General features: G+C 41.3%; 8 protein-coding genes and 1 long non-coding RNA gene across 10 annotated transcripts; 6 read left to right on the top strand and 3 right to left on the bottom strand.

Annotated features, from left to right (window-relative positions):
- The first annotated feature begins 1,236 nt into the window (after positions 1 to 1,236).
- On the top strand, positions 1,237 to 8,130 carry ears2 (glutamyl-tRNA synthetase 2, mitochondrial). Its single transcript, XM_033623359.2, has 10 exons — positions 1,237 to 1,633; positions 2,876 to 3,031; positions 3,148 to 3,337; positions 3,449 to 3,599; positions 3,896 to 4,217; positions 4,381 to 4,489; positions 5,104 to 5,254; positions 6,492 to 6,622; positions 6,714 to 6,849; positions 7,825 to 8,130. The coding sequence occupies exons 1-10, from the start codon at positions 1,489 to 1,491 to the stop codon at positions 7,918 to 7,920; spliced, it is 1,587 nt and encodes a 528-aa protein (XP_033479250.2). The 5' UTR covers positions 1,237 to 1,488; the 3' UTR covers positions 7,921 to 8,130.
- Positions 8,131 to 16,297: 8,167 nt separating this feature from the next.
- epn3b (epsin 3b) lies at positions 16,298 to 34,175 on the bottom strand. The gene is made up of 12 exons (XM_078166072.1): positions 33,792 to 34,175; positions 29,282 to 29,524; positions 28,861 to 29,019; positions 28,100 to 28,183; positions 27,426 to 27,723; positions 25,018 to 25,136; positions 24,187 to 24,273; positions 19,353 to 19,476; positions 19,094 to 19,264; positions 18,889 to 18,978; positions 18,112 to 18,405; positions 16,298 to 18,027 (listed from the first exon to the last, which is right to left on the bottom strand). Exons 2-12 carry the CDS (start codon positions 29,348 to 29,350, stop codon positions 17,735 to 17,737), a joined length of 1,788 nt encoding a protein of 595 aa, XP_078022198.1. The 5' UTR covers positions 29,351 to 29,524; positions 33,792 to 34,175; the 3' UTR covers positions 16,298 to 17,734.
- Positions 34,176 to 35,587: 1,412 nt separating this feature from the next.
- Positions 35,588 to 50,121, bottom strand: mycbpap (mycbp associated protein). The gene is made up of 18 exons (XM_033625064.2): positions 50,003 to 50,121; positions 48,556 to 48,677; positions 48,270 to 48,426; positions 48,027 to 48,133; positions 46,894 to 47,077; positions 46,428 to 46,543; positions 46,136 to 46,286; positions 45,718 to 45,836; positions 42,621 to 42,745; positions 41,531 to 41,639; positions 40,795 to 40,987; positions 40,469 to 40,656; positions 40,194 to 40,340; positions 39,069 to 39,167; positions 38,735 to 38,862; positions 38,483 to 38,610; positions 38,263 to 38,402; positions 35,588 to 35,873 (listed from the first exon to the last, which is right to left on the bottom strand). Exons 1-18 carry the CDS (start codon positions 50,052 to 50,054, stop codon positions 35,673 to 35,675), a joined length of 2,466 nt encoding a protein of 821 aa, XP_033480955.2. The 5' UTR covers positions 50,055 to 50,121; the 3' UTR covers positions 35,588 to 35,672.
- A 941-nt stretch (positions 50,122 to 51,062) lies between these two features.
- rasd2b (RASD family member 2b) lies at positions 51,063 to 52,643 on the top strand. The gene is made up of 2 exons (XM_033625028.2): positions 51,063 to 51,798; positions 51,990 to 52,643. Exons 1-2 carry the CDS (start codon positions 51,186 to 51,188, stop codon positions 52,532 to 52,534), a joined length of 1,158 nt encoding a protein of 385 aa, XP_033480919.1. The 5' UTR covers positions 51,063 to 51,185; the 3' UTR covers positions 52,535 to 52,643.
- A 5,589-nt stretch (positions 52,644 to 58,232) lies between these two features.
- On the top strand, positions 58,233 to 59,279 carry LOC144462449 (uncharacterized). Its single transcript, XR_013490749.1, has 3 exons — positions 58,233 to 58,306; positions 58,458 to 58,576; positions 58,866 to 59,279. It is a non-coding gene; the product is annotated as an uncharacterized LOC144462449 (long non-coding RNA).
- Positions 59,280 to 62,206: 2,927 nt separating this feature from the next.
- Positions 62,207 to 74,114, top strand: LOC117254561 (GTPase IMAP family member 9-like). Of its 2 annotated transcripts, XM_033622914.2 has the most exons (4): positions 62,207 to 62,363; positions 62,844 to 62,968; positions 66,167 to 66,789; positions 72,947 to 74,114. In XM_033622914.2, exons 1-4 carry the CDS (start codon positions 62,245 to 62,247, stop codon positions 73,883 to 73,885), a joined length of 1,806 nt encoding a protein of 601 aa, XP_033478805.2. In that variant the 5' UTR covers positions 62,207 to 62,244; the 3' UTR covers positions 73,886 to 74,114. The 2 variants fall into 2 exon arrangements, with proteins under 2 accessions (XP_033478805.2, XP_033478803.2); XM_033622912.2 differs by lacking the exons at positions 62,207 to 62,363; positions 62,844 to 62,968; positions 66,167 to 66,789 and adding exons at positions 70,191 to 70,378; positions 70,578 to 70,649 and having other exon boundaries at positions 72,954 to 74,114.
- Positions 74,115 to 76,562: 2,448 nt separating this feature from the next.
- Positions 76,563 to 81,693, bottom strand: LOC117254797 (GTPase IMAP family member 8-like). Its single transcript, XM_033623209.2, has 3 exons — positions 81,486 to 81,693; positions 80,741 to 81,383; positions 76,563 to 77,962 (listed from the first exon to the last, which is right to left on the bottom strand). Exons 1-3 carry the CDS (start codon positions 81,505 to 81,507, stop codon positions 77,131 to 77,133), a joined length of 1,497 nt encoding a protein of 498 aa, XP_033479100.2. The 5' UTR covers positions 81,508 to 81,693; the 3' UTR covers positions 76,563 to 77,130.
- Positions 81,694 to 83,510: 1,817 nt separating this feature from the next.
- cldn31 (claudin 31) lies at positions 83,511 to 85,800 on the top strand. The gene is made up of 2 exons (XM_033624195.2): positions 83,511 to 83,616; positions 83,810 to 85,800. Exon 2 carries the CDS (start codon positions 84,014 to 84,016, stop codon positions 84,680 to 84,682), a length of 669 nt encoding a protein of 222 aa, XP_033480086.1. The 5' UTR covers positions 83,511 to 83,616; positions 83,810 to 84,013; the 3' UTR covers positions 84,683 to 85,800.
- Positions 85,801 to 89,040: 3,240 nt separating this feature from the next.
- slc25a10b (solute carrier family 25 member 10b) lies at positions 89,041 to 109,229 on the top strand. Its single transcript, XM_033624194.2, has 11 exons — positions 89,041 to 89,495; positions 100,856 to 100,975; positions 101,914 to 102,028; positions 103,046 to 103,094; positions 103,193 to 103,234; positions 103,321 to 103,364; positions 103,445 to 103,515; positions 104,867 to 104,959; positions 105,043 to 105,120; positions 105,250 to 105,306; positions 106,539 to 109,229. Exons 1-11 carry the CDS (start codon positions 89,406 to 89,408, stop codon positions 106,638 to 106,640), a joined length of 861 nt encoding a protein of 286 aa, XP_033480085.1. The 5' UTR covers positions 89,041 to 89,405; the 3' UTR covers positions 106,641 to 109,229.
- The last annotated feature ends 12,831 nt before the right edge of the window (positions 109,230 to 122,060 follow it).

Here is a 122,060-nt window from a genome sequence, read left to right as displayed (position 1 = left end):
TAATGTAACACTCAGTGGATCCCCAGCTGGGGGAATATAATAGAGTGATAAAACTAGGGATGTCAAAGGTTAACTGCTGAGAATAATTTTAACAGGTTACACAAATGGTCTGTTGGTTAATTTTGCTACTGTTCAGTGTAATAGTAGTACTGGTGCTAAGCTGTACCACATTAAGAACAAAGATAAGGTATTCTTGCTACTCTGATAAGCAGGGCCACGGGGAATTTGCCCCGACATAATTCTGATGACATCTGCACAGATTGTATCAGCTTTGACAGAGAGAGAAAAAAAAAAAAAGATTTTCATTGTGGATCACCACTGAAAATTGTAAAAAAAAAAAAAAAATAAATAAAAAAAAGACAAAAAAATCTACAGATTCCATTTGGGTCTGCTGATTAGCCAGTCTTGACCACGCTGCACTGTGTACAGGTTGGGAGCAAGCTAGCTCATACAGCGATTACCTTTGGTAACACTTTAACTATGTTATCATTGTTAATTCTGTTAGCACCGTTGGCAGGGTCAACACGGCTAGTGGTGTTAACACATATTGGTTAACAATGCTAAAAGGGTTTTACGGCTCAAAATGAAGCCGCTTGCTCACCTGGGCAACCTGGGGTCAGACTGGAGGATGTCCACAATGTTTTCGCAGCAACACCATCCCTCAGTGGTTACTGCTGAATGAGGGGCGCTGCTCGTTACTGCCCAGACTTGTTGAGATGGTGCGCAGTGCATAACAGCCAAGGCCAGATAACTAATGGAGATCAGTGTTAAGTGATAACTGCTGGTGGAATACGGAGTGGGAGCCCAAGAGACGAGATGGTCATTACCTGTCCGAGAGTAGAACAAACAGGATTGAATGAAACTCTCCATAGATGAGGTAAGCACCCTATTTACACACTTTAATGAACAGAAAACTGTTAAACATGTGCTAAAAGACTGCAACAGTTATGATGAAGAAAGAATGGAGTTAATATACGGCCTAACTGAAGATAAGCACAGTATTACATTGGGGAATCTACTAAAAAAGATATCAAGGGAAATATGTAAGCTTCTAAGTGATTATTAAAGAGTAATAGGAATAATAGAGAGAATTTATTTATTTATTTATTGTTTTATGTATCTCTTGTTTTACAGTTTTGTTTTCCTGCCAACCAACTGCTTGACACTCCAGTCCAGTAGGTGGCGGTAATGCATCTAAAAGCTGGTTCGCCAACCGCCATTAAACCTCGAAGAAGAAGGAGAACACGAAGAAGTAGTAGACGAAGAAGAGGAGGAGGAGGAGGAAGTCATGTATGACCCAAACAAACGCCTTCAAAGACATGTGAGGGACAAATATTAGTAATATAACGAGTATTAAAACGTCCCGTGTTGTCGTCTTGCTGTCGCCTATCGAAATACAGTGTCAGTAACGTCGTATACACTCACGGAGCTGTGTTGCCACCCAGCTAGCTAACGTTAGCTAACGTTAGCTCGGCCAATGTAAAAGTTATGATGCCGCTGGCTCTGAGATGTTTTCGGTGTCTGACAGCGGTCAGAAACAGGCGGGTTAGACTCCAGCTCAACACAGCCGTCACTAGATGCTGCTCCACGGTTCAGGGTGAAGTGAGGGTCAGGTTTGCACCCAGTCCCACAGGTAAGGTCCTCAACCTAAAACACAGTGTTAAAATGTCCCCATTGACAGCTAGGAACTGTGATTCTCTGTCTGTAGCACAAGGGCAGGAATTGCTCTCTCCTTTATTTTATTTATTTATCTATTTGGACTAGTGTCAGTGTTGTAATAGTGCATTATGCAAAGTGACAGTGGTTTGGTCAGTGGTAGCTAAGTATATGACACCACCTACTATAACAACATACACCAGAGTAGTATGTAATATGACTTAGTGTTGTATGAATTCAACTGGCAGCCAACTTAATGTTGAAAAGCAGTCTCCTGTTTTGAGGTCTGTCTTTGGATTCAGCCAACTTCTAATCAGATTTCTGTGTGTCCCTGTTTGCTCCACTTTGTCCTCTACAGCAGTAGCTCCCAACTGGTTTCCAGATTTCTCCTCAGTCAGTAGTTCAAGGTCCACACAGTTTAATAAATTAAGTGTCATACTTGCGTTTGGCCATGTCACTGAGCTAGTTTGCTGTCTCTGTGAAGTAGCTGTCTGTTATTCACTCACTCTACAGCAGGAAACAGCACTTCAAAATAAGAGTTGTGCTGAAAATTACTTACTTAAAATAAAGTGTATTTTTTACAAACTCGACACGTTCCCAAGTCATTTGCTGTCCACTCAGAATGGACTTGCAACCTGCTTTTGGGCCACGACTTATCAGTTGGGAACCACTGTTCTACAGCACACAGCAGTTTACAATGTCAATATACCCATAAAAAAAGTATTATGTTGTCGTAGATTTCCTCCACACCTTCATTTCAAAAGCCTTGTGTACAACACACACCATATATCAGCTATAAATATATATATATATCAGCACTATGCATGTACAGGAGGAACAAAAACATGTTCTTAGTCCACACTGTTCAGAGAATCTCCCACAACATGCAGCCTTTGAAGTCAGTGCTTGTATTGTACAGCACATGAGTGTGTGTGCAGTTGCAGACTTTAATCTGAAGAAGGCTCATGATGCAACGTATAATAGGCATTTTTTCGTGGAAGACATTTTGACAGGTATAACTGATAACATTAGTTATGTTACACCTGTGATTTTCCTACTTTTATGGAACAAAATGTCTGCGGTGAAAAAGGCCTGTCCAGTTCATGTTAAAGTGTTCGCTTTTATTAATATTTTATCCATCTCACACCTGAAAAACAGTCTCTTCAGATATTTTTTTTAATCAGTCTGATGTTCTAACAGTATTACTTTCATGCTGCAGGCTTCTTACACCTCGGTGGCCTCCGAACTGCTCTGTACAATTACATCTTTGCCAAGAAGTATGGAGGCTCATTTGTCCTGCGACTGGAGGACACTGATCAGAGCAGGCTGGTACCAGGAGCTGCAGAGTCCATAGAGGACATGTTGGAGTGGGCCGGTAGGAAACACTGGACTAGTGTCATGTGATCCATCACGGTTATTGACTTAATGGATCAATCTTAGCAGTACACTTAGAGCACAATTTACCCCATTTACAGAAACTTTCACCTCTAGGTGTACCTCCAGATGAGAGTCCTCGTCGAGGAGGCCCGATGGGTCCGTACCTGCAGTCTCAGAGACTGGACCTGTACAGTCAGACGGCCCAGCAGCTTGTGGAGAGTGATCACGCCTACTACTGTTTCTGCAGCTCTCAGAGACTCGATCTGCTCAAAAAAGAGGCCTTACGGACTGGTCAGACACCCAGGTGGCTAGTTAACATGAACGTACACATGATTTATAATCACCACACATCACATTCTCACAGACTTGAAATAACATCTTGGCAGACTTCAGGATGTTTCCCTCTCACCCCCAGGTATGACAACAGGTGTCGTCACCTTCGGGCCGAGCAGGTCAAGGAGAAACTGGCTCAGGGAGTGCCGCATGTGATTAGGTTTCATCTGGAAGCAGGTGTCGAGCCTTTTCACGATCTGATCTTTGGACGGTATCATCATGAGGTGGCACAGGTCAGATTTATAGTGATTTTACTCTCTGTTTCACTGGTCTCACAGCCTCACACTAAATTATGTAGGATAGAGTCACACATCAATGTAGGTGTGGTGACCGTCAATTCTCCCTTTCTTAGTGAGCCAAGTGTTGTTTTTATGCATTTAAATTTACTCATTTGATTTGAATCCAAGATCTCTGACATTGCAAACATGGCTTAACGACAGCTTTTGTTTCTAGAAAACACAAAACTCAAATGTCTGAGGGGACTGACTGAGTAATGTTTGTTTTTATACCCTCTGCCCTGTTCTTTTAGGTGGAGGGGGATCCTGTAGTGATCAAAGCAGATGGTTTTCCCACCTATCACCTTGCCAACATCGTAGATGATCATTACATGAGGATCAGCCATGTGCTGCGGGGGTCTGAGTGGCTCATCTCCACCTCCAAACATCTCCTCATGTACCGTGCTCTTGGATGGCAGCCGCCCACTTTTGGACATCTGCCACTTCTGATGAACAAAGACGGCAGCAAGCTGTCCAAGAGGCAGGGGGATATATTCATTCAAAGCTTCCAGAGAAATGGAGTCCTGCCCGAGGCTCTGCTGGACATCACAACCAACTGTGGGTCTGGATTCAACAGTGAGTGACGGAGGGGTTATCAGAGAAATGAGTTAAAACATAAACCATGTGAAGTAAAGAAACTGCTTTAAACTGCACTCACATATTGCGTTAAAAATGACATCTGGAAACAGTGACTTTCAAATAAGAAAATAAACTAAAATTTACTTATGTTGGGTTACAGCCAATCGAATTGGGCGCAGGATAGATGAACTGATCTCTGAGTTTAATCCGTCGAAGATCACAACACATTCGGCTCTGTTAGACCTGGAAAAACTACCAGAGTTCAACAGGTAAGTCAGAGCTCCTCGTCTCTCTTGTACTGTTATGCTATGTTTCTCACAATAGTAGGACGTACTGCTCCCTTTTCTGAGCATATCTTTGGCTTTGAATGGATACGTTGGATTTAGCTGTGTTGCTCTGTGGATGAATTACCATGGATTATAGACATTCATTCTCAGACGATGAGTTGTAATTACTGATGATCCCTTGGACCTCTCATCTAGTGCCACCGCTACAGCCAGCACATGGTTAGCTTAGCTTAGCACAAAGAATGGGAACATGGGGAAACAGCTAGTTAGCTCTGTCCAAAGGTAACAACATCTGCCTACCAATACCTCTAAAGCTTTGTGAGAAAACCAGGCTCGCTGTTCCCCCTATTTTCAGTCTTTATGCTAAACTGAGCTAATCAGCTTCTGTCTGTGGCTTCATATTTACCAGAAAGGCGTGAGAGTGGTGTCAATCTTCCATCTACCTCTGCAAAAACAAAGTAAACAAATAATGGCATTTCCAAAATGTTAAACGGGTGGGTGGTAATGTAGAGCCTCACAGGGCTGCTAGCTTGGCTGTAAATTTTCCCTTATGATGGTCACAGTTCATACATCAATAATCTCTCTGACTGTGGCAGAATTCACCTGCAACGTCGTATTGGAGATGAGGAGCAGTGCCATTTGCTGATAAAGGATCTGCAGGGACAGATCCAGCAGGCCTGTACAGCTGAGATCCAGGACAAAGTGCTACACGAGGATTATATCCGGCGGGTGCTTCATCATCGTAAGGTAACTGTAACAGCATACTTATGAACAGGGCTGCGACTAACAATTATCATCAACTAATCTACCAATTATTTTCACGATTAATCATTTAAGTGCTTAGTCTCTAAAATGTCAAAAATAGTGAAAAATGCTCATCACAATTTTCCAGAACCCACATTTACATCTTTGATTTGTTTCTTTAGTCCAACCAACTGTCTGAAGACTCCTCATTTACCATCATAAATGACAAATTCTCTCATTTAAGATGCTGGAACCAGCAACTGTTTGACATTTTTGTTTATGAAAATGACTGATACAAGTAATAAATGATCAAAATAGTTGGCAGTTTTCTTTCAATCAACTAATCGTTGCAGCTCTAGTCATGAATATGAATTGAAACCATGTTACCATGTGGTCATATCATGTTTTAAACATGCTAAATCTTGAATGCTAACGGTTTGTTAGCATGTTTACATGTATTCAGTAGATGTAAGCATTGTGAGCCAAAGCACAGCGGAGGCTAACAAAGTATAGCTCAGACTAAAAAAGTAGTGTAGCCGCTTTACACAGGATTTAGGAAACAACTGCATCTTCCAGCATTCAGACAGAAACCTATTAGAATAAACAGTAAATACAGTCACAGTTTTTGTGAAGAAAAAAGGGAGAAGTATGAAATGTTTGTGTTTGTCCCCTTGATGATGCTGTGTGTTTATTTTCAGTTCAGCACAAAAAGGAACATGGGAGGATTTTTTAAGTCAAGCTAATAAATTACTTAAAATGTTTTGTTATGTTGAAACCACAAAACTGATTAACATCAGTGGGTTAAATGTGAGGGGAAGGGAAAGAATGGATATACAAATGCCAAGTATCCCATTTTGTTCATATATAAATTGTTAATACAGCAAATATAAAGAATTTAGTAGAATAACAAAATCAATCACTTTTTCAGTCCACTAGATACATTTTGCGGCATGAAAAAAAAAGATTGAAGTGAGATGAACAGCCTAAAAACTTTTTCCTTTTAGATAAAACTGACATTGTCAAAGTTTTACTTTGTGGATATAATTTGCAGTTAAAAAAAAGGTAATATATTTGTTATACGTTGTCTTTATTTTTGAATAATTTCTTAGCCCAACAACCTTTCATTTAGGTTTTAGGTTCATTTAGGTCTCCTCCTGCACGTGACTTCTACTCTTTATTCTCAAAGCTGCTCCCTTGTCTCTCCACTAACACTGAACATATCTTCTTCCCCTCTCTACAGGGCCACATAACCTCCCTGAAGGAGCTGTCAAGTCCTGCTTACTCTTACCTGTGGGTGCGTCCTTCCTTCTCCAGCCAGCAGGTGGCAGAACTCACTGCAGAGGCACAGCACATCGCTTCATTAGTGCTGAAGTATGAAGCTTTATTAATAACTCTCTCACTGCATGTTTCATGATAACTTACAAGTTCAGTGTGTTAACAGTTCTGTGTGTCTGCACTTCAGATTAATAGCTGAGCAAGGTGAAGAGCTGAAAATGGATCAACTCAGTAAAGATCTGAAGACCCTGGCTAAGCAGGCTAAAGCCACCAAGTACAGAGAAGTGATGAAGCTGTTACGCCTGGTTCTCAGTGGTCTGCAGGTACCTGAACGCATCGTCTTCATTTTAATGACTGACATTAATACAAAAACACTACATAAACACTACACAGATTCTTTGCAGTGTGTGACTGACATCATGCCTCAATATTTCCTGATCTACACAGCAACCTGCTACTTTGATTACCTTCAAATAAGCAAATATGATGTGTCATCCTGCTGAGGTTTTTACACACCAAAGTCTCTCTGTAGGTCTTGTGAAGTACTAAGAAAGCATATGGGGGGAAAAAAGTTGTATAAAGCCTTTTGTGCATGGATGGATTACTGAATGGACCTACAAGGCACAGGCCCTGGGGCTCAAAGTGTCAGGGGCCCCTGGTTCTTTACCTGCAAAATGTCAATCACATTAACATGTAGCAGCCAGGAGGACACTCCAACTGATCTCAAAGAGGTGCAAAAGAACTGCAGAGAGACTAAAAATAATTACAAAAAAGTGACACAAATAACCTCAAAGCAGCACAAAATGACTACAAAGAGACACAAAACAATCACAAGGACACAAAATGACCACACTTTGATACAAAACCACAAAAATATGTATAACAACTATAAAAGGATGCAAAAGACAACCAAAAAAAGACAGAACCACACCCAAATGTGAGTCAGTGTGCTCCTAGGAGAGAGAGGTGGTGTGGCTCTTGGCTTACCTGTGCCCAGGGGTCCAATGTCTCTTGACTCGCACATGTTTTTGTGGCTTCAGACGGAGCTGTGAGAACTCTGACAAACTGACCAAGCGATGTCACTTCAGTCAGCGCTGGTTTGCTAAAGACTACAAGTTTGAAAATGAAAAACAGTCTGGGGCTGTGTAGTCAGAGAGAAATGAGCATACATATATATGATTGCTCTTTACAGAGGTTATTGTTTGTGTTTCTGTTACTCTATTCTGTGTTTTCTCACTGTGTGGTTTGATTGCATTACTTCACTGACCCCTGATCCTCTGTTCACCTCTGACCTGCAGCAAGGACCCAGTGTAGCTGAGATGATGGTGTGTTTGGGGCCTGCAGAGATCAGCCATCGATTCCAGAAACTTCTGCTGCTTTCAGAGACAAATTAAAGACTGGACAGCGTGTCAGATCACAGATCAATAGGAACATGATGAAGATAAGCTGCTGTTTAAGACATGTATGTTGACAGTTACATGCAACCACCTGGCGATTCTGCCAAAACGATCTGGGACACATTTAACGTGATCTGCACCCAACTGATATAATTTAAACAATACCTGAATTATTGTAACATTTTTTATAAAAGAGATGAAAACAGATTTTTCCTGCATGGTCTGTTTGTGTTCATCAGTACTGTTTAGTAGAGTTTACAGGAACAGGTGACACACGCAGACAAGGATGGGAAGTACCACGGTATTTTTATGCAAATGTGCTTTCTCCTGCAAAGCATTTTAACAGACTACAACAGACAGATGTGTTGGGCATTCACCAGAAAAACCTTTTCAAGGAGGCACGAAAACCAAACATTTCTGTCAAAGCTTAAGTCAGTCATGCTTACAGAGGGACTCAAAAAAAAAAACATTTTGCTAAAACAAAGTCATAAATTATTTTGCTAAGTAGTACTCATTCATCTCATTCATAATTGCTATTTCTGTTAGGGGTCGCAGTGGGGGGGAGAGGTGGGTATGGGTTACAGACTATCACAGGGGTAACGTATAGAGACAGACAACCATTCACGCACACATTCACACCTATGGGCAATTTTACCCAACCTGCATGTCTTTGGACTGTGGGAGGGAGGAAACCGGAGTACCTAGAGAAAACCCACGCAGAGAAGGGCTCCCCTAGGGTTTGAAACTTTCACCCTGGATTCGAATGCTAACCTTGTTGTGAGGCAACAGTGCTAACCACTGTACCACTGTGCTGCACCATAGCAATGCGCATTGGTATAGTTGGGTACGGTGGTACCATGGTGGTACTGCACTGCAGCTACTCCAACTTCTTCACCTTCTTACACATTTAAATCAGCATTGCAGTGTAACATCAGCTTTTCAGCAACCCTCACAATATTCTACATTCTGAGTATCATTCAACTTTTCATTGACATTCATAGTAATTAGACCCCTTTCAACTTTTTAAACTGTTCCTATCACTAGACCTCCTCTTTAATCACTAAACCAGCATTGCAGTGTAGTGTCAGCTTTTCAAGAACCTTGAAATATTCCACATCCATCATACATTAATGGTATCATCAATGTTTGAAACCAGCCTTCAACAACCTTTACGTATTCAACAATATGAGTATCGTTCAACTTTTCAATGACATTCATATTAATTTGACCCATTTAAAGTTTTTCAACTATTTCTATCACTTGACCTTATTCTTACACATTAAAACCAGCATTTCAGTGTAGCGTCAGCTTTTCAAAAGCCTTGAAATATGTAACAATTGGTATCATTCAACTATTCAATGACATTCATTCACATTAAAACAGCATTGTAGTGTAGTGTCAGATTTTCAAAAAAACCTTAAAATATTCCACAACATTCACACATTAATGGTATTATTCAACGTTTAAAGACAGCATGTCACTGTAGTCAGCTATTCAGGATGCCGCATTCACACCCGCAATTTGACTCTCTAGTTATTATTACTATTTTAAGGGGTTTTATTGCCTTTTTTGTAGAGCGGCTGGAGATTGACAGGAATGTTTGAAGAGGACTCACTCTACATGGGTCAGGTGAGCTAGAGATCGCCCCGGGTCAGACCCACATTGAGGGTACTAAATGTCTAAAAAGTGACAATATTAATTTGTACAGAATGTATTATGAAATTGCAAATTACTTGCATTTTAATTACATACATTTTTGCATACCAGCAAACACCATCGTAGAATAATGTCATTTAGTTGTGAGGTATGGCGAACAAAGCCCAACGTTTGCAAAACATCATAATGTTAACATCCACACAACGTGAAATTCTAACATTGGTAGACAGTTAAAATATCGTCAACCCGATGTTCATTCCAACCAAAATTTAATGTCTGTCCAACATAAGAGTCCAATGTCTTTCTGGCGTCAAATTGACATCCGGTCCCAGCTGTGATAGTGCAGTACTTTAATCAGATTTTGAGTTATGTCGTCTGTTCAGAACAGTGACAAAATGATACATGCTCGAAAGGTCATGCACCCTTAAAACATGGAGATGGAGGAAATGGAGAAGCTGTCCTCCCAGACCTGGATCAGGTCATCAGTGAGCTCCTGGAAAGTCTGTGGCGGTACTTGGCGGCGTCGGATGCACCGATACATAAGGTCCCATAGGTGCTCAGTTGGATTTAGATCAGGCGAACAAGAGGGCCAGTCAATGGCATCAATGCCTTCGTCATCCAGGAACTGCCTACACACTGTCCACATGAGGCAAGGCATTGTCCTGCACCAGGAGGAACCCAGGGCCCCCTGCACCAGCATAAGGTCTGACAAGGTCGGTACCTAACAGCAGTCAGGGTACTACTGGCTATGACACTGAGGTCGGTGTGACCCTCCAAGGATATGCCTCCCCAGACCATCTCTGACCCACCGCCAAACCGGTCATGATGGATGATGTATTATATTGTGTATTCTATTCCATGGTCAGTGATTAAGCTTCAGGCTGAACTTTTCATAATCATTTGTTGAATGGATTCCATTAAAAACATACAATCACTTTTTTATAGTGTAAGAAAGTAACAGCATAAAGTACGATACTGAGGGGAATATGAAAACAATTTTTCTTCACTCTAGTTAATGAAACACAGATGGACTACAATGTGCTGAGTGTTTATTGATCTGCTAATGTCACTGCTGTAATCTAAGTTGTAAATTTTCAAATCCTGTGGGATTTTTAATACTCACTGAAGTTCAGGGTTCTCCTTTTCTATGTTTCCTTGTCTTGTTTGGTCAGACTCATTTTTGATGATGTGGCAGAGCAGCTCTCTCTAGCTTTCCTGTAGAGTGCTGAACAGGGAGCCAGATCAGTGTGTTTATTTTTTGTGTGTGTGTGTTAACGTTGGCAGCCGCAGCATGTGAGGTTTGTCTTGGTTAGCAGATGGAAAAACAGGATGGGCTGAAATACTGTTTTTGACCACTGCTTTCCAACCCATAGCAGGTAGCAGGTTCAGTGCAGTGTGTTTAACGGTATGTTCTGTTCTGTACTGTACTGCACACGCTCCAGGTGTTTCATCAGAATGTGTGAGACACTCTGAGTGATTAAGATGTATTTGAATTTAGAGTAACCACAGTTACTATATCAGCAAAATTAGTAAACATGGCAGCACTCAGCTGAAGCAGGGATGATCCCAACAGTTGAAATCATGATCAGAGCCTGGAATCAAACATCAATCCTGGATTATGAATATCTAAACTCTGTGGCCCATTAGATCCACAGTACTTCCAGAGTACAGATGGCCGCCTATAATCGACAAAGTCCTCATTCGTTCTTTTTTATTTGTGTCCTAATTAAAAGATTCAAGAGCAATAAAAAGCCTGAGAGGAAGGTAAGCTGCTTAACTTCTGCGTTATTTTTAATGAAGTCCCACATTTTAGAACACACAGACACACAATCCTCCTTAATCAGGGCACCACTCAGACAGGATGTGGTTTAGAGATTACGCTGGAGAATAATTGTTCCCACATTGCAGCAGCATCTTGATCAGACTAAGCTTAATTTATCACTCTGAATGTTTCCTTAAATCGGTCGAACGCCTCACTGCAGGCCAGGAACAATAGCTCCAGGGAGGCAACAGCACAGGGCCAAGATCAGGAATTAATTTCTAATGCTTCAGCGCATGATAAATGCGATCAAGAAAAACATTAGGCTTGACTGTACAGATGCACACACCTGCTAAACAGTATAGCTAAGGGAAAGACTATATGCTGCTGTACTCTTAGAAGCAGCTAACAAAGGCATTGGGACTTTTTGTGTTACTTTCTTTTAAACACTGACTAAAAGAGATTGATAGTTGCAAACAGCCATGAATGACTAAACGACAATTATATTACTCAGATGTTGCACTCTTAGAGGTTTAGGTTGTGGTTGTGAGTCCCTCTGTTCTGACCGTGAAGTTCGTCCAGTTCCTTGCTCTGCACATCCACAAAGTCTTTTGCAAATATTCTTTTGCAAAAGAAAATATTCTGACTCACTCTCACAATCAACTCATCCCTTCCTGCACCAAATCAGCACCACATGGTGATGCTGCAAATCAAATGTGCAAACGAGCCGAGTTACTGAATGTGAAGGTCGTGACTGCAGCTGTTTAGATCTGTGATCAGACTGCACTTGATTTTGTTTGGACAGAAATGCCAGACATTAAAAAGAGAACAGGAAGTGTGTGAGAGTGTCTGGATATATGGGCATGACTGGATTTCCTTGATTCATTTAGTTTTGGGAATTGTGCATACTTGACCTTTGGAGAGACTTTGTGGTCATTGCGATTTATCTTGTGCAGCAACACATGCAGACGCACGGTGTGTTGACAACTGAAGGTGGTGGCATGTCGATAGGGGCCATTATAAATGGAAAACAAAAATGGAAATGACATTTTATTAGCAGCATGGCCTGAGGGAGGCATTATCAGTCTTTCTTTCATTTCAATACTTTGTCAAGGGCAAGAAATCTCCATGTGAAGATATGTTGTGAACTACAAGCCCAATTTCTATGATCTCAGGGATCAAAACTTTTTGAGTAGTTTGATGTGCTGCTAGGATACACAGATGGATGACAAATTAACGGCAAAAAAAAAATAAAAAACTTAAAGTGAAGTGTTAGTAAGGTGTTGGGCCACCACATGCCGCCAGTAGAGCTTTAGTGCTCCTCAGCAGTGATTCTACAAGCTTGCGAAGGGATGAACGCCGCAGCAGGACAGTGGCCATGTGCCAACAAGGTGCTTGGACGAAATGGGACCATGCATCTGCCTGGAAGATCACCTAGACAGTACTGTGGAACTAAGAACCAGCAGGACTCAAGTTTCTGACCCAGCCAGTGTATGATGTCCTCCCAAGCCCATCCAGCCTGCATTGATGGGGGCTATCAGAAACCTCGGCATGTCCACTGTGCCCAGCAAAAGGTTCCCAAGAACACATCCTGAGCTGCTGCCCTAAAGCCCTAGGAGAGGGGAGGTACACCTGGTGCCATGACCAGGTGCTGAAGGCAGTGGCTAACACCATCTGCACTAGAATCCAGCAGAGCATACGTCAGGTCCGAGCAAGGCACAACATCGCCTTTGTCAGAGCGCAAGGTCTCAACTGAGCTGCTAGCCTCAGCTTGTGACTGGCAGCTGAAAGTGGACCTTTGGAGGCACCTTAACTTTCCAGAGCATACTGCAAGGACGTCTCGCAGGACAGATTTGGTCTTAACATCTGACTCCACAAAGCAAGTAGTGCTGCTGGAACTTACAGTGCAAAAGAAGGCCAAATACCTTGCGCTGTTAGAGGCCTGTAGAGAGAGTGGTTGAAGGGGCCTGCTGTGAGCCAACTGAAGTAGGCTGCAGGGGTTTCCCAGGGCAATCTGTGCACCGTGCACTCAGGTTCCTTGGCATCAGAGAGTTACAGGAGAAGAAAGCCACCAGAGACATCAGTGAGGCTGCAGAAAAAGCCTCAAGGTGTGGATCAAGAGGGCAGATCCATGGTGTAGCACGCTGCTTGGATGCAAGCTGGGGACTAATCATCCTCAGATCTTGTAACTGCAAAGGTCATAGCACATGATTCAGATCATTTTCATATTCATACAACCATTCAGTGAGCCCTCTTGCTCTATGGATGGGGGCATTGTGATGCTGTCATCTCATGTATTTATTCAGGTTTGTCACATGTCTTAAGAGCAGTGTGAGGTCATTTTCTGTGAGAGAAAAAGAAGAAGTGGTGAAGAAGGGTTAGAAGAAGTCATCTGTTTCCTTTCTTTAGAGAGGAGTCAGTTGTAGCCCTCTTCAGTGAGAGCAGCTGCTGTAATGTTTGGCTGGATTACAGAAAAGCACATACACATGGCAGGATATCAGCTGTTACAGTGCAACACCTCAACAGTAATTACTGTAGTACAGCTGTTGTTTACAGTACTGCTTCTTAGAGCCTGAAGTGTGCTGATTGTTGCTTTGCTTCACTAACAGACATGCATTTGTATCCATTTTGTATCCCAAGTGTAAGACAATCACTTAGGACTGAAAAGCTTCAGAGAACACCTGCAGGGTGCAGAAACAGTCACACGTTGTATCTATACTACCATCTAGTGGCCAATGAGTGAAATGGGTCACATCAACTGCATCTTCTCTTCAGCACTAATAGTGTCAATTAAAACTCTCGCCCTGCTTCTTGTTAATGTTAGTGCACGTGTGTGTGTGTGTGTGTGTGTGTGTGTGTGTGTTTGTGTGTGACTTTCTTGGTGGACGTTTGTGGACGATCAGAACTTTTAATAGCAATTTAAATTAATTCAACCTGTGATGCTGTTTCTGGTAGCCTGTGTGTGGACAAAGAAAAAAAAGAAAGACGCTCTTCAGCCACAGCCTCACAGAAATGCTCACTGTGTGGACTCATGGCTCTCATTTAAAGCAGCTATAATCAATATTTCTATAATAACAATGTGTTGGATGACAATGTGAAAACAATGTGACACATGAGAGGGAGCTAGTGATGAGCCTACACAGAATTACCACCTGGACCTGCAGCGTCCCTCGGCCTTACGGAGCTTTAGGGCAGTTTTAGCTCATTGCTTTTGAACTCAGCAGGCAGCTGTTTTCAGCCCAAACCTCTCAAACCCTCTGTACACTACCTGTTCAGCAGCAAATAGCAGAGAGACACATTTAGTAACTAGCTTCAACGTTTAGCAACAGAAGTGCCAGATATTGCTTTATTAGGTGGTAGAGACCAAAAGCAGAGCTAAAAGGTGGCCAAAAGCACGACTCCAAATGGATGATAATGTTTCTAAACTGCTGGATGTTTATTTATTTTTCTGTAACCGCTTATCCTGTTGGGAGTCGCCAGGGTTCGGACACTGGGTGAGAGGCAGGGTACACCCTGGACAGAATGCCAGACTAACGCAGGGCTGACACATAGAGACAGACAACCATTCGCGCTCACATTCACACCTACAGACAATTTAGAGTCACCAATTAACCTGTATGTCTTTGGACTGTGGGAGGAAGCTGGAGTACCTGGAGAAAACCCACGCTGACATGGGGAGAACATGCAAACAGAAGGGCTCCTCCACCCTGGGGTTCAGAGCCCCCACCCTGGATTCGAACTGGGAACCCTCTTGCTGTGAAGTGATAATGCTAACCACCGTCAACTAAAATTATCAATGGTGTTTTCACTCGTACTGCTAAGTAGCCAAAAACGGGTTTAAAGAAATGGAAGGCTGGGATGTTGCCCAAGGCCTCACCTGCCATCAAAGAGGAGGATTTTTTTCATGTGTTTTATTTCAGACACCCCATCTACCTTTAAAAGTCCAATGCACACAATCTATAGTTACATAAACGTAATGGTCATACTGCAATAAACACCTGATTTCCAGAGGAATCTGCAGGCTATGCTCACAGTCATATCATGAACTCAAACTGCTGGCTGTCACTTACTTTGAGACCCACACAGTTTTTTTTTGTACAGACTGCTGTGTAAGAATCAGAGACATGGATAACCAGATTGGTTACTCATGTGTCATTATATCCCACATGTCAAGGGCTTTTGGTTTGGTTTTAGAAGTGTGAAGAAACTATCTAAGTAAGTATGCAAGTGCACAAGTATGCAAGAAAGCAGGAAGGCCGATGAGCAAATAAGCAAGTATGCAGGTAGGCAAATAGGCAAGTGGGCAAGTAAGCAAGTGAGCATAACACAAATGTACGCATGTACGCATGTGAGCAGCTAGGCTAGTTAGCAAGTCCACAAGTAAGCAAGTATGCAGGTGGGCAAGTATGCAAGTGGGCAAGTAAACAAGTATGCAAGTGAGTGAATAAGCAAGTGAGCATGACAGCAATTAAGCTGGTAGGTAGGTAGGAAAGAATGCAAGTATGCAAATGAGCAAGTACACAAAATAGGTTGGCAAGTGAGCAAGAACACGAAAGCAAGTAGACAAGTGAGCAAGTACGCAAGCAAACATTGGGATTTTTAATATACCTGATACTTCTGATAAATGCTGATGTATTTGCATTTTTACTATAAAGGGCTTTGTGCTTTACTGCTTCGTCTGTGACTGATGTTCAATTCTAGCGTCTTTGTTTCAAGCACACTGGGGCCTTAAAGTGAGACTATGTAAGTTTTGCTGAACAGCAGCCAGTGTAGCAGATACCTGTGGCTGCATGCTAAAACGTAGCACAACAGTAGCATAAGTACAAAGGAGTCCTTTCTGAACATATATTGCTGCATATAACTTCACATCGCTTCTTATTCAGTGTGTTTTCACTGTAACGAATGGGGGAAAAAGAATGAATAACTCATCAATCAATCATATGAACGCTTGAGAGATTATAATGCAAACACCATTCATTTATTGGTATAATATTTCATAATACTTATAGGCCTGATACCTGATATATAGGTATCATTCTGTTAAATACATATGTACTAAGCCTGTGTGTATCTATAGGCAGGCATTTCACATTCAAGTCCAGGTTCAGTGCAGTGATGACCAAACGTATCGTCTGTTCCTAACACCGAAGAAAAGGAGGAGCGGAGTAGATGAGCTATTGCTCAATACATCAGCTTATCATCTGTAATCATTTGTACTTTATTTCTATTCATCTTTCTTTTACTCCTCCCCCCTCCTTTATCTATTCTCATCATTCTTCACTTTAATGCTCATATCTGACATAAAATCATTAATCTCCCTGTCGTTTTATCCGTAGACAAATGCCTTTCCATTCACTAATTCACTTGAATTTCACTGGAGAAGGGACAGAGCGGTCTCCCTGAGGTCCTCCTTCATGGCGCCAATATGAACCAGCCAGGAATGCATTGTGGGTCAGCTGTAGAGACAGGCACGCGGGTCCGATAGGGTACAATCAGTAATCAGTTTAGGTCCAGATTGAGAAAGTAAGGTTAAGATTAGGCTGGTTTAGTCCAGTTTTGATTCCACCTGAATCCTCTTGGGGTGACTACGACAAATAACGTAACTAACTCAGGACCAGATGCTGTTGAGCTTGCAAGGTAACAAGGCAATGCAAAATAGATATCATCATGTATACCGTATGTGGGAAGGAATACCTGAGTCAATTAGTTCTTGAACAGTGCTGATTGCTGTCTTGAATCTAACAGTAACGCATTTTTGGGCTTTCTGCGGTGATTCATTTGTGCCAACAAAGCTCAAGATACAATTTGACTCGTCAGAAAAAGAGGATTTATTTGAAGAACTCGCCTCAGGTGCTCCACAGAATAGAATAGTTTGGAGTCTTGGGGGGTGGGATGCATTCATGCTTTCGTCGGTGAAGCAGCAGAGGTAAGGATCCTGGTGAATCTTGGTGGACAATCAAAGTATGTGGCTTCATCACGATCTTCTAAAGGAACAGTTCTGGCTCTGTGGGTGCTCAGACTTGTCACTGTGGATGGGGCAAAGGCATCGAAGGGACTGTTGAGATACACCCTGTTAGTTTGGTGGTGTGTGCATGTTTGTGTCTATGCACCCTTAAGTGCGCCTGAGTGCATGTGTGTGTGCGTATGTGTGTGTGTGTGTTAGCTTTTCTTCAAGAGTTCAGGTTATATAGCAGCTGATGTGTCATTAGACAGACACAAATACATCCAGTCCGAGTTTTATCCGCTTCAAGTGTGCACAATGACATCAGACCAGGATCCGCAGTCCAGTTCAGGCTCATTTAAACTAGTCTCATTGTAGTCGGCATAGATTAATCCAAAAAGAGTCCATCCTGTTGTCTCCCTCTGCAGACCAGAGCTGGAAAGATGCAGGAGGTCTCAGAGGAAAGGGTTGTGGCTGTGTGTCTGTGATTGAGTGCGCTGCACCGGTCGTGGAGAAAGGGGGAGCAGGGGCTGCGGGAGGTTGGAGGGAAGGTCCAGGAGTCCAGCGGGAGGTTGTGTAAGAGAGGAGGGGAGAATGGGTGGCTGGTGGGGCAGAGGGAGAGGCAGCGATGGGCTGTAGGAGAGCATGTGGGGGGGTAATGGGGATGTAGACGATGGTCGCATTTGGTTGAGGGTGAGGCGAGGCTGGTCGCAGTGGAAGGGGTTGGTTGGAGACGGAGCACTCAGACCTGAGAAGACAGAATTGGGTGGAAAACTTTTTAGTAATTCCTCAATAATGTGTACGTACAGTGTGTGAGTTTTTGAATAGTTACCTGAGAGGAAGGGGTTGTTGTGCGTCTTGCTAGGGGGGTTGGAGGGTATCAGAGCGTCTAAATTGACCAGAGAGGCCCCAGTGGGTCCTAGGAAGGCCTCCGGGGTTCGACATACACGTGTAGGTGGGGCGCTGAGCGGGGGTGCTAGCCGGGACAAATCAAACATCTCTGGGCTAGATGACTCTCGCCCATTGACCTGGGGTTTTACTGGTGGGTCGCTCCCAAATGGATCTGGCTTGGAATCTGCTCCAGCAAACAGGTCAGAGTCCGCCTTTACACCAAACAATTCTGCATCTGCATCAGGAACAGAAAACACAAGGTTTTAAAAAAATGATTATTGAGAGGATATAATGCAATATGAAGCATAGCTGATAGAGTACAGGAAATCCCAGCATGAGATGCACAATACTCCAATATCAGTATCGATAATCTAAGGTTTTAAGTTTCACGAAGGTGATATGGGAATTTGTTACAGCGTTATAGGATTAGATTACATTATTATTGTACAAGTGTCCTTGTCCCTGGGACATTTAATGCATTGTGGTATAGTGCATATGCTAAATGTGACACAATCAAACACCACAGTAGACTACCTTTGTTTTCCTTCTTTCCTCCTTTGTTATCTTGTGTATTCTATCAGTCTACCTGCTGTCTATGAGCTCATGCTGGAGCAAGTGTTTTTTTCCATTCCATCCACTGTCAGTGCAGAAGACTAATTGCTTTGGTAAGATGAAATGTACAGTCAAATCCACAGTACTTCTGTCTTGTACTCAGTACCTGTGGGACTAGCAGGTGTAGGAGAGGACACTTGAGGAACATCTTGTTTCTCCTCTTCCTGAGCAGCAAACAGATCTTTTCCATCACCACCTGCATGTCAAATTAAAAACAGTAGAATCTTAGGCAGAGTGCAGCGCTTATATTTTCTTTGACAGGTATTATGAAGTGTGTAAGTTTTAATGAGGCTGGTGTTTCTGAAAAATACCTCCGTCTGTTGGGCTGTCCCACGCATGATTGACAGGACTGGAGGAGACAGGCGCCGTTTCCCAGGGGTCTGTGTGTGAGTCTGCACATGGAGCCCAAGGATTGGATGCGTTGGAAGATGAGGGAGGGGCCGTCCAAGGGCTACCGATCACAGGTGTGCTGGAGTGGACCGCTGTGACACAGACACAAAACACAATATTTAGTGTGAAGTATAAAAACACACAAACACAGAATGGGTGTGTCTGTGATAAACCACCCACCTACAGAGTCCCAGGGGTCAGAGGTGATGTCACTGGTGGGTTGGGCAGAGTTCCACGGGTCAGTAGGCTGAGGTGCGGCCTCAGATGAGGGGCCAAATATGTCCACTAGGTCGAGCATTGCAGACTACAGAGGGAGACAAAACCTTTCTGTAAATCTGTGCCAAATATTCTCAAGTCTATGTTACTGGGTTACTGTGTTTGTGAAACACGCAAAACTCTCAGTAAGAGTAAACATATCAAACCCTGTCATGATCTGTAGAGAGGAGTATGGGAACTGCCAATTACTGTGATTGTATAGTATGACAATTACTTAAAACACAATTTTGACATTTGTTAAAGAAGTATTTCACTGCTAAAGACATGGTCCTTTTATAAAAAATGGGCTGTCTATGCAGTAGAGTGATGCAAATACTTTTAACATTGGTGCCACATGATCTGAGAAAATAGAGACAAAGGGCTGTGGCATTCGCTTTTACTCAAGAGGTAGAAAACATACAACTACCAAAATGCACTCTGCTGCACCGAACCAATAAACACTCTTGCTGGTGGATGACATCATGCAAGCTTGTCTGTTCTGATACAGGAAACAAGATGGCGGACAGATTGAAAGTCAGAAGTTTGAATCATCAGTCTGAGACCCCTCAGTCGACTGAGATTGCTTCAAGTCAAGTAGTCTAGTGTTTTTTTTGCCAGTCAGTGGTCTGTGTAGTGTACTTATGGGGACGTTTTGGTCCACAGATACTTCTGCAGCATGAGCACTCTTTACTTTCATGCTGCTACTTGGTACAGACAGCTGCAGACACAGTGCAGCTGCCTGTAGGAGGAGAGGCTTTGCACCATAAGGCTCTGAAATAACATCATCCTCTGCCCTCTGCTTAGAAGTGGTGATTTACAGCTCAGAGTAACTCAATATGATACTGCCTCTGGCTTTTGTTTCATATCTAGTGTCAGCAAAAAATGTTGTTGCACATTTCAAATCTGTCGTTAGCCTAGTTAGCTTGTTTACTATATTACTTGAATGTCACTGTCAGCCTGAACATCCTGCTGAAGCCTGTTCAAACTTTTAAATCTCTATATCTAAATAAAGGAACAAATAGTTAAATATTTTGATTAAACAGCAAAATCTGATCTGCCAGATGTAATTATGAGTTGGGTACAGCCCTACTGGCTTGCAACAAATGCAACGCAGGAACATAATATTGGTTCATATTTGATCAGCACTGTGCAGTTTTAGTGATTGAGCTCAGTATTTTCAGCCTCTGTTTTTACAATACAGGAAACAGTATGGTGCCTACTTCCTGTTTCACAAAGTCTCGTATTACAGCCAAACAGTACAAACAAAATATGTTTCTGAAGATATTTTAGCTGAGAAATAGTAACAGTAACAGAAACTTTATAATTTATCAGCGCTGCTTAGTTTACTGTTGGAGTTTGGTCTGAGTTTGAGAAAGAGGGGCGTCTCTCTCTCTGTCTGCTTCTGTACTCTCTGTGCCAGTGGTGGCAGGGGTATGAAAATGAGAAGTACAATCAGTAGTTGGAGCAACAGTCCCATCTGACAGATTTGAGCTGGGAGATCAGCAAGGAAACCTGGGCGCTGGTAAGACGATTGGGAAGTTTACCACAGTTCATTTGCACATACCACTCACACTGTTACGATACAGAGCTTGTTGAAAATCGGCAACATATCCCTTTAAATGAAGTAGCTGAGACAGAACAAGTGTAACTGTCATTAAAGATACCTCTCTGGATAGTTATCTGCTTCTTCATGGGTTGAAGAACTTCTCATTTCGACTATGGATTAATCACCCTCCTTAAATCAAACCATCTCTACGGGGTCTAATCGCCAAAGACTTTCCACATTCTTATTCATACCTTCACATGTTAATAAATATTCTTTTACCATAAAAACGAGTCTCCCCTGATTGAACTAATACCACACTGACAGTGCTGTCTCTGTGCACCTACCAGGAAAAGGTTAGCTCACTTTAAAAGCTATGTCATTTCCTTTGAGAATTAATACGCACAATATTTCACTGGTGTCCTTGTGAGTTATCTAATCACTCATTGGGCTGGTTAATATATTAGAAAGCCAATATTAGGTAACACAGATGTGTACCATACCATTATACTTTTTTTGTTTGGTAGTGCGTGTATGTTAGCATGAGATTACATGACATAGTGCAAAAAGTAAAAATTGCTTGAGGGGATTCAGAAACTGTTTTTCAGGCTGCATCTGGACTCCACTCTTCAGATGACTGTGCAGCAGTTGGCAGAGCAGCATCTCACAGCAAAGTAGACAGCAGCGCAGTCAGCTGATCTTGTTTACTGTTCAACCTGAAAACACCCTGCGCATATGGTAACAACACTGACATCCGATTTGTGTACATACAGCACAGTATATACAAAATGTTGATATAACTAAAACTATTTTATACGGCAGCAGCCTTTCTTTATCAGTTGTAAGCCTTTGGGTGATTTAAATGCAAACTAGAATTTTCACATCATAAAATATCCTTCTAACGTCACACCATACGTCAACATATGAGGTTGGCATTATCAAGTGAGGGCTCGTATTAGGTCATTAAACCCTTTTATATAACAAAAACCCTTTTTATATAAGATTATCAAGTAATTTCATTTTAGCACATAAATAAGTACTTAAAAGTGGGCACCTAATATTTTAAGAAGTATTGTTAATTTAAATTATATCTACCACATTGTACATACATAGACATGTAGCGTGTAAACATCATGATTACAACAATGTGGATAAATCCATGCTTTCATTCAGACAGAAACAGTAGTTCCATGTACTGTATACAGTATCTCACATAAGTGAGGACACCCCTCCCATTTTTGCAAATATTTCATTATATCTTTTCATGGGACAACACTATAGAAATGACACTTTGATATAACTTAAAGTAGTCAGTGTACAGCTTGTATAGTAGCATAGATTAACCTTCCTCTGAAAATTACTCAAAACACAGCCATCAACATCTAAACAGCTGGAAACATAAGTGAGTACACCCCACAGTGAACATGTCCAAATTGTGCCTAAAGTGTCAATATTTTGTGTGCCAACCATTATTATCTAGCACTGCCTTAACCCTTTTGGGCATGGAATTCACCAGAGCTCACAGGTTGCTTCAGGAATCCTCTCCCACTCCTCCATGATGACATCATGGAGCAGATGGATGTGAAGACACCTTGCGCTACCCCACCTTCAGCTTGAGGATGCCCCACAGGTGCACAGGTGAGTTTAGGGCTGGATACATACTTGGCCAGTCCATCACCTTCACCTTCAGCTTCCTCAGCAAGGCAGATGTCATCTACTAGGTGTGTTTTGGGTCAGTCTTCTTCTTCTTCTTCTTCTTCTTCTTCTTCTTCTTCTTCTTCTTCTTCTTCTTCTTCTTTTGTCTTCTTCTTCCAAGGAAATCATATTTCCCATGGGTGAAAACTCACCAAACTTTGCACAAAGGTCCAGTCTCATGCCAGATATCCTCAGCTGTAAATTCAGCTTATTGCTTAAAATTGCCTGAGCGTGACTGATCACTGTGCAGCATCTTCAAGTTTTTTTTCTGCTAGAAAATCTGCCTTCTCATGCTTGAAAATAAACTTTGCACTAAGATCCAGTGTCAATACTTCAGTGTGAAGCCATCTGAGGCTTCTCACTTTGCACATAGCTCAACTAGTTAAACATCAGTTTTTCACTTATGAAGCAAATCAATCATTGTTAAAACAAATTACCAACATCTCCATGCTGTCTAGATGCAATATGTGTATTTTCAGATTTTTGTTTCGATAACTGAATTTTTTACAGTGATTTGAAATCTGCTTTTCCATCCATGGACGGCTGCTAAACCTGCACGCCTGGCTTAGTCAATTTGTGAAGCTACACATGAATTGTCACTGACTAATTAGCTCAATGAGAAATTGATTCATAGTCTCAGAGGTTGTGAGTTCAAGCTTCAGCTGATGCAAAAGGCAGATTGTGTTGCTAAATTCCTAAATGTCTTCCAATTCTTCTGCTTGTTGCTCAGAATTGCCTAAAAATGCCCGGACCCGACCCATCGCTGCACAGCAGCTATAATTTATTTCTATATCTCTTAAACCATATCCAATGGGGATCTTTAAGAATTTAATCTTGCTACACCCTTTGCAAATTGTACACTAAGGCATCAGATAAAAGGCCATAAATTAAATGTCACATTTGAATGTGTGGTGATACAAGACACGATGATATATAACATCGATCTATCTGACTTGTGAATATATCAGGAATTACATCAGTCAGAAAGCCATTTAGAAGCTCGCTTTCGCTGTTTTTTCCCTGGTCTTTATATCTTTGCTTTTTCTATGGGGCACCTGAAAGTGCCAGGATTTCTGCGATAAGCAGCATAATATGACCAATTACCAGCCATGAGGACCTTTACATAAGACAGCTGGTGACTCTGATTGGCTTGTTGACAGGCCAATGAGTAAAGGGGCTTGCGTGCAACACGATAAGGAGTATGCTTTCAGGGAAATGTCATGCTGAGCTCAAGGTTAGACAAGACAAAGTCATTATCATTCAGCAGGCACCTCTTTCTCCTCTCTCAGCTCTTCACCGTTTCTCTCTCAAACCTCCCTCATTATGCTGATCCATGTCTTTTTGTCTCGTTTCCCTCCATATCCCACAGTCCACACTATAAACTCCACTTCATTCTCTAAATGCCTGCCAAAAAACCACCTACAAATGCACCCGCCCACCTCTCCATGCACACACAAACACTCATGTAGCACGCATGCACCCACACTCATACTGTACAGCACACACATTTTAAAAACTCACCTCCTGTGTCCCCGACTGACTCTCTCTCCTGCTCTCATCCAGGGCCTTCTGTAACAGAGACTCGTCTCCTTGGCGACAGCACTGCTCCTGCAGGGGCGGCATCGTGACATCATCAACATTACTGCCACGGCTATGAGCGTGGATGCACACGCACTCATGCACATACACACCAGCGTTAGTGAGATAGTCTTTGGTTTGGCCCAACAAAACGAAGGCAGCGCTGGTGGCTTTTTTGTGCTGTTGAAATATTTAGTTGACAAAGAACAGAGGCTGGTTTAGAGCAGGAGATGATGCAGAGGATGTTTTTTATGGAGAAGTTTAAACATATCTTGTGAGAGAAAAGAGAGATGTATGTTTGAAAGCCAGTGGAAGATACAGCAGAGGTCTTGGAGTGGGAGAAACTGGCTCAGGAAGAGGAAAGTTAGGTAGAAAGTCATTGGAAGGCCACAGAGAAGCATTTTAGTAAAGCTGTAAGAGCCATGTCACGCACTGGAGGGTTAATAAATGCTGACACTGAATGGTAAGGAGTGAAGTGGGTATCTGAGTGTGTGTGTGTACCTGCTCATGCTCCTTTTGGCTTAAGGCTTAAAGCAATCTGTGGTTGTATGTCTTCATCCATCTCTATGGTAACAGGGGAAGGAAGGGCTAGCTAGATGAAGGTGGGCGAATGTTCAGAGCGTTTGTAACAACATTTTCATTACTGGAATCATCAAGAGGCAATAAGACATGTGTGGCTCGATTGCAGGGGAAGAGCATCTGTGTGGAGGGAGGGTATGCTGTCACACGCTCAAGGAGATTACACATTATCATAACGTGTGTGTGTTGTTTTACCTTCTGACTCTCCTCCCTGCTCATGGCTAGAGCCAGCTGGAGCTGCAGCTCCTCCTCGCCGCTTGTCTGAGGTCGAGCCTGCTCCAGGTCTGAGGCGGCACGAGGAGACGAGGATGAGGCTGCAGAGGGAACAAGTGAGGGAGTTTGAGGGAGGAAGACATGACAGTGCGTGCGGAGAAATGGTCAGATTGACGTGGGGGTGCATGAGCGGACGCAAAGAGACACAGAGCACAGGAAGTGTGGGGCCAATTTGAATATTTTCAGGCCTACACTGCAGTATTGATAATCTATGTGGCAGATTGTCCAGAGTGCTGGGCTACAGCGCAAAATGCATTTCATTAGGGATCAGCCTGAATACAAGTGTGTATTTTTAACACTTCATCCATTTATTAATCGCCAGCACACGAAATAAGCTGTTCAGTGCTCCAGATAACTTTAGACTTTAAACAGGCTTTAATATTTTTTCTCTATAATACTAACATATCAAATAACATCATGAAAACCAGAATTACCACTTTAAGGTTGTATGTCTCTGTGCACCTGTCAAGTTGCAGTTACAGTTTACATCCATGTCTGTGACAACATGGATGCTTCACACACATCTTCCCCCCGGCAACACAGAAGATCTGTACAATCAGCAGAGTTTAAGGTGGGCACCCAAGATTAGAGTCACCAATTCAGTATCTGACCAAATGTTTCCGCGTCTGTTCCTGATTTATGATGTTGGATAATGTCCAGGAAAGTATTTTGTGCAGAACATTATGATGTCACATTTAAGTTGACCTTTGACCTTTTAGATTTGAAATTTTATCACTACATTATTTTATCCTATTAGACATTTGTGTGATGTGTTGTCCTTCATTCCGGCCATAAACATGTTTTGTGAGGTCACAGTGACCTTGACCTTTGACCACTAAATAGACTGCCCAAATAATAAATCCTAAAACCTGGAAATGAGTTAGCATTTTAGCACTCATGGTCCCCTCATCTCCAAGTCACTGGGTTGTCAGATGCCTGAAATTAGGTCTGCGGTTAACATAAGCTTGTGAGACTTTCATGTGTTGTTCGGCAACATAAAATATGTCAGTAAATATGCCAGCCAGGTATTTTAAAGCTCTTATGTGTCTTAAAAAAGGCGGTTGCTGACAAGTAGTGAAATGAAACTACAGACTGTCATCACGTCGTGCAACTGTGGTGTAGTTCGTTTATAGCCTAATGCTAGCGTTATTACTTCTGGGGTTTGCATTAAGCCCTCGAAAATCATAAAGTGATGTTCATTTATGAAGATTATATTGCTGAACAAAACGTGTAAGTATCATAAACGTTTGTTTGCCACAGAGCTTATTTTCTGCATTAATCCAAAATCCAATGGAAAAACTGCATCCGTTTTATTCGGATGTTAAGCATAGAAAGCTTGCACACTGATTACGATGTGTTTTACTGTTCTGTGCGGTCCACATCCTCCACCTCTTCTTCATCATCCACCTAATTATTACTATCTGACCTGTTGAAAGTGAGCTAAGTTATGAAATGATTCTGTGCGCCACGTTCCTGTCTTGTCGCTGTGGCCCGCCAACACATTTTGTTCACTGATTCTTGGTCAAACAGGCTTTTGACAGATGCGAAAAACGCAGATAATCAAACCTTTCGAACTCAGTGTGCATATGTGATTGACACAATGTGAGATCATTTTTATTTTTTGATGTGCGATGAACAAAAACAGACTCAGTGTGCAAAGGCCTTAAGAGTCATAAGAGTGACTATTCTGGTCGTAGGTTTTACTTCGTCAACAGTTATCTCCTCAATGGTAGTTGACAACTATAGAATTCTGGTGATAATCATATCTAACAACCCAAATCTTTTCGGATGGAGGTCCCTAAAAATAAAATATTATCACATAGGGGTCTGTGACCTAATCTGCATCACTTTAGAGGTCTTTGACACAAAAAATGTTGAGAACCACTGGCTTAGTGCACCACAATGAGGCGAAGAAGATACTGCACCAGAAAACGAGAAAGTGACCACAGGTGAGATTTAAGCTTCATAAGAAGTGTTTTCAAACACATGGAGTTGTACAAATCCACTGCACACTATTGTCTCAGCGCCAAAACAGCAGACAGACATAGTTAGCGACTAACTTAGCCAAAGAGTAAGATATTTCCCAAGTTGGGGAGATTGAATATTGGACTTACATTCATCAGGTGGACAGACAGACACATGACTCCAAATGAAAACTAATGCTCTGTAACTGCTGGATGTACAAATAAGTAATTGTTTGTTGACAAATTCAACATACTGATCCAAAAGGTGATGATGTGTAAATATTGTATTTGCAACTTGTTTCTGCTGCCTCCAAGTGGCATAAAAAGAAATCAGTCATTGCAGGTTTAAATACCCAGAACACTCACAGTTAAAAGAGGATGGAGAGCCTCTGGAGCGGCTGAATTCCTCCCCGTACAGAACAGCCATGCTGGGCTGGCTTGTTCGTCTGCCTGGGTGATAGGATGGCGGTATCCCTCCGTACACCCCTCCGCCCCCACCACTGCCTCCCCCAGCCATTCGCTCCTTGGTCTTCAGGGCTTGACTTCTCTCCTGGCGGAGCCGCTCCTCATCCCGGAGGAGACACACCAGTTGGCGTGCTTTTTCTCTCACGTTGGCCCCCTGATCTCTGCCATCACGGTCCACATACTGGAAGTCTCGTAGCGTCTGAACCACACATAGACAAAAAAGATTTTCATGATCAACTTGAACTTTAAGAAAAAAAGTACTACTCAAGTTGTGGTTAAAAAGTTGCAGGAAAACATCAGTAATCTGGTCCTCAGGAACATGACAGTTCGTTTAGAAATTATAACAGACATTCAGAGTATATATATATATATATATATATATATATATATATATATATATATATATATATATATATATATATCAGGAAATGTTTTATACTAATTTAGCATTTGTTGATTATACTTTACTATACCCCAGAAATAGAAGTGGTTGCCAGGTAACACTAATGACAATCCAATCTCTGTTCCTGAGGCATTCAGATTGCTGAGGTTCACCTCTTGTTGCAGTCCAGTACCTGAATAGTGAATGCGTTCTCACGACACTGTTGGGCCACTCGCTCTGATCCTGTCTTCAGCAGGTAATCCAACAGAGTCAGGGCCTGGAGTCAAATGTTAATTACCACACTGATACTCCAAAATTAATCTACACTCTACATATTGTAGAAAAATACATTAATATAATCAAATACATCTACTGTGTAGGAATACATGCAATGAGATGGATAGACGAAAGACAGAATGTCCACAGCCAGGTGTAATGTTTACCATGGCACAAAGTACAGCTGTGGTTGGCGAAAACATCATTCAGAACTAAAAAGTCAACCTCATGATGGCCAAAAAGGAAAAGTCAGAGGATCACCAAAGTCAGCAGGGTACATCATCTGTGCGCCATGTATATCTGTACCAAATTTTGTGCCAATCCATGGAGTAAATGTTGAAATATTTGACAGGATAAGTGAAACTTTGACCTGCTGGTGGCACTGGAAGAAAAGTCAACAGACCAGCACACTCATTAATATATATCCTTTAGAGACCTTAAATAATTGTTGTACATTTAATGGAAATCCATCAACAGATGTCAAGATATTCCACTCTGAACCACAAATGTTAACCCAAGAGAATACGGTTAAATAAATTATTTAAGAGGGGATAAGTGAAGGGAGGGAAGTGGTGGTGAGTGGTCAGAAGGGAGCTAAAGAAATAATTAAAGTTAAGGTAAGCTGACAGAAATGCAGAGAAATCTGACAAATTTGACAGAATTCTTTCACAAGGTCACCTTGTAGACATGTCTCCAGTTCTTGCCGCTGTCGTTGAGGCGTTTCCACACCATGCCCATGACCTCGGCAAACGCCACCACATTGAAGGTCAAGTCAGCAATCTCTGACATGAGAGACGAGGACGGGCCCCATGGATCATTCGAGGTGGCCTCTCGAACCTACACATCACCAAAGAATTTACACATTTACATTTCATGAATTTAATGTTTTATTCACACGCAGAATATCTGTATCACAAAAAGTGAGCAATTACAAGCATCACACTTAAGACAGAGAGGAGGCAGTGGAGAGTTTTGCTCTCATGTGTGTTGATCTGATATGACGTCAGTGTTCATTTAAGTGACTTTACCCTTCCTCAAAGTCTAACACATGAAAGCTACGGCATAAAAAAAAAAAAAAAATACTGTTCATTTATACTACCTTGATCTCTGCTTCTGAATAGTTGTGCACAATATTCTTCACCTGCCGGCGCAGGGCTGAGGTTGTCATGGCGACAGGTAATCGGAGGATGTAGAGGGATAGCAAGCGGAAAGCAAACAAACAAACACTCAACAGGTGAAGAGAGGGGGTGAAAGGGGGAACGTGGACCGGAGGAGGAGAGGAGAGGAGAGGTAGCTATGGCAATGACGGCTCCTCTTCTCTGTCAGGACTTAAAGGATGCCCCTGGAAGAAAGAGATGGAGACAATATATGACTAAATATAGATATATCAATTCTAAAATCAATATAAAATCTAGAAGTTACTTTATGTCATTCTTGCCATTCAGGAGCCTTTGGGATGTAAACAGTAAGTGTAATCCAATAATACTATTAACTATTACCAGATTACTTTGATACTTAAGAAAATTTTAAATTGTGATTATTCTCAGCATGCTAATTAGCACCAATAACAAACTACAGCTAAAGCTGCCATTAGTTTTACAGGGATTTGGTCAGAAACCAAAGTATCGGACAAGTTGAACTTTTGTCTCCATGTGACCCAAGCTATTACATTTCATCCTGAAGACAACACTGTCATTTACAGGGCCATATTGCTAGCATGGCTAAGAACAATAAGTCACTGTAACGGCTGCACTCCATGATTTATTTCTTTGCTGTTTACATCAGTATGAACACACTGAGCAATACAAACAATGACTGATGATAGTGACTGAATGAGTGGCTCACAATTGGAGCCCGCTCAGGAAGTAGGTCATACAAAAGCTCTGGCACTCAGGTGTCTGATGAAGCTTCTTGGCAGCTTAATTTATTCAGGCCAACACACACACACACGCAGCAGCCTGTGTGCACGCATGCATGCATGCACACACACACACACACACACACACACACACACAACCTATTTTTCTCTTCCAAATTCATATTTCAGAGAGGACACAAGGGAATCGATCATTAAGGGTTCCTGTGATACTTCTCCCACTGCCTGCGACTAAGCCTTCACTGACACAGAGCACCCTTTACTCACTAAACCAAAGCTGCACTGGGGTGATCGACCCCTCTGATCTTAACCTCCTCTCATCAGTCATCGGCTCACTAAACTAAGTTACATGTTGACTGACAAGGTAATGTTCCGTTTCTGAGATTTTTTCCCCTGGGTGCATCAGGGCATCATCTGCATCAACAAAACCACCACAGAGAGTTTGTCTGTAAACCTAACGTACTTTAGTTACTGATCATTTCCTACATTATGTACGAATCACAGTATAACAAATTTAGAAATTTTTCAAAGGGTACAGTATATTTTTATTTGATGATCTGTTAATATTAGCTACAAGAACGAGGAAAATGGAGACTAAATCCCTTTTTGAAGTAATAGTTATGCAATGCTGTGATAATCTGATGCTTTTTCACTTGGTTTTTATTTTTTTTTATGCCACATTTGGATTATGAGACAAAAGGGCCCATAAAAGGTCCTCTGCCTTCCCTGTGCTCACAGTATTTGTGGCAGCATTTTCTGATGTCTTTTCCCAGCAGCATTTTGCAGCCTAACCACAATTTGAAAGTGCTGCTACACCTGACATTTTTATGCTGGGGATGGAGAAAAAAATCCTCTCCAAAGTCACACATTCAAAGTCATTTTATCAGTTGTTTGTTATATTCTATGTTTGTCTGTGTGGTTGTATTATGATGGAAAATAAATAAATAAATAAATAAATAAGAAAAAAAATACAGTGGATAAGAGTAAGTATGGGTAGATGCTCTGTGTAAAGGAACTGGGATCAGATAAAAAAGCTGGGATTAGGACACCCCTACATTTGACTGAGCCCTCTGACAGTCAATCAGTTCAAGAGCTCTGACTTATAAGGTCCTGAGCTTGTGACTAGTAAGGCCCCTCTGTGATCCAACCATGCCTTTGGCTCTGAATGTAACATTATTAAAAGACTGCTGTAATCGTGACAACTAATGATGATCATATTTAACAATTACTGACTTTTTAAAGACTCTTGTGCACCACTCTTTGATCGATTTAATTTTAACATCACAGTCCACTGCTGCTTCACAGCAGTTTGCAAAGGCTGTCAGTCTGAAACATGTCACAGGATGCCTCATCCTGCTGAAAAGGCAAACATCAGCAGAAGCACAGAGGAACCGAGATGCACACAGCAGGGACACAGAAAACTCAGAGCGGAGGACAAGTCTGAGAGTGTGTGCATGTGCGAGAGAGCGACAGAGAGAGAGGGAGAGAGAATGAAGGGCATAAAAAAGAAAGTGAAGCTCAGCAACTTCATCCAGTATCACCTTTCTGCAAAATCATCTTCAGCTTTGTGTTCGGGCATAGACGCACATACAAAGGTTATCAAGGGCTGCTGCTGTTTGAAACTATTGCTCTTTCCATCCTTTTATTTGACCCTCACAAATTCAGTGTGCTAGTAATGGGTAGGCTGACAGTCGCTATGTGACAGTGGTGGTGGAAGAAGTCAAATCATATGTAAGAGCAACCCTACACTTCAACAATTATCCACTCCAAAATTAACCTATGTAAAAGTATGGAAGCATTAATAGCAACAGAATGTAGTTAACATATCAAAAGCAAATTTATTCATAATGAAAAGTGGCCTTAGTCACTGTTAAAACATTAATAATTACTATCACTGCATTGAGATGTAAGCTGCACTTTAAAGTTGTAGTTGGTTTTAACCACGTCATGTACTGAAGTTTAATCTTTAACAGTGCGTGATATTTTATGAAATGATTTCTGTCATGTAACATCTGAAAAGTATGGAGTAACTACAGCTGTTAAGTAAAAGTAGGCTTCAACGATCCCTCTGAAATTCATTCATTCATTCATTCATCTTCTAACCGCTTCATCCTCTTGAGGGTCGCGGGGGGGCTGGAGCCTATCCGAGCTGGCATCGGGCGAGAGGCAGGGTACATCCTGGACAGGTCGCCAGACTATCGCAGGGCTGACACATAGAGACAAACAACCATTCACACTCACATTCACACCTACGGACAATTTAGAGTTATCAATTAACCTGCATGTCTTTGGACTGTGGGAAGAAGCCGGAGTGCCCGGAGAGAACCCACGCTGACACGGGGAGAACATGCAAACTCCGCACAGAAGGGCTCCCACACCCGGGATCGAACCGGCAACCCTCTTGCTGTGAGGCAACAGTGCTAACCACCACACCACCGTGCCGCCCCCCTCTGAAATGTATTTTAAAATTTTATTTTAAAATGTATTTTAACGTGATTACTGAGGTGTCGAAAGGCTACTAAGGAAAAAGTTCAGATATTATGACAAATTGTCAGAGTGCAACAATGAATGTGCCCAGTTCCACAAACACCAGCCTGTGTTCTTTAACCAGAGTTACATGAGTAAAATCCATCTTGAAGTATCGTTAATAAGACTTTTCTTAAATATTGTGCAGCTCCGTTTTAGCGTTTGTATTTGATCGAGTCTCACGCATCACAGAGACAGACAGTGGTTATGAAATCATCCAGGGACAAACTGTGGAGCTGAGGGTAACGCAACAACTTGACTACAATGACAACAACTATGAGCTCTACGTTCAAATGACTCATTAATTCACTCTGAGCCACAGTCACTATATCAACATGGAGCAACTCAGACAAGAGTCAGCTGGTGAAATCATCAACTCAAGTCGTGATGCTCAGCTCCAGGGACACAGTCATCTGTGGGTGCTATCATTTGAAGAGGACCAAGGGCACACGTTTTGATTCAACACTGGGGGGATCTTGTGAAATGGGGGTTTGGGGTTCCTCCACCCAAAACAATTTGAGCATCAAACACTTAATTATCTGCATTTTGGTGATTTTTTGTGCACCAATTTGTGTCTTTTCTGCATTAAATTATGTCTTTAATTTTGTTAAAATTAAAGTCCTGTGTCACTTTCATGTTTTTATTTGGGTGGGTGAGGGTAAATATTAAGGGGGACCTGTCCCCTGCACCCCCCGAAATCTACGCCTCTGAATAGCACAATGCAAATTCTACTTTTTCATTTTAAATATTACACCTTGATCACACCGACTTATGAGCCGACATGGCCCGGCTCTGATGCGCCAACATAAAACCTACGTCACCCCGTCGTCAACATTTAAGGATGCGCATGCGTGCTGTGACGGCAGGTGTAACGGCAATTCAGGTGGCGATGGAGAGGAGGAGGAGGGCGCACATTGTGGGTCTGCATAATGCATTACCCAGCCTCCCCCTCTCCCCACCGCCACCCCCACACACTCACACACATACACACTCTTGCGGTGGATTCCCTGTGCGGGCTGCCATGTGTAGCACAGATTCCTGTGCAAGGCCAGCTGCCACTGGAGCTGTTTGTTACATGTATGAACGCAGCAAAGCTCAACATACTACAGACTGCATCTCGCAATATATATACCCACTGACTGTGAGAATTATTGGCACAAAAAAACCAAGGACCTGACCCCCCCGGTCATTTCAGCGCGCCGCTTACCTTGCCCATTGCTCATCTCTCGCCGTGTCCACAGAGCATCCTCGCCTCCTCGCTGTCTCCTCTCCAAGTCCCGATAATATCCCCTCCGCTGGGATCTGCTAAGCAGGGCAACCACAATTATCCCCTCCGCTCCTGTATCCGGCAAACGTGAGAGAGCAGCCGAACAGTGAGTGTTTCCTTGAATGGGAAAGTCACCGTTGAGATTCCGGCCTACCCTGGATGATGCGAGCCGCTCGGGCGGGCAGTCAGTGGTGAAATCCGCATAGGACAAGGATAAGCCACAGCACACGGCTCACTCACTCCCTCTCCCTCACCCAGGCAGCGCCATCCACACACGCATACGGCACCGGCAGGCCACGCACGCATAGCACACACGATCACAACGGCGAGCGTAAAAGCAAAGGCATGGACGGGGGCGCGTCGTTTGCAGAGTCAGCTGTACTGTTAACCTATTATGATCCGCTGATGTGTGTGTGTATGTCTGTGTGTGTTTGTGACAGTGTGAATGAGACGGGATGAATGTAAGTCCACGGAGGAACAAAAACTTTATTGATGTCACAACAAAATAAAAGGTATAAAAACGACAGAATTAGGAATAAAACATTCATGTGTAGGCTCCTCAGCCTGCTCTCACGTGTTAGTATTGTGTGTGTAGTGCTTCTGTGTTTCCCTCATTAAGGTCATCCATCAGGTCACACAGGTTATCTACCAGGTCTTCCATCAGAGCATAAACCTGCCAGATAGATAGAGATGAATAACAACAATAATAATAACTCATTTTATTTATAGGAGCCTCTTGGAGCACTCAAGGACACCTTACAAGACACAGTTAAAACAAACAAGCAGCAATGTGTCCATGGATCATAAGGTCAAACAATTAAGTAATATACAGTAAAAGTTAATAAAATGACTCGACAATAATCATAATTATAAATATTAGGTAAAAAATCATCATCAGAGCACGATGTGTGTGTCTCCATTCAGACCGAATATGGCAGCTTGAAAAGGTGTGTTTTCAGACGGGTTTGAAGGTGGAAAGGGAGTAAATATTGCGAATGTCGCGGTGAAGAGTTCTAGAGGCGGAGGGGCAGAGCGGCTGAAGCCTCTAGAGCCCATGGTGGTCAAGTGGGGAGATGGTGATGTGAGCTGGACTGCAGAGGAGGATGTTAGAGTACAGGAGGGTGTGTAGATATGGAGGAGTTCAGACAGGTAGGAAGGGGCTTGATAATGAAGGGCCTTAAAGGTGAGAAGCAGAATCTTGAAATTGATGTGGTATCTAACAGGAAGCCAGTGAAGCTGCTGGAGAACGGGAGTGATATGATCTGTGAAGGGGGAGAATTATTCATAGGATGTACATACGACTTTTAAACAACCTTTAAGTTGTTTTGTATAACACATTCACAAAGTTGGGGGGCTCATGAGAAAGAAAAAAAGAGGAGTCAAAATTAGCAGAGGTCCAGACGCTTTGACTTTTACAGTAATCCCGAGTATGGAGCAGGCTCCACAGGAAGGAACACAGTATCCTACATTTCCCATAATGCAATCGGATAGTGTCTTTTGTTAGATATTCCCCTCCTAACTGTCCACTTCTTCCAAACCCCACACCTCTAGTTTGTAATGCATGATATCTGTTAACCTGATGATGATATCTGACATCATCAGGGTTATTTTCTCTAACTTGAGAAAACTCCCCCAGGCCAAATTGTCTGCATGTGCTGTAGCCTACACATTGTTTGTATGACCTGAAATTTGAAAAAAAAAAAAAAAAAAAAAAAACTCCCCCAGATTCAGAGCAGATTATACAGCTGTCACAGGTTGAGTTGTGATCCTCATGATGAGTACACTGAACTTGGTGTGAGTGGCTGTTTAAAATACAAACTGTCAGATAATTAAAAGACTTGCCTTTACTTGCAGGAGTCTTGTATAAATGTCCATCACCTTCGGCCCTACACCTTGGCCATCAGGAGGTTGTTGACTGATGCTGTCTGAAGGGATATCAATCAGAGAGGCCGAGTCCTTCCCTTGCTTTTCCCTAGTGCGTTTCCCCACTTCCTCCCTTCTCTTCCCTTTCTTTTTGCTTACCTGTACAAGGGACAGACAGATAGAAGACAGACATACTGATTATTGATGAAGCATGCACGCATGTCGAGTTGGCTGGTAAGTGGCTGTACGCAGCTTACGTCATGAAAAACTACCTCCCCTGTATATCACGGTGTTTAACATGTTGGATGTCAAGTACTGGTTGAGTTAACGTATAGTTGCATGCGCCACAGATGGCTTGGACTGGTCCGGGTGCTATTAATTCACACCCTGGCCACCCAGTTGGAGAGCAGGTGCACATTTTCACACAGAGTCCTGTTACCATGGTACCCTGTGAGTAATAGGCTGTACCTTACCTATGACTCAACCATCATACAGAGGAAATCACTCAGCAAAACACACAGACATACAGACAAGACTCAGTCTTTGGTCTATTTCTATATTTTATATTACATCTTTTTTTGTGTGCTTCTGATGGCTGACAATGGAGACCAAACCATCAGGAGAGCGATGTAACAGGTCCTGGGGCAGACTCACACCCAGAACGCTGTTTCTGTGATGACTAAAAGCGCCACCAGGACGCAGCATCTAGTCTATGTTTAAACAACACAGACAGCGTCCTCATTAAGGCTCTCAATCCCAGTGCCGGAAAGTTGCTGAAATTCAGATTTGTGAATAGGACGACGCAAAGTGGCTGAGTATAATGAGGACGGGTGCAGGAAAATAACTATCTGCAAAAAAATGAATGGGAACTAAATGAAGGTTTTTGCTCGTTATCTCACCCGACCAGTCACACTGCAAAAACATGAATAGCCACCACCATATTATTGCTTAGCTACTGTACAATAATGACTTTTCTAGGGGGACAAACCACTGGATGGTGAGCATTAGCTTTCTACATTTAGTGGGAGGACTGAATGTGGAATGGCTGGTTAACCACTACATATCAGATAGTTAGCAAGCCATGCACACATGTGGTTACTTAGCTCACATTTGGGGGAATAAAACAGACTTAAATTAATTTGCTTAAGACTTACCTTAAAGCTGTAGCTGGTAACTTTTTAAAGAAAATAACTTTTGTTATACTTGCTGAAACTGTCATTATATTCACACAGCACTAACTGAGATGGATAATCTGTGATAAAAACATATTCCTCTGCCTACTCTCTTGCCTTGTAACATTTCTAATGGCATTAGCACAAGTGAACAAAAACAACTAATCAGAGCCGGTGAGTCTCTAACGTAGCTGTTAATCATGTCAATTACTGCTTATGAACTGCGGTCAAACTGCCAAATGTGGCAGCGCTGATCAAATATGAGTCAATATCCTGTAACTGCATTGCCTATGTCTCACTTTAAATGTTTCAGAAACATGTTTAAGTGTACTGTTTAAATGTAAAAAAATTCCATGTTGGAATCAGTCAAGCCGAAACAAAACACTGCTGGAGCAAACTTTCACATTTTACATCTAAACAGTGCACTAAAATAAGTCACTGAAAATATTTAATGTGAAAAATAGTCATAGTGGAAACAGAGTCTTGATTCGTATTTGATCAGCACTGCCATGTTTGGCAGTCTGACCACAGTTAATGAGCAGCGATTGACATGACTGACAGCTGCGTTAAAGATTCCTCAGCTCTGATTGGTTGTTTTTGATGCACCATGTGAGATTCTAGCAAATGCCATTACAAGCAGTAGGAAGAGGAGGACCGACTTAATTTTTTTCACAGATTATCCGTCTCATGTGCTTTTTTCGGAACACAGGGAAAGTTTCAGCAAATACGACATAACGTTTTAATAGAAGTTACTAACTGTAGCTTTAACCCTAATCGTGACCATTACTTGCCTAACACTGACCTAACCCTAACCTTAACCACTGATCCAAAAATCTGCTTTATCCCTAACTGTTCACACACTCACACACACATACATACACAGAGGGTTGAATTAGTCACCAACACTATAATATATACACCAGTGGTTACACAGGTGTATTGGGTGGCACAGGTGCTCCTCCTATACTTTAAACCAACCACAAAGTGTTATGGAGAAACCAGCACACACACACAACGTGACACACTGTTTCAGAAAACTAGCCGACAGAATAATACTGTAGGTTTGTGCATTACTGAGAACCAGGCTGTAGGTGGCTGGGTTGTGTGGATGAAATCAGCATTAACAAGAAAACAAGAGTTGTCTCATTGAATGGCAGATAAATGAATGATAACCTGACAGCTTGTCTGAAGTAGTGAAGGTGACTCATGGTTGGCTCAGCTGACAGTCAGCTGAAGTGAAGTGTCTTGATACTTCATTCATGCTCATAATTAAAACACTTTTGAATCTGCTGCCCCTCAGTGGCAAGACATTTTATAGGCGCATATTTCTGTATTGACAAAGGCAAAATAAACACATATACCTTTTGTCCCCTCACCTCCACTGATTTTTCAGTTGTTGCTGACTTGGACTCCCCTTTGTTGTCATCTTTAAATCTGGACCTTGACCCACTGCTCTGCTCTTCAGCAGCTGCTCCTTGCTTTGTCTCACTCCTCTCATCTATGCTGTCAGCCATATCTGTGATATTATAACACAATAGTAAGCAGCAGTGTGAATCCTCACCAATCTATGTCTGAGTGAAAGTCTGTGAGTCTCACCGGGATCAGAGACCAGGAATTCCTCCTTTTTATTGATCCATGTGTCTTTCTCTGGAAGGCCCAGCAGGTTTCTGAGCCACATGGCCTCACCAGCCATCGTGTCCAGCAGTTTCCTCCACAGCTGCTGCCTGCAGGGGGCACCATGCACCACCATAACCTACAGGCTTACTACACTGAGTGTGGGTGTTTGTCTGACTGAGTCAAGATGCTGTGATAGAGATGGTGCATGACTCATGCGTGTTTATGCCTCACCCTATAGCTGTTGCTGTTAGCTGGCGGTGTTTCAGTTGAGAGGGTTCAGAAAGCTGCAGAAGCAGAGAGTTGAGTTGGGCCAGGCTATTTTCCTGAGCTGACTCTTGCTTGGGCAGAGACAGCACAACCTTTAGAAAGGGAACAATTGAATGGACAAATATGTTATGTTTTTGATGTAACATCATGGTATGGAATTTTACAAAAGGGCACAGTGCATTCAAAAAGTCCCTTGAGATTATAACCCTAGATGAACATGCTAAATTCACTGCTACATCTATTTTCTTAGTACTAACCAAAAGTTACTCTGCACCATAATGTCTCATAATGTCTCTACCTGTTGGAGTGTATCGACAGAGAGGTCCCAGGTATGTCCCGAATGAACCTCTTGCCACAGTCTCTTTAGGTCCTCCACTGGCTGATGAAGGTACTGCAACTACAATGATGTATGGAACAGTAATTTAAGTGAGAGGTATAAACATGTGACCACAGGACTCCAATGAGGCAAAATTACTGTCACGCCACAGGATAATAATCATCACTGATAGTAATCCTCCTCTAATAACTATGATGAATGTCATCATAGTTATTTACTGCTCAACGGAGAATGAGGGAAATGCGTGCCACCCTTTGTGGTGATAAAATGTGATCACGTGAAAAGTTAATCATCCTAATATTTGGTAATGACAGATATGATTTGGCAAGAAATGTTCTCCATTTATCCCAATTAGATGGCCTACAATTAGAGATGATATTTCACTTACTCTTTGCAATGCTTTTTTCAATAATTTCCTCCCATGTCTGTTGATATTGTTTATTATAGCAAACAAGACCTTTAAGACCGTCATGCTCTACATTCACTAAACCAATCTAATCGGCCTTAAAATTAACCCAGTTAAAACCAGGTTCCTATTACACTGCCATGGCAACATAACCTCTTTTTTTACAGTGTAGAGGTAAGAGTGACTGGTTTAAGATATTAGCAGTTCAGATCTATTATTAGTTAATGAGCTACTATGAGTTAAGGTGACATTATTATAACAGTGGAGTACAAAATGAATGGGGACTAACATGTTGGAAAGGGGCAGCCATAATGGGTTGATCACACCTTTGCTTCCAGTCCGTGAAATGTCAGAAAAAACAACACGATGAATGGGCCCATTAACAGTTTATCTCACACTGAATGAGGTGGTGTGACTAGACTTATGCTGAACAAAAAGACTCTGTGCAAAGAAAAAGGTTTGATACATCAGTGACAGATGAAATAAGGTCACCCTGATGTGTGATGAGCAATGTGTCTCAAACTATACATGAAAAAAAAACTGACATGTTTTTTGGGGTCATTCTCAGAAGGCAACACTTAAGTCCCGCGGAGGGTTTATTCCCCCAAAAATAAACTCCACTGACCTGTAAGAAAAATGTGAATTGCTTTATGGACATTGCTTCCACTTGGAGGATTTACCTTGGGGTTTTTGCTTAAAAACTCCTGCTCCTCAGTGACATAAAGCTCTGCAGGAGAACTGGGTCTCTCTGGGGTGCGGACTCCCTGCAGCATCTCATACACAATGGACCGACACATTTTTACCTTCACTGTCTTTTCCAGCTTTGTCTGCTTGTGCACACACAACAGAAACACAAACAAACAAAACATATGGGTTTCTCATCATGAAAACCTTATTTCCATCAGTCGACGCATTTTTCTGTCTCACTTTCAGACACAGTGTAATTGTACTTCACCTCTATGAAAAGCTTCTGGTCTGCACTTTTGTCCTGGTACAGAGCCACTCCCCTCAATGTGACCTGCATGGAGGCTCCTTGCAGCAGCAAAGGGTGGGTGTTGAGCTGCCATAGTTCAGTCTTTATGCCTGGCTCCTCAGACTTAAATATAAACTCCACCCGCTGGGTATCACCTGGATGGATGACATCTGGATTGGGAGGGGAGAGCAGACAGGTGCGTTGACTACTGGTTGAAAACCACAATATAAAGGGCTGTCACAAGGACAAACAGCATATGACGTCGGGTTAATGTTAGGCAGCAGGTGTCTCATTATGTTTGTGTGTACCAGAGGAGGAGTTGAAGTAGAAGTGCAGGTTCTTTGTTTGTGATCGTAATTTAGGAAAGCTGTGTGGCACTGGAAGCTGCTGCCAGCTGTAGAAGATGGCTGTGCTGCCCTCATTGTGCAGCTCCAGGTGGGATGGTGCTCTGTCTCCAGTCAGGGCCTCAAAGAATATTGTGGCACTGATTCCTACTTCTCCCTGTTTTGGAGAGAGAGATGGTGTATTCAGATAATGTCCCAGTATCACATAACAGCCAACATAAACAAATAACAGCTGGTCGCTAATAAAGACCAAGTAGAAAACATGTAGATCAGCTCACACTGTAAATACAGTATAATGTCCAGTCAACACACTGCAGCTGTCTATTTTCTATAGAAATAATGTTGTCATACATGCATATATAATTCCAGACGTGGTGTTTTTCTTGCACGTACAAGCCTATTTAAAATGGGACGGCTGCAGGGACTTTCAGTGCAAAAAGTCTTGTGAGAGGGTTTCATTCATGGTGGAAGGTTTGGGAGAACAGGCAAAGTACTTGTGGAATTATTCCCACAGTAATGGACATTATAATGCATTTACCAAGACAACAGGTGCACATGGAGCACGTGTTGAGTTTGCATTAACTTCGGAACACGGAAAATAAAAATAAAATAGTATCCCTACTGTAAGCCTTGTTGTGAGAATTTACCCAAGTCACAGCTTGAAATTCATACACACTGACCAACCTGCTGTGTTAACTACCTGGTTAGTTGTAGAGTTTCCAGTCCAGCTAGCAAGCTGACCACAGAACCTTAAGGCAGGAATGTGCAGAGCATCCAACCGAACATCATCATACTGTGTCTGTGGATCACTGTGGAAGACAATGAGACAGCAGTACCTCTCAGTTCATGGGTCCATCACTCCAGAGATTGCTGACAAAGACTCAGAAAGATTTAACTTCTATTTATAAAGAAATTATAACATTCACCTTTGTAAATTTGTAAATGTAGAAAGTTAATGTAAATTTAACCAGAGCTTTATATTTTTTAAAAGTTATACTTACGTAAGTCTATTTATACTGCTATTACTGTTTTTTAACTTCCTTTTATTTCATTGTTTTATTTTAACATTGCTGAGAGAAGCCTTGCAAATGTTTGTTGTACCAGAGTATAATGACAATAAAGATTATTTATTCATGCTTGAGTTAGAGAATTAATGAATGAATCATAAGCTGTGTCCTGCTTCCGGGGTCGGATGCTTCAAAGAACACAGCCCACGAGCTGGAAACCAGACTGAGCCCTCTCCACCTCCCTACAGGAGACAGTCTGTCCATTTAAATGTCATGATGCATTTAAGTGTTTCTTGTCCAACTTGAAATTTCTAACCATAGCATCAGGAAGCTGGCCTCAAATGGGCGGCAAACTGAGAAGACCAGCGGCAAATAGAGACAGTTTTTATGACACAGGTGTTTTTGTACGTGTTGGGACATTTAACTTTAACTCTTCAACATTGTGGGCAATGGAAATATATCCATATGTTTTCTTTCTGAATTAGAAATATCTATACTGTTTACATAGTAGGGTTTATGAGTTGTTTTCCTTACGTCCATTACACTTTAAATAACATATTTAGCAGCAATTTACCAAATACCTGATGAATACAACAGGGACACATTCTCAGCTTAATTAATGCACCATTAAATTAATGGCATGTGGATACACTAATTGCATTTTGTGCCTTTTAATAAAGGGCAGCATTGTTGGCCTGATGTTGACATAATCAGCCGTGAAAAAGCTGGACTTTAGCTGGGAACTATGACAAATTTCTATCAAATCTGTTAGGCACAGCTTACAGGTTCTCCTTCTTCATCATCTTGTGCTCTGCCTCCTCTTCCTCCTTGTCCAGTAAGGGACTGGGACACACTGTGACAGAAGTGAAAGGCTTTCCAGAGCCAATAACCTCCAGTCCATTGATGTCCTGAAAGTGACACAGAATGTTGGTTCTGAAGGAAGTGGCACGCTCTGTATGTCCATTTAACATTCTGGTTCTTGTTAGTGAAAAGCAATACCAAAAGTTCTCTGCAGGATACGCATGTCCTTGTCACTCACATCCAGAAAGTGCAGCCAGAGAGGACAAAATGAGGTGTCTGATGAAACAACCCAATCGCAGAAATAAATGTTGGCATTGTACATTTCTGCACAAAGAAGTGTTACATTTGTAGGGTTCATATGTAGTGCATATGTTGAAACTTTACATTTCGATTTTCCGTTTTATGTTGTGACAGTGATGTTGTTAATGTGTTTAGGTTTATGCACAAAAACCACTTGGTTATGGTTAGGAAAAGATCATGTTTTGGCTTAAAATACCCAGTGTGGTTGCCACAAACACACAGCTGGAAATGTCACTGGTCTTGAGGAGTGGTGTGCTGCTTGGCAGACGTCTTGCCTAGGTTTCATGCCATCTGCCCACTATCCCCTCCTCCTCCTGATGAGAAACTCAGCTCATATACATGTAATCTGCGTCACATTAGAAATGTTGATATAGGTATGAAATGTAGAAATATAACACACCGGTTGCATGCAGATATGTACATGCCAACATTTTATTCTGGCGACTGGGCTGGATGAAACAATGTGACAGGGAGAGATGCTCTGGAACACACTGTGCAGTTATCAGTGGCTAAATTATAGCTTATCAATGTGCACATACACTGTCCTTCAACCTCTTCCAACTTAATTGCAGCAGTGAACCATTAACATTACTGTAATTCCTTTATCTCCCCTCTCCAAATGATATTACGCAATACTACACGTCTGTATGTTGCCATGAACTGAGCTCTTCCACTATATTATGTAACTAGCAAGGTGAAAAAAACAAATACAAATGCAACCTGCCGATCTCCCTCCTCGCCCGAACTTCAAACTTTTTCCACATTTTTAAGTAACACTGGAGGCTTGATTTTCCTCCACCACCTTCTCTTCCCCACCCCACCCCCCCACCCCCTCCTACTTATCTTCCTCTCTCTTCTTTTCTCATCTAATAATCCCTCCCTGTCCCAATCATCTCTCTCTCCCTTTACACATATGTCACGAAGCCATGTCAGCTGCTGACAGGATGATCTGATACTGTCTGTGTGTTTGTCAGGAGGTACTTCAGACCCGCAAATCACCTCAGCATCACAACAGCCACCAGCACAACAGAATGCACTGCTACCATTTTCTCTTATGTCATGGGCACAATGTGTGTGTGTGTCCGGTGTGTCCGGTGTGTGTGGAAGAGAGAAAAAGGGGGAGGAGGATACTAGGCGCAGCCAGAAAAAAAAATAAAAATTTGAATACAATTTCCCATAATCAGCACATGTAACTTACAATGTTAATGAGATTGAATGGGAACTGGCTGTGCAAAGTGTTTACCCCAGAACCTGCTGCCCCTGCTGATGAATTCATTGTCATGCAGAGAGAGCAGTAAGGCAAGTTTGGTCAATTTTCTTGTTCTCTGTTACCCCATTGATCTCAACAGTGCTACTCTATGACTGGACACGCTCTAGATTTCATAACTGTACTTCCTGTGAACAGACAGGACTGTTTATGGAAGAGCTCCGGTGCCTCATTAATATCATTATGCATGTGTGTAATGAATGTCTATTTTACAGGTAATAAAATGTAAAATGTACATGTGTGTGTTCATGCCCATGCGCCTGCATGCATATGTCCATTTTTGTGGTCGTGCATGTGCATGTGCTTGACTGCCTCGCTTATGTCCCGTTGTTTGTTCCTTGTACAGAAAACCCAGAACAGAGTGCCCCAGGCTTGATGATCACAGGCTGTTTGTGAAGATACAGACTGGTCATGAGCAGCTTGCAGCTCCAGCAGCTGAAGACAGAGTGTCCTGTGGGTGTGAGCAGCTTCAGTAGGCTGTGTGGTTGGACAGCAAGTGGCCAAATAATGAAGACGAAAAATGCGCAATCTGGATCTGCGCTGTGTATGTGAAATTAGGTTCTTATACATTGTTTGGGAGCACAAAAATAAAGTGTAAAGTAAATAATGTGTAAGGTTTGTCATTGTAGTTTGGACCACTGATTTGGCTGACTCAACAACATAGTCAGCAGTTGGAGCTGCAGCAGTGGTGGTGACAAACAGTCCATGGAGGCAACTGCATCAAAAATCAACATGGTACACACATCTTTTAGGTTTAGTGGGACTTGTGGGCATATTTTAGTGGTGCCAGCGTGGAACTTTGGATCTGCGTCAGAAATCGGAACAGTTAGCATGCAAACCTACTAATATTCTAGTCTGTCAGCCTAAATGAAAACTAAGTGTCCCCCACCCGTCCTCCATGTGTTGCCACCTGTCCCCCATGTGTCCCCCCTCAACCCCATCCTGACCTCTGTCTCTCCTCCGTATATATTTTATTACAAAGATCAGAGGACCGAGGAAGTGTCCACGAGGGACTCCATGTGTCCACTTGGATTTCTCTGTTTTAATGGATTAGACCATTACTCAAGGAGTTACACTGGAGGCATCAAACATTACAGATTCGATGATGTTGCATCAGACAATCAACCCAAGAGTACCAAAGAAATCCAACTCTGACATGTTTATAAGTTTAATTAAGATCCTAAATAGAGCAGTTTGACTTGATAAAAATCTATGTGGGACATTTTACGGTTGAAAAACTAAATATAAACCTCAAACATACATTAACTGTGGCAATTCTGTTGTTCTTGTCACTTAACGGCCGGCATATACACTGATACTGATGTATCTGCCTATTTATTGGCTTTGCTCTAGTTAAAAACCTTTGACCGTTTCACTGTTTTATGAGTTGTAAACAACAAATCAGACAGAGCAGAGGCCCATTGCAAAGGTACAATAGGACCAACTGTATTCATTTAAAGTTCTACTGAGCCAAAGCAGCATTCAGTGTTATAATTCGTATGCTTGTGTTACCGGCTTTTTGATGTCCATGTCCTGTAGAACTTCTCCAAGCTCCTGGCGCTGGTGCTGAAGGTATAAGGACTGTTCCCAAGTCCGAGAGGCTTGACGCAGAGTCTCAGCAACAAATATTCCTAAAGGATGAAAAATTTCCCACAGAGAGAATACAGTCACCATCAGTTTATAGTCGCAGCTCCTCCTGATCTTTTGTTGTGTTCAATTGTTTTTCATGATGTTATCTAAAGATTTGATGCCAAGTGTGGTTATCAAAATTTGAGAGCGCTTGACTGTCACTTCATAATTGACAAAGCAATTTCTTTTTTTTTTTTCTGGGACACCACTTGGTTTCAGGTGAGGGCACAATCAAAAGGAACATTACCAAGAAAAAGGCTGGGGGGAAAAATTGGGACACAGTGTAAGTGTCTGTGTGTACCTGATTCCTGGCGTATGCTGCTCGGTTGTCCTATATGTGTGACAGGCTCCCATCTGCCCTGCTGTGTTTGAGTCAGAGTGGCTGTGATGCCACTCATTTCATCTCCATAACGCTGTGGGAGACTCCAAAACTCACTGCCCACACGGTAACCCTAAGACATAGGAGTAGAGACATGCATGAATAAAGAGGCTACAGAGAACAATATTATTGTAGCGATATAACAAACATAAGATATGATTCTGACTGGCAACTTAAGACACAATAGACCAGAGAAAGCAAATGTGTGTCATACATATCCAGGGTGGATGAGTGGCATGACCTGGCTTAGAAACTCCCTCTGCTCCTGAGTTTCTCTGAAGTGGTTAGCTTGGTTCATCAGTAAGTTTTCGACTGGCCTGTCGAGATGGTCTTGAAGGAGTTGAAAAGAGCAGCAGATGAATAGAGATAACTAGTGAGAGACAAGACGTTAATGCGTACTTGGGAAATCAAACAGTTGTTTTTAAATAAGAAAACATCTCTTTAATTTACTTAAAATGAGAAAGCTCATTTGAGAGTATGCATGGGGTTTAAGTATGTTTTCTTTAATTATATAATGCCTGTTTTCGTACTGGTTTATTGTTAATGCTAATAAAAATGCAGGTAAGTCAGATTATTGTGGCTTCTCCCACATCCCTGCAGTTGTATACAAGTTCAGGCTGTGATGATGATGACGCAAATTTTCTGTCTCTCTGGTGCTGGTTGCTGTCCAATCAGCTCACCAGATAAGAAGTCCTGCTGCCGCCTGCGCTGCGTCATCTGTGTATGCCAATGCTGCAGAGCATTACTTTGGATGTTTCTGTGGCCTGAGGAGATCCCACGCTCATTCTGCACAGCCTCGGTGTGATGCCTCCGTGGGGCCTCAGATGGATTATATCTCTGGGACTTTGGTATTCGCTTCACCAACTGAATGACGGAGGGAGGACAGAAGGAAACAGAAAAGAGAAACACAACACAGTCAACATATTTCTCTTGTGTTTGTCAGTTTACAGAATGTGAAGGGCTCTTGGTTGACAGGTATTTAAGATCCAGTGTGTAGGATTTAGGAGGCTATATTGACAGAAGTGGAATATGATATAATAAGTATGTTTTCTTTAGTTTATAATCACATGAAAATAAGACTTGTTGTGTTTATGTTACCTTAGATTGAGCCATTTATATCTACATAGGGAGTGGGTCCTTGTCCACGTAAGCCACCATGTTGTACTGCCATGTTTCAACAGTAGCCCAGAATGGACAAACCAAACACTGGTTCTAGAGAGGGTCATTCACATTTTGGCATTGGCCACTGTTGTTAGCAATCCCTCTGTGATGAGCCAAACAACATTAAATTGAAAGTGCTTTATTTCATGCTTTTACGGTCAAAATCAGCAAGTCCATTTCTTTTGGAGAGGAAGGCACCTCTTCGGATCCCGATAAAAACCTCCTAAACATCTGGATTTTAAGTTATTAGAGAACAAAAGGGAGCACACACTAAGATATCACAGAGACAGGGTGAGCATAAATTAGCAGGTGCTGGGCTAGCAGCCTGTCTGGGAAGAGCCAAGCAGCATCAAAGAAACACTGATTTGAAAAGTGAAACTGCTTTATTCAATGACTTTATTGGTTTTAATCACCTGGTCCATGTGCTTTGAAAAGGAGGAGACCTCTGTGTATAATTTGGGTCATGATAGAAACCTGTTAAACAATAAACACTGAGAGAATCCAAACTGGAAGATCATACTTGGCACATGGGAGAAGTCTCAGCTGGTTTCAATCTGCAATCTTGACCGCCAAATGCCACTAAATACTACACAATGCTCCTTTAAATATTGTCTGTAAAAAAAATCTTTTCCCACATAGTTTTTTCATGTACCTCTGTCTCCCCTTTGGCCTCCAGATAACCTCTGAAATCCTCTAAACTACCCAGGATGCTGTGCGGAAGAACCATCCCTTGGTCATCAAACCTCAGCCCTTCCATTTCTGAAAAAGAATAGGGACAGAAAAAAATCCTTATGGATGCATATTATGACTTGGGGAATGTCTCCTTTTAGCTACAGGAAATATGAAATTGGCTATTGTGCAGTATTGTTCATGAGGGCAAAGGATTACAACTAACCTGTGTAGTCCAGAGGTTCAGAGTCAGGATCTAGATCCACTGGTTGAGCCAACGGCCATCGCACAGCATCTCTAACTTCCTCAGCAGGCTTTGTCTTACACACACAAGCCATGGGCACTGGTTTTTGACGTCCCTTGGGTGGTTTTGGTGTATGAATCTGCAATCATATTCAAAGACTCGGTTACACAACTGCTTCAAAACAAAAGTAACATGATTTGTATTTTAATTGGGCAACAAACTAATTTTCCAACTAAGGGTAAATACTGTATGGGTGAAGTGGGTTTACTTTATCGAGGTCCCGTGGGTGAAGGGTCAGAGGCTGAATATTCCCGCCTTTAAGAGAAGAGCTCTTGGACTGGTCAACATCCAAGTAGTACAACTCCTCTGATTTTGTTAGCTTCTTGTTATCTGGAGGAGAGGAGAGGAGAGAAACAGACAATAAAATGGCAACAGTTTATGTGTGTATGAGTAATGCTGTTATGTCAAACTGGATGCTACAATACTTCAAAGTCTTTCTGTAATCATGAAACAAACAGATTATGATTCATGCTGCTTATTAGTGGGCCCCTAATTCTAAAATTTTAAAAAGCGAAAAGAGGCTCTACTTTATTGTGCACAAAGTACATCAGTGCTCTTGCACATGCACACACACACACACACACACACACACACACACACGAAGAGAAAAAAAGATTACCCTTGAACACTGCCATGCAATGCTGTTAATTTCTCTTTATCCAGCAGTGCCTGGTTATAGTTTCCATGGCCACAACAATGATTAATCCTTGACTTTTTTATGTGTTTCACTCCATTCCTCCTTTTTTTCCATCACAGACTCAATACAGTTTTTTCAGGTAAGTTATTTGCTCTGCCAGAGGGAATAGATGCCCTTTGCCCTTAAAGGAAATAAATTACTGCAGTGCTTTTCAATGTCTCTGTAAATTCATTTATCAAAAGCACCAGTGACACTGACCTATTTTCTGACAAAGATCTTGTGTATTTCTTCCTTGCCTTTAGGGCATCAGACCTACACAGACTCATTGCTTTTCACTGAAACTCTACAAAAACAGTTCTGCAATGGAACAGAGTTACCCAGGGACTGTATACTAGAGTATCTCCATTTTATTTACACTCCACTCCCCTGACACTATATGTACTAGGTTACGTCATCAGGGTTTTTTTGTTTGTTTTTTGTACAGAGTAAAATTAGGCCTATTGATAGAAATAAAAAGCAACATGTACAGAAATGATGTATCATTATAGGTTAAGATCAGATTAAACTTACTAATTGATCTCTGGAGGGAAAAAGCTACTAAGGAGCATATAACTAACTAACTAACTAATGAACTAATAATGATAGTTCAGTAACATATGTTCATAAAATAAGTAGCCTACAACTACGAGTTTTGGTACTATAAACGTCAGCTCATTTTGATGTAACGTACATTTTTAAAGGCAGGACTTTAACTTGAAACAGAATATGTCTACACTGTGGTAACGTTGTCGCCACTTTTACTGAAGTAAAAGGTCTGAGTACTTCTTCTAACACTATAGACGGGGGTAATAAAGTTTTAGAGTAGAGCAGGTTATGTTATTCACCGTCACCAACGACGAGCTCCTACAACAGGCTGACAGGTCACAATGCGACAAAGCACGGCTAGCCGACAGTTAGCTGAGAGAAGAGGGGAACATAGACTTTCTTTGAAAGAGAGATAAGTAAGGCTGTAGCTGACCTGCGTGACTTAGAGGTCTGAACTCCTTCCTCGGTGACTCGCCGCGCCTCATTTGGTTCCGTGAAAGCGATACTTATGTAGCATCAATTAGCTAACAGTGCTAAGTAAGCTACCCTAAGCTACAGGTATGTGTTCTCTGACGGTAACCCCGGCAACGGACGCCTCAAAGCCACGGAGTGACGGTGCTTTCTTTCTTTCATTCTTTCTTAAAACAATTTCCTTAACAAGAAAGGGAACAATAAAAAAAGAAATGAAAAAAGAGGCACAAGATATAAGCCTGTACTGTATGAAGCAAAACAAACAGGAACAAGGCAAAAAATATAGGTTATCAACTGGGTTATCATGCAAATAAGAGACAATAATAGCTAATAAAAACAATAATATTTTGACTTGGCCTTGGATCAGTAGGCTACACGGTTTTTAGGTCGTCGACGATGACATAGCCTACAAAATGTGCCAGTATTGGGGATTAAAAAACAAAACAAAAACATACTATGTAGCTGACTAAATGCATCAGGCTATAGGCTAATACTGTAGTGCCAAAATAAATAAATAATAATAATAATCATAATAATAACAATAGCAAGTTATAAAATTTTGTTGTTTAAAAGAACAAAGGTGCTTTATTGAAACATAACATAAATTAAAAAAATATTGGCTGACCTACAGTGCCCATAGAAGTCCAATCCTTCACACAAAAAGAATATTAATAATAAATGCACTTAAAAAAACTACAGAAATGTGTTTAGAGAAATAGATTAATCACCTCTACTAGTCAATTATTTGCTTATTTGTTAAATTAAAGTTATGAGTTTGTAAAGTAAAAAGTAAATGTAATAATAATAATGATAATAATTATTTATTACATATAAAATCATATTGGACATACACTTCATTTATCAAGGAGCTTCAGAGAATCATGCAAGCAGACCGAAATGTAGTCATGCTCAGTAGCCTACGTTGTGTTTCCCTAAACACACAGTATTCTCCTGACGAACACAACAACCCTTTCTATCAATCAGCATGACGCAGATGCATCATGGGCTCGGTGATGGAGTATATAAAGACAAGTGGCATCAGCCACCGCGCCACAGACAAGCTTTAGCAGGCCTATGAAACGTCAGATCACAGATTCTGCCCACTTCGTTGCGCGGAACCCACGGACTAAACTCATACTAAAACGATGGAAAGAGGCAGCATCTCCACCGGCGCACAGACAGCATCCATCTCTGTTGCGCACCAGCTCAGCTGCTCCACCATAGATGGCCCCCAGTTTCATGGTAATATGGACGGACAGTGCGCGGGGTCCTCCAAAGTATTACTGGCTTACAAGAACGCATCGCAGCACCTGAGTTCATCGGGAATTAAAGCGGGCTTGGGGATACTTAAAGTGGCTTCGTCTCAGTGGAAGCAGGAAAAGAAGACGCGCTCAGGGGCAGCCGTGAGGCAACTCCCCACCGCCAACAACAGTCACCCCTGCAAGAGATCCCCACTGGACCAGCTGGCAGCTCTGGTTCTCCACGGTCAACCCCGGCAGCGCCAAATTGGCCAAGAGCCAGCACCGACCAAGCCACAGAACTGTAAGCGCATCGTAGTTCTTGGTGCGCCACGGGTCGGCAAGACCTCCATCCTAAGAAGATACCTTCGGGACGGATTTGTGGAAGAGTACAATCCTACCTCCGAGGATTTCCTCAGGAAGCTGTTCCGTATTCGCGGAGAGACCTACCAAATTGATGTCCTGGATGCGTCCAAGGAACGGGATTTCCCAGCCAAGCGGCGGCTGTCTATCCTCACTGGTGCGTAAAGGCTTAGTCATACTCTCTGTCCAGCAAAACTTTACAATTTAATGTCAGTTTTTTATTTGTTCACAAGAGAAAAATCACTGAAAGCGACGGGTGCATGCGTAAATGTTTATCCTCTCTCTATAAGGATGGGGTGTCCATAATAATATCAACTAATGACTGATTTTCTTTCTCTTTTTTTGCAGGAGATATTTTTCTTTTAGTATTCAGTCTAGAAGACCGGAGCTCCTTTGAAGAGGTGTGCGCCCTGCGGTCGGAGATTCTAGCCGTTAAATCCAAGCTCACCAAATCCTCTGTGCCAGAGCAGTGCGCACAGCGGCAGGTTGCCCTGGTGGTCTGCGCTAACAAGGTTGATCTCCTGGAGTCTGAGAGACAAATATCCAAAGCAGAGGTGCTCCAAGCCCTCGGTGATGACTGTGCATACTTTGAAACGTCTGCAAAGGACAGCACGAATCTAGAGAAAGTCTTCGAGACTTTGGCAAAGCGAGGTGGGCTTCCTACTGAGACTGGCCCGTCTCAGCACCGCAAAGTTTCCCTCCGATCGTACCAGGCAATGCGTACAGGCCGTGCGCCGGGGACGGGCAGCCAGACACCTGGGCGCGATGATGCCTGTGGCGCCCTGTACCCACTGGCCCGCAGGCCGAGTTTTAGCACGGATCTCCGACAAGTCATTGGGCCACACACTGCAAGAAAACCCGGCAAACCACTGGAGAAATGTCAGATTCAGTGAAGGACTATTTAAATATGAGGGGAGCGAATAAAACAACGATTTAAGCACTGACATTCAAATGCGTCCTATTACAGAGATGATGTTTTCAAAATAAAATATTTTTTAATAGCATAATGGCTTTCTGATTAATACAAGAAACTGTGTAGTGTGCGTATGTGACATCACAAATGAAGTTATTTGCAAAAGATATTTTCATATTCCCTTTAAATTTCTATCTATCTATCTATCTATCTATCTATCTATCTATGTGTGTATGTGATACCTATTCACGTAACTGAAGGAGAAAGTAGGAGGATGTTGAGTCAGGAGCTTGTATATTATTGTATGACTATTGCATAACCTATATTCAAAAATCTATTACATAGCAACTCTCTCACCCACTCCTTGTTTTATCTTCCTGTGTGCCAGTGTGTGTGTGTGTGTGTGTGTGTGTGTGTGTTTGACTGTGTGTTATCCTGGAGTCGTGATTGCCAGGAGTCCACAGCCCGAATCCCACACAGAGTGAACAATCAGATTACAGCGGGGGGTTTCCAGTGGGCATATACCTTCCCATCCCATCCTACACTACTCTATAAATGGCCACTCAGATAGATAGGCCTGTCACTCAGTCGGCTCGTCATGCCCGTCAACTATGAATTCAAGTTATTTAGCTTTCACGTGCATGATGACTGTCAGCTCACTCTTGATTTTGTCAGGCTGAGGAGGCCTCTGTAAAAGGTCACTGGACGAAGTCATGGCCGTGGAGGGAGAACAGATGTGAGGCAAGGTGTTGGTCTCATCTTCCCAAAGTGACGCAAAGAAACAACAATTGATGAAACTCCAACTACATGAAATATTGAGTGAAAAAGATGGATGTTTTTGCTGTGTGTGCTGCACTGATTAAAGGTCGTTCGCTCCTCGAGCTGGAGGTACAGTCGATGAGTTTCCATGGTCACTGCTTTCCACTTCCTATTCATAATCATTTGTGCAGTAGACAACAGACCACTCGGGCTTTACATTTACAACAGACCGCACATGATCCCTGCCTACGAGCAGCATTTTTAACAAGCAAAACAAAATGACATAGTGCAGTGATGAATGGGTTAGTAACACCACACACCCTCATTGTCACACACTATAAAAGTGCTAACTGTCAAACCTCTAATGTGTGATTATCAATGCCATGTGTCTACTGAGATCCAGTGTGTATTTTTCTAAAAAAAAATAAAATGAAAAGAAATTGTGAAAGTGTGAGAGTAGTTTCTTTATCACAGAGCGCTAATTGGGTGCCATTGTAAAGATGTGTGGTGCTGACATGTTAGTGGTGCCCTCTGAAAGCATCGGAACAATGCTTGCTGTGGAAAGGTGCAACAAGGCTCTGAGAGATTTGGGGACCATAAACAAATCCTTTTTTTTTTTATTTGGGAGTAAAAACATATTTCTTATAACACATGCAGGGAAGACTCAGGCTAATAGGCTATCCAGTAAAATGTCATAATATTCAGTGGACTAATGAAATGTCTGAAGACCTGTAACAGTTTCTTCTCTTATGTCAAAGGATGAGCGGTGAAGTTGGTTCCTCATACCTGCTGCTCACTCATCATCTGCCCTAAGTCTGCTACACTTGCTTGCTACACTGATTGGGCTTTCTGCCTGATAGGCCTGCTATATGTAGGCTCAGCAGCATACAATCATAACACTTCATAACAAGCATAACACTCACAATTCTTTCTTTTTTTTAAACAGTGGAACCTTGATGTCAGACAAAAGTGGACTGTTGACCTCATCACACAGTGACCTCCAGCACACACTGTGATGGTTTGCAGCTGAGACTGAGAGTCAGGATCTCCAAGTCTGTTGCCATGGTTCTCTGTTGAAAAATGGAGTTTAAGTATCTTGAGTGAGGGTAAAATGGTTTCTGGGCACATCCAACTGGTAGGTGGCCCCGGGGCAGACCCAGAACATGCTGAAGGGATTATATTTCTTTTTTTGTGACCAAGTTTTGTTGTTTTATTTTTTTCCTTTTTCATTCATGTTGGAGGTAACAATTCATATGAAAATGCCACAACGGAAGTTGAATTTACATAGCTCATCTATTCAGTTTGGCAGGCCCATAAACCTTCTGTGCATTGCTTTCCATTCACATAATGGCTTTAAGATGAAGGGAGAAGCATGCGTGTATACAGTATCACTGTAATCAAGCACAGACATAATTGTAGATTGCATGATTTGACTTTGACTAGTAGAAGAAAAACAGGATTTCTAGATACAAAACTCCAATTTTGACCTTCAGTTTGCTTTCTAGGTATTCCACATTTGTCTTAAAAGTGTCCCAAATATTTATAACATCAAACATTTTCAATTGCAGACCCTGATGTGCCTTGGATATGAGCAGTAGAATGGATAGGCTACTCTTAGGTGACCTAGAGAACAGCAGCAGTTAATGTTAGCCTGAACGCTGATAGCATTAAAGGGATAGTGCACCCAAAAATGAAAATTAAGCCATTATCTAAGTCCTCACATCCCTTGTGGAGATCCAAGGGGAGAGGAGGTAGCAACACAACTCCACCTAATAGAGGCTGATGGCGCCCCAGATTCAAAGGTCCAAAAACACATAATTGAAACCACAAAATATCTCCATACTGCTTGTCCTTAGTGATCCAAGTGTCCTGAAGCCCTGACATAAAAAGTTGTTTGGAAAAATGTCATTTGAACTCTGTTTTTAGCCTCATTGTAGCCTGTAGCTCTGACTGCCTCTCTGGGCACTGCGCTCACGTGTGCGTGCTTGCGCGAGACCATGAGACATGGGCTCTGCGTTCATGTTTTTGGACGTGTGACGGCCTCCTGCCTCTAGGGCCTGCTGTTGTGTTCTGTGTTCCCTCTCTTGTGTTGTCTTGTCTTTCCCTGCAGGTCGTAGGTGGGGCTTACCACACCTGGATGGACCTGGCCAGTCCACAGGTGTATAAGAGCTGGCACTACTCCTCACATTTGTTCTTCTCTGCTCTGCTCCGTGACCTACCTGGCGCGGCTGCATCACTACGCCCGCGATTCCTCGGCGCATTATGTTGTGGTTTAGTTTATTTGTTAGTTCAGTTAGTATTTGATTATGTTGCCAATTACCTAATTTTATATTGTTTGTAATAAAATCATTTTGTTTTACTTTAAAAAACGTATGTCTCCTCATTTTTGTCATGGCTTTGAGCCAGGTCATGACAAAATAGGGGCTCGTCCACTTGTTTTGCCTGTGCGCACCGGTAAGTCATTCATTCAGTCGGTTTGTGTATTAGCTCGGAAGGTTGTGAATGAAATGACGTTACTGTGCTTACTACGGAGAGGCTTGGGAATCCGGAAACTGTGAGGGCTTTGTTTGAAATGTTTGGCACGTTGCGCGGAGAGGTATGGTTGTTAAAAATAATCCGTTTGGTAAGTAATATTTGCCGTGGCTGCTTTGTATTTAAGTAAAGTTCATTGTTTTTTTTTGTTTTTTTGAGCACCCCGATAAGCTTAGCCGACGGGCAAGCAGGACTTGTCACTTTGTTATTTTTTCTCTTTTTTATTTTTGTTGGCAAATCCTGAGGAGGGAGCGCTCCGGGCTCGGGGTATTACGATCGGCTGTGTCCATGGTCGAGAGTGGTATGTCGGGTCTGGTGACGTTTCGAGCTCGGCAAGCCATCGAAGACGGCTATTTGAGGCTCAAGTTAGATCTGTGGGTAGGCAGTCAGGGTTTGGGGTGTCTCAGACTTTTTATCTGGTGCTCCGTAAGCCTCCATTAGGTGGCGTTGTGTTGCTACCCACTCTCCCCTTGGACCTCCGCAAGGGATGTGAGGACTCTAAAACTTCACCTGGGACTCCATTGTCATATGGGTGAGTAGATAATGGCTGAATTTTCATATTTGGATGCACTATCCCTTTAAGGACAGCTCCACACATTGGAGAAATAAAACACATGTGGGTGGATAGCCTTTGATGTTACCTCTAACCCCACAAATATGATGCGCTCTTTGGCATTGGAAGTCCTCAGTTACTGCTGTAGGCAGTAAGCTAGTACGCTGAACATGCCAACCACTGCATAAGTTAGAGCAGATAGACTAATCAGATTAGCAAACGGTCAATTAAATGAGATAAATGTCTCACATTTTAGATTCATACATATTTTTCTTATCATAATTAATTTGTGTTTATTTGAATTATCCTGAGTCAATGTTCTGTTTCTTGATAATAGTTTATCTGTCACATACAGTGTTGCTGATGTTGTTGTCCTTTATTTGTTTACAATCACTTTTTGTAATCATACAATTCAATAAAGCTAATTTGAATTAGATTTAAGCAACATATGTAAAAAAAAAAAAAAGGTAGCAGCATTAAAGGATTTACAGTGAAAGAAACTGTTGCAAGTGAAAATATTTCTCAATGAAGTGATTTGGTAAACTGGGTAGTTTAACTGACATAAACGGCTGATGGGTCATGTTTTTCTGCCTCTACAGTGAAGCTGTGTGAACTTTGCAGCTGTCGCGTGATGTGAAGTTCACATTGCAGGAAATCTGAGCCCTTTTCACTCCCCAATGACTACATTGCACGTGCGGTGACACTTGTCATCTCGGTCTTTGTTATTGCGATCACTGCACACAAAACACACACCTACAGCCAAGCACTTCTGAACAAATGCTTCTGTCTGTGACTGCACGTGGGGAGGATTCACATATGTTCTCATTGTTCTGTGTGTTTCTCTGACACACAGACACACACACAGATACACACACACACACACGCACATGGGGTGATGGGCTTGCATCTAAGCACTACTGAAACGTGATGCGGTCTCCACACTCGGCCATGTCTTTCGCTGGAAAAATTGTTACTCAGGTGAGGTCGCTCACAATCACAAGTCCCCCAGTTCTACAAACCAAATGCATTGCTCTGCATTTTGTTATTCACACACTGTGGATGCCGTCTAATTTTAATGACTGGTACAGATTTCTGTTTAGTTTTTGTGGCAGTCTACATCTCTTCAACGCTAATAGTCCATTTTCACTGATGCTGTGATGTGTTTGGTTTTGTTGAGAGCTTGGACTGTGTTGGACACACAAAAACACGGTGTAAAGTTGGGAACTGATGCTGATGCAGCCCACTGAGACTCGCATATTGGGATATGCATAAACATGAGTTGTCTCCTCATCTGGGAGGAGGCCTGTATTATGGTTTCATATCTCCTGATGCACACGAACGATATAGGACCAGAACATCTACTGCTGTCATCACATCATTTCCGGATGCTCTATGACTTCAAACATGAGGTGGGAATGTGAGTTTGTCTACACCTAGTGTACGGAAAGTTGTGCTTGTCAACAGTCCAATCAATCTCAAGTTCACAGCAGCTGGGGAGATATCATGCCACAGAGATAAAGATGGAGGGAGGCAGGTGGCTTGTCACGCAAGTAGGTGACAGGGAAACGAAATGATTGCGACGGAACAAGCACACACACACACACACACACACACACACACACACACACACACACACACACACACACTCCTCTCTATAATTAACCTCTTCTGGTTTGGCCTGTTCAGTGAATGTTTGCCCTCATTGCTCTGGAAGTACTATTTTCCAAGGAAATTAAACTAAATTACAAATGCTAAAGTGAAACCTTAAACTAAAATAGTTCATCATCATTGTTATTTGACAGTTGGGTGTGTTCTGAATGCTGTGCTACAAAAGGCTCTCTCACCCACAAACATATCAGAGAGCTGAGGAAACACCTGCAGGTTATACACATATATCACTTATATAATGTATTTATTTATTATTATTATTTCATGATTTCCATCCTAATTGTAATGTTTAATTGTGTTTTGATCGTTTGCTGCCAATATTCCATTTGCATTTAAAGTTAAACTTTTCGGTTCTTAATAATTTTTTAATTTCACTATTTTTTCTTTTAAGAGAGATTACAGTCACAGAGATGTCACAAAGACAAGTTTGGATCTCAGGCTGCACCCTGCTTGTGCTGGTCACACTATGCAGTCAAATCCTTGGTGCTCACAGCCAAAAGCAAAACAAAGGTACAGTACATATTATTCACACATGATGTACAGATGGAGACTTTGCGCCACCTGTGTTACATAACTTTTTGGATAGATGAGCCATGGAAGGGCACAATAGGTCAGACAGGGGAGCAGAGTGAATGAGTGAGTGCCCCTGGTTCATTGATACATGTTGCCATGTTTCATAATGCCCACTAGAGGACCAACAGAGTTATTTTCTGGAGCCAGTCAATGAAAGTTTAATTTGATCAAGTGAGATAATGACTATTCTAATCAGTGACCCCATTGTTCTTTCAATGGTTCTCAGAGAATGTAGCGGATTGAAGAGAAGGAGACAAGGAAGGAGGAGGTGGAAGCGGGAAAGGAAAAAGAAACTTTAACACAGAAGCTGTTCCAGTGGTGGCCTGACAAATCGAGTATCATGTCTTTTGTCCATAGCGCATCGGCATATATTTCTTCAAGGGCACAGTCATATCTTCCCTTTAAATATCCTGGAAGAAGTCAAAATTATTGTGATTGCGTTAAAGAAAGATGTAATACAAAATGGATCTCTGCAAGGACAGTCTTTGTTTCATGCAATTTCCCATCTCATTCTGTCCTCATTCCCTGTCCTCCCTCTGCTGTATTTCCATCCCTATACTGATGTGGTTAAAAGCAAGTGCTTGAAAAAAATGTAATTAAATGCCCTGCAGCAGATGCAAGTAAGCATGTTCAAAAATGTAGACCTCTAATGATTTTTATTCTTCAAGATTTAGTTTCTGCGTAAAATTGATTGTGGTCTCATAATATAATTGAATAAAGTGCAATAAGTTCAGTTCAAGTGTCTTGGTATTCACTGTCTGTTTATTATTTAATACATCAGCTTGGACAGCTCTTTGTGTTTTTACAGATTAAACAGATGCAGCTGTAATTTTACAGTAGGAAATGTAATATACATTAAACTTCTAAACATACAAATTTGCTTTTCAATGCATTATGGGGATGTAGCTGTTGTTTAAAAATCTCAACAATTTTTTTTTAAAAAAATATAGGAGCACTCTATGTCTTTTTATTCTATTAAGATAAAGTGAAAAATCTTCATATTAAAACATTTTTTTTTAAAACAAGGCATTTTAATTTTTGTGTCCACTGGAACTTAACAAATAATTTAAAACTGTCACCTGTAGTTTAGTATAATCAAGTTGCTGTACCAGGCATTGTCTAACATCAGTCAGAGGTCATATACTTCAGTGTAAGGGAGAGTTTCCACAGCTGAAATTCCTTTCTTTATTTCTAAGCGTTAAAATCTTTCATCATTTATGATCTTATTAAGGAAATGCCATCAAATCTGTAATTACTAAAAAAGTTTGATTAAGACAGACAGAGGGTTGCTGTACTGATGATATGACCAACACAACAGGTCAGTTAATACAAACCATGAATTTAATGCAGCGGCACAAGTCCTGCACCTGAGGGAGGACATGAGAACAGTTTGTTAGTAATATGGGCATGCAGGTGAGACTTGTGAGTAAATAGTTCAAATAAACACAAGAAGTTTGTGCTCCAGAGAAAGGATCAGCACTCAGTGAATAACCTCCTAAGCCCTATGATAAGCTATTATGGCAAGGCTTAACTATACAGACCAGTGAGCAGTGATAACTAACATGTCTTTGGGGTCATCAGGTGGGAACCTCCTTTCACCAGTGTTTTGTCTAGTTGGTCCCACGACACCTCCAGGAGGCTAGACAGTGATCTCTGGCATCCCAGAGACACTCCCCTAATGCCAACTCTCACTGCTCCCCACACCGACCCAACAACCTCCTTTACCTTACCTTACACATGACTTTCTCAGCCCAAATAGCACCGCCACCTTCAACAAACTGACCTCGGATAGTTCCCTGAGATTAAATAAGTAAATGTATTGTATACGTCTGTGCTAATCAAAAGTGCAACTAGCATGTAAATGATAATACACAGTGTATAATGTTATTTCATCTCTAAATTCTTTCCTTGGCAGTTACTGTATACTATATAATATGCTGGCTAAACTGAAAAATCAGACAGCTGATTGTTATATGTTTTAGGATAGAGGCACATTCATGTGTTCTGAATGGGGATCCTTGAACCAGCAAACATTATTTCCTTATATTACCTTTAATGGAGTGAATGTACAATGCTTTCATGTGACATTCATCTGAATCATCAGGGCTGCCCTTCAGCTGCGGTTTAGCTGAACCTGGGCTCTTTTTGATACTGCAATCAGGTCCAAGTGCGTTTCAACCCCAGCACCTGAACCCACTAAGCTAGTCAGATGTTGTACTTGGAAAAAATAATTAAAAAGCTATAATGATAGGTGAATGAATGAAATTGATTTTGATACTGTGAATAGTGTGATCAAAATAAAGAGAATGTGCTGTTTGCAATATTTAAAAAAAATGGTAGGATGAAATGTACTTTAATTAAGTTGTGACTTTGAGCCAGTCTACCGATACGTTTCTTTATAAAGTTCTTAGGTTTTGGAAACCACAGCTTAAATATAATTTTTCTCCTTATGATCTGAAACAGTCTGGAAATGGGAATAGTTGCCGGGCAGAACTCCAGAAAGTTACTGAGTCCAGGAGACTCGATAAAAACATGGGGTTTCACCCAGATTGTCATGGTTTTGCAGGACATAAGAGTGCAGACTTTGGCAAACTCCATGACCATCTCAACCCACGCTCTGAGTGCACGTTCACACTTTGTATGATAACCCGCCTGCAGCTCTGTAGGAATGCAGAGCAAAAATCCTGAATTATTTTGATTTGATGAAAATACTATACACTTCCACATATGACTAGTTTTTTGTAGTTGGACATAATTTAGTCAATCTTTACATCAATATATTTTAGCACTAGTTAGTTATACACATTTTCCAGTATGGTTAGTTTGAAAATATAGCACTCAGGTAAGTTATTTAAAGGTATGCAGGAAACCTAATCACAGCAGTAGCTGTGCCAGCAAGGACCAAAAATCAAGTCCACGTTCCACACTCAACTTCTTGACCGTTTTGTAATGCACCATCCGGGTACCCATAGTGCACTGCATTTTTCCATACTTCTCAGTGCGTGAACATACTTATGCACTCAAAATATTTAGTGTAAGTACACAAGTATGCGTTTTGAAAAGTCTGGCACACTGTTGTCCATAAAAACGGCTAATTGACGCTTTTGCACAGATCAAGCAAACAAAATATAACCTGTTAATCAGCGGGCTTTAAATGTGCTGGGAGCCAGGCTGCTGCCCCCTTGTCTTCATGCTAAGCTACTGCTGACCAAAAATAGTAACTCCAAAAATAATCATTTTTTTCCCATAAATGTCTGGATTAAAACCGACAACTTGTCACCTCCTGCATGACAAAATGTTTCCATTGCTTTATGTTGAATTTCACATAAAACGTTGAGCTGTTTGGGCAGAGTTCCTAGATGCAAATGGTAGGCCTACATTTCACAAATCTTTGAGATGAATGAGTGACAAAAGAGCCCAGAAAAGCCCTGCTTTGACTTTCAATTATTTTATTAACTTGTGCTTCATATTCTTGCAACCTTAAATAGTTCAGTTCCTCCTGCCACCAGTGGATGGCTCCCTCCTCTTCAACTGCAGCGGTGAAACTTTCTATTTCCACGAAAATGAAACTAGATCCCATGATGTTCAAGTGATGCCTGAATCTGATGCAAAACCAGCTCAGCATTGTGCTATCTGACAGTTGGGTGTGCTCTGATGGTTGTTCTATAAAGAATGCCTCCACCTGCAAACATATCAGACAGCTGAGGAAACACTTATTGTACAGGTACGTGAAAAATATCTGCTTTAATGTAAGAAGAGAGCTTTGTTTACATGGTTGGATTACACAGCCAGACAATTAAGGGAACCATTAATTCAATCATGTCTGTCTTAATTAAAATGTTAACCTGCCACATGCTTTGATAGATAGCTTTGTTGTTTGTTTAGCTGTCTTTTCTCATGTATAACCACCTCCACTGAACATTGTGTGATTGTATATATTTATTTCAGTCTAACTTCTAGTTTTATTGGAAACCTTGATGCATATACTTCCATATTATGATGCACTTAGTTACTTTAACCGGAATTAGCCATGATTATGGGTGGGATGGTGTGAGGGAGGGGAAAAGGGGAAAAAATAAGGGAGAGACACCATATCTGTACTGTAGATGTTGGTCTATTCCTATGCTGGTCTCTAATGTAACAAACATTTGATTGCTACCCGCTGTAATAGATTTTCTTTCATCTTTTTTTCTTATTTTCTTAGGTTTCTGACAGAGATTACTCTGCTCTTAGAGATGTTGGAGGGAAAAGCTTGGATCCCAGGTTTCACCCTGCTTGTGCTGCTCACATTATGTGGTGAAACTGCTCACTGCCAAAATCAACACAAAGGTATGTGATGTAACAGAAAACAAGGTCACTGTCACTGCAGGTTTGTCAAGAACTATTAAAACAGTAGCTAAAGCACATCTGCCAAACTAGCCTTGTACACGTGTGATTTAACCCTTGTATGATGTTCAGGTCTGCGGGACGAGAAAAATGAAAAGATTAATTATTTTTTCAAACTCAGACACATTGGCCTTGGCTCTTTTTCTGTGAAGAACATATATCAGAACATATTTTCTATGACACACACTATCCCCTCCCTATCATTTATATTACATACAGGATGTTTGGGTCCACTGGACCTGGGGCAAATAAAAGTGTGCAAATTGTAGGGCCTGTGTACCTTTACTCTGTCCTCCTCCTGTCTGGGCCTGCTGTTAGTGTGTGTGTTTTGTGTTGCCCCTGCCTTTCCCACACAAGGCTGCAACATTGTTGAAAATTCAAGCACCAACACCTGTCTGCTCTCACAGTGCCGCACCTTTTACCCTCTGTCTTGCGGGAACCAATCTTTTCAATCCAATATTTTCTCATACTCTATCACAGCTGCAAATTGGGGGCAGGACACAATACATATAGCTTTGCCAGTGTGGTTCCTTATCACAACTTTTAATTAACCATAAATGCTGTTTATATTGCTTGTAATTGAGATGAAGTAAACATCCATTGAGTATTTTAACATAAAATTGTTTGATTGCGTTGAATTAAAACCCCAAAAATGCAGCGGGTCCACCAGACCCACAAACACTGGCTGAACAACAAAAATACGAACATCATACAAGGGTTAATGTATTTTCTTTCTTAAAGGGAGAATACATCCATTTTTAAATCCCATAGGTTTCATTTTATTCCTATGGTGTAAGACAGTCCAAATACATCTCTATATTATGCACAATGTCTGTGTGTGTGTGTGTGTGTGTGTGTGTGTGTGATTCCGTCACATATCTCTTAAACCGTTACCGGACTGACCTAATTTTTGGTACATACCTTCATCAGGGCACGTGTGCCTTTTTTGACTTTTAAATTGTTGGAATGAGAAATGAGAGAATTGCAACAAATAAGCCGAATGACTGTGACAGTGTAAAGTAGATATGTGACACATATGTGGGACACACAGTGGGAGAGCACTGGTCACGCAACACGGTGTGTAAGTTTATAGAAGTAATGACCGTTTTTCTTCTACAGATCTTCACGCACAAAATATATAGTCATGACGGGCAAATCCGTCAAATCCAAATCTAGAGTGCAAAAACTCAAATTTGTGATGTCATCAAGTATAAAGTCTGGAGCCGCTCCATAGACAATGAATGATAAAAGATGTTCTAGACGACACGGAGAGCACACAGGACAATGTTCTGAGTATATGGGTCCAATTTCTGTTTTACAACTGAGAATAAAGCTCATTTGGGTATAAAAAACAAAACAAACACTCTGTGGGACAAAGTCAGTCTCCCACAAATACTACAAAATTTGGTTTCGATCCAATATCAAATCACACTGGGCCAGAATTACTGATATTGATACCAATACCATACTGTTTATTGTTAAAAGTGGCTTTTTTGATGTAGGGGGAAAGCAGTGTGTCATGACTGATGAGGTGAATAATCAGTCTGCTTAAGTAACATTAGGTGATGACCTGTTGACCTTTCACTAAGCCCCATCTTTTGTGATGGTCCAGCTCCAAGGTGTCTTTCTCATGATTTTTCCTCTTTAGCTCATCACTGCTATGATGTGTTGGATAAAGCTAGTCAGGCTCAGACATACTATCCACACTGAATAACAGCAGACAGCTATGGTCAGGCAGATGTGCATGTGGTTCTTTCATAGTACAGTTGAGGGTCCCAGCTCCCAGCAGTAAACGGAACGGATGGGAGGTGGCCTTACCGTCCTCTTACTGCCGACATCTGGTGAAAGTGAAACTAAGAAGATGCTGCTGGAACTAAGTTGTATAAGTGCAGACAACACAAAAGCAGGGGAGAAGCAAAGAATACACACACTAGATGTGTTCATGACAAGGGAGCATTGTTTGCACAGACAGTTTTACTTGTGAAATACAAATATGTACGATTAAGAAGAGACAAACAATGCCTTTTTTGAAATCAATCCTGTTGATGGACTTAGTATCAAGAGTATCAATATTTTACGATTGATCCGCCAACCCCTAACCAGACTTTCTACTGGATGACATCACAAGTTTGAGACTTACTTCTCTGGTTTCTGGCTTTGAGGGAGTAGCTCATGTTTACAAATACTGATTGAACTTTCCTAGACCATGGATATTGGAATTCTTAATTTAGTTGGGGTTTCTCTTTAATGTCTAACACTCTAAACTTAAAACCTTTAAGTAATGTGAGCTAGCTAACTTTGTAAGCCTTTACTTGCCAGCTAAAACGCCTTAGAGACTGTAACCATAATTTCTACAGTGACACTACAGCAGATAAGTATGTTCATGATTAACATGAGGCCAGGCTGATGCTCTGTGTGTTTAACACTAGGGTTTTAACAGTTAGCACAAAGCTAGCAAATATTTCGTGGCTCCTAATGACCATGAATGGGAATGTTTTATAGGCTAAATAGAGTCACATCATGGATCCAACCACACATTTAATATTTTTAAAATCAAAGCAGTCATGTAGTGTAAATTTATCAAAAATTCTTGACAAATGATTGGATATGATTTAACAATTAAACACACATCTCATACACAGTGTTGGAAGGGTTACTTTTGAAATGTAGCCTCATAGGTTACAGATTACCCTGTTAAAAATGTTTTAAGTAATGTAAATATTTTAATTACTTCATCAGAGGGATGTAACTTATACATTTGATTCCTCTTTGATTACAAAAGTTGTTTTAAACTGGGCAATAAAGCTGAAAAATCCTTAAACTTAAGTGAAGAAATATTGAACGCAGAGTTGCACCAATAACTTTGCTGACCTACTTTGTCTAAAAATGGAATGGATGTTATATTCTACTGTAAGCTTTTTACCAAAAGAAAATATTTGTAACCCCTTTGTAATTACCAACATTTTGATGAATAAATAATTTAATTACATATTTTTCTCCATAACTGTAACTGATTACAATTACATTTATTTTGTAATTTAATTACTGTTACATCTCCAACACTGCTCAGACATACACAACACACCTCCTGAAATCAACTATTTTAATTACTGAAACTAATGTTTTATGAACTGTTGACAGGTTCAACACATCTGACAAACCTGAGACTCATTCTGGTTGGAAAAACTGGATCAGGAAAGAGTGCTTCTGGAAACACCATCCTGGGGAGAGAAGATGCCTTTAAAGAGGAAGTCTCACCTGAGTCTGTGACTCAAAACTGTCACAGAGAAGAGCTAAGCGATCATGACAGGAACATCGTTGTCATCGACAGCCCAGGACTGTTTGACACAAACAAAACACAAAAAGAAGTCAAACTGAAAATTGAGGAGTGCGTTAAGCAGTCAGTTCCTGGACCTCACGCTTTTCTGTTAGTGATCAGTCTGAAGTCAAGATTCACTGATGAGGAGAAGGCAGCTGTGAAGTGGATCCAGGATAATTATGGCAAAGATTCTTCCATGTATACCATAGTCCTGTTTACACATGCGGACTTGCTAGAGGGTAAATCTGTGGATGACTATTTGGCAGAGAGCAAACATCTACAAAGACTGATAAACGAGTGTGGAGGACGATACCATTCACTCATCAATGACCAGAGAGAAAGCAGAAGCCAGGTCAGAGAACTTCTAGGTAAGATAGAGAGAATGGTGAAGTCCAATGGAGGAAAACACTACACCAATGAGATGTACCAGGAAGCTCAGAGGAAACTTGAGGAGGAGAGGAGAAAGATGGAGGAGGAGAGAGAGCGAAGAAAGAGGGAAGAGGAAGAGAGGATCAGAGAGGACGAGAAGATGAGGAATTGGTGTAAAATGGTGGGTTATGGTTCAGTGGGACTTTTGGCAGCAGGAGCAGCTGCCACCTCATATCCTCTCATGATAATAGGTGGACTACTTGGATTAACTCAAGGTTATAACTGCACAATAGATATGTTCATGTAGTTGTGGGACCTGTGACAAAAATAAATATGGAGGAGGCATTAGAAAATGGCTAAGCCTATGAAATCCGTTAACTAAATCTTTAAGGCATACTATGTAGTATTTACCACTGTTGTAAACACAACATTCAGACAAGCTAGAGGGCGAATCAAAAGAGGGAGTAGTATTGACAAAAACAAAGCCATGAACCAGAAACATGAAATGCTCTTTTCTGATTGTTTCATGGCGATCTGCTCCAAAGCACAAATGAACACATCGACACCTCATGCACAACCCTGCACAAAGGTGCTGTGTGGATTTTGTGTGAATTCGGCTGAAGCGCAAGTGTGACCTGGTAGCTACATTTTTACAGAGTCTACATGCTGCTGTTGGCTGGGGGCTACACGGCACTGCACAAAGCTTGACACCCAGAAATGTCTTGAACAAACCAAAATGAGAAAAAAATGTGAAAATACAGGCAGAGGGCGGGTTCTCCACATATACACACTGCTAGCATGGGCCGATTATGAGTCCATGGGCCCCTGGGCACACATATCCAAAGGACATCACCACCTCTCCTACACAGGAGCAAGGCACACAGATTTCTGGGGTACATTTGTGTGTCTTTGAAGTCATTATGCATCTTTTGTGGGTTTGTGTCTCTTTGTAGTCATGTTGAGTATCCTTAGAATTGTTTTGTGTTTCTTGGAGGTAAATTTGAGTCTCTTCCTGGTTGATATGTGTTAATTTGACATATTAGGCTGGGGGTGGACCCTGACAGTTTGGGCCTCTGGGCCTTTGCCTGGTAGGCCTGTTCAGTAATCTATTCATGACTGCTGGTGGATTATAAGTGATGGTTGAGAGGGAATACCTTTGTGTAAGTCTATATATTGTGTTCTTGTTTTTTTTAGGAAAATCCTGCATGGTATGCCGTTAATATAACAGTGGGAATTGGGAACTTGTTACTCACTTATGTTTCTTGGTGTGATTGTGTGGGCTAAAAAAATCTCAATAAAGTCTTAAGTTCAGTTTACAGTCTCCAGGCATTTATTGTTAATTTCATACATTTACTTTTTGGCTTATTTTGTTTATGCCATAGCTTTGATGGCTCTTCATATGTTCATCATGTAGTCATGTGTGAGTCAGACCAGAGACATGCTATGCTATATGCAATATTTAAACGTCTAGTGTGTAGGATTTGGCAAGGCTGTAGCCATGGAGTGAACACTGGGGGGACCAAATCTGCACGCTCCCCCAAACACACACACCCTTACTTCCTACCATTGAAATTCTAAAGTAAAATATGTATAAATTCACTAACACATGAGATACGTTTATTTTTTTTTAATGTCTAAGTGCATTAGACTGGGGATTAAGGATTAATAAAGTACAACTTCACCCATAATCATATTGAAGTCTTTTGATCCATAGAAAGGTAAGTGAACATGGAAGAAATATTATCAGATAACAAGTGGTGTCTCTTGTGTCTCTCAGATAGCCGACAAACCATTTCTGATCTGAATGACGATAATTCTTAAATCAAGAAACATAATCCAACTGATAGGGTAACACTACTCATTTTCTCACTGCTCTTAACTTGTTTTGCTTCTTTTCTGAGACTGGACCAAAAAAAGCCGAATGTCTCTGCCACCCTTCCTCTTGCTCATGACGACCCACTGTGAAATTACACATGCAGCGCTAACGTAATGAGAGACACTTCCAAGTTCAAACTTCACGCAGGCTTGTTGTTAGCTAGCTAGTTAGCTAGCTAGCCAGCTAGCTATTGTAACGTGGTTACATTCGGTGGAACACTGCAAAGCAATAACCATTAACGACATCAAAATTTCACATCACTTTACAAAATCACAATAAACAGTTACAATATAGCCTACATAACGCTCATATTACATTCTCGTTTTCCACTTTTATTCAGTAATGAATAGAGAGACAAATTTACATTGCCTGCCTGGAACGTCATACAGCAGTCTGGCAACAACGTTGATTGCAACCATGGCAACCAGCCTTGGCATTCTAATACGGCAACTCCACTTGGGCAAACCACACGTAGAACTGCAATACTTGGACCAATAGTAATAATAACGGGGATTTGTTATGTTTAGTTATAATTATGATGATTACATAATTTTGGATGGTGGTATGTGGTTGCCTATCGTAGAATAGCAATGACAATGTTGTTGTTTTTCAGTTTCAGTTATATATTGGGGGGAGGGGGGGGGGGGGGGGGGGGCATTTTGGGCATATCTGAACATTTGGGGGGGACGTGTCCCCTCAATGTATATGGTGACTACTGCCCTGGGATTTGGGGGCATCTTGTGGTGAGATTGCAAAACTGAACCTTGTCCCATGTGTAGTGGCTACTGTGGCTGACCAAATATACTATTGGCCATATCTCGAGTCTGTATTTGATTTGGTCCATTCTGCGCTTTTGTAGAACAACATGGCGTACTCTACAGAGGAGGACCTACCCCATATGTAGATATAAAGGCTCATTCTAAGGTAATGAAAACACAACAAAGCTTATTTTGAGATGGTTATAAGCAAATGAAAACATAGTTATGAATAATATATACCATTTCTGCCAATAGATGCCTCTTAATCCTACGCACTGGACCTTTAAAAAATGGTGGGATTATATTTATTTTAATCTGTGACTTTAAACCAAGCATTTACCACATTTTTATAACTGATGGCAAATAGATGTACCTGTTTTAAAGGGTTACGATAAAAATATATATTGAAGATATTTAGGTTTGTTTTTTTTTTTTAAAGATTTATTTTGGCTATTTTTGCCTTTATAGATAGGATAGCTAAGCGTGAAGGGGGGAGAGAGAGAGAGGGGGAGTGACATGCAGCAAAGGGCCACAGCCTGGAGTCAAACAACAGCAACAGCCTTATACATGGGGCGCCTGCTCTATCCACTGAGCCATCGACGCCCCAAGATATTTAGGTTTTGATGGAAGATTTCAGCAATGGAAGTATGTGGTGTTGTTCATGTTTCCTCTCTTTTAAATAACCAGGCCTCGTTATATGGTAACAATAAGATAATCTAGTAACAGTTAAAGAGCCCGAGTTCTCATGTTGCTCATGTTATAAAAGTACCAGCAATGCCCACACACAAACCTGTGCAGCACATTCACAGAGCTGCAGACAGCCTCTTTAGGGATGCAGGTTTTCAGATGTAAACCAAAGACAATACAAGGAAATGGGAAGCCCCCTGTGCATAGGCTAGGCTTCCAGAAGTTTCCCAGAAAATCAATGTCTACAGTCAAGCCACAGAGCTTCTCTACGTTCACAACTCAGTCCTGGAACGTATTTGGTCACCTGGGAACTGGAAAAAGTGAATCCGAAGTAATGGCTGAAGGTAGGACGATTTATCTGACCTGTGATAAAAATCAAAACAGCATTGATCTTCTGATTACTGTGATGTAACACCTGCTGTGATACTGTGACACTGGAAAGAGGACAAGAGGGAAACTGTAAAAACATAGACCTTGATAATGATGTCAGTGACTAATAGTCTATTTTTATTTGTGTCTCAATGGTATAATTTCACATCACAGCAATACCACTCCGAGAAAAGAAGCAGAGAACTCTCCCTCGGTCTGATGGGTGTGGTCTGAATAACTTTGACGGTATGCTCACTCATTGTCTCTGTAATGAAACCTCTCAGTATAATTAAGACATACTATATCTGTACCAACCTCTAACAAGGAACACTTTCTTAAGGCTTAAACTAATACATGTTTTATTACTGCTTTTAAATCAGTAACACATTTGGGGTTGCCGGGTTGTGAAAAATTCCTTTGTCTGGTGTTTTTTCTTTTCTAGTATTACATCCTCTGTCTTTGTAGCTTCTCTTTTCTGATGGCGTATCAGAAAAATACACACAAAACCTTAGTTAATGACATTCTAACGCAACTGCAGACTTAATTGTTTAGCAATAACTTTTTGACTTATGAGTTCTTGCACCTTAAAACAAGTATCAGTGTCACTAAGACATTAATAAAGGGTTCTTCCACTACAATAAAACATACAAGTCTGCCATTGTGAATATAATAAATGATTTATAAACAGATTTTGGTTCCAGCTGAATGCTCTTCCTCGGGGTTTAAAGCTGCCCTAAGTAATAGCTGCATTTAATGTTTTTCAAAACAGTCTGCGTGTATCCCTGAGGTCTAGGAGACATGCTGAATGTGTTTCCTTACTCATAAGTCACTCACAACACTAATTTTAACAATAGTTTTAATTGTGAAATGTTTATGTTTTGTAGGAACTGGATACCTGACAGCACAACTCATTCTCACCTGCAATTTGTCAAATACAGATAGGCCTACTAGGTCATTGGCCCTACACGTCAAACTATGACACTATTGGTAGTAACAATAATTAGAATTTATTTATTTGTTGTTATTATTATTATTATTATTATTATTATTATTATAGTAAAAATAATACACTTATTTATATAGCAAATTTCAAAACACAGTTACAAAGTGCTGTACAATAAAAATAAACATATTTCAAACACAAGGAAAATTAAACAAATAACATGTCATAAAATGTCACCAGTAAAAGATAACATAAGGAAGGCCTAAAACAAAAATCAAGATAATAAATGAGAAATAAAATCACTAAGACAGACAAACGGACAGCTCAGACAAACTCAGGATATGCTTTTCGATAGAAGTACATTTTTAGGAGAGACTTATATGAAGCCAGTGACTCAGACAGCCTTATCTCCTCGGGCAGGTCATTCCAGAGCCTCGGGGCCCTGATTACAAAAGTTCTGTCCCCTTTAGTCTCAAGGACCTCAAACTACGCATAGGTTCATAAAGGACTAACAGGTCTGACATGTAATCTGGACCCAGGCCATGAGGAGCCTTAAAAGTAATCAATAAGATTTTAAAGTTAGTCCGAAAACAAACAGGGAGTCAATGTAAAGCGGCTAAAACTGGTGTGATGTGGTCGTATCACATGTGGTTCCCCTCCAGGGTCAGTTTTGGATGCTCAGGGGCTCTGTGTCAGTTTACGATTGTTACATGCAATTTTCCAAATAAACTCAGAATTTTTAGGCTTTAGGTTGACTTCCTTTGGTGTAGGCAACAAAAGCATGTGGTTGGGTTTAGAAAAAAACATTATGGTCTGGCATAAATAAGTGTGTTTGTTTGTCATATCATGTAACTTCAAGTGTCATGACATACGTAACATGAAGTATGTCATTAGTGCAGTGACATTACCTTGTAATTAAAATAAGTCAACTGACTTTTGGTTTCACACAGGACATGAACAGTAGTTTCCTGGGTGAAAGTCCTGAGTTTCTTGATCTTTATACTACAGCAAATGCTTGGAGCATTAAAACGATAACCACCGTCCAGTACATCTCAAACCTCTGCTAAAAGGTGCCTCAGTGCTGAGTACCACTGACCGAGCGTTGGTTTTTGACAATTAGGGAGTTAGACTTTGTTGTACTGTAAGACAACACCCTGCTATTTGAAGTAAAATCACTGAGCCACGTACATGTGCTTTAGTGTTTTTGCTGCTGGCCCCGCCCGCGTTGCCCCACTTGCCCTGTAAACCTTTAATAGGCTCAAATTTTTATTTTATCTCCATGATTTTAAAATCACAACAGAGTAATGATCAATCTTATTCACTGTTTAAGGTGTCCTGTAAACGTTTTAACAGACATCTCTTTTGCAATGCTTTTTTGGCTACTGGAGAACAAAAACATTGCTCCATAGCACGACTAGTGGTCAAAAAATGAAGTTAGAGCGAGACTGACACCATTCAAAGAGGTCTTTCACAACCTACGCAACCCAAGTGGTGCCAATAAGGCAGAACGCTCACTGCAGACTAATGTGCCACAAAAAAATAGAGGAAGAAAGGAATGAATTCCCTTTGCCTTGTGCTCAACTTTAATTTTGCTTCTGCTGTTACAGCTGTGGATTTGTCCAAAGGGTTAAGAATCATCCTGGTGGGCAAGACTGGATCAGGCAAGAGTGCGTCAGGAAACACCATCCTTGGGAGAGCTGCCTTTAAAGAGGACCCGAGCCCAGTGTCTGTGACCAAACACTGTGAGACACAGAGCGGGGAAGTGGATGGGACTATGGTCCAGGTGATTGACACTCCAGGTTTGTTTGATACAGGCATCACAGAGGAAGAATTAAAAACCAGGATAGAGGAGTGTGTCAAGATGTCTGTGCCCGGCCCTCACGCCTTCCTACTGGTGATCAGGCTCGGAGTCAGGTTCACCGAAGAGGAGAGAAATGCTGTGAAGTGGATCCAGGATAACTTTGGAGACGATGCCTCCATGTACACTATCATGCTGTTTACATGCAAAGATCAGGCCAAAGCTGACAATGCTCTGAAGGAGTGCAAGGAGCTGCGGAGACTCTCTATTACATTTGGTCGCAGGTACCATTCCTTCAACAACAACGACGCAGATGACCAAGTACAGGTCAAAGAGCTGATCACCATGATAAAGGAAATGGTACTGGAGAACGAGGGGAAACACTACACCAATGAGATGTATGAAAAAGCCCAGAGGAAGCTGAGAGAGGAGGAGGATCGGCAAAAACAAGAGGAGGAAGAGAAGAAAGAAGAGGAGAGGAAAATATGGGACGCAGAGAGGGAGAAGCAAGAGAAGGAGAGAGAAAAGGAGAAAAGGGTTAAAAGAAAGAATATATGGGTTGCCTCGGCTATTGCTATTGTGTTGGTGTTAGCAGGGGTGGTTATAGCAGTGGGAGCCAACACCCCAGTGGCTTTGGCACTAGGAGCTCCTGCGCTTGTCCTGGGGGTGTTATGTGGTGTAGCTGCCTTTTGCATATGGAAGGGCATTAGATGCAAAGGGAAAGCAAATGTTCCAGTATAACTAGGTGGAGGCTAGTGACAAGGATGTGTTGATCCATCTGCAGTATGTGACACTGAATATATAGTCATAGTACTACACACATTACTATTTACTGTTTAGAACTACTCAGTGAATGATGTTGTTTTGGCCTTTTCTGCATTCTGTCTCCAAACTTTTTAAGTTTTGACACAACACTGCAATAACAGCTGTGAATTTAACGCTGACAGTAAACAAACGGTATGAAATGCAATACTTTTCTTTTTGTTTGTTTTCTTTTCATTCATTTATTGTATGGAGCTTATATATAAAACCCACGTCATGAGTTCTACTTGGAGAGATACAGTTTGAATCCCCATAAATAACAAAACCATTGCCAGAAAGAAAAGTTGGCATTGTACATTTTCTGCAAACAGGTGTGTTACATTTGCACGTTTTCATGAAGCGGATCCGTTGAAACTTAACATAATGCGTGGTAAGGTATAGGCACAAAAAGCACTTGGTTAGTGTTAGGAAAATATCATGTTTGGGTTTAAGATAACCACTTTGGATGGCACAAATAAGGCCAGAGAGGGAGCAATGTGTCGATAAAAAACAACTGCTTTTTGTGGCACTGTCCTGGCAGAAGAAAAATGGCCGCTTTATGTATCACCATTCCAGCAGGAAAAGCAGTGATGTCTCCATAAAAAACAACCACTTTTCATGCCTAAAAAGCTGCTGGAAACACAGTAATGAAATCACAACCTTTTTTTGTTGTTGTTGTTTGTTAGTTGGTCTCTAGCAGTGGTCTGCAGCTTGGCAGGCGTCTCGCCCAGGCATCACGCAACCCACCATCCCCTCCACCCCCAAATGATAAATTCAACAATGTGACGTCATTTTAGAAATGGTAATAGGATATGAATGAAGTGTGCAAATGTAACATTCATGGTTTGCAGACACATACAATGCCAACATTTTCCTCTGGTGACTGGGCTGTAAATAATGTTTGAATATATTGACATATTGTGCTACTTGTTTACACAATTTATACCCTCATAACTTATGCAATAACTGCTCAGATAAAATATTCATGCAGGTCCATCACTGTGACGTGCAGTTTCCCTCGCTTTATTCTTAGCAACATTATGAGCTCACTTCCCTAAAGGAAATGAAAGACAATGGTAAACGTCCGGCTGCTGATCACATTTCACTAAGGAAGCATTCTTAACAGAGCAACCCCCTCACTATACTGCCGCCACATCCCTGCTGGAGCATTTCATCTACAGCAAAATGACCAAGAAAGGCCTGAAAATTGTGAACTGTGGGCCAGTCTGTGTCAGCCACATGTTGACTGGAGCAAGGGCACTGTTGCTTTTAAATGTAGCGATGAAGCTGAATCCTGTTTCCTCACAAACTGTTTGTACAATGAAAAAGCGATCACAGAGTTCCATTAGCTGCAGTAAAGTAGTCCAAACACTGATACACTGATACTTTTGGGAGTATGAAATGGTTGTAAAGTGACATGTGGGTGTAGCTATCTCTGTTTCAGACATTTTGCAGGTCTGTCACATTAAGGCTTTATACACAAATGGAAAGAACAAATAAATTAATAAAAATTAATTCTTCTGAAGATTTACAGTTTCCACATAATTTCAAACTTTCCATTTTTGCTAGCTTCTTAATGCAGTGTATTTTCATTATATATGGAAAAGTAATTCTGATTTTTATCTTCTATATCTATTTCTTTGTCCAGTAGAAGAAAGCTTTGCGTGATGTTTTTAATGACTCACTATCAGAGGAGTAAAATATTCAACACTGGCATTTCCTCTTCATATTAAAAAATGTAACATTTAAATTATGTGACAGGCCATATTTCCCATTTGATGGCTTGATATTTATGTTTTATATTGGTTAGCACTGTTGCCTTACAGCAAGAGGGTTCCTGGTTTGCATGTTCTCCCCGTGTCAGCGTGGGTTTACTCCAGGTACTCCGGCTTCCTCCCACAGTCCACAGATATGCAGGTTAACTGGTGACTCTCCATAGGTGTGAATATAAACGTGAATGGTTGTCTGTCTCTATGTGTCAGCCTTGTGATAGTCTGGCGACCTGTCCAGGGTGTACCTTGCCTCTTGCCCAATGTCAGATGGGATAGGCTCCAGCAACAAATGCATCTCAAGGATTAATGCTGAGCTTTGTTGTCATTCTACTTTTTTTGTTAGATTATTTTTTGTTTTGCCTTTAATTGATAGGACAGTTGAGTGTGAAGGGGGGAGAGAGAGAGGGAGTGCCACGCAGCAGGCTGGAGCGAACCTGGGCAACTGCAGCAAGGATGAAACCTTTGCACACGGGGCGCTCTATCCACTAAGCCACCGACGCCCCGTCATTGTACAAATTAGTATGTGAACAAAATGCAAAGGTTAGATATATCAACTATTACAATTGCTCAAAAAAAGTAAAGTCCTTTGTGAGTTCAGACAAAAAGCTGGGCTGGAGCCTATCCCAGCTGACATTGGCCAAGTCGCCAGACAACCATTCATTCTCACATTCACACCTACGGACAATTTAGAGTCACTAATTAACCTGCATATCTTTGGACTGTGGGAGGAAGCTGGAGTACCTGGAGAAAACCCACACTGACACAGGGTGAACATACAAGCTCTAACTTGGAATTTCATGTAATATAGATTTTGGTACAACAACACAACACTCTTTTTGAAGTTGCTGTCACATTGTTTCATTTTATTCTTAAAAATCAAACAGAACAATTACACAATTGTTTTGTTCTCCACACAAAACAATATTCAGGACCAGAGTGTGCAGCATCAACATTTTAAAGATTTCTCACAAAAGGTTAATTTTGGCAAGCTGTGATTAATATATATGAATGTACATGAATGACATAAAGAAATACAATAAACTTTACACAAAAAACATTCAGTTCTGAATTTGCACTCATGTATGAAAGCTTGTTACATTATTATTCGGGGCTGGAACTAACTCAATCCATAGAGAAATGGGTTGGGAACCGGAGGGTTGCCAGCTCAAGCCCCCGTCCACACCAAATATAGAGTGTGGAATGGTAGCTGGAAACTGCAAGGTGCTTCTGAGCAAGGCACCAAACCACCTGTCCATATATGGACAGCCCCCTTGCTTTGACATCTCTCCATTTAATGCATGTATAGGTTCTATGTGTATACACAGGCCCATGTGTGAAGAAAAAAAATTCCCTTGGGGATTGATAGTACTTCCTCATCACAAGCTTGCCTAAAGGATCGTGGATTGACATGACTCAGCTGTCTGTTGTCGGTTTCATCCATCGACTGATGGCTTTAGAAATTCCTGCACCTGCGACCATTAAAACTGGTCTTATGGATGTAGCTGCAGCAGCAGCAGCACCAGCTACAGGGGCATTAACTACAGCTGTGACTACTGCTGCCACAAACAACTGATTACCCACAGTGTTCATATAGCCTCCAAACCTGCTCCACCATTCCTTTGAATTCTTCTTTCTCTGGGCCTCTTCATACATGCTTCTGGTGTAATAGTTACCATTTAACTGCACTATCTCATCTATCAGTTCAAACAGATCAGCCACCTGAGTGCGATTTTCCATAGATGTGTTGTCAAATACATGGTACCCAGCTGTACAGTCATCGATGAACTCCCTGAGTTCAGAACTTTGGTCTATATAATCCTGGATGGATTTCCCCTTGAGCTCATCTCCCCTAGTGAAAAGCACCAGCGTATAATTGGAGGCTTCCTCACCAAAGTTGTTCTTGATCCACTTTATTGCATTTTTCTCCTCTTCTGTGAACCGTACATCCAGTCTGATCACCAGCAGGAATATATGGGGTCCTGGGTCAGACAGCACGATACATGTCTCTATTTCACCTTTCAGCTGGTCTTCCTTTATCGATGTGTCAAACACACCAGGGGTGTCGACCACACTGACAGTTCTGTTATCAAAGTGGCCAGTTTCTTTCTCACATGTCTCTGTCACAGAAGACGGAGAAATCTCTGAGGTAAAAGCTTGTCGTCCCAGGATGGTGTTCCCTGTTGCGCTCTTTCCTGATCCAGTCTTCCCCAGCAGGACAATCCTCAGGTCGTTGACAACTGGAGAGCTGTGTGAGTCTGTGGACAAAAAGATAGATGGTTCGTTTGAATTCTTGAGTTTTTGGCCAGCTCACATCAGGAGTGTAAAGCATATATGCACACACAAGTAAAGACACTCACCTTCAGTTGAACTTAAACCCATGTTGTTGCAGAAAAAGAAATATCAGGAAACACTTGTCAGTCCTGTCTTTGAACCACAAAATCTGTCTGTGTTTCTCAACCCTATCTTCCAGATCACAGTATATCCGTCCATCTGTGTGCTAGTTACTACCCCCACCCCCCTTCCCTCCCTCTGTCTCTCTCTCTTTCTCAACCTCAGTGGTTTCCTGGAAAGTGAAACTACAACTTGCAGAAGGCCTACATGTAAACTTTGCTCATGCCAAAGGAGGTGACACCCTTATCTCAGCTTTGGCACACACTCTAAAAGGAGACTTGGCATCATAACTCATTTGCATTGCCATTTTGTAGACATTTTGAAACATTCCTCCCTCTCTCTCTCTCTGTCTCCAACTTAGTGTTTCCAGTGAAGTGAAACTCTCCCTCTCTCTCTCTCTCTCTCTCTCCCAATGGTTTCCTGGAAAGTGAAACTACATCTTTCAGAAAGCTGTTGACATGAGGCTCAAACCATTATTAAAATAATTCAGATGGACATTTCTTGCATGCTAAAGCAGGCAACCCCCAAACTTCAGCTTGGTACAAATTCTTAAAGGAGTGTTGACATCATCTCTTTGTAGACAGAAAATAGAGATCTAGTTGAATAACTTCTCTATGGATATGCCACTTTAATCAATGATCAAGGTTCAAGGTTTATCTGTATTTGCATTACACAACACAGAACTGCACAATGAAATGCAGCTGTTGCCGCTCCATGTTGTATGGGAAGTTGTATAAAGTTGTATAAATTAAAGTTGGGAAGTTGTTAAAATATGAAAAATAAGTAAAAAAAAAAAACAGAGGAAGGTAGAATAAAGACATAAGAAACACAACGCAAGCTATTCTTCATCCATCAAGTATGCACACTTATATTTGTTTAGCCTCTTTTAGTGTCCTTGATTTGCATCTCTTTGTAGCCAGAATGCATCTTTTTTGTGGTTTTGAGTCTTTTTGAGGTATTTTTTGTAGTTATTTTGTGTGTCTGCAGTTCCTTTGAATTTCTTTGTGTTGATTTTTAATCTCTTCCCGATCAGCACGTTAATTTGAGTGACATTTCAAGTTCAACTTTGAGCCCCTGTGCTCAGTATACCCGTTCAGTATTCCTGCCTTGATAGGGAAATGTGCCACGAAAACAATACGTAATTATAACAGAACAACACAATGCAGATTCACAGATGCAATGTCTATATGTTTATACATACTACTCCCTGTATTGAGTAGAAATAGACAATTAAACAATTGCAGAGCATTTTGGTGTCCTTTTTTATAAACAGCGTCCCTGTTTTTGTGTCTAATGTGCTGTCAGAAGTTTCCATTGAATTGTCTTACTACTGAAGAAATAGTCTGTACGAAAAGAGTAAAGTGTGAAGTCTTCTGATTATACTGACACTATGAACGTTAGACAGTGGTTGACAGGAAGTGACTTTCTGAAGCGATGCCTGCCCTCCTGCAGAACCAGTTTTCCTGCTCACTTTGACATCTTTCAATAACGTTGTGCTTCCGCTCTCTCTTTGTTGCACCTCTCTCGTTAAATGTCTTCACATACCAAGTACATTGAATGTAGGTGTGGTGGTTACCAGGATCAACTGCGATCAGTATGTTCTTTTCGCTTGAACCAAACTACAAATCATCATAAAGGCATTTTGGCAGCTTTAATATTTTCCATTGTGCAGAGAGCACCATGATGTTCAGGAAACCGTATGACCTTTTGTGTAAAACAAACCTGGTATTATAATCATACTTGCTATGCTGTGTGAGTGTTGTTATATGACACTATAATATCTGCGTTCAAAGGCATAGATTTCAGGAGGGAGGTGAAGCACATTTCCCCCTCAGTGTTTAGAACATGGGCATTTGCCCAGCCCACAGAGGTTAGCATTGTCATCTCACAGCAAGAGGGTTCCTGGTTTGACCCTGGGTATGGGGGAGCCCTTCTGTGCAGTTTGCATGTTCTCCCCATTACCCTTAGGTTTGAATGCGAAAATGAATGGTTGTTCATCTCTATGAGTCAGCCCTGTGACAGTCTAGCAACCCATGCAGGATATACCCCCCCCCCCCCCCCCCCCCCCCCCCGCCCTTTCATTCATGTACTATAGATTTCTGTACAATGGCCTAAGACACTTTTTGAAGTTGTTGTTGTCATATTTCTTTATTTTATTCTTACAAATCCAACACACAATATGATGTTCAGGATAAGAGTGTGCAGCATCAACATTTAAACATTTGTCATAAAAGGTTAATTTATGGTTCAAAGCAGACAAGCTGCGATTAATATGTATGAATGTACATAAATGGAGTGAATAAATGCAACATTAAATATTTACAAAAGGGCAAATATGAATGTAATGTGTGAAAAGGAAATCAATTGAATGACTTTACACAAAGTATCATGGCTTGACATGACTCAGCTGTCTGTTTTAGGTTTCACCCACCACCCCATGACCTTTGAAATTCCTCCACTTGCGGCCACTGAAATCACTCTCATGGATGTAGCTGCTGTAAACAAAGCACCAGCTACAGGGGCTGCTTCCTCTGCCATTACAGCTGCACCAGCTGCAGGGACAGCTGTGGCTGCTGCTGCCACAAACAACTGATTACCCACAGTGTTCATATAGCCTCCCACCCTTTTCCACCATTCCTTTGAATTCTTCTTTCTCTGGGCCTCTTCATACATGCTTCTGGTGTAATAGTTACCATTTAACTGCACTATCTCGTCTATCAGTTCAAACAGATCAGCCACCTGAGTGCGATTTTCCATAGATGTGTTGTCAAATACATGGTACCCAGCTGTACAGTCATCGATGAACTCCCTGAGTTCAGAACTTTGGTCTATATAATCCTGGATGGATTTCCCCTTGAGCTCATCTCCCCTAGTGAAAAGCACCAGCGTATAATTGGAGGCTTCCTCACCAAAGTTGTTCTTGATCCACTTTATTGCATTTTTCTCCTCTTCTGTGAACCGTACATCCAGTCTGATCACCAGCAGGAATATATGGGGTCCTGGGTCAGACAGCACGATACATGTCTCTATTTCACCTTTCAGCTGGTCTTCCTTTATCGATGTGTCAAACACACCAGGGGTGTCGACCACACTGACAGTTCTGTTATCAAAGTGGCCAGTTTCTTTTTTACACGTCACTGTCACAGAAGACGGAGAAATCTCTGAGGTAAAAGCTTGTCGTCCCAGGATGGTGTTTCCTGTTGCGCTCTTTCCTGATCCAGTCTTCCCCAGCAGGACAATCCTCAGGTCGCTGACAGCTGGAGAGCTGTGTGAGTCTGTGGACAAAAAGATAGATGGTTCGTTTGAATTCTTGAGTTTTTGGCCAGCTCACATCAGGAGTGTAAAGCATATATGCACACACAAGTAAAGACACTCACCTTCAGTTGAACTTAAACCCATGTTGTTGCAGAGAAAGAAATACCAGGAAACACTTGTCAGTCCTGTCTTTGAATCACAAATTCTGTGTGTGTTTCTCAACCCTTTCTTCCAGATTACAGTACCTCTGTCCTTCTGTGTGCTAGTTATTCCTCCCTCCCCTCCTCCCTCTCTCTATATACCTCAGCGGTTTCCTGTAAAGTGAAACTACAACTTGCAGAAGGCCTGCATGTGAACTTCCCACATGCTAAAGGCGGTGACATTCGGCACGCTCTTAAAGGAGACTTGGCATCATAACTCATTTGCATTGCCTTGTTGCGGACAGAAACCAGAGATCTGAACTTTTCTATTGAACATGACTCGAGCACTGATAATTAAGTTTAATGTTCAGGGGTGCACAATGAAATGCAGTTGTGGCCACTTTCATGCTGCACACTGAGAAATTGTATAAATGAGACACAGGCATTATATTACCATACAATTAAACCTGCATCAAATGATTTTCTGGACTCTTGGAGGGCACGGGAAACAAACATGGAATGCAAAAAATGTCAACAGGTTTGGCCTTTCAGCCTGCATTGCAGCAATCAAAGCCAGATGCACTTTGATTCCAAACTCTCCTGCCAGGCCTCTTTCTGCAACAAATAATGAGCACGCTTTGCTCAACCAAGAGAGGATGTTGAAGCCCAGTAGGAGAATGGTGGCTGTCTAATGCCATCTAGTGGCTATGCAGAGCAACTTCACTCAGCATGCCATCAAAATGTCCAAAAATAGTCACTAAATTCAATATATTTTCATGCCTCTGTGCCGGCGATAGCTGTGCCAGTGCCATTATATTTTCAAGTTGTTCGCCCGTCCCTCCATCTGTAAGTCTGTATAGCCGTCCGTCCATCCCATCCTTGTGAACACGATATCTCAAGAAAGCCTCAAGGGATTTTTTTCAAAGTAGGCACAAACGTTAACTTAGACTCAAGGATTAATTTATTAGATTTTGGTGGTCAAAGGTCAAGGTCACTGTGGCCTTGCACCCATCTCATTCTTCTGAATGCAAAATCTCAACAGCTTGAGGGAATTCCTTCAAATTTGGCTTAAATGTTCACTTGTACTCAACAATGAACTGAATGGATTTCAGTGGTCAAAGGTCAAGGTCAATGCGACCTTGCGTCTGTCTCATTGTCATGAATGCTATGTCCTAAGAACACCTTAAGAACATTTCTTTAAATTTGACTCAAAGATCCACTTGGACTGAAGAATAACCTGATTACAATTTTGTGGTTGAAGGTCAAAGGTCAAGGTCAGTGTGACCTTGCAAAATATGTTATTGGCCATAACTCAAGAATTCATGTGCTAATTATGACATAACTTCACACAGATGTCTGATAAGATAAAATGATGACGTGATGACAGTTAATATCAAAAAGATCAAAGGTCAGGTTTGCTGTGACATCATAATGTTCTGCATAAAACACTTTTCTGGCCATTATTCAACATTATATCTCAGGAACAGAAGGGGGGACATTTGGTCAGATGTTTAAGTGGTAACACTCATCTTGGGTGATTGTGTGTTGCCAGGGGGAAGATGTGTGTGAAGCCTCCATGTTTTCACAGAAATGGATGTAAACTGTAACTGCAACTTGAGAGGAGCGCAGAGGCATAAAATTGCAGGGTGGTAATTCTTTTTTTATCTTTTTCACCAAAAAAAGTTACAGCCTAAGAGAGAATTTCCACTAGTTTTGGTAGATTTGCACTCCAGTATGACATAGGTTGTTTCATGCTGTGTTTGTCAGGTCTCCAGTCAGCTCTCTCCTCCTCGGCTCCATCCGTTGCCTCATTATGGCCGCTCCAACTTCAAGAAATGACAAAATGGTAGCAATCAACAAGGTCTATAACAAAGTGTCCTTGTGCTGTCATTTTTTGCATAACTAGCTATGTGTGTGTGTGTATTTAGTATGCAGTATTACACACTGCTGCCCTCCCACACCCCTGTGTATGAGTTTCAGAGACAAGCCGGCCAGTCATAACAGAAGAAAGACACCAACTACTCACATCACACGACTATACTGCCAAGAAACTCACTAAGGATCATCAACACGCCGTCTGTGGACATCTGGTTCTTTGATTACTAACTGAAAGGTGAGTTTTATTTTGCTGGGACTGTGAAAGTGAATGGATAGCTTGAACCAAAGAAAACATGTCCAGATGGAGCGAGTTTAATGCTCTCATTCTTGCTTACTTTACTATTATACTGCACAATTTCTGTATATGTTTTACTAATATTAAGTTCATTTAAATGTGCCTCTATAAAGTTACACTCTCATCTTAACAGCATTAAACAAGAAAGGATACCGAGGAGAAGAGGGGACTCCTCTCAGCAACTCAATCACTGGACTGAATGTCTGAGAATATACTCTGGGCAGCACTGGCTTTTGTCTACTGAGTGCTCACTACCCTCCTCAGGAGAAAGACAAGGAAAAAAACTGAGGTTTATCTGAGAGACATTTTTGTTGACCTTAAAGTTTCCTCAGCAACAATGGCATCAACTGGTCTTCAGCTGCTGGGCTTGGTCTTGGCTGTGCTGGGTTGGGTGTGCGGGGCGCTGGTGTGCGCAGCTCCTCTGTGGCGTGTGTCGGCCTTCGTGGGTGGAGAGCTGGTGATTGCTCAGGTGCTGTGGGAGGGACTGTGGATGAACTGTCTGTCTCAGACCACAGGCCAGATCCAGTGCAAGACCTATGACTCCACCCTGGCCCTGCCCATGTCTGCCCAAGCCGCCCGAGGCCTCACTGTTCTCTCCCTGCTCCTCTGCCTTCTGGCCCTCATGCTTGGGGTGGCCGGGGCCAAGTGCACTCACTGCATGGATGACGATAACCAGGCCTCCAAAGCTCGGCTGGCGAGGATAGCAGGGGTGCTCTTCCTCGTGGCTGGCTTGGCCTACATGATACCCATCTGTTGGACTGCCCATGCAATCATCAGGGACTTCTATGATCCGAACGTTGCGGCGCCTTTAAAGAGAGAGCTGGGGCCAGCGCTGTACCTGGGCTGGGGGGCCAGCTTGCTGCTCCTGGTGGGTGGCTCCCTCCTGCACGCAGGCTCCTCTCCACCAGGTGGAAGAACGCTGCCTATTTTGGGAGGAGCAGCCAAAGACAACCCACATACAGGGGCAGCAGGAGAGGTGAAGCAACAGGAAAAATCTTTTGTATGAGATGATTTCATTGGACATGTGAGGTACAAACAAGTACAGAGGTCACAATCTCATCAGACAACCTTCTGGAAACTACAAAGTCACCATCGATTAGAGGATATTCAGCAGATATTGTGTTTTATATCTTTCAGACTTTGTATCTTTGTATATGCTTCTTCAAGTAATAATATGGATTTAATTACACTTCAATAATTTTTTTTTTAGATTTATTAATACATTTACATGATAAACTACATAGCAAAGGGTTTCTAATATAATTTATATCATTATCAGATTTCGGTCAGAGTGGGAGTTGACATGAATTGTGGGAGGATTTAAATGTTTAGAGGTTTAGTAATGTGTGTGACTTACATTTCTTAAATTCCACTCTGCCTCTGCTTTTGTTTGTGTGTGTGGGTGGTCTGTGTACAGAAGACCAGTGTGCATAGTATATCTTTGTGTGCTGGTATGTTCACTGAAAACGCGTGGGCAGTCGGAGCGACGCTTGTTTATTTACTTTTTACAAATGTTTCTGAGTATTTGGGGTTTTTAGCAAATTTACTCTACATTTTATTTTTCCATTTGGATTTATTTATTCTTCTTCCTCTTGTTTATATTTAGTTTTACTCTGCAATATGTATTTCTACTGTACCCTTTTATTGATATCAGCTCAAACACCACTGTCCAAGTTTTAGAGCTTGTTTCTTTTGCCTACACTGGATGAATTATGACTAATGTTTATGTAATATTATCATTTCTAGCATGAGTAGTTTTGTTATTTAATTTAACGACAACCATTTGTTGCTGATCTAAATAAAACTGCTTTAATTTTTGACCTATATGTTCTTTATGTGTGTAGTTTACACATTTTCAACATCACTGTATATTAACTGTGTGTCTTACATTACCTTGACATGTAGCAAGTCTTATGTTTTATCTAGCTTTTGCCACACTTGACTTAATAACACCATACAGCAGTGATACTCAACTTATGGCCCCTCATAGGGTGCAGGGTGTCACTGGGGAGGTTAAATGATTCGCACTGGGATTTTTTTTGTGTACTTTTAATATACAATAAGCTGCCTTTACACCGCTGTACAGCAACCATCCTGGCAACCGCCTACCCTACAAGAGCGTTTCCCCCCCAAAATATGAAGTGTTCTTAAAAGCAGCTGCTGCACTACAGTCCAGGGCTGTGCTGACGAGGTGGTGCTTCAGTGAATGGCACCGACAGAAGTAGCATGGCGCCATGATTTCTACATATATGGACAATTTGCCAGCCATCTGAAGTTCGATGGAAGTGTTATTGCAAGCCCAGTTTTTCTTCTGGCTGTTCTTATAAGTTGCTAGTGCTGTGTTGTACAACGCTGCATATTCAGACACCATTATCAGCCCCTCCATCTTGTCATCTTCCTGCTTCTATAACACTGGCCTCCTTCTATTTGATTGTCCAGAACTAAGTGTATACTGCCAGAACTTTAACACGGTGAACTCTGCGTGGCACAGCAAAATCTATGCACAATCATGTTGGTGGCAACTGCTTCAAACCTCGAAACCCCTATGTTCGAAATCACTTCCCCTCTGCTACCTTCCTCTCATTGAAATGACAAGGCTGAGAGTTACCACAAGACTGTTAGAGCAGCTTAAGGTGCCAGAGTGCATAAAAAAGCATCAAAATAGAGCTTGTTTATGAAAAAAGTGGCCCTTGGACTATGCAGGTTGAGCATCCCTGTTGTATACATTAGTGTGACACATGGCATCACATTTTCCACCTATAATCTTTTCTATTGTCTGACTTTTAACCACAATATGCACAATAAACACATGTGTTTTCATTCCCCGACAACTGTTCTTCATTATTAGAAGTATGACCCATGTGCTGGGACGGGTCATGAATTTATGTGCAGAATAAACACTGTGTCCCGTGTTACGTCTTTCACTTTATTCCAGTCCTTTTTCAGGACACTTCATGGTCACAGAGGAATGAGTCAGGAACAATAAATGAGCGTAATTATACACAGGTCAGTTGTGGGAGCAAGGCTACTGGATATCAGCCATGACTGTGCACTTACTTCACTTCATATCAGTGTTGGATCCCAAACCGTTAATTCTAACCACTATGAGTGGTGGCAGCAGAGATAGTACACTTGGGGGCAGTAAACACTCAGTAACTGATGCACTCTCTAGCATGAACTGTCACATGGCCCTGTGGCAAGGCTCTGTACAAATAGCCTAAACATCTGTCTCTGACATGCCACACCAGCTGAAAAAAAAACAGCCAAATTATTTCTTACCTTTCCTCAGTAGAGTTGCAGCCTCCTTATTATCTGGTCCAGTCCCTTAGAGAGACAGATCACTATAAATCAGCTTTGTAGCTTGTTGCAATCTACACAATCTAATGAGTATGTGTTTGTATGTGTGTGTTTGTGTGTCTGTTACTGGTCGATCAGTTTATCTTGCTCCTGGGTGTATTTGTGGTGTATTTGGCTTTCTGCATAACTCTTCTGCAAATATGACCTCGGGCTGCGGTAATTGCTCTGTAAACCTGGCCTGCTGGCTTGCGGTAAATGTGTATGGCAGGCTAATGTTTTATGGTGATGTTATATCTATAACTAACATTACCATAAATGCACTCAGTCAATCTCTTCCTCTGCTGTTCGTTCCCTCTGTTGCTGAGTAGACTGCATATGTGTGTGCAGTGGCATAAGGAAGCTACGACCGCCCCCAGTGCACACTATCATGACGGGCCCTGGTGCACGCTATCGTGCATATATTGTCTTGACACTAAGGGAGACTTGCAACATCAACATACATATTACCCAGCAATCATCAATGCATATCTGACAAAGATATCAAAGTAAGTAAGAAATTACTCATTTTAATTGAATAGTTGTTACAGTATATTATAGATTTTATAGTCGATGTAGAAAAAGCATATGATTTTGGGTTGTATAGCTACTGATTATTTAAAAAATAAAAAATAAAAACCATGACGCAGATGGGTTTGCCTTTTTGAGGACAATGTGTTGCAAATGGCAGGCTTCTAGAATTATTATTTTTTTTTTATCATTTCACTTTAAACATAAGTATATTTCCGGCGTGGCAATCTGAATCACTTGCAGGGGCCCACTCTCTCTACGACCCCTCCAGCCCAGGGGCCCCAGTGCAATCACACGGCCTGCACTGTCTGTATTTACACCCCTGTGTGTGTGTGCATGAGAGTTTAGACATTGAAATAGAATCCTGTCGGCGCTACTGCTCAGTTTCATTATGTTTTACACTGGACGTTCGTTCACTGAGAAGTCAAAACCTTTTGTTTATGCTGCATTGGCCCGAACTTTCAACGCCTTTTGTGTTGTGCACTAAGTGCCTCATTCTGCACTGCTCCCTCAATCTCAAAACAGCCTCCCATGTAGGAGATAAAATCCCGTAGGTAGGAGATAAACTCTGTTTCACCTCGCTTCTCAGGGCTTCTGTCGGAATGACATCTGCCTTAGACACAATCATAAAAACAACCGGTGTAATAAATCTGTTTTATTCTTAAACAAGACAAAATACTCAAAAATGAAATATACTTTTCTGGATTTACTTGACCTTATACTTTATTCTACTTAAATTCGACCTATTGTCCTCGTTTGTGGACACTTTTCTGTGCTATCTGGTGGTTGTAAAAGCACAATACACTAATCCATGTAAAAACAAGATGGCAGCCATCTCTGCCAAGTCAGTCTGCAGCCGATCCTGACACAAATGTGGACAAGGTCCAAAACCTGATCACATTTTAGTGTTGAAAGTGGTTTATTTTACTGTTGTCCCGCTAGAGGACATTGGGACTTAATTATTGTTAACAAGATTTCGTTTTTTTTTAATAATTATCGGGTCCTACTGATCCCACATAGTTAGGAGCTTGGTCTGTTTTACACCTCTTTTATTTTGTCTCATGTGTTTTATCTCCTCTTTGATCATCATTTCCAAGTGACACAGTTGTTTGATCAGACACAAAAACCTTGGTGTCCCATGTTTGTTGACTGCCTTACAGACTTGATTATCCTCAACCATTTCTACACTTACTTTAAAAAAAATTGCTTTGGGGCTCGTGGATGGCACTGAACTGAGCTCCATCACATGTAGACACATGTTACAAATAATCTCACCAGCACAGCGGTTTTTGGACTGGAGTCTCTGCTTGAGGATGACAGCTAACGTTACTCCACGAGTCCTCTTAAAGAGACAGAGTGTATTTCCACTACATACAGCTGCAGAAAGGATGCGTATCACTTTAAAGCCCGCATGACAGTCTGTAAGGGGTGAAAGTGGGCTGTGTGTGTGTGAGTCGGTGCAGTTCGGGGTTTTAGCATTCTCATACCCCGCAGTCGACCTTTGGATCTCGGACCCCGGGGCGAGTAGGCAGCTCCGCCGTTCACGGTGCCAATTGGCTGCTCTCCTCTCCGTAGCTGCTTCCTCCTCCTGCATGTTGTGGCCCTACACAGCCCCACGCGCACGTTATGTGGCACGAGTGTGCGCGATGCTGCTGGAGCCCAAAGTCCCCTCGGTCTGTAGCGCAGTCTCTTATCGGAATGTTTGAAGATTAACGAGGTTATCCGTGTCCTGTAGACCACAAGCTACTGCCAGCTGCAGGCGAGGAAGCCGACAGAGCAGAGCGGGCGGGCAGCGTGTCGAAGGCGGACCGACAGGACGGAAGTCACCGCGGTAGCTGCATCGGACAACGGCACATCACGGGACCATGACCGAGAAACGGATGTCGCGGTGGTATTTCGGTGGGCTGGCGTCATGCGGTGCTGCCTGCTGCACGCATCCTCTGGACCTGCTGAAGGTGAGCGGAAGGGGAGCTGCACAGTGTGTAACCCTCCGCCTGTGTGCAGAGAAGAGCAGGCCTGAACACCAGGTTACAGTTGTTTCCAGCAGCAGTCCCCCAAAACAAGCATGATTGCTGTTATTCGCTGACATCTCGGCATTAGACAACCTCTCTGCGTGCTGTGGCTGCAGTTAGCTTTTAGGGGGCATGCCATGCCATGCTCTGAGATATCACATGTCTGCTATGGCATCACTGCAATGTCTGTTAGGATGTGCAAGGCTTTTGAAATATAGGGCACAGGTTAGGACGAGTTAAAGCTGGTCAACTGCTTATGATGAAGGAAAAATAACTGAAAATAGTTGCTGGAGTCATTGCAGAATAAACAGAATGACCCAATGTAGCTTTAACTCTACATTTAATTATGGTTTTTTTTTGAGAATATGGTATCTGTAAGATCACACTGACTATAGGGAATATATGCTTTCCCCAGCCTGTCATCGCCTGACAGCAGATGTGAGTCTGCCAGTGGGGTCATACATGTTCACTCTTGTAAATGTTTGCCTGGCTGTGCTGCGCAGAAGAGTAAACCAGTATTACATCTCTACCTGATGTCAAAATCCTTCCTCGCCTTACTTGCACCTCTCTTATGGTTGCACTGAAGACAGCAGCACATGACCTTGAGAACACTAAGTTGCAGTCATGGGGTGTGTAATTATGTAGGCAAAGCCAGTAATCAGGAGTGCTTCATTTGGGCTTGCTTGGTAGCTGGTGATGCCATATAAAATTATAGACCTGGTAGTGGAAAACTAAGGAATTAAACTTTGAATCTGGTGATTCTTTTGCTTCAGTTCTCATAAAGTCCTTAAAGTAATTCACCTTTTCCATTTTCTACAGACATTATTTTGTCTACACGTGTAGTAATACTGCTGTACTTGTACTATTGAGAATATCCTTACTGATAAAACTGGATCCCAGCCTGGCCATAGAGACCAGCAGACACGGGCAGACCCGGTGGCCTCTAGAAGACTGGTTTTATCAGCTGTGGAGGCAGATGGAGACAGAGCAACATTTCCTGCTACAATTTGGCACATATAACGACAGCAGAACAAAGTTATTTACAAAATCAAATGTAAACTCCAAGATTTTAATTCACTCTTAGATCAGGTTAAAATGCAGCTTCTACTTGGTGAACTTAGTGTCAGCGCCACAGATGCAGCAAAATGTGTCAGTGCATGTCACCAACACATCAGCATGTACAGACAGATCACACTCTGCCTTTTTATTTACTTATTCACCTAATATTTTTTCTTTAAAATGTATGCCTGTGATTTTGTATCAGTACATTGTTTTTAATTGGTTCTATAATGATTTAATTACCTATTATATTCCAACACAGTTCATGGAATTCACTGTCTTAAATTGTAGTTGTGCTGTGGCAACACATGAAATGTCAAAGAAGCTTACTGAATTGAACTGACATGTTTTCACATATGACCTCTACCAAAAAACATACAAACTAGGGCCGTAACGGTACATGTATTTGTGTCGAACCGTTCGGTACGCGACTTTCGGTTCGGCACGACCCTGTACCGAATTATTGGGTGCAGGATATTATTTTGTTTTATTTTAATTCCATTTTTGCGAGCCAAACCATATCTAGTTCCCCGATGGACATAATTGAGTGACGGACCGAGTCCGACCGTAAATCTCCGCTTTCACTTTGTGCAGCGCATTCGCGCATTTTGACAACATGGCAAACGAGCCTGATGAACCTGAAGACCCACCCGCAAACCTTAAGTCCTCCGTTTGGGAACACTTTGGTTTCAGGGTAAAATACGAAGATGGAAATAAACAAGTGGACAAGACAAAAGCAGTGTGTCGACACTGCAGAACAGCGGTCGGGTATGTACTTGGAAATACGTCTAACATGCTAACGCATCTAAAGCGACACCACCCGAGTTTGAACGTTAACCGGCACGACTAGAAAAAGCAATCTAGTGCAAACTACGATATCGTCGTTGTTTAAAAAGAAAGAGCGTTTCCCTGACCATCGCGCTAAAGAAATAACCAACGCCATTGGAGTTGAGTAAAATTGTTTAAGCTGCACTTTAGATATAAGCATGTTTTGTTTACTGCACTTTAACAAAGTGGGAAAGCTAAGTAAGTTCCTAGTAAAACTGAATCTGAGCAGGCTTTAAAGCTGACCAGCTGCACTATACGTTTTATTTTAATTGAGTAAAACTGTTAAAGCAGAAATGTATATTTATATATTTAAAAACAGCAGGATTTTATTTTTCACTTTTATATTTCTATTTTCATTCAAACAATGTGAAAAAGCAGGATTGTATATATATTTGTTTCATTCAAAAATTGTGTAAAAAGAGTTAACTGCTGTGGTGGTATGTTTTAATAAGGTTACCAGTAAATAAAATATATTTAATAGTTGTCTATTTTTTTCATTACTGTACCGAAAAAAATGAACCGTGACTTGTGTACTGAGGTACGTACCGAACCGAGATTTTTGTGTACTGTTACACCCCTAATACAAACTATGAAAAAGAAAAACTAATCTCATGTACAACGCAGTAAACAAAAGTGTGTTTTTGTATATGTATGTCAGTATTCAAAGAGGAAGAGAGGCCTGTTTTGTGACTGTTAGGAATATTAATTTCACCAAGACTTATTTTCAAAGTCAATTTTCATCTTCAGTGTTTTTGCTTTGTCAGGACTAAAACTAAAGTGAGGTTAACCATCAAAAGACCTACTGACCCAACATGTTCTCATTGGGTTAGGACTAGATTGTGTGCACATGATGTGGGTCAACATATGAGAGTTCTTTAAAAGTCTAGTTGTTTTTCATGGGAAACCTTAGAGTGAATGTGAGACTCGTCATTAATCTACAAAACCACAAAATGTGATACTCTCTGCCAGTCCCAGACACAGTAGGTGTGTACTTGCTGGAGTTTTGATCAAATCTATTGAAACAAAACAAGCAGAATCTCTTGGGGAGATATCAGCATGAAGGCATGCCTCACTGAGAACTTCATAAATACTGGTGTTGTGAACTTGTCTGAGGACATTCCCATCACCTGATATTAGGGCTGGGACGATATGCTTTTCTCCCGATTCGATTCTTTCACGATTTTTTGGGTGCCGATTCGATTTAAATTGCGATTCTTCGATATTGCTGATTTTTGCGATTTTTAGTTTGCTTTTTTAACACCAGACCATGGAAAAAAGTTGAATGATGATGATGACGTCTACAGACTATATCATGGACCATATTTCCCCAAAAAATGCACATCACATGCGAGTCAGTTTTTAAGATTTATTCAGCAGCAACATATTTGAACCATTAGGTCTTTCCTGTTTCTCCAGCACTTTAAACCTTGGATCTAGCGCTGAAGCTAGATTAAGTGTGGCCTTCTCCACCTCGGACGTGTACCTTTTACTAAGACCTGACAGAGACTGTCGGGTTTTTCTCATCTGACATAACACATGTAGCCACCTTCATGGGCTTCAGGGCCTGGATGAACTCCTCCACATTAGATATGTCCGACTCAGTGAATGTGCTGATGTCTTTCTCTCTTTTTCTCACATCGGGGGAAAGCAGTGTGCGCGGGGAGCTCCAGCAACTTCTGTCTTTGCTCCAAAACATGAAGTGATGTGGCACTTCTATGGAAAAATCCAGTCACACCGTACTCGTCCGAGTAATCTTGCAACAGCTGGCAGCTTTAGGGCACGCTGAGAGGCGAGGTTGAGTGTGTGCGCGTAGCACTTTACATGGAGAAAGCCGGCTAACTGTGCGGCGACAACCATATTAGCCGCATTATCTGTGACTAAAGCAGAGTCTTTCTCTGTGATGCCCCATTCAGTCACCACATTACTTAGCAGCTCTGCTACATTTGAGCCAGTATGACACTCATGCATGGCCCTGGTCTGGAGGACGTGGGAGGACAGAGACCAATCTTCAGCGATGTGATGCGCTGTAATGGTGACATAGGACTGGGTTGCCCGTGAAGTCCATGCGTCGCAGGTGAGAGCAACACGCTCTGCTCCGCTGAGTTTTTCTTTTACCTTCTCCTTAATCTCCTTGTAAATCTGAGGCACTGCTGTTTCGGAGAAATACTTTCTGGAAGGTATAACGTACCTCGGCTCCAGCATGTACAGCATGTTCCTGAATCCCGTATTCTCCACAACACTATAAGGCCGCAGGTCTTTGCAAATAAAGTCAGTAATTGACCTACTTAAGCGCTTTGCTTTTTCAGAACTGCTGGGTAGTTTGTACAATGCTGCTTTAAGTGTCTGCTGGCTTGTTGCTGCGGGTCGTTTGGCTAATAACTCTAAATTTACCTCAGGGTGGTGTCTTGCGAGGTGGGCGGTAACGTTAGTCGTGTTTCTGCAGTATGCGACTTGTGCATTGCAGAGTTTACAAATAGCTTTCGACATGTCCAGCTCTGCTTTTCCCCTCGAAGCAAGAAATCCAAAATGTGTCCACACTTTTGATTTAAAATGTGATGGTGGAGGTCGTAACTAATTTTTGTACGTTGTCCGCCATTTTCCGCTTTCTGTTTCTGCTTTTTCCCGCAAACGGATATGACGTCACGTTACTAGATAGTCGAAGAAAAACATTTCGCTCTCTGCTGGAGAAGAGTGGTAACTTTTTTCCAACTCTGCTTATAAACATAGACTAAAATGAAGCATTTTAATTAGGAAAATATAGATTTTTTTTAATAAAAAAATTGATTTAAAAAATCGTTAAACAAAAAATTGCGATACTGACGTGAATCGATTTTTTTCTCCCACCCCTACCTGATATACAGTAACAAATGCTACCCCAATGTCAGCAGCCTGATGGAGTGACCTTGCTGTTTTCCTTCAGTCATTGGATCTTGATTTCAACTAGTCAGTTTGTCTCTGCTGAATAGGGACAGAAGATTGAATAAACCAGTGTCATTATGGATCCTGCTTATTGGTCTGCTTCTTTATCTATTCACTTATTCATTTTGTGTGTGGGAAAAAGTTTACCTACAGGTTTTTAGGGTAAAAGCAACTGTTACATTTTCCCCCTAGGCTACACACAGTGTAGACAAACAGCATCCAGTGACTCGGGTGTGCAAGAGCCAGTGTTTATTGGCTGTTTAATTTGGAACCAGTTTTCAGCTGTAACTGGTCAAAAATCTGCTAAGCTTGCCTGCGAGGCACTAATGTTAGTGTAACATAAGCTATTTACCCTCGGTAATGGACGGTTTGCTCAGTTGGGAGGCAGTGGCACTAGTGTTTAGAGTTTTAAATACACTGCACTTCTGGAATTTAACTCCATGTTTTTAGCGTACTGCTGGTGTTTTCACCCTTGGTTACAGACATTACAAGCAGCACTGTCGTCATCTGTGTATGTGAAATGAAGCCACACTCCAGACCGTTTCTTCCTCTCTGCCATGACTCGTGCTAGTTGCAAATTTCCATCAGCATAGGCGCACGAGTTTGACATTATTGTTTTGCAATGTGCAACTGTCAGAAGAGCACGCCAGCAGGCCTGGAATTTCAGAATTTTAGGGGCAAGGCCACTTGGCCTGCTGTGGAGCAATTTTTTTGAGGGCACAAAGGCCACATGCAAGGACATCAAGGCCTTGAGTAGGGGGAGTCGAGTCTATAAGGATATGTGTGTGAAAGACATATACACTGTATGTACTTTACATACTTTGTCAGACTTATGTATCGTATTGTTCTGTTTCATTTAATAACATTCTGACGGAGTTGATGATGGAGGGAGCTTAGCGAGCCATTGTGCTTCCTCTTGGGAGTTGCACATGGGCAGTACCGATCGGGCAGGGCGTGTGGATCGGGTAGCAATCGAACTGTCACTTTTCCCAGTCCTGTCACATGTCGATCATGTTACCATAACCAATCAAGTACATGTAGAGTGAAGAGTGGGGTACCAAGGCCACAGTGACTGATGGGCATACAATTTTCAAAAGGACATCAAAGCCAGCTGGTGAAACTCCTGCCCTGCATGCCGGTGTCAATGGAAGGAATTGATATGTTCGGAGGCATAAAATTCTGATGGATTAAACAATTCTGAATTGGTTCCTAACTGGAACTCATTTACCATCCCTACTGGTGAATGGTTTCTATCCTTGGGTGGGTAAAAACTACTTTAAAGAATTGTAGAATGAATGTTTTCATCTCTATCACTGAGGACGTCCTTTAGACAGACTCAGATTGACTTACAGAAAAGATTAGCATTGAGACAACTGCAGCTTGAGCTGTGAATTGTTTTCTTCCAGTCCTGGAAAGAAAAAGCGAAAATGCTGCTGTAACTTGAGGCCTCTTTTTTTTGCCTATACCTGCCAAACTGGCACCAGTAAAGGTATGCGGACCTACCTTTTAGCAGTTCCTCATTGCAGTGCATCCATGCCTTTATAGACAACTATCATGGGATTACTCTGATACTGAGGAAAATCTTAAAATGTAATGTTTCTCAGGCATGTTCACGAGTTTTAACAAGCAGCTTTTTTCAGTGCACATTGTGGCACACAGGCTCAAAATGTTTTAAGGTACCTCACTTGCCTTCATGAGCCATGTGTCACAGCCTCTGCTGCAGCTCTAACTGATGACCATGTTGCTAAGTGGGTCAAATCTGTATTCCAAACTACAATAACTAACTGCCCCATCTTTTCAGAACAACATCATGCACCTGTGTCCTTCACCTTACGGAGATTCCTAAAACTGAGAGTCAGTATTTGAACCTCAAAGTCATTCAGGTCCATTGTGTTGGAGTACAGAGGCAGCAGAACAAAAGAATGCGTCACTGTCCAAATACTCACATACTATGCCGTGTGTAGCTATGTGGCTTTACACCAATCAAACTGCTAAAGTGGCAGTCAGGTGAGGCGTGTTACTGGTGTTGGATGAAGGTGAAACCATATGTGGTCCACTATCAGGACTGGTGCTTTCATAAGGAGGTGCTCAAGCTTTTTTCTCAAAAGATTCTCTAAAGTGTTGTTGATAAAAAAAAGTGCTCTAAAAATCCCAGAGAATTGGAAAATATCATATCATATCATATCATATCACATTACATTATCACTTTTGCGAATCATTAAGTGAATTTGAACCGCTATTGCACCCTTTTCTCTGTGCTGTAAGCTTGGTCTGCGTGAGGACTGGGCTGTATATATCAATATCATATCAATATTGTGATATGAAACTAGATATTGTTATTGATTTTGGGTTTCATGTTGTCTTTTCCTGGTTTTAAAGCTGCATTACAGTGAGGGGATGTAATTTTCTGAGCTTACTAGACTGTTCTAGCTGCTCTATTGTTGACCTTTACCCACTTAGTCATTGTATCCACATTACTGATGATTGTCACAAATTTTATTGTGTAAATATTTTGTTAAAGTACCAATAGTCAACCCTACAATATCGTCGCGATATCGATATCAATATCGATATCGATATCAAGGTATTTGTTCGAAAATGTCATGATATTTAATTTTCTCCTTATTGCCCGGCCCTACTTACGTTGCAGTGTCTCCCATCACAGCTTGAGCAACAAAAGCTTGAATGGTACACAAAATAAATGGAGGTAAATGGCAACAATAATTGCTTGTTTTTGTGTGCTGTGATACGGTAGAAAGTATTCTCACAATAGTAACAAGGATTTTTTTTTATCACAACAAGGCAAAGGTATGAAAAATCCCCTGGAAAATAATTTCATCTGATCTGTGCTGCACTGTAATGTAGGCTACTACATGAGACCAAGCTTTTCATATGTTTAAAACAAAGACTTCAGTAACTCATTTTGTTAATTTGTAATTAGACCTACATCTTGCGTAGAATCATTTATTCGGGAAACAGGGATTTGTTAAATGATAACATGTCAAGATTGCTCAACACCAGATGAGTCTGCAGAAAGTTGTTCAACAGTAAATATCAAATGATTGACCCAGTTTTATTGTGCAGCCTGAGTAGCACATTTGTATTTCACTCTTGCATAATTTAACCCTGGATGGTCTGAAATGCTAGCCTGACATCACCACACTAAATTGTAAATGTAAATAAGTCTGGAACCTCTAAGTTCATTTTTTTGTTTCTAACAGGTTATCAAAAGATCATGTGCTGGCGACGAGGTCTGCCTGGTTTAGACGGCCAATCACAGCACAGTAGTTAGTATGCGAACAGGCTACAGCATGCAGATATGAGCTGTTACATTATGAGTTGGTAGATAAAACTTCTGCGAAACCCTTTTGGAAGTACTCCAAACACATCTTTCTTTTCAAGGAAACTTAAAGTGCAGTGGATTGTTCATCTTTTAGCGACTATACACCACCCAGTTTGCTCAATACTAAGGTGGTAACAGCTTTTACAGAAAGTTCCATGTCAGCCTCAACAGCATTGGTTTTTCAAAAATGACAGAGCAGTGCACCTCTTCGTCTCAAACACACCCTATATGAGATAAGCTGTTGTGATCAGCCTGGCACGTCTCAGGCTGCTGGGAGTCTGCCCAAAGTGGCGGCAGACCAGACACATCTGCCAGAGCAGATGCACCAGTTGAATAATGCTATTGCAACATTTTGTTGTGATTGCCCTGAGAGCTACCATTGCAGAATGAAATTAAACTAGCAAACGGTCCACCTCCAAGCTGAGCTGCTCCAGATGATGAATATCCTTCCTTACTCATAAAGCACTTTTAAAAACTTTTCTTTTTACCAACATAGCATATAAAACACACACACACATGAACCCAAAGTTTGCTCTGTTCTCTGTCAGCACATTGTTGATTTTGTTGCAACAGCTTACACAGCTTAAAAAGTGAATGGCCTCATAATGCTGCACACTCAGCAGAGCATCTAAATTTAGGACTGAAGTGTAATTTAGAGTAGAGAATATGTGAATGTGTTTTTGAGCAGGGAAGTAGGGTTTAAGCAAACACACATATCACATGAGCAAAGATTGCCTAGTCATGTTACATTGATTTCCTCTTTGGTGTTAACCCAAGACATCCATTATATCAACAGATAGACTGCTCTATTGTCCCAAACAGGTTTTACCTGACCTCACCCTAAAAGACTTTTCAGCCAGACACTTATCAGCTCATCTGGGTTTAATATTTCACCATGTTGTGTGTACTTGTGTGCAAGGGTGTTTCTGTGCACATTAGCTTGCTGATGGCTCAACACACATTTGCACAACACTCTGTGGTTCACTTTATCAGAGCTCTAAGAAAAATACCAGATTTACGTCTAGATTAAATTCCCTGAAGTAACTGTGCAAGTGTTTTGATTTTTCCCCCACACTATGACCCTAGCTCAAAAGTAGACTGTGTAGTGTTATCAAAGACAGTTTTTGAAAGAGTTAAGTTTGTAAGATTTTCTACGTCATGTGAGCTCCCTGGCTCTATAGATGCCAATGTTTATGGTCGGTCCACCACTTTGGATGCGCGATTAGTCGTCTAAACAATTAAATGTCCACCTCCTCGCTAGTCAGCACCAGAAATATTAGTCGGTTAGACCAATCAGCATTTTATTCATGTACAAGGCCGCTCAACTGTCATGCAGCCGCCCACCACTAGTGGGTGCTACAGAGCTGTCAGACAGCAGTTCCCATCCCCGTGGTAATGCTCGAGGAGACTGGAGTTTTAAAACAGCACAGTGGGAAATCCGAGAGATGTCCTCTCAGCGCCGTTTGGCAGTACTTTGATCTAGAAAATGAAAACAATGGAGGCTGTGTCAGAAAAAACTGGCATATAATCACTCGACTGGAGCAATGTGCAATGTTAGCATGCTAATATGATAAACATGGTAAACGTCACCTTGTAAAAATTGGCATGTTAGCATTGTCATTGTGAGCATGTTAGCATGTGGATGTTAGCATTTAGTTGAAAGCACTGCTGTTGACTCTTGGTCTTGTTTTTATTCTGTCTTGTGATGACGGCACCGTGAGCACTGGTATAACATGGCAGAAAATGTAAGAGAAATTTTAAAGAAGAAATTGGTAGTTTAGGCCAATGTCTCGTCACCTGAGGCATCATTTTATGCTAGGTTTGTAATACATATACAAACATGTTAAAAGTTTTGAAAAGGTAATAAATACAAATATCTAATGACCTATGATCTGCAGTAAATGAGGGTATAATTTATGTAAATTTAATAAAGGATAGTAAAATGTGTTTGCAGCACTTAGTAGCCTTGAAACTCAAATACTGATTAGAACAGAGGACAAAGGCCATGTGGTAGAGCTGCTGATGACCTCTGACAGGGACAACACACACACACACACACACACACTCCTCCTCCTCTTTACTCATTGTGGTCAGTATTACTCAGCTTGTGAAAACAGTTGCATGACTTCCTCTGTAACTCGGGAAACTTTTTCAAATCCGAGAAACTAACCCAGATGATGTCATAGTAATGTCATCAGGGACTAAATCAAGTTAATAGAAAGCCTGTGATGTAAACTGGAAGGTTGGAGTTTCAAAGACTCGTGACAGCAAGGGACTAATTAAAGAAGTGCAGGATCCAGTATTTTTGGAGTTTGACCTACAGTAAAGACTTAAAATTATGGATATCTCACCCTCTCCTGACTAGATTTTGGCAACTGGTCTTACAGCTTTATGGAAGTGCAATAAAGTGGTTCAGGGATGACTTGTTTTTTTTTTTTTTGTTTTTTTTTTAAATTCCAACCCGGAAGTTAACATCGCCCTGGTACCCTACCCCCCTTGGATTTTGGATCATTGCAGACAATAAACTTTGTGGCAAACAAAAGTTTATGATACTTACACATTTTGTTGAGCAAGATAATGTTCACAAGTGAACATCACTTTTATGATTCCTTAAGCCGAAATGCAATTGGCACAAGTACAAAGCTAATGTAAGGCTATAAACGAACTACACAGCAGTCACATGACTTCATCGTCTCTACTATGACAAGGCTGTAAAACTGTGTTCAGCATGATGTTGCTCTTAAGGCTCATTTAGCTACTTGTTAACAACTGCCGTTTTTTATGACAGGTAAATATGTCAAAATTCACAAGGGGGGTATTTACAGATGTATTTTATGCCGTAGAACAAAATGTGAGAATATCTTATCCTTTCAGGCATGCTCATCAATCAAAAAAACATTGTCTTCAAGACAAGCAAACCAGAACAGCAAAAATCTAACTAATTTCTGGGTTTTAAAACTAATTGCTGCACAACCCTTCAGCCTACTGTACCACTTAAGTACCCCTTGACACATGTAGCTCTTTCACACATTTAGTTGCCCTTATATGTAAATTTGTGTCTAAATTGCCCCACAAAAGAAGTTGTTGCATCTGTGTTCTGTCAAATGTTTTCTTTATCATGTTGTTGAGTGCTAATTCATTACGGTCTCTCCAGGTACACCTGCAGACACAGCAGGAGGTGAAGAAGAGGATGGTTGGGATGGCCATTCATGTGGTGAGGAGCGATGGTGTGCTGGCTCTTTACAATGGCCTCTCTGCCTCCCTCTGCAGACAGGTATGTGTCTCTGTGTGCATGCACAAGACTGTTCTTGAGCCTTTGTATGTTGTTGTGTTTATTAGTTTGTACTTTCTGTTTGTTTGTTTGATTTTTTTTAACCTGTAACCGATAAGTCACATTTAGAGTGGAAAGCTAGCTAAGATGATAACAATAAAATGTTGGTAAAAGACAGGTAAAACTATACTGAAACAGACAGTAATGCTAAAATAAGGCTAAAGGTGGGTGAAGAACAGACACAGTTACCACAGAGTGTATAACAGTCTTGACTTCGAGCAGAAACATTGAATTTTTTAAGCTTTCATCAGAACTATATGAAACAGATTGTCACTGTTTACATTTGAATTTGACCCTTTTCTTTATAATTATCCCATCTTTTTAAAATAATAATAATGATGAACTCTATTTATACAGCACTTAAAGCTTCAAGCTTTTCAATACTGCAATAAAAAAAACAAGTGAAAATAAGTTAAGAATACAATTGAGTAAAGCATCCACCAATAATGACAGATGTGTTTGAAATAAATCTGTAATACTAGTATTAATAAAAGGTTATCTTCAAAAGAAAAGTTTGGAGAAATTATTTTATACTACCGCTCTGCTTTCTTTTGTGTACATGTAAAGTCCAAAAAAAAAAGAGTGTATTTTTCTCAGTTGTTTCTCTAAACATGGTGTACTTATTAAGCATGTTTCTGGTTAGAGAAGAGAGAGTATGGCAGACCACATTAGAACAGTTTATAGGTAACTTTACTGTGACAGGTCTATTCTAATGAGATTCAAATACATTCATTTATTCATAAATATTGCATCCTGTTTACTTTTAATAATAAAACTGGTAGATTTGCCAAAGGCTCCTCCTAGTGGTTGAAAGAAATAAAATGTTAGATAGTGAGGACAGTTGAGGATACTCATCCTTTTTACCTCTCCTCTGCTCTCAGATGTCCTATTCCCTCACCAGATTTGCCATCTATGAGACAGTGAGGGACATGATGGGGAGCACAAGCCAGGGCCCCATGCCCTTTTACCAGAAGGTCCTGCTGGGAGCCTTCGGAGGTGGGAACACACACACACACGCACACACACCCTGCTTCTTTACGCCTCTCTTTATCTACGCACACACACACACACACACACACACACACACACATTCCTGTAATTCTGTCTTTGTGAGGACCCTCATTGACATAATGCATTCCCTCGCCCCTCACCCTGACCTTAACCATCACAACCAAATGCCTATCCCTAACCCTAACCTAAACCTAATTCTATCCTAAACCATAAAACCAAGTCTTAACCCTCAAAGAGGCCTTTGAAAAAGTGAGGACCAGCCCAAATGTCCTCACTTTGTAAAAATGTCCTCACTAAAATACATTTTGTTGGTCCTCACTGTGTAACATGTACAAGTAAACATGCACACATGCACACACGCACGCACGCATGCACGCACACATAAAATTCAAGCAATATTCAAGGTGGTAAATTTCTATGGCAATTAATAGAAATTTATGGGAATTATCGGAAAATAATGAGAATAAAGCTCATGCTGGCTTTAAAATCGAACATTTTACCCCATCATAAGCGGGCATAATCCACTCATTTGCCAAATAAATCCCATGTATTTGTCAAAAAAATAGCCACAGTGTGAAATGTGCCATGTGGTGAGTTAGCTAGTTAGAAACGCAAATTTGCGTGACGGAATGACTCGTAACTAACACAGAAAGATACTGTGAAAATCTGAGCGCACAGTGTAGGCTGTGTGCAAACTTTAAAGTCAACAACTAATTTATAAAAAAATATTTTGGCATAAAGAATGAATAAACAGTCTACACTCATCAAGTAACGTGCTAAGTCAAGCTACATTCAACAGGGTGACAGCTAGCTCGCAAAAGCTAAAAGAGGGTGTTATAAAGTGAACTTTGCTTTAGACTACTGTGTATTGGTTGACTGAAATATCAGTTTAATTTCCCTTAAAAGTCTTAGAAAATTTACTGGACAATCTTCCACAATTTTTTGGAACTGTAAGTGTCACCTGTTCAAAATTGTGTGCTAACAAGATTTTTCTGCTCACAGGTTTCACTGGTGGGTTTGTTGGCACGCCGGCCGACATGGTGAATGTCAGGTAACATGCTGTGATGTCTCATTAATCTCATAAATATGAACACATTTAAAATCATTCCAAACAAGCAAACCAGTCTTAACCCCTTTAATTACCTCCAGGATGCAGAATGACATGAAACTACCATCAGAACAGAGGAGAAAGTGAGTGTTGTAACTTTCTGTAGCTAAACTTGTTCAGTTTAGACGCTCTAAGTCTCTCATTGTAATTTAATTTTTCTTTCTTGCAGCTACAAACACGCCGTTGATGGGCTTTTTAGAGTCTTCAGAGAAGGTAAATCATAGTGGATGTAACTTCATGTGAAGCACATAGCGGCATCATGTTTGACCTCTGACCTGTGTCCTGTCCCCCAGAGGGTGTGAGGAAACTCTTCTCAGGAGCCACCATGGCCTCCAGCAGAGGAGCGATGGTCACTGTGGGACAGGCAAGTCACAGATATAAAATCTGTAACTTTAAAAACTTCCTTTGAAATGTTTACACCAGTTAAGAGCAACGTCTGTTTCTTTATCTTTGTATTGCACTTTATTCCAACTGAGCTAACACAATCACAATTTAATTAATTCTTTCTCTTCAATACATTAAGAGGGTATTTGTTAATAATGTGAAATGGTATGTCAAGTTCAGAATCCATTAAGAGCTTTTAATAAGATAATGGAGTTAAATTGAGTTAAATTAAAGGTACATTCATTTATCAGTGCTGAATCAATCTTGGAGATTACATTGCAGCTTGTTCAGATGGTTCCATTTAAATGATGCATTATACATTAATCCATATAACCTCAGCCTCAGTTAACTTTCTAGAGTCTGTGTTGGCAAGCATATCCAGGAACCTCAGACTGTAGCGCTAACACAACTGAGCCCAAAAATGCCCATGTTTTTTCTCTAAACCAAGCACATAGTTTTTTCATCCAGACCAAAGGAAGTAAACCTGAAACAAAGCCTTTCACCTACATACTGAGTTTATTTTGGAAAGAGACTTCATGCATTTAATGAGTTAAAACTCTACATTTCCTGTGACAGCAGGAAGAAAGAAAGTCACAATGCATGTAACACACATATATTAACATGCCGTCCCTGAGCGTATAAAAGTGACATCGCAGTTTGACGTGTAGGGCCACTAACCAAGCATCAGTATTTGATGAGATGGGAGTGAGAACGTGTCAATTGATCCTGCATGTATTTGTGAACCACTTAAAGGCCAACATCAGTCGCATTCACCCATTCACACACACATTCACACACTGGTGGCCGAGGCTGCCATACAAGGTGCCACCTGCTACTCAGTTATTAACGCACTCACACACCGATGGAACAGGCATCAGGAGCAATTTGGGGTTCAGTATCTTGCTCAAGGATATTTCAACATGCAGACTGGAGGAGCCGGGGATCGAACCGCTGATCTTCCGATTAGTGAACAACCCGCTCTCCCTCCTGATCCACAGCTCAGTCACAGCCAGTGATCCCAGTATGTACAAGACTTTGGTGGATTCCAAAAGCCATGGGTGAAGGTGAAGGAGTGGAGGATTGTGGGTATTTGAGCCTTTGTTGATAATCATGACACAGGGGTGGAACACAGTGAGGTGATTTCATTCATTCTCAGAGCTGATCCCATGTCTAACATGTGGCCAGTTGCTTTATTATCTGTGGCTCATTACTCAGTTATATAAGTTGTATTGAGAATGACGGATGGGGTTTCGATCAGGAGAAAAGAGATGCATCAGCAAACTGATCCTTGAAATGACAAGTTTTTCTTCTCTTACTTTCCCCACCTTTAGCTGGCGTGTTACGACCAGGCCAAGCAGCTCGTGCTGGGAACAGGCATGATGGGAGATAACATATTCACACACTTTCTCTCCAGCTTTATTGCTGTAAGTATCAGGTTTTATTTGTGTGCGAGTCAGTGTGAAGTCTAAAGGGCTGTTATGTAAACTGATGGTCTGCTGCTCTGCAGGGAGGCTGTGCTACATTCTTGTGTCAACCTCTGGATGTACTAAAGACGAGGCTGATGAACTCAAAGGGAGAGTACACAGTGAGTGCCTACTCCCCTCCTCTTCCCTATTCATTTTCTTTTCTAATCCTGTCATTGCTTTGTTTCTCTCTGTCCATCTTCTTCATTCCTCAGTGTCCATTGTAACCCAGTGTGTCCTTCTCTCCTCAGGGGGTGATGCATTGCTTAAGAGAAACTGCTAGGCTCGGTCCGCTGGCATTTTACAAGGTAAAAAACAGCTTTACACATGATACATTAACACCACTGTAGTTATTTAGTACCACTTCTTATTTTTGATAAATGTATGTGTTCATTTAACAGGTACAGTTGAATATAATGAACATGGAGGACTCATCCCGCATAAAATTTCTATGACTGCAATTAAAAAGATAAAAAATCATAATTGAATGAATGTGTTGTACCGCTGTATATTTTCAAACAGGAATAAAATCCCTGTCTTTGCTTTTTATTTTGAACTTTTTATGTTTTTCATAGAACATACCGAGATATATATCATGTATCGCCAGTCAGCCTGTAAACACAGAGATATTAATTTTGTCCATATCGCTCGGCCCTACTCTCAAGTTGAACTAATTTTTCTCCAGTTTTAAAAACATAATGAGATGTTTGAGCCAAAATGGCAACTTCCACTCCCATAATATTCTTCTATGTGCTAATAAAGATGCTAAGGCAATACTGTTCTTTGGTTTCCTCCATTTAGTGCTGCTTCTAATCAGATCTTTAAAAAACATGTTATCGGAACAGTATAAATAAATCTTACAGAATATTCCCAAACATGCTATTGCATACTGTAATTGTCCAAAATCTAAAAGATATTGACAGACAAATTCTGGTCTGAACAGAATGTCTCCCTTTTATCTACATGCATGGACACACGTCTCTTCTTTTGCAGGCTCTATAGCCAGTCAGCTGTTCCACTTTAGCAGTTTCAAAACATACCTGCCATCGTCATGATATTTTGTGAAGCTAAATGGTGTGGTCCTTTTACTCCAGCACTAATGCTAACTGCCTGCCCATGGCTTGCAAGCTACAGTCAGCAGTGCAACTTTATTTACATTGTCCCACAATACCTCTGCTAGCTCAGCTGCTAATCCAGCACATGAACAGTAGAGACCCGCCCACTCAGAAGCATGAAGGAGCATCTCTCTGATGTAGCACCAAATAATTCTATTCTAAAATCAAACCATGAAAAAGTATTAAAAATCTGTCAAATTACTTCATCATGATGTTGGACAGCAGAAGTTTTAGTTGACATTTAAAGGCACGCTGGCTGCACGTCAAGTGTGATAAATTACCTGCATTTACAGCCACTGGCAAGCCATCTTAATGATGAAGTACCTGTTTTATACTAAAGTACTTTTTAGGCACAGTAGCTTTAAATTGATTGATGTAGTGGCAGAAAACCACAAATAGTAATCTCATGCCAATTTCTGTTGCAGGGTCTCGTCCCCGCAGGGATCCGCTTGGTTCCTCACACAGTGCTCACCTTCATCTTCCTTGAGCAGCTCAAGAAAAACTTCGGCATACGCATCATCTCCTGAGAATGCTGTTCAATCCCCCCCGACACTGCTACCACACTTCACCCTGTCATCACTCTACTTTTGGCATTTACAAGAAAACAAGGGAAGAAAGGGACTCATGTACAGTGTATTATGGACCTGTACATGTTTTCCTTCTCCTTTTTGTTCTACCTCTATCTCACGGCTAGTAATGATATTGATTATTTTGAGCACAGACTTTTATCAGGCAATTTATTCTATCAGCATAGATTATCAATATGATGTTAAGAAAGAGCATGCTTCATATAAAAGTGCTTCAAATTGGATGTTTAGGAAGGGGACTGTCCACTGTTTCAACGTCCCAAAATTCCAAATCCCCATTAGTCTGAAAAATGTCCCAGTGGACAGAAAGCCCATTTCTTCGACAGCCCATTATCCCACAAACAAACACCCATTGCTCCGAAGTCTCGTTTGTTTGACACACTCCCTGTAGTAAAACAACCCAATCGCCAGAAAAAGTTTTCATTGTATGTTTCTGTAAATCACAGATATTTGTGAACAACGCTGTGGATATTGTGGACATCGGTTTTGGTGCAAAAACCATGTGGATATGGTTTGGAAAGGATCATGTTTTGGCTCAATATACCCACATTTGATGGCACAAAAGTTGCTGGAAAAGCAAGGACGGATTGATGATCAACACCATGAATCAGTCGCTCACGCTGCTGAGAAACACAGCGAAGACTTGGTAAAAACATGGGATTGGTGGCTCAAACACCGCTGGGAAATGTGGCGAAGGACTGATAAAAACACCCAGGGTCAGTGGCTCAAATGTAGCTGGGAAACACTGCAAAGGGTTTGTAAAAACATTTGGGATTGGTCGCTCAAACATTGCTGGAAAACTGAAAACTGTCTGCAGGGAGTGTGTATTTTTGGGGAAACCGGATTTTGGAGCCATTGGCATTTTTCGGATAACAGGCTGTCGTAGAAAAGGATTTCAGTCCAATGGGACATTTTTCGGACTAATTGGGCTTCGGAATTTGGTGCCAAAACAATGGCATGGCACCCATTGGAATGACCTGCCAAATATAGAGAGAGGATTAAAGTTAGCTGTAGCAGATAGTTAATGTAGTTGTCCAGTGTAATTTCAGGTGGGGTTGGTTACGTGACTGGCTGAGACTAATTGAGATTAAGTGTTAATTTTTGAGCAATTGATCTGTCATGTTGACAGACCAGATGTTGACTTTAAACTTTATCTAATTCCAGGTTAGATTTTGTGATCTATGTTTTATTTTCAGCAATACTTTAAACCCGTTTCTCCAGTGGTGTGCAGCAGCGCCTTCAGAGCTCACACCAGTGTGTAACCATCAAGGCCCAAAAAGTTAGTGCCAGGAATGTGTTTCCTATTAGTCCTCTGCAAGACGTGTCACATTAGGCCAGGACAGAGTTTGTGATATAACAGGAGTGCAAAATGCAAACAAACACAGCGTAGCCTTGTCATCAGTGCCATTCTTTCCAATCTATACCATTTCCTAGAAGCCATCGCTAAAACATGACTGAACACAACTGTTATATAATTACACAGTAATCATTCCCAACAGCGGTGACCAAATGTGATGCATCCTGGATTTAACAGTTCGTTTGTTTGCTTTTTCTTCATGACGTTAATGTTTTATGACTGGAAATCAACCACTTGCAGGTTAACATGTGGTTAACTTTGACCCGATTCTCCTTTAATTCATTCCTCTGCCATCGTGTCACTCTCAAATCTCTCAAAGGAGAAGGGGACCAAGTTTTGTCTCGTGTTTTTAAGTAAGAAAATGAGTTTGTGGGCAGGCTGCTGAAACCACGATGAAGGTGGCTCTTTTTAGTTGTAGTTCTTCTAGTCTCAGTGAAATTCTGTGTGACCACTTGATCTCTTAAAAGTTCTTACTGTTAGAACAGAGATGCCTGTAGAGAACTGCTGGATTGTACAAGTGTACATGTAGCATTTCTGTCCGTATTGTTACTGTTTCTTTTAGGACTCAGGATGCTACTCTGTTTTATGAGGCACTTTATTTCCTGGACTCATACTGACTAACCTGCTGCGTAGAAACACACATGCTGCATACTGTAACATGTTCTAAAAGTAAAAATGTTTCCAGATGTTTTGAATTTACAATGTTAATGGTTCCAGTTGAGGTCAACTTGTTGTGTGTTTCGTGACTCTTGACAGTTGTTGGTTCAGCGACATAATACATAATACTCTCTGTGCTGTGCCTGCTCTGATGACTGAGACCTTGTCAAGTTATGTTGCCTTACAATATATGTCCTCCAGGGGGCAGTATAGTAATGTGTGAGTGATATAGATGCCATCTCTTGGGCGTCCTGTGGAGCCCAGGACCTTCATTCAAGAATGCATATAAAGAATAGTAGCCAGATAACCACTGTAGATCTGCATGTTGTAATGCTCTAGTGTCCCTCAACAATGTGAGGTAATGTAGATCAGCCATAGTGAGTAATGTAAACCCCAGCTTTATTTAAAATGCACAGGAATGAAACTGGGGGGACCCACAGTTCTGAGAGTTGTGAATTTATATTTTGTAGATTACTAACTAATGAATTTTGGAATTAAAATACTAATGGAAAATATGTGTTGTGTTGTTTCACCATCTACTTTAAAACAGCATCTCAGGCTATTAACTTTTATCTTGGTCATAAATCAGATTTGCTGTAAGTCACACCACATTTCCTTGGCCATTTCATAAATTAGCTGCAGGCCCTGTGGTTAGTGTTATTTAAACCTATGTCATAAAGCAAACAGGGTGATCTTTAGGCACATAGTACAAGGATGCTGGCTGCAACTGTGAATCAAGCTTCACCCTCTGGGGATCTGCCCTCATCAGAACAAGGACATATTTTAATGAGAGCTCTGCTGGTCTTGCACACCAGCCCACAGAGGTAAGATCATTTCTTATTTTGCAGAATTATGGCCTCCCAGCCTGCACCACGTGGCAGCACCATCTACAATTAAGTAATGATGTTCACCTGTCATGATGAATGGTGTCAATGCGACTCTGTTCCTGCACCTAAATGAACATTGCTGTCTAATGCATTATTAACACTATCCATCACATGCAAAGCATTAATGACCGTGAGTACTCACCTCTACCATTACATGCATGTGTGGGAATTTGTGAGCTTTGTGCCTCTGTATGTACCGCTATTTTCACACAGCCGAGGCATACAGTGACTGCATGAAAAGGATAATCAGGCTGTAGGCCTGCGCATTGTGATGATGTTATTTCAGAAATGTGCTTTGATTTCAGGAGGAACCATCATCCTATCAACCACACTCACTGACAATAAAGCAATTCAGGTTCTGTTTCTATAAATATCTGATGCTTTTCATAAACAATAAGCAGAAATTATGATCATTACAGTATGAACACAAGAACTGAAGATTCAATTTAAGACAGCTCGGGTTCAGTTCATTTTTGCTATTCTAAAAACGCAAACCATAAAAACATGTACAGAACACTAAATAATGTCAGCAACATTCAGACATACATCTACTGCTGACGACAGTTTCTTCTTGGCCAAAAACAAAGAATTCTTTGGTCCTATCTATTTTTCCATTTAATGAACACTGACATTTTTCTGAAGAATTCTGTATATTGAAAATACCAACACTAATTTGTGTTCTGTGTTTTCTAACTGAATTTCCTCACATCATGGCTGTGTTATAACTACACCTGCGCAATCTGCTTTTAGCAGGTAACAGAAAGCAGTTTTTTGCCTGCTGCATGGAAGTTAGTTGTGTTCGTAAGCAGCATTTCATCCATTCATGTTGATAGAAAGTAAAGCTACAGTAAGACGCAACATTGATAAACAGAGATGCAAGTTCTTTACGTCTTTATATTTGTCTTCAGCATATTTGTGTGAGTGGGTGTAAAAATGTGAAAGAGTGCTGATGAGAGCAGTTGTGAAGGTGTTTTGTAACGTTTTCAGGGTAACCCCCTCCTAGCAGGAGGCAAAACAAACTAAACAAAATTTGCCAATAGACCGTTTCAAACTTGACAACACAGTGTGCGGCCCTGGCACAGTTGGTGCCCCAGGTGCACTCCTCTCTCAGTAGTGTAGTTGAGTGGGCACCAGAGAGCTTTTGTTGTTTGACATGTGACGTTGGAGAACTCGCCCATCTCCCCCAGAGAGCAGGTAAAGTGTAACAAGCTGGGGTAGGGGGCCTGCGGGCGACAGGAACCCAGAAAAAAGGACCTTTCTATTATTTAGAAGGCTTTGCTATGTAGTTATGTTGTTGTGGCCTTATGTAATACTTCAAAATATAAGTTTTAATAGTATTAGTAAAAATAGTAAAAGATAAACATTTTGATTTTATTTTTCTTCCCCCATTTATTGCGCCCCCTATGAATGATGATGCTGTGAGCATTCGCACTGACAACATGAACACTCCAAGTGTGTATTTCCTGTTGGAATATTTGTTAATGCAGTAGCTGAAGAGGAATCTATATGATGTTATAGGTTCCTTAGTAGCTGACAGACATAAACAGGGAACGCTGTTCCCCTTTTAACAGAATAATGAAATGGTCTACACCAAACGTGTGGCAGAAATAAAGTGTAGCATTTGTTCAGGGGAGGCAGTGAGGTCATGCCTGTATTCACTGATTAGCATCAACTGTTTCCAATATGCTTCATAATCACTGATTCATTCACAACTGTGTGGCTAGCAACATTAGCTATATCTGTGGGCATCAACATGCTAGCATTACTACACGTACAGTACAGGCCAAAAGTTTGGACACACCTTCTCATTCAATGCGTTTTCTTTATTTTCATGACTATTTACATTGTAGATTCTCACTGAAGGCATCAAAACTATGAATGAACACATGTGGAGTTATGTACTTAACAAAAAAAGGTGAAATAACTGAAAACATGTTTTATATTCTAGTTTCTTCAAAATAGCCACCCTTTGCTCTGATTACTGCTTTGCACACTTTTGGCATTCTCTCCATGAGCTTCAAGAGGTAGTCACCTGAAATGGTTTCCACTTCACAGGTGTGCCTTATCAGGGTTAATTAGTGGAATTTCTTGCTTTATCAATGGGGTTGGGACCATCAGTTGTGTTGTGCAGAAGTCAGGTTAATACACAGCCGACAGCCCTATTGGACAACTGTTAAAATTCATATTGTGGCAAGAACCAATCAGCTAACTAAAGAAAAATGAGTGGCCATCATTACTTTAAGAAATGAAGGTCAGTCAGTCCGGAAAATTGCAAAAACTTTAAATGTGTCCCCAAGTGGAGTCGCAAAAACCATCAAGCGCTACAACAAAACTGGCACACATGAGGACCGACCCAGGAAAGGAAGACCAAGAGTCACCTCTGCTTCTGAGGATAAGTTCATCCGAGTCACCAGCCTCAGAAATGGCAAGTTAACAGCAGCTCAGATCAGAGACCAGATGAATGCCACACAGAGTTCTAGCAGCAGACCCATCTCTAGAACAACTGTTAAGAGGAGACTTCGCGAATCAGGCCTTCATGGTCAAATAGCTGCTAGGAAACCACTGCTAAGGAGAGGCAACAAGCAGAAGAGATTTGTTTGGGCCAAGAAACACAAGGAATGGACATTAGACCAGTGGAAATCTGTGCTTTGGTCTGATGAGTCCAAATTTGAGATCTTTGGTTCCAACCGCCGTGTCTTTGTGAGACGCAGAAAAGGTGAACGGATGGATTCCACATGCCTGGTTCCCACTGTGAAGCATGGAGGAGGAGGTGTGATGGTGTGGGGGTGTTTTGCTGGTGACACTGTTGGGGATTTATTCAAAATTGAAGGCACACTGAAGCAGCATGGCTACCACAGCATCCTGCAGCGACATGCCATCCCATCCGGTTTGCGTTTAGTTGGACGATCATTTATTTTTCAACAGGACAATGACCCCAAACACACCTCCAGGCTGTGTAAGGGCTATTTGACCAAGAAGGAGAGTGATGGAGTGCTGTGGCAGATGACCTGGCCTCCACAGTCACCGGACCTGAACCCAATCGAGATGGTTTGGGGTGAGCTGGACCGCAGAGTGAAGGCAAAGGGGCCAACAAGTGCTAAACACCTCTGGGAACTCCTTCAAGACTGTTGGAAAACCATTTCAGGTGACTACCTCTTGAAGCTAAAGAGAGAATGCCAAGAGTGTGCAAAGCAGTAATCAGAGCAAAGGGTGGCTATTTTGAAGAAACTAGAATATAAAACATGTTTTCAGTTATTTCACCTTTTTTTGTTAAGTACATAACTCCACATGTGTTCATTCATAGTTTTGATGCCTTCAGTGAGAATCTACAATGTAAATAGTCATGAAAATAAAGAAAACGCATTGAATGAGAAGGTGTGTCCAAACTTTTGGCCTGTACTGTATATTATCATGTTTTGCCTAAGTACAGTCTCTCAGAAGTAGTAGCCAAATCTAACTGTATGACCATTTGCTATTAAAATGGTTAATTCCTTGACATAGTGTCTGCAACTGAGAGTTAACTGATATTTGATTAAAGTCCACATTCAGATTACAGTTTTGTTTCCTTGGATACAATAGGTACATAAAGTGAAGTATTTTCTGGGATATTTAGCCTACAACCAAAAATGACTTCCAAGTAATGCTAATATTGCTCAGTGTCTTCTGGATGTGTAAATATGCAACTGATATCCATTACAACTTTATAAGACAAAATGTCAGGCTGAAATTAATGCAGCTACAAATTTTACTATAATTATAATAACAACATAATAATGATAATTTTATTTGTATAGCCCTTATCTAAACAAGGTTACAAAGTGCTTCACAAAGTGCATGACAATAAGACAGCAATAACAATACAATATTTTTAAAAAAATTTAAGATCTGGGAAAATTGTGTGTACAGAGACAAAAATAGGACAAAAGGAAATAAAACACAAACGTACAAATTTAAAAAAGTACAAATTCAGCATCAAAAGGGAAAGCTTTTAAAAATATGTTTTAAGCTATGATTTCAAAATAGGTAATGTGTTAAGGCCAAAACACACTGGCGGCGTCATATGACGGTGGTGTCATTGACGCGAGTGAAGTGCCGCCCCCATCACACACAAAAAGCGTCACGCTGTGGGGCGATTTCTATTGCACACTCCAGTCCGCTAGGCTGGGAAGTACAAAATAGTGCTTTTTCAAGGGCGGCGATGCTGGAAAAATAGGACAATAGGACAAAATAGGATGCGCAGCACGTCGACGCCCGTTGAGCCGCCGCCAGTGTGGGTTTGTAAATAGCAAATAATGGGGGCAGCTGTTTTGACGCGCGTCGTACGACGCCAGTGTGTTTTGGCCTTTAGCCAGCCTAATCTTCTCAGGTAGAGAATTTCAGAGCCTCGGGGCCTTGATGGCAAAGGTCCGGTCACCTTTAGTTACCAACCTCGATCTAGGGATGACTAGCGAGGGTAGGCTTGAGGATCTCAGGTCAGGACCTGGAGCACAGGTAGTCTGAAGCTGTGCTTTATAACTGGGGGCTAAACCATGTTGAGTCTTAAAAGTTAATAACAGATTCTTAAAATCATTTCTGAAGTCAACTGGCAACCAGTGGAGGGAGGCAAGAATTGAGGTGACATGTGACCTACAATTTGTCCCAGTTAAAATATGAGCTGCAGCATTCTGCACTAGTTGAAGCCGAGCTACTGAAGATTTACTGACGCATGTCAGCAGTGCAATACAGTAGTCAAGGCGCAAGAATATAAAAGCATGAATATACTTTTCTAGGTCAGGAAAAGACACATCTGATTTAATTTTGGTAATATTTCGTAGGTAGAGGTAGCAGGATGTTAATGAGATTATTGATATGTGGTTCAAAATCCAATGGAGATTCAAAGGTGATGTCCAAATTTCTCCCTGTAGATTTTATATTAGTTGCCAGAGATACAATAAACAGTAATTTTCTTGCCAGGTGACCAGGACCAAAGACTATTACATCTGTGTTGTCTGAGTTTAGCTGCAGAAAATAACAAATCATCCACTTCCTAATAACAGTGAAGCACCTCATTAAAGTGCTCAACAGCTAACATTACCAGGCTTAAATGACAGGTAGATTTGGGTGTCATCAGCCTAACAGTGGTAGGATACCCCATTAAAATGGCTGATTACACATCCTAAGGGAAACGTATAAAGTGAAACCAAATAGGACCAAGAATAGATCCCTGTGGCACCCCACATGTCAGTGGAGCTGAAGGTGAAACAAAATTACCAATGAACTCAAAAGCTCTCTGAGAGATATGATTCAAACCATTTAAGAGCAGCTCCAGATATACCTACACACCAATTTAGTCTATTGATGAGAATGGAATGATTGCCAGTGTTGAACACAGCACTGAGGTCAAGAAGCAGTAAAGTAGAACACTCCCCAGCATCAGCACCCATCAGTAAATCATTAGTGATCCCTAGGAGAGCAGTTTCAGTGCAATGTCGTCGCCGGAAAACAATGCATTATCTCTGGTCTGCTGCCATCTCCACGGTTTGGTAGTATTATGTACAGCCGTGCCTGCCAGTTAAATATGTGGCTTAACAAATAAGAGTAATAACATCCATTCACTCTGCTCTGTAAAGGTTGTGGGTGGGTTTGTTTTCACTCAGAAATGTCATCTGCCTAAGAGAGAGCATTGATAGTACTGGATGGAGTAGGAATAATAAAAAAATTCCTCACTTCAGTGGCCAGTATGTGATTCTAAAGGCCAGCTACAGTTCAGTTTAATCTGAGCACGGTCGAGGGCTCAGAGAAAAGTGATTGTGGGCTTTGAGCTGAAGCTGATGGAGAAACAGCATGTTATCTCAAAGGCCACAGTGAAACCCTGGAGACAGTGAAGGTGGGCTAAGGATAAAGTTTTCTGCCTGTTGCTTAGCATATGGTAACTGGGCTGTAAACAGACAAATATGCAATATGATTTACAATTGATTTAATTATTACCTAAAGTGAAATGATTCCCTCTCATTTGTGCACACACTTAATCTATACTTTTATATTAACACTGGATCAAATGACTGTGTAATGTGACAGGGGTCACAGCACTCCTGTTGACAAACCCACAGGGAATAATTTGACATTCCCTGGTGCTTTTTAAAGAAACATTTGTTGTAGAAAGGTCAGTGGAGTTCAGTCAGGAGGGCAGATGTAATCATTTGCCTTTTCATGCCAGCCTGCTTCCGAATTGATTTAATTCATCAAGATGTTTGAGGTCACCAGCAAGAGTAAGCTACCAGCAGAAGCTAACTGACATCAGACTGGTAACTAAACTAGCTGACAAACTGCTGAGCTCTGGAGAGATATAAAAAACTGTTGGATACTTTTGCTAGCTATTATATCACATGCAGATAAGCATAATGAAGTGATTATCCCTCTCCGACTCACTCCTTGTTCCCAGCTTTGCTTTGTTTCACAGGGAATTAGCACCCAAGTCTGCAGCTCCCCTCAACTCTACGGAGCTTCTATATACCCAGCAAACACTGACACACTGAATGACCACTGTTAGTGTTAGTGTCAAGATGGCCCGTTCAGAAATTTAGTTCCAAAATGAAAGTTGTACCAACGTCCGAGACATTACATGGCCATCAGCTGGATGTCCTTTCCTGGGTATCCTAGCAATGTCAATATATGGCATAAACACAAATGGGTCTATTCAGCTATTCTGCTAAAGGTTATGTACACGGTGTGCATTCAGCAGCTTTGTACATCCTTTAAATTAATGCTTGACCCATGCATCCACCATAACTCCCTCCCTACATGGACTATGTCACTTTTTATACTACGTCACGTGACATTTTGGCAGAAAGCCCCGAAGGCTAATGTGTGAGCAAATACAGCTTGGATAAAGACTTTTGGCTCTTACAAACACGACAGGCTTAGGACAGACAGTAATGACAGTAGCTTACAACAACATTAATTTAAATAATAATTATATAATAATAATAATAATAATAATAATAATTAATTATGTGGTACAATATGTTGTAGGTAGCCTATATATTAATATATGATATTCTATGTATGTGACAATAATCATATGTATCATATATAATAACAGTACCAGTATGACTAAAAATAACAGCAGTAGTAGGAGGCATCAGGCAGGACCACAGCAGCAGCACAACCACGACACATGATCCAGGCACAGCTGCGATACGAGGTAGCCAGACAGTGGAGCACAAAGGCTCCGGAGAAGAAGCCGAGTTAGTGATATGCAGTAGAGCTGCATAACACACATGCATTTGCTTTTTTCATGACAATAATATGATCAGTATTTCCTGGTTTGGAGGAGAGGCCCTGACTGGACCATTATTGAAAGTGGAAATAACGCCACCATCTGGCTATCTGCAACATATTTTCTTTGCTTTTGGCGCCCGACTAGGACCATTTTTGGCCACAGACATGATGTCAGTATCCAGACAATGTTTGCTGAGTTGCTTTTGTTGTTGTTGTTGTTTTTTACCTGTTTTATTTTTCCAGGCCACAACTGTTCTGTTCGATTCACTTGCACTCGGGGCTGCTCCTGACTGCGAATTTTCCGAGTTGTCATATAGTCGTCATTTAGTTGACTAGTCGCCCGCATGTTTATGATATTAATTTAATTATTAAATTATATTTTGGGCGGGGCAACACAATGGTTTGAGTTCAAGGTGTGAGAAAGAATAGTATCAGTAAAATTGTTAACACTGTGCTACATTACAGAGAAATACAAACCATACTAATGAACCTTCATTAATATAGGCCTATATTTTATCTACAAGTGCACGTCACACACTGAGCGAGTCGCCTCTTAATGACGCTGTCAGCAAAGCCGTAATGATTGTGCCAAGTGGCTAATGGGCATGTAGCTACTTCCATGTTTCAGATGATACGTCATGTTTGTTGTCGACCAATGAAGATGAGTTTACATATCACCTTGGGTTCGTCCTTCACCTTCTCAAAATGATCCCACATTTCAGATTTCCTGCCCGACATGTTATTAACTAGCCTGTGTGATAGCTGCAGGTACCAGCCCTGGAAATTAATGTGACTCCTGTCTGACTAATGAGCATGACCACTTCTTGTGTCTTTCCTTTCAAATTAAATTCCCACATGGTGCAGTCACATAGGTTTTGATTTATTTTGACAAGACGCAGCTCTTAATAGAGTTTCATGTTTGTTTTTATTGCTTTTTTTCTGTGACTAAGTGACCAATGAAATCTTGCCAAATAATGAGCTTTCTGGTCAACGTTTGGTTGTTGGTAGTTGGGTGCAGCTCTACTTGCATTGCTCTCATAGCATTGCTTTGCATCACTGTAGGCAGCTGTTTTTGGCTAAAAATCTCTACTAACTCACTTTACACTACCTGTCCAGCAAACAGACAAAAGTTAATGACTATCTGGCAAACATAGTGGAGCATTTAGCAACTAAAGAGACACATATTTCCTCTCAGGATTATGTGGAGCCTAAAAACAGCTAAAACGAGAAAAAACATTGGAATTAACTTCATCAGATCATGAAAAAAGTGATGAATGCTAATTTTCCTCTGTGATTACTGGATGTGTAAATAGGAAACTGTTTGCTAACAGCTGTATCAACATAAAAGGTGATGATATGTCAGTTTTGTGTTCACAGCTTGTTGCACTGCCCAAAGTGGCCAAAAAAAGTGAAAAAATCTTTTGTAGGTGTGGGGATGCAGGTGTAGAGGGTTAGAAAAAAAGAGTCACATGTGATAATGAGGCATAAAAAGGAAATACTTTCATAACTAAATACAAGGATCAAGAGAACAAATGAAATAAGATAAAAATATTAGTGCTGAACAGACACCAATGAGAGATAAGTTCCCCGCTGACAACTTTTATCTAAAGAACATTTAATCAGACATTTTCTCATCTTTCTCTCACGCACTGAGACCGTCTCCACGGTTACCATGTAATGGTTATTTTCATCACAATCAAACCAAATCTTTTTAAGTCTGCAAAGACTGTCGTTTTAATTATCTCCGCCAAATGTAAGCCAGGGGGAGATCATGTGTTTGGTCATGTGTGTGCATGCATTTGTATGAGTGTGTGTGTCCTTCTGTCCACAGCTAGCCAGTCTCACAAACTACTGGACCAATCAGCGTAATATTTTGTGTGCACATTCATGACTGTATATGCGTGATGACCTCCTGCGGCTATGGTGACTCGCAATTGTTGAATTACCTGTTTTATAATCTGTTTTATATCATTGGGTGCCAGCTCCTCACTCCTCTTACCAGCAGGTAGGGGTTGCAAGTTTTACAGAAACTGGCTCAGCTAAAAAACAGCAAGCCTACTGAGTCCGTTGTAGGCCACATTTTAACCTTTCGCGTGGCTTAAAACTGACATCCATAGAAAAGTTTGGTCTTATTTTGTACTGGAGCACATGATGCACTAAATGTAATCACAAAACAAGATGAATAAATCCTGGCTGCCAAGCGAACTGTTTTTGTTTTGCTTGCTCTGCCATGTCTGCTGGAAGTGGCTGTAATCAGACTGGATGGCTGCTTCGCTGCCTGGTGGAGACCTGCAGTCTTCTGAGTGCACTTTTCTAGTTTAGTCTAGTATTCATGTATCACTTGTGTTCACCAGATTTTCTGTAACACTTCAAATATGGCGAGCCTGATTTTTTTTCCGCTGTCAGTTGTCACTCACAGTCAATAACCAGGTGTTGGTTTCAATGTGGTCTGATTGAAAGACTCACTTGCATTAGTTCTCATCTGGAGATAAAGTGGACTCGGGAGAGTAAGGAGCTCAAAATGTTTTCTTTTTTCTTTTTAATTGTGTCACTGTATACTGTGTACACTACACACTCAAAAACAAACTAACCATTTTGCATTTTTGCACAGGAGAGAGGCAGAACAACACATCAGGACTGGACTCAGACCTGAGCTGCTGCAGTAAGGTCTCAGCCTTAATGGTATACCATGTGAGCTGCCACTGCACCCCAATGTTATTGGTTATTTTAACTTATATACATTACATACTTCACATCATGTTGTTAAGTTAAGCACTTAACATCACAGTGTGATGTAATGTTACATAAAAAAATATTTATTTGAACCCAAACTATGATTCTTTTATTAAATAATAATAATAATAATATAAAGCACTTAGTTGCCTTTGTATATTAAATGTGCTATTCAAATAAACAGTTGTAGCAAGAAGAATGTTGTTATTGAACACACATGTAACCTGTTTTATTTTGTTTCACATCAAAATATTAAGTATAATGCTGATCATGTTCACTGTGGCTCCAAATGTCACATCCAGCATTTTCAGTTTATTATTTTAGTTCATCAAAAGGAATAAATCAATGTCCTCTTTTATGTCACACTCTCTCACTCTATTTGACTCAGCCGCCTACCACACACCATAATATCACCCACCCACACACACCCACATAAATCCAAAAGACACTTGTGAAGACAAACAGAGTTGAGCACCTGCTGTCAGTTCACATTCTGCACTCATTATTCTGCTCACGAGGTCATGACCTCGCCACCACAAAGAGTGTGCAGGCATAAGTGATCAATAGACTACATGACATGAGAGATGTTATGTGTCTTTGGCCGGATTTCCTGTCTAAACAGTAAGATGGTTGATGAGGTCGCTTTGTACATGCAGGCGAGCAGTCACATCAGTCACCAGGAAATGTTTAGCAGCCAGATAGGAGCAGTCAGGTCCTTGCAGTTTGCTGCTAAGAGCAATGTTGAGACAACCAGCAATTTGAAAAGAGGATATAAAACTTTAATGCAGTTTTAATCATGGCAATTGTTGAAGCGCTGCCCAAAAAAATACAACACATTGCAGCCTTTTATATATGTTTTAGATAGAGGGCTGAAATACAGCACTCACAAAACTGAAATCACACATCACGTTCATGTGTGACCCTCACAGTGATTAGGAAGGAGGAGGATCATAAAGGTATACATGTAGAAGACGATAAAAACAACGTGCTCCACCAAACACAGACAGCGTCCCGTAAGATTCTGAAGCCAAACCCTATTGTTTTTCCTAAACATAACCAGGGGCCTGTATCACGAAGTAGGATTAATGTCTTAGCGAGGTAACTTCAGGGTTAACCCTGGGTTTTCGGTCTCACAAAGCCGGTTCAGTTCTTATCGGGGTAGATCACCATGGTAACTTACTCTGAACGGCTGTTCTGCTCCGGAGCAGGGTAAGTTCAGGGTTGAATCTGATCCTATAAAAAGCACCACCCACTGGCCAATCAGCTGTTCGGAAAAAAATGACTCCGCTGACAGAAATGCAGCCCAGTCATGACGGGAAGTTTAATTCATTTGATTGATTTTGATTTGAAAGTTTATTTTGAACATTAAAAAAGAAAAGAAAGCAACAACAACAGACAATGAAAAGATTGTTCAAAAAGGAGTGGAAAGAAGTTAAACTTTCATCCCACCCCTTCATAAGAAAGAAACTGATCATTTGTGGACACTCAATAGCACCATTAATTAGTGCCAACATTTTGTTTTGTTGGAGGAAATGATCCCTGTTAAAGATAACGGGCCTAACTGACAGCTTTGCTGCTGGAAATGTGGAAAGTAGCCTATCGTGTCTACACTTCATGGTGTTTGAGGGATTTTCCTTTTTGTTTTTTAAAGAGGGAGACTAGTTATATTTTTGCACAGCTGTTAATTTCTAACACAGCTCAATATCAGGATGATTTTATTCAGACTATCAATTTGGTGTTGATATGATTTAATTGTGGCGTCAGCTTTAAGCTTTATTGTAGCATATATAACATTATGACAAAGAAGACCAATTTATCAGACGCAATGATGTTAGACGATAATTGTAATACACGCAATTCATCTGCGCAGCATCGATTTCATGGGATTCAAGGGTGTGATCAGTGTCAGATGTACAGGTACAGGTACTGTAGCTACTTGAACCAGTGATGAGTAATTTAACCTACACATCATTTTATTTGTTACCTTGTTTTGTCTTGATTTTTCCCTCTCTCCTCCTGTTTCTTCTTTCCTGACCCGTTTTTCTTTTTTTCTTCTCTATTATGTGATTTCATTGATGTTTTGACAGGGGAATTTCTTTGATAAGCTTTTAGTGGCTTCTAACCTCTCCGGCACTTTTCTTTTTTTAATCTTGTAAATGTTATACTGTTTTTAACATTATGTGCAAATAAACTAATCTAAAACTAAACATTATTCATCCCGTTATGCGTTGCCACGCATGTTTCCTCCTCCTGCAGCTGCCACGGTGTTGGCCTTTTCTGTAATGTTGCTTTTCTCCTCCTCATATTTTAGTAGAATTAATCTCTGATTCTCACGAGAAATACTTCTTTTTCCCTCACACACGGCACTCTTTGAGGACGCTCTTTGAGGACGCTCTTTGAGGACGCTCTGTGAGGACGCTCTGTGAGGACGCTCTGTGAGGACGCTCTGTGAGGACGCTCAGTGAG

Source organism: Epinephelus lanceolatus, chromosome 3, assembly GCF_041903045.1.
Source record: "Epinephelus lanceolatus isolate andai-2023 chromosome 3, ASM4190304v1, whole genome shotgun sequence".
Classification (NCBI taxonomy): domain Eukaryota; kingdom Metazoa; phylum Chordata; class Actinopteri; order Perciformes; family Serranidae; genus Epinephelus; species Epinephelus lanceolatus.
The sequence above is the reverse complement of the archived record's forward strand: the minus strand, read 5'-3'. Positions and strand labels throughout refer to the sequence as shown.

Excerpts from the sequence above, each read along its gene's own strand:
- ears2 (XM_033623359.2), top strand. The coding sequence starts at position 1,489 with ATGATGCCGCTGGCTCTGAGATGTTTTCGGTGTCTGACAGCGGTCAGA. Across the intron at positions 3,600-3,895 it reads ATCATCATGAGGTGGCACAG|GTGGAGGGGGATCCTGTAGT; the intron begins GTCAGATTTATA and ends CTGTTCTTTTAG. Across the intron at positions 5,255-6,491 it reads GGGTGCTTCATCATCGTAAG|GGCCACATAACCTCCCTGAA; the intron begins GTAACTGTAACA and ends CCCTCTCTACAG.
- epn3b (XM_078166072.1), bottom strand. The coding sequence starts at position 29,350 with ATGACAACCTCAGCCCTGCGCCGGCAGGTGAAGAATATTGTGCACAAC. Across the intron at positions 27,724-28,099 it reads AGAACGCATTCACTATTCAG|ACGCTACGAGACTTCCAGTA; the intron begins GTACTGGACTGC and ends TGTGTGGTTCAG. Across the intron at positions 19,265-19,352 it reads TGACCCCTGGGACTCTGTAG|CGGTCCACTCCAGCACACCT; the intron begins GTGGGTGGTTTA and ends TCTGTGTCACAG.
- mycbpap (XM_033625064.2), bottom strand. The coding sequence starts at position 50,054 with ATGAGGCGCGGCGAGTCACCGAGGAAGGAGTTCAGACCTCTAAGTCAC. Across the intron at positions 46,544-46,893 it reads GCAGCAGGACTTCTTATCTG|ACCATCTCGACAGGCCAGTC; the intron begins GTGAGCTGATTG and ends AACTCCTTCAAG. Across the intron at positions 40,341-40,468 it reads ACCAGAAGCTTTTCATAGAG|ACAAAGCTGGAAAAGACAGT; the intron begins GTGAAGTACAAT and ends GTGCACAAGCAG.
- rasd2b (XM_033625028.2), top strand. The coding sequence starts at position 51,186 with ATGGAAAGAGGCAGCATCTCCACCGGCGCACAGACAGCATCCATCTCT. Across the intron at positions 51,799-51,989 it reads GCGGCTGTCTATCCTCACTG|GAGATATTTTTCTTTTAGTA; the intron begins GTGCGTAAAGGC and ends CTTTTTTTGCAG.
- LOC117254561 (XM_033622914.2), top strand. The coding sequence starts at position 62,245 with ATGCAAAACCAGCTCAGCATTGTGCTATCTGACAGTTGGGTGTGCTCT. Across the intron at positions 62,364-62,843 it reads AGGAAACACTTATTGTACAG|GTTTCTGACAGAGATTACTC; the intron begins GTACGTGAAAAA and ends TTATTTTCTTAG. Across the intron at positions 66,790-72,946 it reads ACCAGGAAGCTCAGAGGAAA|GTTACAGCTGTGGATTTGTC; the intron begins CTTGAGGAGGAG and ends TTTGCTTCTGCT.
- LOC117254797 (XM_033623209.2), bottom strand. The coding sequence starts at position 81,507 with ATGGGTTTAAGTTCAACTGAAG. Across the intron at positions 81,384-81,485 it reads GGGTTTAAGTTCAACTGAAG|ACTCACACAGCTCTCCAGCT; the intron begins GTGAGTGTCTTT and ends TTTTGTCCACAG. Across the intron at positions 77,963-80,740 it reads AAGAAGAATTCAAAGGAATG|CTCTCCAGTTGTCAACGACC; the intron begins GTGGAAAAGGGT and ends AGACTCACACAG.
- cldn31 (XM_033624195.2), top strand. The coding sequence starts at position 84,014 with ATGGCATCAACTGGTCTTCAGCTGCTGGGCTTGGTCTTGGCTGTGCTG.
- slc25a10b (XM_033624194.2), top strand. The coding sequence starts at position 89,406 with ATGACCGAGAAACGGATGTCGCGGTGGTATTTCGGTGGGCTGGCGTCA. Across the intron at positions 89,496-100,855 it reads ATCCTCTGGACCTGCTGAAG|GTACACCTGCAGACACAGCA; the intron begins GTGAGCGGAAGG and ends CGGTCTCTCCAG. Across the intron at positions 104,960-105,042 it reads TTCTCTCCAGCTTTATTGCT|GGAGGCTGTGCTACATTCTT; the intron begins GTAAGTATCAGG and ends GCTGCTCTGCAG.